Source organism: Tursiops truncatus, chromosome 9 (genome assembly GCF_011762595.2).
Source record: "Tursiops truncatus isolate mTurTru1 chromosome 9, mTurTru1.mat.Y, whole genome shotgun sequence".
In the NCBI taxonomy this organism is placed as follows: domain Eukaryota; kingdom Metazoa; phylum Chordata; class Mammalia; order Artiodactyla; family Delphinidae; genus Tursiops; species Tursiops truncatus.
Window position 1 is genome coordinate 36409348 of NC_047042.1, and position 121896 is coordinate 36531243.

The 121896-nt window shown below is 38.6% G+C and overlaps 3 protein-coding genes across 3 annotated transcripts; 2 read left to right on the plus strand and 1 right to left on the minus strand.

Annotated features, from left to right (window-relative positions):
* Positions 1–18528: 18528 nt before the first annotated feature.
* AGR3 (anterior gradient 3, protein disulphide isomerase family member) lies at positions 18529–30951 on the plus strand. Its single transcript, XM_004320811.4, has 7 exons — positions 18529–18637; positions 22642–22705; positions 28644–28696; positions 29237–29313; positions 29557–29620; positions 30066–30149; positions 30902–30951. Exons 1-7 carry the CDS (start codon positions 18529–18531, stop codon positions 30949–30951), a joined length of 501 nt encoding a protein of 166 aa, XP_004320859.1.
* A 38297-nt stretch (positions 30952–69248) lies between these two features.
* AGR2 (anterior gradient 2, protein disulphide isomerase family member) lies at positions 69249–77593 on the plus strand. Its single transcript, XM_004320809.4, has 6 exons — positions 69249–70145; positions 70408–70471; positions 70590–70642; positions 71971–72044; positions 74987–75050; positions 77365–77593. Exons 1-6 carry the CDS (start codon positions 70007–70009, stop codon positions 77466–77468), a joined length of 498 nt encoding a protein of 165 aa, XP_004320857.2. The 5' UTR covers positions 69249–70006; the 3' UTR covers positions 77469–77593.
* Positions 77594–84752: 7159 nt separating this feature from the next.
* TSPAN13 (tetraspanin 13) lies at positions 84753–118712 on the minus strand. The gene is made up of 6 exons (XM_019928221.3): positions 118433–118712; positions 96469–96636; positions 95393–95473; positions 94418–94531; positions 92988–93101; positions 84753–85874 (listed from the first exon to the last, which is right to left on the minus strand). The coding sequence occupies exons 1-6, from the start codon at positions 118493–118495 to the stop codon at positions 85800–85802; spliced, it is 615 nt and encodes a 204-aa protein (XP_019783780.1). The 5' UTR covers positions 118496–118712; the 3' UTR covers positions 84753–85799.
* Positions 118713–121896: the final 3184 nt, after the last annotated feature.

Genomic DNA, 121896 nt, shown 5'->3' on the forward strand with positions numbered 1-121896 from the left:
AAAACATTAGGTGGGTACCATTGTCTTCAACTGTTTGTAGATATTTTGCTTAAATAAACAAATGTGAACATACCTGGTAACACAGAAATGTCAGTAATGTGGGAGAAACAAAAATAACTTCCTTCCAAGTATGAAACAAGTTTTTAATTTAAGCCCATTGAATCTCTTGATTTTTCACATCTTTACAAAGCAAAGGGAATTTTGAAACACCTGATAAGTTCTAAATATTTTTTTAAATATTTAAAGTTTAAGCTCATTAGAAGAAATAAACTCTCAGTGAGCAAGTCTGTGAAAATCTCATTTGTAACCTATTGGGATTATTCGGCTTTAAAACTCCTTGGAGGCCACTATCAGTTTCAGCATTTTTAGGGGACGAAATAGCAAAAATTGCAAAGTAGTTACTAGTTGTTTCTAATCAACGTTTAGGAAAATGGGTGCTGTTGCCATCCATGTATTAAGATGTTCCTTCTTCACCATGGCAATGTGGATACATCGTTTCTTCTCCAGGTACTTCATACCACAATTTAAATGTGTATCTTTCTCCCTCCAGGTTCAAGGTCCACTTCACCACTCATTTGTTTGCTCTGTTTTTCTTTGATTGTAGTGACACCTAACGTCAGAATCAGAGATCAGCTCAACCTCCGTCAAGCTTCCCAACTGACGGGGCTCTTCAGATTATAACCTCACCTTCTAGTGAAGACAGACTGCACTAGAATAATTTGTTGGGCCATGAAAAACATGACTAAAACTGAGTTAAACTTGTTTAAAATGAAAATAGAATTAGTATTTGAAACTATATAAGAATGATACATTTTCAAAGTGGGCCTTTTCTTGAGGGAAGTCTCCCCTTTACAAAAGTGTACATTTTTGGAAAATAACTAAAATATTACATTAGTCCATCCTATTGATAAAGCATTTTCTTATTTAGTTTCTGGGTTTAGTGGGCTCATTTGAATAATAGTTATAATAATAAGTAAGGGAACTAATATTTATTGGGAATTCATCAAACAGCATTTTAAAATATTTATTTTTTCTTCCAAAAAAGAAAGCAATTCTCTATATTGTCTTATTGCCAGTAACTATAAGAAAGTCTGGTAGCCACATGTTTGGGAAGATACTATTCATTTTCTGTCCCTTTTCAAGTTTTCTCTCATGTAATTCTCACAACTCTGTAAGATGAACATTAACATTATTTCTATTTACATTAATAATTTATCCAGCTACTAATCAAGTATATGAGCTCAGACATCCTGTCCCTAGAGCAGAAGGACAACTAGAGGCTGGCAGGAGAGGACAAATGGTCCCGTGATCATTGTTCCTTAAGTGACATCGTTTTGTCATGACAATTGTTAAGGCAATGATGAAGATGTTCGAGGAAGCATTATAAAACATGGGATTAAAATCAGTGGTCCCATTGTGAAGCATATAACAAAACAGAAAATTCCCCTTTCAAGTTCTTGATTTCCCTCCAATCAGCACTGGAGAATCAGTTCTCCATGGTGACCCATCATGGGGACCACCCTTCCAGCTGTTAGAACCTGTCTGCTCCCCTTCGCTAGGGCCCCCACTCTTCACCACCATGTATGATGCCTCCCTGAGTGGGAAAAACACAAAAGTTGTGTTCAAAAGATCTAAGTATGAAACCAGGCTCTGTCATCGTGAGCTTGGGCAAGTCACTGAACCCATTTTAGGCTCAATTTAAAGTGCAGTAAATGGTAGCTTTCAGTTCAAGATGGCAACTTAAGCCCACATGCTTCTAAACTCTCCTTTGAATACAGTAGGAAAAAAATTATACCTCCTTATAAACTACAGAAAGCTATACTTAGCCAAAGTGAAAATTCAAAGAATCTCTCTAAGATAGCACAGGCAGGATCACTGTGAGAGAGGACTGATATGGCCATGGTCTAAAATTTATAAAGGAAAGCTTTCAGGGGCATAAATGAAGGGACCCCTCCAGCAGGTTTGCAGGGGGGCCTGAAAATAAGGCTAAGTTGTGGGAGTGAATTTCAATTTTGCTGGAATTTCCAGCAAGTGCAATAAAACTTGGAGCCTTCAAACAGTGGGAGCCACAAAGGCACTCACAGTGTAAATTTGGCGAAGACACTGGCCTAAGAAAGTGAGGTCACTCCCAAGGTTTAATATCTGGATGGACACACTTCTACAAAGGCATCTTGCCTCACATATACAGCAAGACCTGTAGTCATACACAGAGAACAATTTGAAAACAGAAAGGAGGTTTATAATTTAAAAGTGTGACTGCTAACTTTTTAACTGTAAAGGAAGCAATAAGTAATAAATTCAATACTACAAGAATCAAATCAGTTAGTTAGAAAACAATCTTGAGAAATTTAGGCCTCTGAGGAAAAGCCTAAAGAGATGAAAATTATCAAGGACACACAGATAATAGTGTCTGAAATCCAATATATACAAAACAAGTTTTCCAGAAAGAAAAAGGTGAACAGAATGAATATCAATAACCAGCTACACAGTAAGAGAAAACACTTCTAGGAACTGAATGCAGACTTGGGTGTTTACTTTAAACAAATTCATCGAGTTCTAGGCAAAATTAAGGAGCAGAAATTTATACTTTACAATATCTTGATTAATATTTTTTTAATTTTAGGAATAAGCAAAAGACTCCCATAAGTATCTGGATAGAAAAATAAAGTCACATAGTAAAGAGTCAGATTGGCCTCGAATCTTTCTTCTTCACTAAACAGAAAATACTGTATACTAAACAAGCAGAACACTAAACAGCTACATCTAGAATTTACCACAAATAATTCAACATCCAAACTCTCATTCCCATGAGAGTGAAAGACATTCTAGATTTACACAGATCAGTAAATATCACCCACGTACCCTTGCTCTAAAATTCCACAAAGTAAAAAAATTCTGATGAGAAAGATATGACAAAAGAGAAATGTCAATAAGAAATGAAACCAATGTAACTAAATGCCAAAATGGTTGAAAGTTTAATTACAAAACAAGCAAATGCTAAAAAATTTTATCAATTAGGATGCTGTTGACTAAAAGTGACAGAAAACTCTGACTCAGCTGGCTTAAACAATAGGAAAATAATTTTTTTTTTGTATAACAAGCCCTAAATCATGATGGTTCCAAGACGGGTTAAAACGGTGACTCTGATATTTAAACACACACACAGGTACACGCACTCTTTCCATCTCTCTATCAGGCTCTTTAAAGTATATCCACTTTGTCCTCCTTAACCACCCTCATGGTACCAAGGTGGCTGCCACAGTTGCATGTATTACATCCAGCGATGACACTATACAATGGGAAAAGGAGCCATTTTCTTTACATTTATTGATGGCATTAATGAGAAAAAAAACTTTCCTTAGATTTCCCCTCACAGCTCATTGGCCAGAATCATATCACACGTTCATGCGTAAACCAACACTAATTTAGAATGGAGCCACCACGACTGGGTTAAAATAAATCAAGAGTTCTCTACCTCAGAACTACTGGCATTTAGGGCTGTATAATTTTTTGCTGTGGGAGCTGTCCTGTACATTGAAGCATGTTTAAAATCATCTCTGGCCTCTACTCACTAAATGCCAGCAATACCCTCTCCAGTTGTGACAATCAAAAACGTCTCTAGACATTGCTAAATGTCCCCTGATTGAAAACCACTGGAATAGACCAATCAAGATTTCCCTTTAGGACTAGCTATGAGGCCCACCTCCCCTAAATATATAGCAGCACAGAGACAAGGGAATATCTGAACTAAATCCGTGTCTTTCAGAAAAGAGACGTATATGAAAGAAAAATAGTCTTCAGTAAGCAACCAGTAGTATTTAGTTCAGTAATTCTGTAAAAGGGATATAAGCAAATGTAAAATATGAAATTAAAATGCTGTATTGTCTGAAACAAAACAGAGGGAAGATGAATGAAGAGCTTTAACAGGACTGAGGTCTGCTACTACATTGTTTACTCATTAAGCACACAAAGTATCAGTCCGTATTGAGAAGAATTATAATATGCAATTTACTTGATTTATAGGAATTTGTCTTTAAACATTAATTTTCATTGTGGGTCTGTATGTACAATAATTAGCCCCTAAGAACCCTGACCAAGAACTGCATTTGGCTGTGTGAAGGGGAAGATCAGCTGCAAGAGCAGTATCCTTTTCAGGGAACACTCCTCTGTTAATATCTTTTGAAGATATATACAAAGATGTATCATTCCCCTAGAAACATAATTTATTCTGTGTCTTGGTGCTTTCACAACTGCAGCTTATGAATATAATTTACTTTTTTTACAAATTAAACCATAAGCTTTGAAACTCAAATTTATCTCATTATGAACATTATAGATACCATCTTAAGATTCTTCATCCTCCAATCTCATGATAATAAGGCCATATCCACACTCTCTCCACCTATTTAAACAGAGCCAGCTGTCCTAACATCATCCGAGAGCCCTGTCCCCATTTATCCTGAGACCCACTGCTTTCTCCTCTCCTTTCCCCGGTTCTGTGACTCACTGGCTCCGCTTTCTTCTTCCTACTTTCTGTATATGTTCTTCATCCATTTGAAAACTATTTTTAAATCCCTCTGAGGACTTGCCATGGCTGTCTCCCAGCTCTCTACATTCCATCTGAACGTCACCCACAATTTCCAAAATAGACTCTCCCCAAACTGAATCTGGGGAAACTGAGTGGCCAGTCTAGGTCCCAGATCTCCCTCCATCAGAGGAAAAATGTGTTGCCTATTTGTAGGCATAGGAACATTTTTACGGATAAAAGGAAAAGGCTACAGGTAAGAGTCTAAATGAAGGACCGAATCTGTAGTCCAAAAATGACATTTGTAATTCTATTTAATCTTATGTAGCCACAGGGCAAGTACCAAGGAATAAATCCCATTTTTATCCATGTTGTGAAAATACTGCACATTTATCAAGTGTTTACTTGTAGTATCCTGAAAGTTAAGAGACTTAAGATACTTACTGCAAATGAAAGGGCTATTGTTTTGCATTGGGAAATGTAACCATTCGTGACAGAGCAAGAATCTGTAGGTTGCAGACCCTGAACATGAGAAGCTTATAAAAAAAGACTACGCTTTTAAATGTTTGACATAAATTAACACGGCTCAATAACCAATTCTGGAGATACCTATTCCTTTAAAGCAAAGACTCTCTTTTTTCCCAAAAATCAATATTTTTAAAATAAATATTTGCCTCTACAGGATTTAGAAAATAAAGATGGATAAACATTTTCTACAGTATATTCTTTCTCTTTCATTTACTAATAGTTTCAAAAATTCTTCTTCTTATGTGGTACAATATTTAATATTATTAAATGAAAAAGAGAGGATTAGAAATATTGATAGAATGGTGCCGTTTGTTTTAAAATAAAAAATATAATATGTAGGTATATACAGAGATGATAGATAGATAGATAGATAATAAATGGATAGTGTCCTGTTTGAATATACAGAAAGTATTTCCTGAAGAAAGCTCAAGAAGTTGATAATCATTATTGCCCTAAGAAGGAGACTCACACACTGGAAGATAGAGGGATGCCTACTTTCCACTGTCAACTTTTTTGTACTGTTTATTTTTTGTATATTCTCAGTGAGAGACAAATTGAAACACAGACAGACAGATGGACAAATACACGTGTGCATGCGTGCACACGCGCGCACACACACACACACACACACACACACACACACACACACAGAGTGGATAGGTAATCCTAAATTCAATTTATGATTTATGTGACCTATTAATCTTGTAAAAATATGGGTCACTGACCTTGAAAGAATTAACAAGTGTGGACTACCTTGACTTATTAAAGGAGTCTTTAATTAGATAATTTTGTATTCTATTCCCAAATGGAATGAAATGTTGAAGAAATGACTTTAAACAGAAACTAAAAGAAAGTATTTGAGGGCTTCCCTGGTGGCCCAGTGGTTGAGAGTCCGCCTGCAGATGCAGGGGACACGGGTTTGTGCCCCGGTCCAGGAAGATCCCACATGCCGCGGAGCGGCTGGGTCCGTGAGCCGTGGCCGCTGAGCCTGCGCGTCTGGAGCCTGTGCTCCGCAACGGGAGAGGCCACAGCAGTGAGAGGCCCACATACCGCAAAAAAAAAAAAAAAAAAAAGAAAGAAAGAAAGTATCTGAGAGCACTTTTCAATAAGATTAAAATTGATTATAAGATTAAAAATATTATTCTCCATTGAAATAAATTTTCTTGAATTTAGCAGGTAACTAAGCAACTATGGAAAGAGTATTTTCTTAATTAAAAATAGTATGGTCTACAGAGGAATACCAATTGAAGCTGATGACAATTCTAAATATATTAACCATAAGGACAACTTTGAAGATGATTGCATGCAATTTTATAAAAAAATAAATATAAGATCACACTGAAAAATAAAAACCAATAATACCAGAAAAATACCAACCACCTGGTATAAGAGACAAGTATAGTTAAGAAATTGATTAACATTAATATAGATACAAAGAATATTTTTTTAATTTTTGCCAAAATGTACATGAATATATTTTAAAGATTTTTATTCTTGAGAATAATCTTTTTTTTTTAACAACTTTACTGGAGTATAACAGCTTTACAATGGTGTGTTAGTTTCTGCCGTATAACAAAGTGAATCAGCTATACATAAACATATATCCCCTTATCTCCTCCCTCTTTCAATTCCCTCCCACCCTCCCTATCCCACCCCTCTATGTGGACACAGAGAATAATCACTAATAGAGCTATTTGTGATCTATTATAGAATAAAACCAATTTTGGCTGACAAATATATATTTCAAAATACTATCTAAAATTACATAATTCCAATAGCTTTTACTACCTTCTTTTACTCTCAAAGTTGTCCTGGTTTACAGGATATATTACATAGTCACACTAGTGGGAAAAAAACCAATGATATTGATCAGTGCAGACACATTGAGACCTAATTTAACTACACCTTAAGTACTTGACTTTCTTATTCTCACTCACTATCTATTAAAATAGATAATCTGGAAGATGGCGGTGTGGGAAGATGCTGAGCTAGCGTCTCCCCACAACTAGGGCGCCTGCCAGCCACTGGTGGGGGGACCCTGGTGCCCAAGGAGACAGGAGGAACCCCCAAGTGAACCAGTAGGACATACGGGACTGAGGGAGGAGGAGAAGTGGAGGCCAGACAGGATCGGCATCCCTGAGGCTGAGGAGATCAGGAGAGGCAAGCAGGAGGGGGCCTCTGGGAGGAGAGGAACAAAGGGCATCTGCCCTGCCCACTTGGACATGGGGAGCCTGCTGAGCTCCCAGGCTGATCTCCTGTCCTCCAAAGACCCCTCCAGTCTGCATGGGTCCTTGGCCGGGGAGAGCAGGAGAGGCAGATGGGGCCATCTGGGAGAAGCAGGAGAGGAGAGGAGTGCATTTGCCCCACTGGCTCGAGCCCAGGAAGGCTCTGGGGCTCCCACGTGAGGTCCCCCACCCTCTGATAACAGGGGATGGGGGCACACCTGGGCCCCTTCTGTTCAGGTGAGCATAAGTCCCACCCCTCCAAAGACCCCATGACCTTTTCCAGGCCTGTGGGTCCTAAGCATATGCCCCATCCACCACCAAAACCTCGCTCTTGCTTAGGCCCCATCCTCCACAGCCAAGCCCTTTCACCCCCTTTTTTCTTCTTTTCCCTCCTCCTCTTTTTTACTATTGTGGTACTGTTGTACCTTCCAGTTGTTGTTTCATCTATATTTTTATTTTCATATTCTTTCTAACATATCTATTAGTTTCCTAGTCTAATTTTATGCTTTACCTTGTTATTGTTCTTTTTTTTTTTTTTTTTTTTGCCACCCCACGTGGCTTGCGGGATCTTGGTTCATGAGCTGGGGGTCGGGCCAAAGCTCCTGTGGTGGGAGCTCAGAGTCCAAGCCACTGGACCAACAGAGAACCTCAGACCCCAGGGAATATTCATCAGAGTGAGATCTCACAGATATACTCATCTCAGAACCAAGATCCAGGTCCACACAAGAGCCTATAAATTCCAGTGTTGGAAGCCTCAGGCCAAGCAACCAGTAAGACAGGAACACAATCCCACTCACAAAAAAACAGGGCTTCCCTGGTGGCGCAGTGGTTGAGAGTTCGCCTGCTGATGTAGGGAAAGTGGGTTCGTGCCCCGGTCCGGGAAGATCCCACATGCCGCGGAGCGGCTGGGCCCGTGAGCCATGGCTGCTGAGCCTGCGTGTCCGGAGCCTGTTCTCCACAATGGGAGAGGCCACAATAGTAAGAGGCCCGCATACCACAAAAAAAAAAAAGAAAGAAAAATGAGACGGCAAAAAAATATGTCACAGATGAAGGAGCAAGGTAAAAACCTACAAGACCAAATAAATGAAGAGGAAATAGGCAATCTACCAGAAAAACAATTGAAAGTAATGAGAGTAAAGATGACCCAGAATCTCAGAAACAGAATGGAGGCACAAATTGAAAAAATACAAGAAATGTTTAACAAAGATCTAGAAGAACTAAATAGCAAACAGAGATAAAAAACACAGTAGCTGAAATGAAAAATACACTAGAAGGAATCAATAACAGATAACTGAGGCAGAAGAACGAATAAGTGAGCTGGAAGACAAAATGATGGAAATAACTGCTAAGGAGCAGAAAAAAGAGAAAAGAATGAAAAGAATTAAAGACAACCTCAGAGACTTCTGGGACAACACTAAACACACCAACACTCAAATTATAGGGGTTCCAGAAGAGGAAGAGAAAAAGAAAGGGACTGAGAAAATATTTGAAGAGATTATGGTGGAAAACTTCCCTAACATGGGAAAGGAAATAGTCACCCAAGTACAGGAAGCACAGAGAGTCTCATACAGCATAAACTCTAGGAAAAACACACCAAGACACATATTAATCACACTAACAAAAAGTAAATTCAAAGAAAAAATATTAAAAGCAGAAAGGGAAAAACAACAAATAACATACAAAGGAATCCCCATAAGGTTATCAGATGATTTTTCAGCAGAAACTCTGCAGGCCAGAAGGGAGTAACAGAATATACTTAAAGTGAAAAAAGAGAAAAACCTAAAACCAAGATTACTCTACCCAGAAAGGATCTCATTCACATTCAATGGAGAAATCAAAAGCTTTTCAGACAAGAAAAAGCTAAGAGGATTCAGCACCACCAAAACAGCTTTACAACAAATGCTAAAGGAACTCCTCTGGTGGGAAACACAAGGAAGAAAAAGACACACAAAAACAAACCCAGAACAATTAAGAAAATGGTAATAGGAACATACATATCAATAAGAACCTTGAATGTAAATGGATTAAATGGCCCAACCAAAAGACACAAACTGGCTGAATGGATACAAAAACAAGACCCATATATATGCAGTCTACAAGAGACCCACTTCAGACCTAGGGACACATACAGACTGAAAGTGAAGGGATGGAAAGAGATATTCATGCAAATGGAATGAAAAGAAACCTGGAGTAGCAATACTCGTACCAGATAAAATAGACATTAAAATAAAAACTGTTACGAGAGATAAGGAGGGACACTACATAATGATCAAGGGATCAATCCAAGAAGAAGATATAACAATTGTAAATATTTATGCACCCAACACAGCAGCACCTCAATACATAAGGGGAATGCTAACAACCATGAAAGGAGAAATCGACAGTGACACAATAATAGTAGGGGACTTTAACACCCCACTTACAACCAATGGACATATCATCCAAACAGAAAGTATATAAGGAAACACAAGCTTTCAATGATACATTAAACAAGATGGACTTCACTGATATTTATAGGACATTCCAACCAAAAACAACAGAATACACTTTCTTCTGTAGTGCTCATGGAACATTCTCCAGGATAGATCATATCTTGGATCACTAATCAAGCCTTGGTAAATTTAAAAAAACTGAAATCATATCAAGTGTCTTTTCCGACCACAACGCTATGAGGCTGGATATCAATTACAGGAAAAAGACTCTAAAAAACACACACACATGGAAGCTAAACAATACACTACTAAATAACCAAGAGATCACTGAAGAAATCAAAGCAGAAATTAAAAATACCTAGAAACAAATGACAATGAAAACAGGATGACCCAAAAACTATGGGATGAAGCAAAAGCAGTGCTAAGAGGGAAGTTTATGGCAATTCAATCTTACCTGAAGAAACAAGAAAAATCTGAAATAAACACCTACACCTAAAGCAACTAGATAAAGAAGAACAAAGAAAGCCCAAAGTCAGTAGAAGGAAAGAAATAATAAAGATCAGAGCAGAAATAAATGAAATAGAAACGGAGAAAACAACATCAAAGATCAATAAAACTAAAAGCTGGTTCTTTGAGAAGATAAACAAAATTGATAAACCCTGAACGAGACTCATCAAGAAAAAAAGGGAGATAATGCAAATCAATAAAATTACAAATTATAAAGGAGAAATCACAACTGACACCACAGAAATACAGAGGATTATAAGAGACTACTATGAACAACTATATGCCAATAAAACGGACAACAACGAAGAAATGGACAAATTCTTGGAAAGGTACAATTTCCAAGACCGAACCAGGAAGAATTAGAAAATATAAACAGACCTATCACAAGTAATGAAATTGAAACCATAATTTAAAATCTTGCAACAAACAAAAGCCCAGGACCAGATGGCTTCACAGGCGAATTCTATCAATCATTTAGAGAGAGCTAACACCACTCCTTCTCAAATTGTTCCCAAAAACTGCAGAGGGAGAAACACTCCCAAATTCATTCTATGAAGTCACCATCACCCTGATACCAAAACCAGAAAAACACATCACAAAAAAAGAAAATTATAGACCAATATCACTGATGAAAATAGATGCAAAAATCCTGAACAAAATACTAGGAAACAGAATCCAACAACATATTAAAAGGATCATACACCATGATGAAGTGGGATTTACCCCAGGAATGCAAGGATTCTTCAATATACGCAAATTTATCAATGTGATACAGCACATTAACAAGTTAAGGAATAAAAACCATATAATGATCTAAATAGATGCAGAAAAAGCTTTTGACAAAATGCAACACCTATTTATGATAAAAAACACTCTCTAGAAAATGGGCATAGAGGGAACCTACCTCAACATAACAAAGGCCATATGTGACAAGCCCACAGTAAACATCATACTCAATGGTGAAAAACTGAAAGCATTTCCACTAAGATCAGGAACAAGACAAGGACGTCCACTCTTATTCAACATAGTTTTGGAAGTCCGTGCCATGGCAAACAGAGAAAAGAAAGAAATAAAAGGAACACAAATTGGAAAAGAAGTAAAACTGTCACTGTTTGCAGATGACATGATACTGCACATAAAAAATCCAGCAATGCCACGAGAAAACTACTAGAACTAATCAATGAATTCGGCAAGGTTGAAGGATACTAAATTAATGCACAGAAATGTCTGGCATTCCTATACACCAACAATGAAAAATGTGAAAGAGAAATTAAGGAAACAATCCTGTTTACCATCGCAACAAAAATAATAAAATACCTAGGAATGAACCTGCATAAGGAGGCAAAAAACTTGTACTCAGAAAACAATAAAACACTGATGAAAGAAATCAATGATGACATAAACAGATGGAGACATATACTGTGTTCTTAGATTGGAAGAATCAATATTGTGAAAATAACTATATGATCCAAAGTAATCTTCAGATTCAATCCAATCCCCATCAAAATACCAATGGCATTCTTCACAGAATTAGAACAAAACATTTTACAATTTGTATGGAAACACAAAAGACACCGAATAGCCAAAGCAATCTTGAGAGAGAAAAACAGAGCTGGGGGAATCAGGCTCCCAGACTTCAGACTATACCACAAAGCTACAGTAATCAAGACAGTATGGTACTGCCACAAAAACAGAAATATAAATCAATGGAACAGGATAGAAAGCCCAGAGATAAACCCACGCACATATGGTCACCTTATCTTTGATAGAGGAGGCAAGAATATACAGTGGAGAAAAGACAGCCTCTTCAATAAGTGGTGCTGGGAAAACTGGACAGCTACATGTAAAAGAATAAAATTAGAACACTTCCTAACACCATACATGAAAATAAACTCCAAATGGATTAAAAAATGTAAGACAAGACACTATAAAACCCTTAGAGGAAAACATAAGAAAAACACTCTTTGACATAAACCACAGCAAGATCTTTTTTGACCCACCTCCTAAAGTAATGGAAATAAAAACAAAAATAATCAAATTGGACTTAATTAAACTTAAAAGCTTTTGCACAGCAAAGAAGACCATAAACCAGAAGAAAAGACAACCCTCAGAATGGGAGAAAATATATGCAAATGAAACAATGGACAAAGGATTAATCTCAAAAATAGACAAACAGCTCATGGAGCTCAATATCAAAAAAACAAACAATCCAATAAAAAATGGGCAGAAGACCTAATTAAACATTTCACCAACGAAGACATACAGATGGCCAAGAGTCAAATGAAAAGATGCTCAACAACACTAATTATTACAGAAATCCAAATCAAAACTACAATGAGGTATCACCTCACACCAGTCAGAATGGCCATCATCAAAAAATCTACAAACAATAAATGCTGGAGAGGGTGGGGTAAAAAGGGAACCCTCCTGCACTGTTGGTGGGAATGTAAATTGATACAGCCACTATGGAGAACAGTATGGAGGTTCCTTAAAAAACTAAAAATGGAACTACCGTATGACCAAGCAAACCCACTACTGGGCATATACCTTGAGAAAAGCATAATTCAAAAAGAGACATGTACCACAATGTTCACTGCAGCACTATTTACAATAGCCAGGACATGGAATCAACCTAAATGTCCACAGACAGATGAATGGATAAGGAAGATGTGGCACATATATACAATGGAATATTACTCAGCCATAAAAAGAAATGAAACTGAGTTATTTGTAGTGAGGTGGATGGACACAGAGTCTGTCACACAGCATGAAGTAAGTCAGAAAAACAAATACCGTATGCTAACGCATATACAGGGACTCTAAAAAAAAAATGGTACTGATGAACCTAGTTGCAGGGCAGGAATAAAGACATAGACATAGAGAATGGACTTGAGGACACATAGGGGGAGGGGGAAACTGGGGAGAAGTGACAGTAGCATCAACATATAAACACTACCGAATATAAAATAGCTAGTGGGAAACAGCCGCATAGCACAGGGAGATCACCTCGGTGCTTTGTGATGACCTAGAGGGGTGGGATAGGGAGGATTGGAAGGGAGACTCAAGAGGGAGGGGATATGGGGACATATGTATGCATATGGCTCATTCACTTTGGTATATAATAGAAACTAACACAGCATTGTGAAGCAATTATACTCCAATAAAGACGTTGAAAATAAAAAAAACTACAATGAGGTATCACCTCACACCGGCCAGAATGCCCATCATCAAAAAATCTACAAACAATAAATGCTTGAGAGGGTGTGGAGAAAAGGGAACCCTCTTACACTCTTGGTGGGAATGTAAATTGGTACAGCCACTATGGAGAACAGTATGGAGGTTCCTTAAAAAACTAAAAATAGAACTACCATATGACCCAGCAATCCCACTACTGGGCATATACCCTGAGAAAACCATAATTCCAAAAGAATTATGTACCACGATGTTCACTGCAACTCTATTTACAATAGCCATGACATGGAAGCAACCTAAGTGTCCATCGACAGATGAATGGATAAAGATGTGGCACATATATACAATGGACTATTACTCAGCCATAAAAAGAAACGAAACTGTGGATTATGGACCTAGAGACTGTCATACAGAGTGAAGTAAGTCAGAAAGAGAAAAATACCATATGCTAACACGTATATATGGAATGTAAAAATAAAAAAAAGGTCATGAATAACCTAGGGGCAGGACAGGAATAAAGATGCAGATGTGGAGAATGGACTTGAGGACACGGGGAGGGGGAAGGGGAAGCTGGGATGAAGTGAGAGAGTGGCACGGACTTATATATATGACCAAATGTAAAATAGCTAGTGGGAAGCAGTTGCATAGTACAGGGAGATCAGTTCGGTGTTTTGTGACCACCTAGAGGGGTGGGATGACGGGGTGGGAGGGAGATGCAAGAGGGAGGACATATGGGGATATATGTATATGTATAGCTGATTCACTTTGTTATAAAGCAGAAACTAACACACTATTGTAAAGCAATTATATTCCAATATAGATGGTAAAAAAAGAAAAAAGAAAAAGATTTTTCTATAAACCACTACCAGTCAAGAAGAAAGTGAAAGCTGTGCCCCTCTCTTTAAGAGGAAAGCTTAGGGATGACTGCATAGCTGTTTCTTTGCTTTGTAAGTGCTGGACATAAAATTATAATTGTTGGTCAAGTTCCTTAACCTTCAGCAGGAGGATTCTATTTCAATAGCATGTTCCAAGGAAGGTTCCCTTTAAGAATTCTACAGAAGGAAGAAAGCACAATTAAATGAATACATGAATCAGTAGTACAGTAAAAGAATAATACAACCTGGCTACGTGGGGTTTCTCTTGGGATCACAAGAAAGGTTCAGTAGGAAAACTATGCATTTACTATATGAAATGAATACATTTACTATATCAATTTGCTACCCTATGTACATTTATCCATCTTTATAGAACAAAATCCAACATTCCTGCTTTCAAGAGACGTAGTATAGGAACAATGGCTGCCTTCTTCTGGTAAATCAAACCAGCTCTATATCCAAAGTTAAAATACTAGAAGCAAAGCATACTCTCTTTAATGTCAGAAGATAGCCACCACCTCCATTCTTTAGCAGTACATTTATTAATATAGTGAGTAATTAAGCAAAAAAAAAGAGAAAGAGAGGGAAGAAGGGAGGAAGGAAGGGAAAAATTTGTTGAACAAGCACCTAAATTAAAGATGAGCCAACTTTTTCTATAAAAGACCTGATAGTAAATATTTTAGACTTCACAGACCATATAGTCCTTGTCTCAGTACTCCACTTAGAATGCAAGAAGAACCATAGACAATAATAAGGAAATGGACATGGCTGCACTGCATCCAGTAATTTCTATTTACAGACACTGACATTTTAATTTCATACGGTTTTCAGATGTCACAGAGTATGATTCTTTTTATTTTTCACCCAGCCATTTTTAAATGTAAAAACCATTAGTAGCTCTTGGTCTGTACGAAAACAGGTGGGCCAGATTTGATGACCCTGCCCTAGATCACTTTAACAGTAATTAAGTCCAGGAAGTAGAACTTGTGTGTGTGTGTGTGTGTGTGTGTGTATGTGTGTGTCTTTGGGGGTGGAGTGATCAGAGAAAGGTGATGCTGGTGAAGGGGAAGAGAATTTTACTTTTTATTTTGACACAATTCCACACTTTAAAAATGTTTTGCCATAATCATGGATTAATTATACAATTAAAAAAATCTAACTATTAGATAAATATAATCTCTAATGGCCTGTTTTCCTATTTTTTGACATGGTAAGGTAAGGGGTTTTACAGAGAGACTATAAAGAATCATCAAATTATAAAAATGTTAACTTTTAAAACAGCATTTTTATTTATTTCTCTCTTTTCCTTTTTCTCTCTCTCAGGGAAAAAAAAAAGGGTGGGGGACCTGCTCTCTTTAGCTGTTAATTATACTCCTGTAAAGAGAGTAAACCTGAGGAATTTCTATTTGTTTTATATCTAATCTGCAAGCCTCACTGACCTTTCATCAAGAACAATGGTGCACACACAGTTCCTACATTTATACCCGTTCCTTCCCCACTCTTGCCACCATTTCTTTTTTTTTTTTCTGGGTGTTGAACTCCAGCCAAACATTAAATTACCTTGGGAAGCAAAAGGTAGACGAGAAAAAAGCACAAAGGTGGTATTTGGCCTCATTCTATGAGGACACTCAATCTTAATTTAGGGAAAGAAAAAGGACACTTTTTTTTTTAGTGTGAGAGCATGAGAACTGGAAAGAAGCACGGATTTTTCAGACAAGGCTGTTTTTTAAGTTCGCAGGTGGACTGTGCTCTTGTTTCAATGCAGGTGGGGCTGTAGATCAGGTGTGTGTGTGCCTGTGTGTGTCTATAAATCCACACCCATTTTTAACCAGAAATATCCAGAATACAGTTCCAGCAAGAGCACTGACAAGTTCAGGTAAGCAAGCAAAATTTCCAGATTACTTAATCAGTGGTCAAGCTCAGTTATATTTAAAGGATCAAATTATCGCTGTACAAAAGTGAGGTCTTCAGTAAAGCAGAGGGCAAGTTCAATGAAATGATATTTTTCTTCTTTTAATGAACTAGATTTCCTTTGTTGGCTTCATACTTTTATTCTTTATGTGTATTAATGATATTATAATAAACTAACATTCACCAAAAGTGATCCTTTAAAAATTATGCTGCAAGTAACAGTTGTTCCTCCCTGTTATTTTTTTATTGAAGTATAGTTGATTTACAATGCTGTGTTAATTTCAGCTGTACAGCAAAGTGATGCAGTTATACATATATATACATTTTTTTTTAGTATTCTTTAGGGGCCCGCTTCCACAGGAAAGAGCACAAAGGAATGGAGTGAGAGTTTGGGGTTAGCAGATGCAAACTAGTATATATAGAATGGATAAGCAACAAGATCTTACTATATAGCACAGGGCACTATATTCAATATGCTGTGATAAACCATAATGGAAAAGAATATTAAAAAAGAATGTAAAATCTCACTCCCAGTTTTCTTTTATAGAGAATTTTTACATAATATTTAAGTAAATGACTTACATTAAATTACTTTTGAAAAGTGAAATACTGTGTCAGAAAATGCTAACTATCTGTGTTTTTAACACCTAATTGTAGACGTGTGGTTATTTGCCTGCGGAGGGCAATGTGAGCTGCTCCAGGGCCATGACCGTGTCATATTCATCCGTGTCCCCCAAGGAGCTTTACCCACGCATCTGATACTATAGGATCATAACTAACTCATGTTCTGTTTACCAGGGAAATTACTGTTCATCCAAAGATAATAATATATAAATTGATTGGCTTTGTCATAGAATATATTTACTATCTATTTTACAATTTATCAATGTCAAACAAAAAAACATTTTGATTTTTAAGTAGAACAATCTGACAATAATACATAGCAACTTGAAATTTGAAAAAATTCAGTTCCTATTCGTTCTAAATTTGGCAGCTTTAAAATAAGAAGATGGTGAAGTTATCACTTCTCTCTTTTGCTGTAGATTCTACCTACTAATCTCTGTCTCTCTCATAAAGAACTTTTCCTAATGCTTCCTCCAGATTAGCTTTTTCTTAACTCTTTACTTCCAGAGATCCCTCGGAGAATCTTAAGGCAATTAGGGGCTCTCTTCCCCAGAAAAGAGAACAAAGGCACATAAAATGTTACAGACAATTCAGGGATTTTTGAGACTCCAGGAGCTCAATCATAGACCTTCTAGAAGCTCACCGGACCCAAGTTAAGACCCTACCCTAGATGGTTGCTTCAATTTTTCCACTGCAACTTTCACTCTGACAGAGTCTACCCTCCCCACGTTGGACTTTGTGTTCCAGAGTCAGCTGTCTTTATCCCCTACTGAAATCTACCCTTTCTTTGTTTCAGTCTTTATGGTACAAGATGACGCCCATAAGGTAAAAGATGGCATGCTGAAATGTTTCACAGTATTAATAAGTTATAGGAACTTAAACTGCGATCCTTATCAGCACCATGGTTATTGTTTAACAGGGTTTCTCAATACAAAATAATTTAAAAGTGGGTCCCTTGCAGATTAGGAACGAAAATAATTTAAATAGGACCAAACTAACCATTTTCAATCCAGGAGAGGGATGTACTGCTGGCTAGATAAAGATACTAAAAATGAGAGGAATGAATTTTAAATAGGGCAGGGTTGTAAATTTAAGGGCAAAAGGCTGAGTAAATGATGGAAGGATAAAAAAGATAAGCAACTGTAGAGGAACTGAAGAACAAGAACCTCCATATTCTGATTTTCCTCAGTTCTAATTTAAGCAGTATTTGTTCATGCCTAATCTTACTGTCTTGGCAGAGTTAAAATGTCATCTTAACCTATCAGATCAAGAAGAATCAAAGGGCAAAGAATATTTATGCATGACAAACGTCACCTTTCCATTGCACTTAGGAGTTGCAAGGCCTTTAATCAATATCATCTTATTAGAGTTTTAATGCAGTTCCGTGAGCACTAGAATACCATCAGAAGTAGGCTTTGGGTGCCCTGGTCCAGTGCTCTTTCAACTTCATTGTACTGCTCCCAGGATGCCAGGAATGTGGCTTTTCATCAAGTGGACATCTATTGAGTTGACTGTATTTTTACAATAATTTACAAATAAAATGTGAAAGTTCTAGGTGGTTGTACCATGTCAATTCACACAAGCAGAGCAATCTGGCAGCACAGGTTTGGTCTCTTAACAAATGTCTTAATGACAGCCTGAGGTAACCTACCAGATTCTGACAATTATTTTTTACCATCCAGCTGCTTCTGAGGGATTCTTAAGAAGATATGATGTTACACTCAGCTTTGGTCGTCTGTCTCTTACTCATCACGGTTTCTTCTAACCTTGCCATGGCAATCAAAAAGGGAAAAAGACCTCCTCAGACACTCTCAAGAGGTACTGGAATCTCATTTTATTTTCTGGACTCAGTCATTTGGATTGTTTTAAAATTCATCATCTCTTGCCTGTAGTCTAGTTATAAAGCCAACTCAATTAACTGAAATTTTTTGTTGTGTATCACTTTAAAATAGGAGAAAAAAAAAACAACAGAAAGGATCAGTTAATTTTAAAGAGTGAGCCACATGAAATGAAAAACAACAATTTGCTGCATCTTCTATAGAAATAGTGGAGAACTGGTTTCATTGCCTATAACTTTGGTAACCAGAGTCCTGCAAAATGCTATTGATTGATACGTTATATTGATATCCTAAATGCAATCAGGATTCCCTCAAAATCTGTTCCAGTGCCCTGTCCTCTCTTTATTCAGGCAAGAAAATAATTTGGAATGATTTTACACTGGGGTCCCCAGAAAATTATACTTTATCTCCACCCTCCAAGAATTTTGGTTAACCAAGTGTTGGCTATGCTGACTCCAGAAAACAGCTGCAGTATTTTTAGAGGACATAATCTAGATTTGTCATTGGCTACACTGAAAACATTTCTATTTTGTACCAACTGTTTTACTTTGGCCTGAGAAACAATTATATCTTCATCTGCGAAGAAATAATTCATAAAGAAAATTCTCAGAATTGATTCCTACATTTCCAGCTACCAGAAATGGAAAGAAAATCATTTGTCTCCAAATAGCTAATTCTAAATTAGTAACACAAACCAAAAAACACTTGACTGGTACTTGGAATGGTAATGTGACTGGAGCAAACAAATGGAGATCAACTATAGCATAATTTCAAATTTTAAAATATTGACTTTCTTTCCAAGTTAATTCATTCCTTAACAGATGAGATGTATTGGGTACCAGCCAATTGCCTGTCAGTGTTCAGCCAGTGTTCAGTTTAAAATCACAGAAACTATAAGTCTAAAAAAATTGGTAAGTTTTGCAAAATAAATAAAAGAGGGAAATATTTTCCTAAGTGTAATTTATCATGTACCTCCATATATACATGCAACAGTTATAAAACAATGAACTCAGTAGCCTTAAAGTGCCAAAGATCAAAGTCACTGCCCTTAAAGACCCTCGAGGGCTGAGTTAAGCAGCATGCTGTAACTATAATTAAGGTATCAATATTCTGTGTATTCACTTCCAAATGTCCATTAAAACTGGTGAATTTTATGAAAAATATACTCAATACGTACAAGAAATTTTAAACAACGTGACGAGTCTGTTATTTCAGTTAAACTATGTCAATAGGGGAGATGACTGATAGCAGCTGGGAACTCCATTATTCAGAAATGGTTTGCATTTGGTTAAGCCTTTATCTTCTACTGGCACATAGAAAACAACTGAGAATGAGGATTTAAGGTACGGGTGAAAGGGAAATTTGTCTACAGTGTACCAAGTAGCATATGGAGCCTCTTAGAGGGCAGAGCAGCCCCAGTTAAACAGACACAGTGTTAGGGAGAAAAGGGAGTATTAATTGGAAAAAGGTAAGAAATGGTTCAATAAAAAAGTGAACCCCAAATCTTAACTTCCTTTTAAACCAAAACTGCTGTGTGTCCAGCACCTGGTCCAGTGCCTGGCATACAGTAAGTACTCAATAAATACATACTGGAGAATGAATAAAATCTCAGAAGATAAGTAAGCATAGCCAGTAATGGATTAGGAATTAGGAATCATGATAATGAACAGAGAACAATAAGACTGTATTGTCTTACCTGCATACACCCAGTGCTAAGTGGAGCAAGGCATATAGCAGATGTTCCTTCAATATTTGTGGAACTAAGTTAAACAGGAGCAGAGAACAGTAATTCTTCCCACTGCTGACATTCTGGCATTGAATGATATTTGCAACAGAATAGGGAAATTAAGTAGGAACACAGTCTCACTGGCTGTTTCCAAAATAACTTTTATCTAATGCAAAACGTGGCATAAACTTACTACATGTGTTTGAGCAAAGTTGTAAAGAAAGTATTTCAGGGTTATTACAGATAGGAAGTATTCCTGCTAGGGTTGGGGTACTAAGCTAATGTAAGATGTCTTCCAATGTTAGGATTCTAAGGTCAGGCAAAAACAAACCAACAACACTTCTGGTAAGAGTGTAAAATAATGCACTCACTTGGAAAAACTGTCAGAAAGTTAAAGTTATAGTTACCATTTGATCCAGCAATTCCACTTCTAAGGATTATACCCAAGAAAAATGAAAACATATGTTCACACTGAAGTTTGCACTCAAATGTTCATAGCAGTATTATTCATAAAATCCAAAAACTAGAAACAACCTAAATGTCCATCAACTGATAAATGGATAAACAAAATGTGGTATATCCATAAAATGGAATAATATTTAGCCCAAGAATGAAGTCCTAATACATGCCACAACATGGATGAACCTTAAAAACATTGTATTAAGTGAAAGCATCCAGTCATAAGATACATCGCATCTTATATGATTCCACTTACATGAAATGTCTGGAATAAGATAATCTATAGAGACAAAGTAGATTAGCCATTTCTTAGGGTTGTAGGAGATGAAAGAATTGCGTGGTGATAACTAAAGGGTACAGGGTTTCTTTCTGAAGTGATGAAGATCTTCCAAAATTGATTGTGGTGATGATTGCACACTATGTAAATATATTAAAAGAATGTATATACTTTCAATGGATGAACTGTATTGGCATATGAGTTATATTTGAATAAAGTTGTTATTAAAAAACAAACAAACCAAAACCCAGCAGGCAGAAATCATGGGATCATATTTATCCTGCTTCATAATTCTGCTTCATAAGTCCTGGACACCTTTAAGCCATGGTATCAAAACCAGGAACTCCAGTCTGACAACATATGAAACTTATGAAAAAATCTGGGTCCAAAATAGCCTGAAACTATTTCTATTTTCAAATTAATTCAACCTTTTTCATCCATAGACTGAGACATTTCCTGAAAATACTTGGAAATATTTCTGGATGTTTTGTGCATTCTTCTCTTCAATGGTCTTATTCTTCAATCTCTAATACACATTCCCAACTACTCACATCATTTCTTTAAAGGCTAGTGGGGGGACTTCCCTAGTGGTGCAGTGGTTAAGAATCCGCCTGCCAATGCAGGAGACACGGGCTCGATCCCTGGTCTGGGAGGATCCCACATGCTGCAGAGCAACTAAGCCCGTGAGCCACAACTACTGAGCCTGTGCACCACAACTACTGAAGCCCGTGCGTCTGGAGCCTGTGCTCCGCAACAGGACAGGCCACCATAAGGAGAACCCTGGACACCGCAACGAAGAGTAGCCCCCACTCGCCACAACTACAGAAAACCCATGTGCAGCAACGAAGACCCGATGCAACCAAAATAAATAAATAAATAAATAAAATTGATTCTTTAAAAAAAAAGCTAGTGGGTTCTCTCTCTACTCGTTGTATTCTGTTTCCCTCTCCTCCACTCTTTTGGATGCTTCCAAAACAAGGGTTTTATTGAGTCTCTCAACCATGAAATTCCCATGCCAGAATTGTTTTCCCTGTTAAAACTCAAAGCAAAATTTGAAATTCCTTTTTTTCAATGATGTGTTATGACTTCGAAGGAGTCAACATCTCTTGGCACTTAAGATTCAAGGATGCTGTTCAGTATAGCCCAAAGTATTCCCGATAGATTTACAAAGTATGCAAAGATTAACTGTTATTTCCTCCTGTACGTTCTGAAAGTGAGAGCTCTTGCATGGTCCAGAGATGTCCTTTCAATCACCACTAATCATAATAGCATCTACTGAACACTTACTGGGTTCAAGGCCATGGGCCTTAAGATTTAAAACATAGTCACAAAACCTCAGTAATATCACCTGAAAGGACACAATCTCTTTGTATCTAGTTATAATTATGTATCCTCCATACCTTATGTCAGACAACTGCTTGGTAGCTTAAATATCTGTAGATAGATACCTGCTTATCACACCCCCAATTCAGAACTCTTTGGTAGTCCTGAGTTAACACATTGATTTCTCTCTTCTGTTTAGGATGGGGAGATGACATCACTTGGATGCAGACTTATGAGGAAGGTCTCTTTCATATTCAAAAAAGGTAAAACACCTCTCAGTTAACTTTGACAGATGATACAGATACCTCCTCACAGGAGAGCCAAACACTAGCATGTTAGCTTTTCAGAGGATACAATAAGAATTTGCTCTGATATTGTATGCTGTTTGGACTAAGAGTTGCCATTAGAAATTTTTTATAAACAACAGCTCTAGACACTTCTGTATTAATTTCTTAATTATCCAAGCAAGCTTTTTTATCTGAGGAATAATTGACTTAACATTATATTAGTTTCAGATATACAACTTAATGATTGGATATTTGTATATATGCAAAATGATTACCACAATAAGTCCAGTTAACATCCACCAAGCAAACTCTGAATATAAATTGTATAAACAAAACAGCATCACTCACTGTGCACTATACAAGCTTAAACAGGAACCTGACTTATAGCAGCACTTCTCAAGGCTGTCTGATCATCAGAACAACTCAGAGAGCTTTTTTAAAAATCCATATTCAGGGTCAACTGCTTACTGAGTATCCACTTCTATGTGCCAGGCACTCAGTGACCAAGAGTGACGTGATTTACTGAAGATCTACTAAATCTTTGGGGATGGAGCTGAGAAACTTGTACTTTTAAAAGCACCCCAAGAATTTATCAAATATCTAAAGAATGTTCAATTCAACTCTTTGAAGAAAAAGAAAAGATTCCAAATAAGAATTGGCTAAAACACTCTCAACACCAGACAAATATTACAAAAAAAAAAAAAAAGTCTACAGAATAATCTTATTTCCAAATAGAAATGTAAAAAACAAACAACATATTAGCAAACAGTAGACAGCAGAACACTAAAGAATATACCCTGATAAAGTGAGATTCAGCCTGGGAAAGCCAAAAGATTCAAGATTAAGAAATCTATTAATTAAAATAATTTAATATTTATAAGGACACAAATCATACAAGTATCTCCTATCTCCACAAATGCTAAAAAAAAAGCATTTAATACAATGCCAAATCCATATTTGAAGTTAAAAAACTTATCCATCCCAGCAAAAAAGTCAACATCATGCTTACTGAGGAAAAACAATTAAAGTATCCCACTGATGGATTCGTTAATCACCACAATTACTAACATTGTTCTGGAGATACTAACCAATGCAATTAGATGAGAAAAACTTACAAAGGAGAGAGTGAAAGAATCCTCATTTGCAGCTGATGACTATGTTTGTGAAAAACTTGAGAATCAGCCCAAAGTATCAGAACTACGAAGATTCAGTTAAATTAGATGAGACTAAATTAATACCTAGAAATCGACAGCATTTATATATATATAATCAAAATAGTTAAAGGCAGTTATAAAATACCTTATATAAAATAGCAATAAAAAAAGATGAACTATCCCAGGATAAACTTGACAGAAAATGTACAAAATCTGTATGAACTAAATGTACTAGTGAGGAAAGAAATTACAAACCTATGTGAAGGGATATCATGTTCTTGGAGAGGAAGATTCAATATCGTAAAAATGTCAATCCTCTCTATAGCTAAAAAATTTGTTAAGACAATCACAATATATTAGTACAAGTTTTTAAGTGATTTTAAAATTGAAATGGAAACATAGACAGACTTAAATAGTTAGGAACATTCTGAGAAGAAATCAGTGGGGACTAGCCCTTAATCAATATGAAACATTTTAATAACACAGTATGTTACCAGAATGGAGAGAACAGAAAACTGGATACTACAGAAATTGTTTACATGATTAAGTGGCATTTTGAATCAGGAGTAGGAGAGATAGAGTATGTAAAATAATTGTTAGAATTTGATAGCCATTTGTGAAAAATAAAAAAATTTGTATCTATACCTCACATTTTACATCAAAATAAATTATAAAGATTAATTATAAGGATGAAACCATTAAGGTACTAGAAGACACTATTACAAAACTGTTATTCCTTTAAATTCTTGGAGTAGGGTACAATTAGGGTGAGGCATGAGGGATGTCTAGGACGCAAAAACAAACACTTCATTTTTGTGGCCTAGATGCTACCCTTGCCTCACCCTATCCTCCTTTAGAGTTGAGTATGGCCAAAGGAAAAAAAAAAGAAGAAAGAAAAATCCTAAAATAAATGACTAATATTTTTGATTATGCAAATTTCTGCAAACCAGAAATTTATCATAAGCAAACGAAAAAGGCAAAAAATACAAAACTAACAGAAAACTATAGCTCATATTACAAGAGTGAATTTCTCTAATATACAAAGTACTCATATAAATTAATAAGAAAAAGGTCAAGGCAATGACCTTGAAAAAATGAACATAAGATAGGAAAAATAGTACACAGAATAAAAAAATTAGTAACCTAAACATATGAGTAAGATTATTTTTTACAGCTTTATTGAGATATAATTTACATAAACATTGTGCAGATTTAAGGTGTAGAATGTGATGATTTGATGTATGTATATATTGCACAATGATGACCACAATAAGGTTAATTATCACCTCACATAGTTAACGTGTGTGTGTGTGTGTGTGTGTGTGTGTGTGTGTGTGTGTGTGTGTGTTGAGAACTTTTAAGATGTATTTTCTTATCAGTTTTCAAGTATACCATACAGTATTGTTAACTCTGGTCATCACTACATTCCCAGGACTCACTCATCTTATAACTGGAAGTGTGTACCCTTTGAGCACCTTTACCCATTTTCCCCACCTCCCAATCCCCCACCCTGGGAAACCACCAATCTACTCTCTGTTTCTATGAGTTTGGTTTTTACTTTTTTTTTAGATTCCAGATTCTACATATAAGTGAGATCATATAGTATTTGTCTCTGACTTATTTTACTTAACATAATATGCTCAAGGTTCATTCACGTTGTCACAAATGTACTGAGAGTCACTTAGGTTGCTTCCATGTCCTGGCTATTGTAAATAATGCTGCAATGAACATGGGGATGCAGATATCCCTTTGAGACAGTGAAATAGTGATTTCATTTTCTTTGGGTATATACCCAGAAGTAGAATTGCTGGATCATATGGTGACTATTTTTTATAAGAAAGTAAAACTACATTAACTTCCCTCTTTCACCTACTGGATAAAAGAATTAAAAGCTCAATAACCAGTTTTAGTGAGAGTAAATACTTAGTTCTCACATTATCAGAGAGAATATAAATTGGTACAGCTTCTAAGGAAAGTATATACAGTGCATCAAAATTATAAATGCACATACTCTGACGCAGAAACTCCGCTTCTGGAAATTTATTTACAAATATACCCACCCATGCGCAAAATTATATGTAAGTAACATCATGTTCACCAAAGCATCTTTTTAAATGTCTGAAAACAATCTAAACATAAAAGATTGAAAAGAATTTAAATATCTATTTTGAGGAGACTAATAAAGTAAAGATGATCCATATAATGGAATATTATACAAAATCACAAGGGAATAACATCCAAGATATATGATTATGCTAAAAAAGCCAAATGCAAATACATGTGTATAGCGTGCTAGTATTTGTATTTTTAAAAAAGAAAGGATAAATATATATACATATGGACATGCATATGAACATACACAATTCATAATCATATACATTTACATAAGTATATACACAAGCATATGCATATGCACATGTGTATTTTGTTATATGACCTGAAAAACTCTGGAAGCAAACTTAGAAAATGGTAACACTGCTTACTTCTTGAAGGCAGGATGGGAGAAAGAATTTTTACTTTTTTAACTTTTGAATTTTAAACCATCTGAATTTGTAACTTATTTTCAATGAAAAACATGTAGAATTTTAAAAGATAATTCACCAAATGATGCTGATAAGCAGCTAGGCTTGGAAGGCTCTGGTTTTAGAGCATCTCAGAAGTACAGCTCCCCAAAATTTTTACTCTTTCTCTCACTCGAGTTTCTCATAATCTGATGTGCTACTTCATAAGATTTTTTTTTCACAATTTAAAATGCTTTATTTTTTTTATTCTTTTTAAAATTCTTTTCCTATTTAGGTTATTACAGAATATTGAGCTGAGTTCCCTGTGCTATACAGCAGGTCCTTGTTGGTTATCTATAGTGGTGTGTACATGTCAATCCCAAACTCCCAGTCTATCTCTCCCCCTCCCCTTCGCCCCTGGTAACCATAAGACTAGGGACCACCTGTTTTATTGATAATTTGGTCTGTGAGCTAAGGATGATTTTTACATTAAAAGAATGTTTTTAATCAAAAGAAGAATAATATCTTGTGAAACATGGAAGTTACTTGAAATTCAAATTCCAGTGCTATAAATTAAGTTTTACTATAACACGGCCACTCTCACCTTGTTGCATACTGTCCATGGCTGCTTTCGTGCAATAACAGCAGAGGTGAGCGGTTGTGAACAAGACCACATGGGCTGCAAAACCTCAAATAACTTACCATCTGCCTCTTTGCTTTAAAAGTTTCTGAGCCCTTTTTCAGGTGTTCCTAATTCAGTGTCTGCCAGAAACAGAAGCTTTTCCTAAAACGGATTACTGTCTTGGTTTGACTGTCTGAACAACCCATTCAAAGCTGAACTATTAAGACTGAGTATTCTGTGGTCTTGATACATTTTTCCTTGGACTCCAGTTGGCCAGAAATCTGATGGAGAAATTAGTTTTCCAAGAGTTACATCAATGTCTTTCCTTACACAGAGCTATCCTTATTTCCAGCTGCTGTGCTGGGAAGAAAGGGTAGCAGTTCAGGAAATCAGAATGACTCATGCCCCTGAATTGCTCTCCATCGCAGGACACCTCTATCTACCTAAGTGCAATCAGAGAAAAAGTTATCTAGTAAAAGAATTACTACTTGGTGCTTAGGAGGTCTAAGTTCTCTATGTGTCTCTAAAGAAATGTCAATGAATATTCTTAGGCTCAGTTTTCTACTAATTAAAAAGAGGTAATAATATTTCATTCATTGGATATCTAATCTGCTCTTTCACCAGTAAATGTGAAGTTGTTGGCAAATGTTAGCTTTCTATGTTATAAATTTTAAGAGATAAGTTGTAGGATTTATTCTTACCTAAAATTAACTTATATTCTAAGTTTGAGGATTAAATGAAATTATTTACACTTCAAAGTGTGTTATTTAACACTTTTGAGACTAAAGTTTGAAAAAACAGGATTATTCAGTAACAAGTATTTCATATGATTACATCTGTTGTTTTTAAAAAGATTTATGCTTGATACATATACACTCGTCTATCTCTTTTTGTACCTAGCATCCTTGCAAAATTAAAGAAACATTTTTAAAAACATCTTATATACCCGAATCATAATTATTTTGTCCTTCACTGTAGTTAACATTCTAATTTTTCTCGTATTCTAAACAGCAGGGTAGTCAATGAGCTACCACCAAAACTTTTCTTCAGAGAGTTAAAATCAAAATGACACTGAAAAATATATAGGAAAGGAACTCTCCCTGAGACTGTTGGTAATTGTAAGTTGTGACAAGAATAAAAGGTTGTGAAAATGGTCAAATATTAATAGACTTTTTGAAAAACAAACAAAAAACCTAAGTAAAAACTTCGACAATTCCAAAATTTTATACCAGATGTTCATTGGAAATGAATACTACCTTGCTCATAATATCCTTTCATCTATGGAGACAGAATTGACTTTTATTTTTCTAACTGTACTACAGTATACATAAGAACGACCTGGTAAGCTTGTTAAGCTAAGGATTCCTGGACCTCACCCCCCCAGATGCTGACTGAGTGGGCCCAAGAGGGAGCCTGAGAATTTACATTTCTAATGAGCTACATTTCTGGTGACGCTGATGCTTCAGTGCTGAGGCCATGTTATGACTAAGAGGACTACACACTACAGCGCTGTGATTTGTCAGGCTGAGATGTTTACTTTACGTCTCATAGAAAGTATGAGAATCTTAAATCTAATTTCACTGTACATTTTAACTCAGATTAATCACTTGGCTCAATTCCACACTCTCTCTGTTTAGTAACAAGCCACTGATGGTTATTCATCACTTGGAGGACTGTCAATACTGCCAAGGTAATTTTTGCTCCTGAGATCTTATTGTATCTCCAATATGAAGTAGGAAAGTGACCTGGTTACAAATTGTTAAGAAGGCACTCAGGAAACTCTATTCCAAAAAAAAAAAAAAAAGGACAACTGCTAGAGTACCACCATTTTACTAAGGTGCTTAAAGACTACAATGATTGTTAGTAATCTATTGAATATATTCATATTACATGTCCTTTAGAATTTTATATCCTTCTTCCTCCCCTGTTCCCCCCCCAAAAAGGTAGGAAAAATGGCTGAAAGAAGATGCTATTTTAACCAATGAGTCAATGAATTACATGACATTGTAAAACTGGTGATTTCATCAATGTGATTCTCTCTTGATGTCTTCTTGGATAGACTCTGTCCCTCATTGATTTCCAGTTAGAGACGAAGTGGCAATGGGCCAATGAACTATTTACATCCAAGTTACAGATGCAAACAAATGCAAAATACTAGCTTAATTTTGCTACATTATATTGAAGGCGTCTTGATCCTTGAAACTAATTGACATTATGTTTTCTCCCACAGCACTAAAAAAAGTGTTTGCCCAAAATAAAGAAATACAAGAAATGGCTCAGAATAATTTCATCATGCTGAATCTCATGGTACCTGACCTCTACAATGTTTTCTTAATATCTCAATTCAGTGGAAAAGCTGAATCTCTTTTTTTGTCTTTTTTTGAAGACAAAAAGAGCTATAAAGTATTAGTGGATATAGAATGTTATATAGAATTGTAAGAGGCCAAAATATATAACTTACTGAAAGGCTTGTTTACATAAAATATTTTTAAATCAACTGTTAAAAACAATCCAATCCAATAACATTCTTTTTTTTCATCTTTTTGCTAGCATGAAACCACTGATAAGAATTTATCACCTGATGGACAATATGTGCCTAGAATCATGTTTGTGGGTAATTGTATAATCTCTTTCCATCAGATTTAGAAAATCAGTAGCCTTCTTGCTTTTATTTACTTTTAAATGCTAGTTCAAGTACTATTCCTTTTAAAGGGAAGTCATTAGTAACCCAGTCATTAACAGTTCTTGTTAGGTCAACAATCAAACTCATTATATCTATAACTTGTAACTTATAAATATTAAATTTTAATGTTTTAAATTAACTGATGCTATGAAATCGATATCCCAATGTAGTTTCAGTATTGTTCTCTAAACTATTACATGTTGACAGAGACCTGTGACACACTAAAATGAGAATTCAGATTAACTCACAATAAATTCACATGTATGAAAACTGATTTTGCTTATAAATTTGCTTAACGTTTGTTTTAGAGTAAGAGGCAAGAATGATTTTCAGAATATTTTAAATAATATGTAAGGTACTTATTTTTTCTTGGCAGATCCTTCTTTAACAGTCAGAGCTGATATAACTGGAAGATACTCAAACAGATTATATACATATGAACCTCAGGATTTACCGCTATGTAAGTATTCACAAATTATCTTGAACAGTGATACTAGCAACACTTGACTGTTAGAAGGGTCAGTGATACCCTACATGGGTGCTTCCCCACCAACAGTGCTACCCACACATCACAGTCCCTGGGGCTGGTAGTGGAGATAGTGGTTAATATGCAAACTCTTAGCTCCCATCAAGATCAGAATTTCTGGGGCACCTCAGAATCTTTCTTCAACAGGGATCTCTAATAGTTCTTATGATCACTAAATGTTAACACCACCAAAAAGAATAGAGTACACATGAAAATTAAACCTTAAGAAAGCCAGTCCATTCTTCTGGTATGAAAGATTATATGTGATTTCCTCAAAGTGATCATAATTAAATCTTTTCTCTTCCTTTAATGCCTATAAGCAAGGAAATACAGTCTGACTTGGGACTTTCATTTTTGCAATATTCACTATCAACTATGTTTAACAAGAGAGCTATGCCTGTTATATCCAGCAATACCGCTACAAAATAATCAGTTAACAAAATAGATACTCCCTCAAAATCCCTTTGATAAAATTTTTTAACATTAAGTTAATTAACCAGCTCTGAATGGTCTAATCCTTAAATTTACATGTACACTTTTAGCATAATATTCTTTAAGGTTGCAGATAAATCCCCAAATCTTTATAGCTGTTAATTTTAATGGGCCAATTTTAGATTTAGGGGTTAATTAAAAAACTTGGTACTCTCATTTACTAATAGAATAATATATATTTACTTCTATTACAGTGATAGAAAACATGAAGAAAGCATTAAAACTTATTCAATCCGAGTTATAATGTATTACCTCTAAGAGGTCAAATGTCACGAAGAAAAACTTCTGGCTAATTGACTAATACTAATGGGCAGGTAAATGAATTTTGTAACATTACCATTTAGACTTTTAATGTGTTTGCATATTCTTAGGAAGGTAAAATGATATTTCAATAAATATCAAAACCAGAGCATGACAATATTGTGGTTTGATTTCTGCCTGCATCAGTAGCAAAGAAAGCTTGCTGATAGTTATAGTGGAGACAGGAAGACCTAAATAAGAGGTGTCTACACTGCTTGTTTCTATTTCCTCATCTATCATCCATTCCACCAAGTAAGCTAATCTTAATTCTGATCCCTCTATTATATCGAACCTGCAAGTTTAGGTCATAAATGATCTGCATGTTGCCAAAGCAAATGGATGCATCTCTAGCCACTTATTATTTAACTTTTAGCAGCATAACTTTTAGAGTTAACCATTTATTTCTTTTTTTTTACTTTAAAACAGACACTTAAAAAGTAATTACAATAAATTTAAAATATATTTTAAAACTTTAAATATGTTTTGCTTGATTACTGGGTGGATATTTAACACTTTTAATCATTTTAAGAAGAATGTAACTGCTTCCAGAATATTAAAGAATACCTCCAGTTAACTAGCAGAAGAGGAATCTATCCATTCTGAAATTATTAAACATTCAACCACCAACTCAATTCTTCAGGGGAAGCTTTTGTAGGATCACATTCATGTCTTCTATTCCTTTAAATAACACACACACAAAAATCCTAATTTTTTATGAAAAAATTTCCCTAATCATTTGGAGTAATTCTAATTACTAATGGAAACCCCATAATCAGCTGGGAATAATTCTCAGAAATGAGAGAATATTTCAGATGGGAAAATGTTTCCTAATCCATAGGATTTGATTACATTTAAATAACTTGATGTTTTGAAATATAAAGGTACACATTTATATGAGACAGATATACAACATCTATGATACTGATGTCTGATTAAGTCCAATGTTTCATGAGTCAGAGAAAGAAAAGTTTCTTCCAAGTTTTATCTGATCATTATTCAGTTCATTTTAAGCAGACTTTCTGCAACTGATCTATTTGGATATAAACAGTTTACAAGACCATCAACACTAGATATCCATGTATTCCCACTGCAAAAGAATATTAAATATCCTATTTTTTAATTTTAGATCGAAGTTTGGAGTTAATTTTTTTTTTTTTTTCCGGTACGCGGGCCTCTCACTGTTGTGGCCTCTCCTGTTGCGGAGCACAGGCTCCGGACGCACAGGCTCAGGAGCCATGGCTCACGGGCCCAGCCGCCCCACGGCATGTGGGATCCTCCCAGACTGGGGCACGAACCCGTGTCCCCTGCATCAGCAGGCGGACTCTCAACCACTGTGCCACCAGGGAAGCCCTGGAGTTAATTTTTTAATGCATTCTAAGAGACCAAAGTGTACTGGCATACTCTAATAATATAATGTATGAAGACTAATATAACTGATTTCATTGTTGCATAAACAGTGCAGAAGCAGAAAATGTCCATGGTCATTGCAGTGAACTAAGAAGGAACCAGTTGACAATTAGGTTGCTGATTTAAGAACTAATAAAATAGAATATTCACTTGTTTTTCTTCAATTAGTGTAAAAATGTTACTAAATTGATTATTCTTTACCATGAAAATATATGTGCCTTTATATTTTTATATGTATTTAAATTACATATAATTCAATTATGCATATAATTATACATACACTAACATTTACTATACATCTAGTTTATATGTATATAATTTGAAAATAAGTTATGTTAATCAGGGTAGTCTTGTAACCAATTTAGTTTCCTTCTCTACTCTACTTTAACAATTAAATTCTATATCTTAGTTGATATTTCTATCTAATTTCTTCACTTTATAAAATTAGTGGCTTAGATTCCATCACTTCTGTAGTTACCCTTAGCTTTGAAATGCAGGACTAGGCATAGAACCCATATGTGTATATATAACTTTACTTCTATTACTTTTAGCCTTGTAACCTCCAAAAAAGTATTTATTCTTTCTCTAACACATCCAATATTAAGAATTAAATTACTTACACCAGCTACCTGAAACAGTATGCACAATTCTGTGTGTATAGGCCTTTTCACAGAGGAGTTTGGGGAACTTTCAATTGCATTTCAAAGAGATAAAACAGTTTAAAAAGTTACATATTCAATGCAGAAAGCTATAAGATACTGATAACAGAAATTAAAGATGATACAAACAGATGGAGAGATATACCATGTTCTTGGATTGGAAGAATCAACATCAATGAAAACGACTATACTACCCAAAGCAATCTACAGATTCAATGAAACCCCTATCAAACTACCAGTAGCATTTTTCACAGAACTAGAACAAAAATTTCACAATTTGTATGGAAACACAAAAGACCCCGAATAGCCAAAGAAATGTTGAGAAAGAAAAATGGAGCTGGAGGAATCAGGCTACCTGACTTCAGACTATACTACAAAGCTACAGTAATCAAGACAATATGGTACTGGCAGAAATACAGATCAATGGAACAGGATAGAAAGCCCAGAGATAAACCCACACACCTATGGTATAAGGGAGGCAAGAATATACAATGGAGAAAAGACAGCCTTTTCAATAAATGGTCCTGAGAAAACTGGACAGCTACATGTAAAAGAATGAAATTAGAACACTGCCTAACACCATACACAAAAATAAACCCAAAATGGATTAAAGACCTGAATGTAAGGCCGGACACCATAAAGCTCTTAGAGGAAAACATAGGCAGAACACTCTATGACATCAATCACAGCAAGATCCTTTTTGACCCACCTCCTAGAGGAATGGAAATAAAAACAAAAATAAACAAATGGGACCAAATGAAACTTAAAAGCCTTTGCACAGCAAAGTAAACCACAAACAAGACCAAAAGACAACCCTGAGAATGGAAGAAAATATTCTCAAACAAAGCAACTGACAAAGGATTAATCTCCAAAATATACAGGCAGCTCAGGAAGCTCAATATCAAAAAAATAAACAGGGCTTCCCTGGTGGCGCAGTGGTTGAGAGTCCGCCTGCTGATGCAGGGGACACGGGTTCGTGCCCTCGTCCGGGAGGATCCCACATGTTGCGGAGCGGCTGGGCCCGTGAGCCATGGCCGCTGAGCCTGTGCATCCAGAGCCTGTGCTTCGCAACGGGAGAGGCCACAACAGTGAGAGGCCCGCGTACAGCAAAGGGAAAAAAAATAAAAAATAAAATAAAATAAAATAAACAACCCAATCCAAAAATGGTCAGAAGATCTAAACAGACATTTCTCCAGAGAAGATATACAGACTGCCAACAAACACATAAAAGGATGTTCCACATCATTAATCATTAGAGAAATACAAATCAAAACTACAATGAGGTATCACCTCACACCGGTCAGAATGGCCATCATCAAAAAATCTACAAACAATAAATGCTGGAGAGGGTGTGGAGAAAAGGGAACCCTCTTGCACTGCTGGTGGGAATGTAAATTGATACAGCCACTATGGAGAACAATATGGAGGTTCCTAAAAAATCTAAAAATAGAACTACCGTATGACCCAGCAACCCCACTACTGGGCATATACCCTGAGAAAAACACAATTCAAAAAGAGTCATGTACCACAATGTTCATTGCAGCACTATTTACAATAGCCAGGACATGGAAGCAACCTAAGTGTCCATTGACAGATGAAAGGATAAAGAAGATGTGGCACATATATATAATGTAATATTATTCAGCCATAAAAAGAAATGAAATTGAGTTATTTGTAGTGAGGTGGATAGACCTAGAGTCTGTCATACAGAGTGAAGTAAGTCAGAAAGAGAAAAACAAATACCATATGTTAACACATATATATGCAATCTAAAAAAAAAAAAAGGTCATGAAGAACCTAGGGGCAGGACAGGAATAAAGATGCAGACGTAGAGAATGGACTTGAGGACACGGGGAGGGGGAAGGGGAAGGTGGGATGAAGTGAGAGAATGGCATGGACATATCTACACTACCAAATGTAAAATAGATAGCTAGTGGGAAGCAGCCGCATAGCACAGGGAGATCAGCTCGGTGCTTTGTGATCCCCTAGAGGGGTGGGATAGGGAGGGTGGGAGGGAGGGAGACACAAGAGGGAAGAGATATGGGGATATATGTTTATGTATACCTGATTCACTTTGTTATACAGCAGAAACTAACACACCATTGTAAAGCAATTATACTCCAATAAAGATGTTAAAAAAAAAATATGAGACAGAAAATGCAATTAGAGGAAATTTGCTCTGGGCATAGAAATATTTGCAACTTAAATTTAGGCATAATGGAATCACATGCTAGAAAAAGATCAGGAGATCACAAGCCAGGAAATTCTGTGATGCAGCCAAACGAAAGGACGCTTTGCTCGAGTTCTGTGGGTTGTAAATGGTGTGTCGAGAGCATCCCCTGGCATTCTAGATATTCACCAGAAAAGAGTGTTCTGTGATTCTGTGCAGTCACATAGAGCTGGGCGGGGCGGGGTTGGAGAGTGTGGTTATGCGGTTCTGGGAAGATAGTGTAGGAGTTGGCTGGAAGAGGTTTTAAATAGACATTTTATGAGAAGGGAGAGTGAAAAGTCTATTCATATTATATTTTTAAATCAGCAATAAAAGAAATTAATCATAAAAAAGAGTTACATATTGAAAAAGACATTAGAATAGGATTGTCAGTAAAGAACATCCAGTTGAATTTAAATTAGACATTAGCGACCATTTTTTTTTTAGTATAAGTACATCCTATGCAATATCTGGAACACAGTTATGCAAAAAATGTATTTGCTGTTTATGTGAAATTCACTTTTAACTGGGTGACCTGTGCTTTCATTTGCTAACAATGGCCACCCCAGTTTAGAATCACTGCACTAGATGCCCCTCCTTCTCCTCTTTCCCCTTATTTTTGCCTAAAATAGCAACATTTGTTTTGTTGGGGGTTTTTTTGCAACATTTCTTTATATTTCAAATCAATCTCTCAGTTTCTGAGTTCCAGAAAATAACCTCAATTATTTTATAGCATTTAATGTCTCCTAATTTAACTTCTACTCTATGCCAGACACTGTGTTTGATATTATACATCCAAAGATAAATTAGATAAAAATAAGGCTGTTTTGTTCCCGAGAGGAGTTCATAATTTAGTGGTAAGAGAGATCACTGAGGAGAAACAATTCCTTAAGAAATAATGTAATAGGACGATGTGGAAGCAGAGGAGAGATGGCCCGACTCCTAGTGGGGCTTCACACAGGATGCAGCACCCATGCGCCTTGAATAAGAATGTATTCCACCATTACGGAAATCCACATGATGAGACAGAGAATAAAGCACATTATAGGGGCTACAGAAATTCTCATTCACTGGTTTAACTCTGAAATACAAAAGTATACAAGGTTTTCTTAGTAACGCCTTTGAGAATTTTAGATTAGGCTTAAGATACTGTGTCAAGCTTCAGACAAACTTCTTTAACATATAGGATTACATACTATAGAGACTGATAGAGATGTGCATGACAGTCCTCAGTAGCACTCCTTAGAACACAACCGTACTTAACGTGACGCATAATACATAATCCGTGTATCCACGGACATCCTTACTGTGTAGAGAAAGATAAGCTTTTTTTCTGTTTTTAAAAATCGTTTCTTATGCAATGTCTGTTTTTTAGCAAAGTGAAAAGCCCTTGGGATTTAAAAATCAGTCTCTCTCTCTCTCTCTCTCGCTCTCTCTCTCTCTCTCACACACACACACACACATACACCGCCCCCTCACAAAATAAGCTGTGACTGCTGTGCGGGGATGCAGGATTGCGGCAAGCACCCACAGGAGGATGCCATTAAGTGTGTACCTCCCCCGATGTTGGCAGTGATAAACTTTATGAATACCAGTTTACGGACATCTTTTCTTCAAAGAAGAAATGAGTCCACTGCCCACAGCTTTGAAATCAGGCTACTGGATTTTTGCTGAGTATTGACTACTGCAACTTCCTGAAGTATATTATAGTGCAAGGATAGGATGCTGTTACAAGTTAAATTATGTTCCCCCAGAATTCATAGGTTGAAGTCCTAAATCCCCCAGCAATTCAGAATGTGACCTCATTTGGAAATAGAGTCACTGGAGATATCATTCATTAAGTTAAGATGAGGTCAGACTGGAATAGGGTGGGCCCCTAATCCAACATGACTGGCATCTTTATAAAAAGGGGAAATTTGAACACAGAGATATGCACAAAGACAGAATATACTGTGAAGATGAAGACAGAGATCTGGAGATGCTACAGAAGCCAACGAATGCCACAAGTTACCAGCAAACCACAAGAAGCCAGATGAGAGGCGTGAACAGACTGTCCTTCACAGCAATCAGAAGGAACCAGTCTTGCCAACACTTGGATCTCAGACTTCCAGCCTCCACAACTGTGAAACAATAAATTTCTGTTGTTTAAGCTAGCCTGTGTGTGGTACTTTGTTAGACAGCCCTAGAAAACCAATCCAGCTGCTTTCCCCTCTCCCATCCCCAGTTTGCATGATTCCCATGGTAGGTAAGGAAACACCAAAACTTCTCATCACACACTTAAAAAGAAGGCCTGCTAGAACTGAAGAATCATTTTTCACAATAAGTTTGTCTGGTTCTAGTCTACCCTCCAAACAAATTTCTGCCAAATTAGATGTTATTTTAGTACTCAGAGCTGTATATAATCAGTTAAGTTAGGTTTATGAAATATCAACATCTAACACTGTGGTTTTAATGCAGAAACAAAAGTCATACCTAGAGAAAGAGTTATTATATTTGGTATTTTTCGTTATTATTAAAGCAAACATACTGAACTCTTTCTACGTTCCAGGCACAGAGCTGAGGTCCTTGCAGAGATTATCTTATTAATAGCTCACCACAAATGTGAAATACCGTGACCCTCATTTTACTTATGATTAGCTGGGGCCTGAAAATGTGCAATAACCTGATAAAAAGAGAAAAAAGAAGAAAAAAAATCACACAGCTAATTAGCAGAGCCAGTGCTCAAACCCAGCAAGTTTGGCTCCAGGGTCAACACGTTTCACCACCATATAATTCTGCTTTGGATTTGTATGTTGTAAAAAAAATATATGATTTAATTAAAACTGACAGTGTGCAATAACTGAAAACATGTAGAGTATGTCCTTTATAAAGGAAGGGCAGTTCGCATTGATTCCAATTAACATTTTATAGAAAGATTGTACACGGTCCTGCCATTCTTGGCTTTGAGCCTCCACCCCCAACAGACCGAAGGACAAGCCTCTACCAGCTTTTGATGACTCTGCAACTGATTCTCAACATGAGCATCCAGGGAACCAAGAGAAGAGGGACAGGACGGTGTGATTTCAAATCCCAAACACACCTCCTCATTGACAATCACGAATCTAAGTGACCCACTATTCCTACTTTATCACGCTACGCGCTGTACCCGTAGGAAAACTTCCAAGAAGACAGCTTACCTTTGGCAGAATTCTTCACATTCTCAAAGACCTCTTTTCGGGTTACACATTGCCTTCTTGAAATCATGCGCTACGCAGAGCCCCTCTTGTGGGACGAGCACTGCGTAAATTCTTACATCAGTGACTTTTGCTCTCCTCTGTAAGATATTTGTGATTAGTACTTCCACCTGTGTTCCCACCCTTAACGATGGAAAGCTGAAGCTATCTATTGAAGCTTCAGTGCCTCCAGGTACTAACAATTAATGGGCTTTCAACGACCCATTAAGACCACCTGTTCTGTCTACCTAAAACCTGGAAACCATATTGAAGCTACTCTCTTCTGACTTTATTCATCCTAAGGTGTTTAGGAATTTTATTTACACTAACCATAAACTTTTTGGTATCCTAAGAAAAAAATGCAGAGTAAAGCAACACACCCCAAAAGAGCAAGTTATGTAGCTTGATTTGCTGTCATGCCTATATTTGGCAAATAACTTGTATAAATCACACAGGAGTCTTAGACAATCATGTTTCTTGGGTCAGCCATGTTAATACCACTCTAAAACCTTTGTAAAAATTACGTGGTAGTTTGTTTCAAAATTTTCAAGCCCTAAAATATAAGAATTAGTCATCTTTCTGTATCCATTGTGTATTAGTCTTTCCAAAGAAGGGCAATCTCAGAGGCAAGCCCTTCAGGGGAACACTGTACGTGATGTGATCATCCTGAAATTCTTGTTCTCTGGGGGGCTTCTTTAAAAAGCAATGGCACTGTGCTGTACACCTGAAACTAACATGATACTGTAAATCAATTACACTTCAATAAAAAGGGGTATGCAAAAACAAAACAAAACTAAAAAACAAAGCAATGGCAGCTGCTTCAAGGAACACCGCTCCACTACAAATTCATTCTCCAGATTTTATAAGCTTATTGTTAAGTATCGAGAGCAACCTTTTCAGGGAGAACTCGAAGGTCAAGGGTCAGCCAAATAGGACTTCTGGTCATTTAAAAAGACAAACCACTGTGAGCAGAGTATCCTTTTCTTGCTATCATCCTCTCCACCAATGACGATCTCTTTCTCTCTCAGCTAATGTGGACCATCACACCTGTTGCTACCATGGCAGAACAGGAGGTGATTGATTGGTTTATTTCATCCCTTGCACTAGATCATTCCCCTGAAGAATTCACAAATACACCCACATGCCCAAAGCTGACGGTAGTTTTTAGCCTCCGTTTGACCCCATTACTGCAAAAAGTTTTCTCTAACAGAACCTGAAAGCAATCCTTATGGGCTGTGACAAAGGTCCACACCCTTTGGAATCTGATCAGGCCATCTTGGCATGGGGCAGCTCAAACAAACCCGGGCTGCATAGCGTCAGCAGCCTTCACTTAGGAGCTGGAGGAACAGGATACCAGCCTGTATCCGCCTCCTTACAGGTGGGTGTTGGCTCATTTTAGGCAGATGGTGGGTTTACAAGTCTAATGTATTATATATTTCTCAATAGACAAATATTTGCACTGGGCCAGAATGAATAAGAAAACATACCTCAGCTTAGTTTCCAAAGTATATCCGAAGTTTTAGGGCACCTCAGCATTTAAACTGCTGTAGGAGGTAGGGGAATGAACCATGGGTCCTATCGTTCCTTTCTCTTCTGCTTAAAACCTGCCCCAGTCAATAAAGGAAGAGGATGGAAGGCAGACGTGTAGTGAGGTCTGTTGGGGATTTACTAGATTTCCCCCATTTGGAGAGCCCCTTGATGTGTAAGTACATGCATACTTTAGCTCTAATAAAAGGGTACAAGTCAGGTTCCCAACTTGAGCCAGAAAGTGTGGCCTATCTAGTCTTCTTTCTCTAGTAATTTATGTTGTTTCTTTCCACGGTATGATATGGTCATTTTTCATCGTAAATGTGAACCACACTGGTGAAGAAATTTAAGTAAATGTTCAACAGGTTTAACAGAATATGAGTTTCACATTACACCTTTAGAGCACAAGTATACATACTTGTCTCTCCCTTGTAGGCCTGTTTTTTCACTTTTGTTTTTGCTATACTTACTGAAAAGGGGGGAGACTGGTAATTAATTTGGCTTCCCTGCTGAACTTGAAAGAGCTGCCCCACTGCAGGGGGAAGGAGACAGATGGATTTCAATGGGATGGTGACATTATGGAAAACACATAACCTTCTCCAAAGCAGCAACCAAAGAAAAGCAAGTTGGCCATTGGAATGAAAATTAATTTCATAAATACAGTAAATATTTTAGGTCCTCTAAAATGTGGTATTTTGACTTTTGAAAATGAGTCACAGTAGGAAAACTTCTTTAAATGACTATTCCCCCAAAAAGCAAAATAGTTTGACCCATAAACTTTCTCGTCCAGGGTAACTGGAAAATTAGATTTAAGAAGGAAGATAATTTGATTCATCTGATTTTCACCACAGGGAGAAAGCAATCTGAGTGAGATAGAATTTCCAAAGGACTTCTTATATTTCCTTCCAGAAGGAAAGTCCAGAGAAATGCAGTAATTGAATTTTCTAGTCATGCAAGAGTGGCCTGACATGGCTTGGACTAGAACCACAGACGAGTATCTGGGGGAGATTTAGTGAAAATATTAGGGAAAGACAGTTTCTCTCTCTCTCTCTCTCTCTCTCTCTCTCACACACACACACACACACACACAAATTTAAGACAATTAGAGGGGGGAAAAAAGGGACTTAAGAGAAGTGAGTTATGACATGAATATCCATTTATGTTCTTTGAGAAGTGCAAGTAAAAATGGGAATAATTTTTAATTATTTTTGTTGGATGGAACCTATAAGACCTGAGAGTTACTTGAGCTAGAATCATTACTTTGATCAAATATTCTGCTTAATTATGATTCATGATCCATGAAATATCTTCAAAGCATAGATTTTAGAACATATCTGTCTTAAATAATAAAATTAATCTTTGATTATTTAGACCTTTCAAGTATCTCAGATTTTCATCACATGCAAAGAGGCAGACATTTCCCTTTCTCCCTATTATTCAAAGTCTCAGGAGGATTCCATACGGCTGATGCCTCTCTTGAAATATTTCCCTACTTTTGTTATTTTAACTCTCCATACTGTAGGTTTTCTACCTGCCTTCCAGGCCAATCTTCTCTAACGTCCTCCCCAAATCTCTGATCAACCTCCAAACTTGGAAAGCACTAGGGCTCCATCCTAGGCCTTCCTTTACTTTTTACCTATAATCTCTCCACAAGTTACCTCATCTAATTCTATGTATTTAAAACCTACTGATAAACTGATGACTCACAAATATTACTTACAGTCCTGATTTCTGCACTGGGTGCCAGACTCCATGTTAGTAAGTGGCGCCATCTTAATGGTTCAAACCAAAACCTTCCCGTGACTTTGGAAAACTCACCCATGATTATTCCTATTTCTCATTCCCCACAGCCAACCCTTCACCAAGTCCTTCTGATGGTACCACCGAAATATATTTCTTTGCATATGACCTTTCCTCTACCTCCAATGTCACCCTCTAGACTTATTCACTGTAACATTTTGCATAGACTACTGCAGTTGCTTCTTTATTCTTCTTGCTCCAGTTTTTCCTTCATAAGCCAATAAATCTTCTTTATTATTTAACCTAGAATAACGTTTTAAAAAAATGGAACAAGGGCAAACCACTCCCTGGCATAAACCCACTTAATGGTTTCCCAGTGGACTATGTCTCTGCATGTTCAGGTAAGAAAACCCAGTTCAAATGGACTTAAATGATAAAGGGAATTCACTGACTCACATAAGGAAGATCCAGAAATACATGGAGCCGGAGACGGGGTCAGCTTCTCACTGAAGAATATGGGCAATGCATGAAGATAGAAAAGATTCAGAAAATCAGAAAAATGGAAGAAGGATGTCTTAGTTCAGGCTGCTGTAACAGAATATCATAGGCTGAGTGACTTAAACAACAATCATTTATTTCTCACAGTTCTGGAGGCTAGAAGTGTGAGATCAGGGTGCCAGCACGTTTGGGGTTTTGGTGAAGGCTCTCTTCTTGGTCTACAGAGAGCTGTCCTTTCCTTGTATTCTCACATGTTAGAGAGAGAGAGAGACAGACAGACAGACAAAGCACTCTCTTGGTCTCTTCTTTTAAGGGCACTAACCCACTCATGAGGGCTCCACCCTCATGACCTAATTATCTTCCAGAGGCTTCACCTCCTAATATTATCTCATTTGGGAGTTAAGATTTCAACATATGGATTTTGGGGGAATACAAATATGTAGTCCACAATAAGGGGAAAATGAAAGTTAGGTAGGCAACCAATAATGTCCATGGTTCATGGCCTGTAAGGTGCCACTGATCCATTTCCTTTCTCCCGGCCTTCTATCCAACAGTCTTGTACCAGTCTTCTTCTTGATCACTGTGTCCACGTACACTGGCACTTATATTGCTCTCTCATGCCAAGAAGCTCTTTCCCATCTCAGATTATTTGCACTCACTGCTCCTACCTAAAAGAGTCTTTGCCAGGCAGCTTTTCAATTTATTCCTTTTTGTTCCTCTGATCTTAACTCAGAGCACTGCCTCTTCTGCTGTGGGCTGTTTAATAAACCATGGCAGTTACACACACCCCCTTTCTAACCATGTGACCTTAGATGTCACTACATCTCTGATGGATTTCATCATATTGAGTGTAATGACCTAAAAGTTCATTTTACCTTTAATTACTGTAATTTATACATTATTAATTGAAATAGAGGTTTCATTTAATTTAAAAATAATTAGCTATTTGCTATTTTCCCCTTTGAAAACAAGAAATTCTCAGAGGAGCATAAAGGAAACCAATCTTGAAAACCTTGCTTCCTCAGCGGTCAAGAAATTCTATTTTTCAAGCAAAAACCCCAATAAAAGAAGGAATATAAACTAACAAATCTGGAGTTATTGAGGCAGGGATCATATCTGCAATGGCCATAGTAGATGCAACAGTCCTGATTACAGGCAGCTGCTTTGCCAACCTGGTCAGTGAAATGCCTTCTTTTGAAAACACTGTCTATAAGAATCCCAACTCGTACTGTATTGTGATCATTCCTTCCGTGAATATGAAGATCTTAGACTGGTTTATTGTAGTGTACAAAATCACTAAGTTAAGTCTTTAGGAACATGACTGATCTCTGAAAATTAGATACGGTGGAGGAACAAAAACCAATAATATTTAGCCCGTTTACTACCACAATGACTTAAAAACTACAAATTGATATAAAATCTTGCAAACCTGCTGTGATAGATTAGAAAAGCTAAATTTATGATAATTGACTTATAAAAAATAAATTTTACAAGAGAAATGTCAGGATAAAACTAGGTACTGGAGCTCTTTGATGCAAGAGATGCCTTTATTTGCAGAAAAGGGCAGTAATTCGCAACACCATCAGGTGCCCCAATACATTTCACTGGGTTTTGGCTGTGTTCCTATGAAACTTGGTTCCAGCAGAGATCCTATTAAATACTGACGACCTAGTGTCTATCTGTGATGACAGTTCTCTGGGTAAAAATACGTGTATTTGCAAGACAATACTGGGAGGCTAATGCTGGTCTCATTTCAGAGCCTCCTAGACTTTTGACAGTCTTTGACTATTCAGTTTAACACTGCTGCATCCATCATTCAGAAGGATTCTTGAGTTATTTGTCATTTCCTCGTATGTGTATGCCATTGTTGCAACAACAGTGCCAGATTCCACCATCTAATAGGTTGAAAATGTAAAATATGTGCATTTTACCAAAACAAGACAGTCTATTGTAAGATCCTTATTTTATGTGTAACACTAAAAATGATTTAAAGTGTTGCCAATTCAACTATGACACATGATCAACTGTAAAAGGCATTCCCATTCTTGAGCTATAAAAATGTTGAAAAATGTGCATCTGAGAATAGAAGAAATATGTTTGTAAAGGACAGAATGTAATGTTAATCTTGATTTCTAAGGTTAGATTTACTAATTCACAGTTCCCTAGATCCCAGCAACTTGTTATTAAGTTACTAAAAGAAAAAGTAACCTCTTATGTTTTCTTTAAAGTTCAAAAGGAAATAGTTTTAAATGAATATTTTTAGTGTATTTGGAATCTAATATTTTCAATCTATGTACCTAAAACATAAACTGAGCTCTCTGACCTAGAATTATACATTACTGCTTTCACTTGCCTCTGCACTTTTGGATGTAAAGTGAGAGGTTTGGAGCCAACAATTAATAGATGTTTGACCTTTGGGTTTTTCATCTGTAAATTCAGATAACAATAATGGCGGTTCTCTCATAGTATAGTTGGTATTGTTTTAGTATTCTCTTATAGTATTTAAATAAGATGCATAAAGTGCTTAGAATCATTGGTGCATAGCACAGAGCAAATTATCATTTCACATCTACTCAAAATATACAGGTAAGTAACAGAATTAACTTCTATTGACATGCCATGGGAAGGGGGAGTAGGAAAGGGAAGGAAAGTGTTCTAGATACTGTTGCTAATTTTATAAAGCATCTCAAAACTTACTATCTTAAAAGAACTATTTTTTATTACTTGCACTGATTCTGTGGGTCAGAACTTCATGCAGAGCACAGATCTATGATGTTGGGGCCTCGGCTGGGAAGACTTGAAGGTAGGGGAGAGTAACTCAACAGCCAAGGGCTGTAATAATCATCTTAAGGTGTCTTCACTCCTGTGTCTAGAAGTTGATGCTGGGACCTCAGCTGGACTGTCAGTCAGAAAATGTGTATGTGTATTCTGCTTGTGGTCTACCAATGTGGGGTAGTTTGGGCACCCTCAAAGCATGGTGGCTGGGTTCCAAGGGCACGCATATCCAGAGACCAGGCAGAATTTGTATTGCTTTTATGACCTGGCTTTGGAAGTCACATAACATTACACAGTACCACCAGTGGGACAAAGAGGAAGCATAAAGCCCACGTTTTAATGGGAGGAGTGTCAAAGTCACATTGAAAGAAGAGCATGTGGAATGGGAGATGTTGTATACTGTTTGGAAAATACAAGCTTCTAGAGAGGGCGAGAGAGAGTAAAAGAGAGAGAGAGAAACTTTTAAGTTAACCTGAAGGATGAATACCTCTTATGGCATAGCTGTGCAGCAAAACATTTTGGAGAGGCACTTAATTTTAAAGTGTCAAATAGCCATTGCCTAAATACAGAAACTCATTGAGAACTGTCAAAAGTTTATTAGGCTCGGGGCTTCCCTGGTGGCGCAGTGGTTGAGAGTCCACCTGCCGATGCAGGGGACACGGGTTCGAGCCCTGGTCCGGGAAGATCCCACATGCCGTGGAGCAACTAGGCCCGTGAGCCACAACTACTGAGCCTGCGCGTCTGGAGCCTGTGCTCTGCAACGGGAGAGGCCACAGCAGTGAGAGGCCCGCGCACCGCGATGAAGAGTGGCCCCCGCTTGCCACAACTAGAGAAAGCCCTTGCACAGAAACGAAGACCCAACACAGCCAAAAATAAATAAATAAACAAATATGGGGTTTAAAAAAAAAAAAGTTTATTAGGCTCATGTACTTTGAAAGAAAGCAGACTATAACAAAAATCGTCCAAGGTGCTTCTCAAACTGAGCAGAGCAAAGACAATGAGAAAATGAAGTTGTGCTTAGCTATATAGATACTCAGGACCCATCATAAACTAGGTAAAGGGAGAAATTCAGTAGAGTTAGCATGTACCTAGAAAAGGGAGTGAGCAAAAACAGCTCTATTCATAAAAATTCTGTTGGGTTTTACGATTAAACTGTAGAATTCTTATGATTTAAAAAATAGTGGCCTTTTATAGTGCATGTATGTACAAAGTACTCTGCTAGAATATTTAATATCTGAACTTTGCAACTTTATGAGATTAGTATATTGCCCCCCTTTTACAGGTAAGAAAGCTGAGTCTCAGAGAGACTGAATAATTTGACCTATTCTACCTGATCCCTAACTCTGGGCATTTTCAACTACTATACAATGCTTCTGATTTGTTTATAAAATTAACTTCTTGAGGACATTAAATTAAAAGCACCAATCAGACACTGCTGGCCAGAATTGAAAACAGGGGAATAGAGTTCAAGGTACCACAGAAAGCTTTTTATTTGGAATAGACTGCAAAATTCTAAAGAAGAAGGCATTTAAGTTCCCCAGTCTGCAAAAGATCCAGTGGGCTTTTAGAGCAACATGCTTTGACAGGGGCCCCATCACACAAGGCCTAAGTTGACTTTAAGTATAATTGCAAAGAGTATGAAACAAGAGGAAAAAAATAAATTAACTTCAAACAGGCAGAAAGCAGAAACCTTCAGGGAGATCTCTTAATGAGCCAAAACACAAATTTTTAAACAAAAAAGTGTAAACGTTCAGAGGTAGTTCCAGAAATCAATAAGGACAAACGGGTAATAGAAATACAAATCTGGAGTTGATCTGTGTTAATTAGCTAGAAAAATAAATATAGATGTTAAATCAGTATTTCTGGAGCTTACTATTGCAATTAAAAAATAAACATCAACAGGAAACTGTTCCAGAAGTTTCAACATGACAGGCTCATTCTCATAAACCCACTTTTTCCCTTATTCTTCTTATTCTGTAACCTGGACTTTCCATAGGGATGTTGTTAAATTTGCTTTTTTCTCACTGTCTGGATTAACATGCTTTTCCAGATTTCTCTCAGATAATAGTTTATTGAGCTATTGAAACTTTTTTATTTAGAAATATTTCTTTCGAGATAGTGCGATAGAAGCATTTTATTGTGGTTTATTATTTTAGGTGAAAAGAATCCTGGGTATTTTTCAAATATGTGTCACAGCACAAAACAAATTACAGAACTGAACTTTATAAAAGATAATCTAATACTGATACTTTCATCTAAGTAGTGCATCAAGTTCTCTTATGAAGTTAGCTATTTATCTAAAATCTTGCTGAAGAAGTTAGGGGAAAATGTTCATTCTTAAATTAAAAAGTGGGACTTCCCTGGTGGTGCAGTGGTTAGGAATCTGCCTGCCAATGCAGGGGACACAGGTTCAAGTCCTGGTCCAGGAAGATCCCACATGCCACGGACCAACTAAGCCCGCGAGACACAACTACTGAGCCCACATGCCACAGCTACTGAAGCCCGTGTGCCTAGAGCCCGTGCTCCGCAACGAGAAGCCACTTTAATGAGAAGCCCACGCACCGCAACAAAGAGTAGCCCTCGCTCGCTGCAACAAGAGAAAGCCCGTGCGCAGCAATGCAGACCCAACGCAGCCAAAAATAACTAAATAAATAAAATTATCTTTTTAAAAATTAAGAAGTGAGGACAACTCTCAATGTACCGGCCCTAGCAGGCCCTAGCAGAAAATGCAAAAGCAAATTAAGAGTATTAAACTACATTCTTTCCACAGATACTAAGCTAGCTCTGACTATTTAGAAAAACAAAGCCCTTTGTTAGGGCCTCTCCCAGTAACAGTTTACATATCACCATTTATAATAAAATGCCAAATTCACTCAAGTTATTAATTGCACATGAGTAATTTTAAATTCACACATGCACACACACACATACACAGTGGAATGGGTCAGGAAACAGAAAAGGGAGTGGTATCTTTCCTGTTTGTTTTTTAAGTGTTTTTCTATATTACCTAAATCTAGTTACTGGTGGTTTAATTCCTTCCCTATTCAAAAGCTTCTGTATCTGAAACCTGATTTTTTAAGCTTTAGGCTAAAAATCCAGAATAACTCATTAAGAGTGTGTTTCTTACCATTTCACCACAGAGTGAGAATTATCATTTAGAGAAAAACCGCGTTTAAAATATTTCTGCAGCTAGTAAGGTATTACGAGGAGATCATCTCTCATTCATCTCTAGGTTATCTGACTCAGGCTGGATGGGCTTGAACAAAACCAGAGACCAATCCAGTGCTTCCTGGCTACATATATGTACTGGCTGCTGTAACCTCATCCCTAAAAGGAGTGATGATAATTTCAGACCCTGATATTGGATAAACATTCACCCTCCTATAAATGATGACTCCTCAAAGGGTTACATTTTACCATCTTCAACTTACCTTCAAATATAGGACAAACACTCTCTTTTGAAAGTAAACATCATTATTCTTTTGCACCTAAGGATCTAGATTTAAATCCATTATTGAGTAGGATGTAATTTGACCCTTTTTCTCAAGCTTTGATTGGGAACTACAAGTGGGACCCGAGGGGAAGGTAACTAGTTAGCAGAAACCCACCCTCATCTGCTGGGGACAGCTTTATAGAAGGCTAAGGATTTTTCAGAAGGAACTGTATACATTAAAGGATATGGAAAGTCCTCTTGGGTTAGAAATACTCCCAAGCCAGAAAAGGGAACCCTCCTACACTGTTGGTGGGAATGTAAATTGGTACAGCCACTATGGAGAACAGAATGGAGGTTCCTTAAAAAACTAAAAGTAGAGCTACCATATGACCCCACAATCCCACTACTGGGCATATACCCTGAGAAAACCATAATTCAAAAAGACATATGCACCCCAGTGTTCACTGCAGCACTGTTTACAATAGCCAAGACATGGAAGCAATTTAAATGTCCATCGACAGATGAATGGATAAAGAAGGTGTGGCATATATATATGATGGAATATTACTCAGCCTTTAAAAAGAATGAAATAATGCCATTTGTAGCAACATGGATGGACCTGGAGATTATTATACTAAGTGAAGTAAGTCAGACAGAGAAAGATAAATATCATATGATATCACTTATATGCAGAATCTTAAAAAAATGATGAAGATGAACTTATTTACAAAACAGAAACAGACTCACAGACTTAGAGAATGAACTTATGGTTACCAGGGGGAAGGGTGGGAGGGAGGGATAGATTGGGAATTTGGGATTGACATATACACACTGCTATATTTAAAACAGATAACCAACAAGGACCTACTGTAAAAAAAAACAAGCACAAACAAATAAATAAATAGAAATACTCCCAAGGCTTCCAAGCTATTCACTACAGGCAGCTTTTGGTGTTGTTTTGTGTTACCTTCAGGGCTCTCCAAGCCTCACAGAAACCCATCAACACCATTAGTCTCTAGATTGGGATAGATTGTTAAATTGGTTAACAGAACTGGGGAACTCCCCCCATATCCTCAATGAATACCTCATTCACGCTGTAGTGAACAATATAAAATAGACTAGTTAGAAAGAAGTAGTTTATTTTCAAGTTTAGGCAGTAACTGGATCTGGCCTTTAATAAAGCGTCAGTGAATGGATAAAAGTGGTCTGAAATGTATGAGACAAACTGCGTAAGAAGCATTTATTTCAATTTACTTTTAGTAGGTTTTATGTTAAACTGCTCAGTTTTTAATTAGTTTATTGTCTTAAATAGGTAAATATTCCCACTTGAAATCTTATTTACACTATTTTTTGGCACAGACTCACATTTCCGAAAGCATATCAAAGTTTAACGTCAAACCAGCCGGATATCCATTATCATAAAGTCTCAATTAATGATAATTGACTGTACAACTTTATGGCAACACAAAAGGCACTGTTCCAAAGTGGTACTTACCATTGATACAGTTGCATTATAAAAAAAGTTGAACCCAAAGTTAACTTTCTTTTCCCTCTGCTGTACCTAGAAACTCAGACTCATCAATGGCAAAGATTTGGATTAAAAGAACAAAAAGGGGTTGGACAGAAATAATGGTATATAATAATAATTCCCTCTCCTCAGGAATCATGAGGCTACCCTATGGCTTTCCAGAGAGAACTAACTAACCAAGGTAAACTTGGGGCAAATGTCTTTGGGTCTCAGCATCAAGAAAAACCACCACCCTCCCTTAAAAGGGCAAACTTGAAGTACCTTCCTAAGTGACTCAACTGGCAGGTATTAATTAACAACATAATGTGATTCTTGGCTCGAATGAAGGACAATTAACAGGGTGCCTCTGCTCACTGTTTGACTCATCCTCACACCCAAGCAGGCAGGCCCCCTTCAGCACTCCTTGGCTTGTGGTGAAGCACCCAGGCTTTGAGTGGTGCTGGACTCAAATCCTAATTCAGCCATCTTTTTAACCTACATTATTTTAGACAAGTCACCTAATTTGTCTCAAAACCTCTGTTTCTTTAAGTACAGAATTGTAGTAATAATACCCACTTGACATACGGTTGTAAGGAAGAAGGATAATGTAGCAAAGTACCTAGCTTAGGGATTCACAAGGGTCTAATAAATGATAATTATTCATTCAATAAATATTTATTCAGTATTACCATTATGAGCTACAAAGAACCATGTGTCAAACAAATGGAACTGAATCCCATCCTAATGTTCATATATTTAGAATTCTTTATTGCAACAATCCAAGTGTAAAAACAGGGAATACTTTACTCACTTGTTATTAGTAGACATATTTTCTGCCAGCCTGTTCTGTTCAGTTATAGCTTCACCATCACCCATGTGAGCAAAGCCCAAGCAGATAGCAAAGACTTCCACCACCATTTGGTGATAATATGACACCTCTCTCAGTTGTGATGGTGTTAAGGAGAGCAATGACACCATCTCTCCACCCCGTGTTGTTTAGTAAATGCTGCGTAGGGAGGAGTAATGAGGCACCCCTTCCTCTCCCAGGCAAGACGGAGTCATTGGAGGCCTAGTGGGGAGTCAGAAGTCCTACTGCATCTAGCAGTAACAAGGCACTCACTCCCACCTGTTCTGTCAACAGAGGTTCAATGGGGAACCTGGAATAAGGAATAAGGATAAGGAATAAGGATAAGGAATAAATAAGGAATCTGGCATAACTGATCTCTCAAATCATTCTCAAATGTAAAATCCATGATCCTATTGAAAATATTCAAGAGACAAACTCTAGTCCTGATAGTTTGAAAAACATGATATTTATAAATTCATTGGCTTCTGGGTTATTACTCCATATCCAGTAATTTTTGTGAAAGTTAATACAACTTCACAATGACAAGTCTTTATAGTTTTTTAGTGCTTTAGTGTTGTTTAGTTATTTCAACTGTCTAGAACACATAGTACTACCTCTGTTTTCTCATAGAACTTTATTTTTCTATTTTCGGTTCCATAGCCATAAACTTCCCTTTCCACATCAGCCAGATGTTTCCCCTTGACCATTAATGGCAACCACCACAAAGGATGACCATAGATCAACAGAAAGCATTCACCCGGATGAAAAATAAAACTCAAAGCCCAAGTACCACCAAGTGATTCAACACATTTGTGAAAAAAGTGACGGCCGTCAGCATAGCTCCGGGTGCCTGAGGAGTTGGAGTGACACTACATTTTTGAGCCACATTCTTATGTCAAGTGGGATAAGTTTAGCTGCCCTACTTTCTCTAACAGTGGTTTTAAGAGTCACACGACGGGATGTACATAAAAGAACTTTGTGTACACAGAAGCATGTTGCCATGGAAATGAATAAGTAGCTCTATCTTCCTAGAAATAGGCTGCACATTGTCATATCAACTAAGCAGCAGTCCGATTCTATAACATATCTGTCTTGGTGAAAGATTTTTCTTTTTACCTTAAATCAAGATTTTCTAAAGTCTGTTCCCTGGAATATTAATAGATATTATGCAAATAACAACAACAATGAAATGCCTTCCAAACTTTTTTTGATCAAATAGTCTGAAAAAATGCTTGGCTAAGCAAAATTAAACACACTTCATTCCTGCAGAACTTCTTAAAGCCTTTAATATGCTAATATGCAATACTCCATGGGCACTCTTTAATGCGGTGATTTCTAAGCCTATTTGACTCTAAAACTATTTTCCTAGAGAACATCTCTTTGCAATAATGCCCGGCGAGTAGCATTAGGAAACAGAGCACTAACAAATTTTTTTTTTCGTGTACAACTTGCTGAATGAAGCAGAACTTATTCAGTATGTGCCTCAGACCTGGGACTCCACACAGGCACCTAGAAAGAAGCCAGGGGAGCTAACACTGATTCCAGCTGGGTTCATCACTTTTCTGATCACATTAAGATAAATAGGGTTCTGGGCATCAGATATTTTAGAGACAAGTCATGTTTTTGCTTCCCAGTTTTTAAAGTAAAACCATAGGTAAGTGGATGTCCTTTGGCCTAAAGTCCCCCACCTGTATCCCCAGAGCTGCTCTCTTTCCCACCCCCCATCACCCATATTCTAACATCCCATGTTTTCACTGTGTCCTTCTCTTTTCTATTCAAAACTTAGGGTCCTAAACTTTCTGGGGCACAATTGGGGGTCCTAGTGAAAGACAGTGTATTATAGTAAATAAGAAGTGAATTGGCAGCCAGACTGTCTGGAGTCAAGTCCTAGGTTCAGCTTCCAGAGTTTGCGAGCTGGGTGGCCTTGGGCAGGTTACTTAATTTTCCCTGGCCTCAGTTTCCTCTAGTATAGAACAGATATAATAGTATAAATATCCTTGTTATTTAAATTTAGGAACTGAATAAATTTGAATAAATCCCTTGCTATTGAAACTTCTACTACTTGCTGTCTGAAAATCAGGAATCAAATTGATTTGGACAGTATAATATCACTCATTTTCCAACTTTGCTATCCATACTCACTAACTAAATAGATCTGACAGTAAGGAATATTTGTGGTGTCTACCTCATAGAGTCACTGTGAGGACTAAATTAGTTAATACCTGTAAAGCACTTTGAGACTGTCTGGCACAGGGTGAGTATTTGCTATTCCTACTTTTCTGGCTATTATGATATAATATTCTGTGAGTATTAATGATAGACTTCTTCTAGACAATTTATTTTTATTTAACAAAAGCTCTCGGTGTTTTAATCCAAAGTTTCATGAAAGGATTGACCCTCAAATTTTATTTACGTATTCATTTGTTTTTACCACAGGATCTTTTTAGGAAAAAGAAAAGAAAAAAAAAAAATGGGGCTATGAACCAGGAGACCTCATTTCTGGTCAAACTAATTTCTAGCAAAGTACTAATCATAACACATTAGGCCAGGGCATAACCTCTGAGGTTTCAGTTTCCCCTTCAGAGAAGTGGAAGAAATGCCTACCCTCCTTACCTCATGGAATCAAGAGAAAATGAATATAAAAGTATTGGGCAAATGGTAACATGTAGCACTCAGGAAGGGGACTGTTTGCCACTCCACTTGGGTCACTGCTTATTGTGTTTGTGGGATGTAACCTCAGAATTACAGTCCTAAAACCCACACGAAACCCAGAGTCATGAATAAATCTGTTGCTGCAGAGGAAATCAGAGCATATTTCATACTGATTAGCAGACCGGTGGTTGTTCAGTAGGACATTCTGGAAACAACATTCAGTCAAGCAACAAACCTTTATTGAGCACCTACTAGGTATAGTAGCTGTTCTTGGTGCAACTCTGGTTGAATTGTGGGGTATGTGACTCATTACCTACAGAAGCAGGTGCTGATGTAAGTTTCCCCTCTCTCCTGCCGTATTGCTGATCCTTATCAAGTCACATATACTCCTTGCTCAAGCGTCCTTCTTTGTAAAAATGGCCCCCTGCTTCATAAGTCTAGGACTATTTGCAAGCCCATACTACTAAAGTGTTTGCATTTCCTCAAAAGGAAAGTATGACTGAAAACCAGTCTACTTATCAGTAAAGTATCAGGGGACTGATTTCCAACTGCAATGCCTGCTTTGTTATTCCTTCATTTTCTTCCCTTAGAAATTTAATAAACTTTATCTAAAAGGTCATGCATCCTTCCTCAATAGCAGTACCAAAGGTATTTGTATAGCATTTAATATTTAGCCAATCCTTTCCGATCTGTTTATTTTCCTCCTAGCAACCCAAAGGAGTTCATTACTACCCCATTCTGTACAGAAATGAAGAAGCTGAGGCCCCAAGGCACATGCACTTTATTAAGGGTAGCCACCAATACTCTACTTAACAGTCAAGTGAGGATCAAGTCTTCAAGCTGAATGACCGTTTTTGTGGGGTTTTTTTCTTTTATCTCCTAAGTATAACCGACCATGCAAAGAAAATTTAAGCTTAGCAAGAAAAAAAAATCGTTCAGATAAAATATGAATCTGGTGCTATACAATAAAAAATATTACTTAAAAAAAAATTACTAAGCTTTTTTCCTCTCTCTTCCATATCCTTTCCCTTTATCCCAATTATCTGCTAAAGTACCCATAAAATATGCTATCAACTTATTTCAGACTAATATGAAATTGCAAAAATGAGAAAAAAAAAAACCCACAGGTGACGAAAAACCTTAGCAAATGGGGAAAATCGCCGAGAGTGAATTGCAAGTCCACAGCCTCTGTCCTGTGAACTTCTCTAGTGCAGCAATTTGTTTTTCTAAAGAAATATCATAAACCCTGGCTGTCTGAGGATACTTCAAAGTCATGTTCTCCGACCTCAGCTCGGCCCTTCCTATCTGACAGTTCCTTTATACACCTTTGTTGAGTCTTAGCCCATCCACAACTTCTGCTTCCTCCCCAACACATAGATTCTGCAAGTTATCTTGATTTTTGGGAAATGGATTTTTTACCATTTAGGAATGAATGAATGAATATTTTCCTTTTTCAATTCCCAACTTCACTTAAGCAGACAAAACTATTTTCTCCTTCAATTCCTCTAGCCCCTTGGGACCCTTTTCCTGTTATCTCTAACAAACTCAGATGGCCTTCATTTTAAAGTAAACCTTCATCAGCCCTGTTACTACCTCAAATTACAACCCCCGCTCTTGATCCTAATTTCTTGAGTTATCAGTATTTGGTTTTCCACAAATTATCCTCTGCCCAATCATATACCAAAACCCTAAAATCTGGCTTTTTCTTTCAATGATCTACTTTTACGTCATACACAGGGCACATTTATTCATTCAGCAAATACTTTCGGAGCATGCACTGTACTTGGTGCTAGAAATACAATGGTGACTTGGATTTTACAATCTAGCAGGAAAGACAGCTAAGTAACAGGTAAACAAATAAAAATTACTTGGAAATAACAAGGCACGCCATAAAAGAGATGAACAGGTTGCATGCTGGTGACAGCAAGGGAAGCCTACCTAGTTGGGTACCATGGTCAGAAAGGCTTTTCTGAAACGGTGGCAAAAAATAGCCAGTTGTTCTATGAAGAATGTAGGATGACCCTTTAGATTAGAGCAATCAGATCTATAAAGACCTGAAGCAAGAAAGAGCTTGGTGCCTTTGAGGAATGATCCAGTTCAGTACAGCAGGTAGGACATGAAGTAAGGGACCATGGATCCTGGAAACAGACCCGCTGGAGTTAGGAACCATTGCAGGCTCAGATTCTAATGCTAGTTTTAGTAAAAATCCAGTCTGCCAGGCAGAAAACATTACCTGGAAGTGGCAGTTAAGTTCAGTCAAACACTTCCAGAACAGAGTTCTATCGTGGAAGACCAGGATGCCCTAACAAATAAACACAGCATGCAAATACTCAGCAACAGGCCATGTTCAGAGATTGCAACAGCCAGCACGAGGGGATTCGCTGAGCAGAGCACCAAGCCCCAGGTACCGAAGGCCAGTTCCAGGATGGGACTAGAAGAGCGAGGCTGATGCCCTGTTTTGGGGGCCAGGGCAATCGAGGCAGGAGGTGAACCTTAGGCAAAGGCACCTAGATGAAGATTTAAAGATAGAAAATAACACAAAAATCCATATGGCAGAATCAAGGTAACCTGCGGAAACGATGTGTTAGGGATGACGCACAAGTCCAGTGATCAGTGAGGACACAAGATTAGAGACCAACAAAAGCAACGTGACTTGATTCTGAGTGTCAGTGTGCTCAGCTAAGACTCCCTTTTCCCTCCCATTTGAGGCCAGGATTTGTCCTGGAAACCAGGATGTGGCTGAGCTCCCCGGTCTGAGTCTTTGAACTGCACAGAGCAAATATAAGCAAGTTCCTATAAAAGAAACTGTTCTTTCAAAGATTTAGTCAAGGGTTTCCTTGTTGCCAGGTATCATTGTCAGTTTTCAGTCTTTATTTTCCACCACTCCTTGAACACAATACACCCATCCCATATTTATTGCCTTTCTCTTAGCTTTTTTTTTTTTTTTTTTGCGGTACGCCACTGTTGTGGCCTCTCCCGTTGCGGAGCACAGGCTCCGGACGCGCAGGCTCAGAGGCCATGGCTCACGGGCCCAGCCGTTCCGCGTCATGTGGGATCTTCCCAGACCGGGGCACGAACCTGTGTCCCCTGCATCGGCAGGCGGACCCCCAACCACTGCGCCACCAGGGAAGCCCCTCTCTTAGCTTTTTAAGGCTCGAAACTCTGATAGTAAAATCCATCTCCTCCATTTTCACACCAAATTGGATGCCAGCCCAGTCTGTTCTACCTCCTCTGTCCCCTGCTCTTCATTTCCATTGGCACAACCCAGTGTCATTGAACCCAACTGAAGCCATCATTAAAGCCTCATCTACAGTCTCCGTCTTCTCCACTACCTTCTCTCCCCTTTCAAAACAGTATAACAGATTATTCATCTTGCTTAAAAGCCCAGCTTGAACCATATGAGTCTCCCAACAAATGGCTGGTGTGCATGTTCCCATCTCCCCTCAGTCACTCACTACATATTTACTGAATTTCTTTTGGGTTCCAGGTACCGTGCTAGGTGCTGACCATTCAGTGGTGGACGAAATAGAGTGGCAATGAAAAGCCTGGTCTACACCAGTGGCTTTCAAATATTTTGTCCCTAAAATCATTTTGCTCTAAAGAAATTTTTACTTGGAAGCCCACTGTGTAAGCACGCAAAATGAGAGTTGTTCTGATTGAGACTGGGGCTGCCTACTTTTTCTCTCCCACCACACGATCTTTCAGAGATTCCTGCAAAATATTTTAGACTCCCTTGATTTTCATATATTGATGCTATGCTTTGAAATACACACACACACACACACACACACACACACACTTCTTGTAGGAAACCATAAATTTCTGCCAATTTTTGCTATTTTTGTGTTTTGTCCTCCCTCAATCATAAGCTCCATTATGCAAACTCTGGACCAAATTTTATTTGATAGCAGCTGTACTACTACAAAGGGTGGCATTTTTTGCAAACTCAAGCATGCATTGAATCAGCTTATTCACAGACAGTTTAGTGATTCTCATATTACAGATGTAGTGGAAGTGGACAAGTCTACAATAGTACCATAGCTTCTGAGCCAATCACACATTCTTAGCTTCCTTTTATGTTGTATATTACAAATTCTAAGACAGACTCCAAAAATCCTCTACAGATGCAGGTGAGATAAAAATTAAGTTCTAATTTACAAATGATTTGAAGGCACAGAGAATATTATTTATATACACATACATATTCTTGCTTATAATCATTTTTTATTTACTAAAATATCTGCTATAAACAAAGACAGACCAAAAGACAGTTAAGTAACATCCATAAAAGTTAAATTCTAGAAGCTACAGAAATCCAGAAATTTCTATAGCACTTAACATTTGGGGGAATTAAGAACTTTTTTCCCAGGGTTTAGAGGTTTTGCCCATATATTTCTCTCTTACAGCCTCCAGATTGTTCTTAGGTGCAGGAAGTTGTGTTATTTGTTTAAGCAAGTAGAAGTTGTCAATAAAGATAGTGTGCTAGAGAGAAGGAATGGCTAGAAGAGGGGAATGAATTTGTTGCTTAGGGTAATACGTAACATTTGCAGAGGCCTTGTTGTGTCCCAGGCCTGTATTGCTGTTCTTAGTACGTTAAAATGTGAACTCATTTCTTCTAAAACACCCTGTGCAGTAGCTACTATTTTATCCATAGTTTACCCATAAGAAAGCAGAGCTACAGAGAGATTAAGAAATTTACTTAAGGTCCTTCAACTAGTAACCAAGATTCAAAGCCAGGTGCTGTCTTTGTGGCCCATGCTCTTATCACTGCATCATACTGTCCAGCAGTGCTGCAGACTGTCCAGTCTAAGCAGGGCATGGATGGCCACCGCTCGACACAAGACCAGTTTTCACAGTTGCTATATCCTTATGTTTTAAAAATTACCAGTAAGTTTTCCCTCCCAAACAATCTCTCTTCCCTCAGCATCCTATTTAAATTACAGGAGCCCTCCACCAACACTCCATGTCCCCTCACTGGCTTTATTTTCCTTCATCCTACTTATCTCCATCTAACAAGCTTTATGTTTTGCTAAATTATTTTATTTATTGTCTGCCTTTCTGCACTAGAATGTAAATTTCATGAGGCTAGGAATTTTTCTCTGTTTTAGTCACTGCTGAATTTCCTGTGCCTGGAAATGGTAGCAAGTCACAATTATTTTTTGATGGAATGAAGCTTCCTTCACCCTTACTAAAGCTTCATTACCACCAAAGATACTTAACCACCTCGTACGTGCATATATATAGATATACAAATAGATACAGATATGTAGATATATACACACACGTATAGATACGTATTATATATGTATACATTTATGTGTATACACGTATGCACACACACACACTTGGATAGTATATTAGATATACAATATTATGAACATGGTTAATATTAAACACTCAGTGTTCTTGGAATAAAGATGGCACATCCTGGGAAGTACACGGTACTCTAACTCAGCCCTGGTCCCATCGGCTTCTTTTCTTAGATGTTTACGCAGGGGCACACATATTCTGAATGCTATCACTTCTCACTCTGAGGATAAATACATAAAAGCAGGAAATAGAGCCCTTTTCCAACCTCTCCGGAAAGAATTAGATGGCATTGTTGTTCTACCCACCCCTAATCAGGCCTCTGTCTGGGTACCCATCTGCTGCCAGCACAGTTTTAATCACCACCCGAATCACCCCAGGCTTGCTGCCAGGTCCCCACCTCCTCTACTTCCCTTCCTTGGTCTCCCTCTCACCAACCAATATGAGTAAAATCCATATTGGCTCCACCAGTCCGGCTCCAACAGGACCTTAAATAAAGTCACTCCCGCATCACCATGGCAATAATCACCGCTTAGACAACACTCTTTCTGCTGATTCTCATTTCCAGGGAGCAAGTACCGAGTGAAAAGGAATTACAAGAGCTTGCATGAATACAAATCAACTCAGACCTGAAGATTGCAGGAGACGGGGTTGCCTTTATATCCTATCGTCTCCAACTGAGAGTTCCAGGAGCATTCAGAAGGGCCAAATGGGTTTAGGAAATGTGATTTTGGTGCAAGGAAGAGAGCTAAAACAGAGAACTCTGCTGAAACGAGGGCCCTGGGGAAAAGGGTTTAGAAAATTCCACCCTGTGGCCAAGAAACACAGGAAACCAATTTTTATGCAGAGACCTGGTACAGAAAATCCAAAGAAAAGAAACCTGGTCGTGTAAAAAAAAAATGAAAATTCTACACCTGCCCTATGTGTGGGTGTGGAAATGAAGTTTACACCATCCTCATTGTGCTGGAATCTTCTAGAGGAAAGCAAGTAACGTAAAAATGGTCCCGGATCAGAGATACCACTCAGGCACCTGCCGGACACAAATTCAAAAATCCTCTCTAAAAACTTGTATACCACCCAGCACACTGGACTCCTACAGAAAAATAACCCCTAGGAGAGATGATTTCAAAAATAAAATGTATAGACCATTGCAAACAAAATGCGCCCCCCCAAGAAGAGTCAACAAGCAAACCAAGTAGGTTTGTTTAGCACTGGCAATCAAATTAGTATTAAAGAAATGGTTAAAAGGAAAGAAATAATAAGGGTAGAATGCTATAAAAATAAACAGGTGGATCAAGAAAGAATGTAATAAAACTTCTAGAAATGAAAAACAAAACCATTAATAATGATCAGAGCATCCCAGTTCTATGAAATGGGGTTGGGAAAGGGGAGTAGCACCCTGGTGCTCTCTGGGAGGACTTGGAATGATTGCATTTACATTCTATAAAAGGGAAACTTCCCCAGGATATCAAAAGGACAGCACCCTGCCCCAGTTCTAGCAATAAGAAGACACAATATTTCTCTTGAAAGCCCCAGTGGCATTATGCTAACACAAGAACAACATAGGAGAATCCTGACTCAGTTCTGATTTACACAACTTCTTGTCATAATATAGCGCTCTGCCTAGTGAATACACAGGCATCCTTGGAAGAGGCACTTTAAGGGTAGCAAGTCTAGCTGCTGAGACAGATGCTGAAGGTATAAAAAGGGGCAAAGGGTCTTCCGGGTCATGTCATTAGGTGCAGGAAGCACTATTTCATTTCTTCTCCTCTTGCATTAAGCACTGAGTACAAGTATGACCCTGGAACTACTTCTTTCTTGGATTTCAGATAACAAGATAGACTCAACAAAGCATTTTTGTGGCCATATCTTTGGCGCTGACCTGTGGTTGGAAATAAAATATAAAACTCTCTGTACTTATCCAGCACTCCAGAACTCTAGCAATTAGCAAGCACCAACTGGCCTCCTGGGCTCCACTTCCCCATTGGTAACTTCCTTCTTCTGAGCTTAATAAATCTGTGTGGTGTTATTACCTAACCTGAAATGTGCCTCCAGTGGCCACAAAGTCAGAATCCGAGAAGGTGTGCAAAACTCCCTTGTGAAAGCTGTTATTTTAAAAAATTGTGAACTAGATCTATCTTTCGTTCCACCGAAACCTGCAGTGTTTCCGAGCGACAAGATCTCAGGGGGTGTACTCTTGTTTCTGAGATGCTTTGGGGATTCATTTTTGAAGTTTAATCTTTCTTGGATCACATGTGACAGAATAAATATTATGTTATTTCATACATGGTCTCTGGTTTATTCTAGCTCAGAACATGTAGTTAGTCAACAAAGGGAGGCAGCTTTGCCAAAATTCAGTAACGTATACTGTTTGAAATAGGTACAAAAGTAACACCCAAAACCACCAGGAATAAAAATTTCATTTGTGAAATTTTTGAGAGTAATTTTGTAGGAAAAAAGTCTCCATTAAAATTCATGTGTTAGTTTAGAAATCCCAAAGCAATCATTTTAGGCCCTTTTATCCACTTCTCCATCGTCCAGTAGCACTGAGCTATCTAAATGACTCTACTAGGCAAAATTATGCAGGAAAAACTTATGATAAAAGTTGACAAATGGTGCTACAAGGAAAGTAGTTTAACGACAGAAACCAATTTACAACAAGGAATAAAGAGGATATAGAACACGAGTGACCAATTATATCTTAAGGGTATCGTGCTTAATAATTGAGCACTATAATAAAACTACAGAAATCACAGCCAGAGTTAATAACAATTTAAGACATACACTAAAATGTACGATTTTAGACATTTTAAATATTTTCACAGCTTTGTTTTATGTTCTTTCCCCATCTTCAGAAATTCATTGATCCCAGTTTTCTAAACAAATCCGAGATGTAAATGCTATACATTTTGGACATGTTACCTAAAGCTCGTTTGAAAGAACTGTGAAGAAGTGATGATTTTCATTTAAGACCAGTATAAAATGAGCCTGAGTGGGGCTAGTGAAATGAAACAGGTAAGACTAAACTTTAAGTCATAAAAAGATGTCCATGTACTCATTTGAAAAAAAATCCTATTCCTATGTTGATGCTTAAAAAACAAAAATCATCCTGGTGTTAATTATAATTCACAAAGTGACCTGAATGATCCCATATGGAAATCTTCTTATAGAATATCTGCATTCTGTGCCCTGGAAATTCAAATATCCCTCAAACCACCCTTATAGCCTCAAGAGATTTACCAAATCCACCAAATGCTTTAACTTTTATAGTAATTTGTTGGCAGAATTTCTTGTGTTAAGAGACATTTATTTTGCAACCCAACATGAAATAGGAATAATAGAAAACTGATGTAACTGTAATTGATACACTTCTAAAATTATGTCTTAAATATTCACTGAACTGGACCACATTTTTCCACATCGTGTGGAGTCTAAGAGCCTATTCATAATGAACAAATGTATCTTTTCCTATAAGCACAGATTAGGGGAAAATGTAATATGGTGAACACAGCACAGCTTAGCCTTGAAATGATGACAAGGTCTTACAGAAATCAGGAAGAAAGTAAATGTGACAAGTTTCTTTTCTGTTTGCTTTCAGGACTGACCTATTGCTCTGGACTATGAGAATAGTTATTACAGAATGAGTCATATGGAAAACACAGGCAAACAGAAGAATACTGAGAATACAAGTACGTGTTATTCTCTCACTGGTAGCTAACTTTAAGGATAAGACATAACAATTGGATAGTAAAAAGTGTCCCCAGAAGATCAATTCCTGAAAGCGATTGTATTTCTTTAAATAACAATCATAGAAGTTTTTTGAAAACCCCAAAATTACTCAAACCCTGTTTTTTGAAAGCAATTATTTCATTTGGAGAAACAGTATAATGGAATCAATTGGTATAAAAGATACACACAAGCCGAATCAAAGCAAATCTGGAATCACAGATCACAGATTATTTTTCATCTTTCAAGAAACAGACTCAATTATATGCACAAAAAAACTGAGGTCTTGGAAAGTTACTTATTACTGTTTGTCAAATTAAAAAATCATAAGCACTTTTTTTGAGCCCATTTGCTAAACAGTAAAGTGTGTTTTCTACTGTGCATACGAAATATGAAAATGTATACTTTTTTCTTGTTCAAGAAAGCTTGACAAACTTTGAAGTGTTATATTACATGATGTAACAGTACACCATGTGTTATATTTACCATGACGATATTAATATGTAATGTATTTATTTCCATATTACATTGGTATTCACTTACCACTATCCCTCACAAAACAACAGCAATTTCAGTATACAGATGGCTAGATAATAAGATAGAAAACTCTTGTCATGACCACAAGACAATCTGCTCACACTGGGTAGGAAAATAGTAAAGGTGAAAAAAAGATTATCAGAAGAAATTCATAAAGCTTAAGCCAAAGTAAACCTACCTCAGAAGGTAGGATTAGGCTATTTTAAAAAGTCACTTGCATCCTTAAGGAGGAATGACAGCTTTCAACAGCATCTCTGCTTGTTCACGGCTCCGCCCTAAGGAGTGTGTAGGTCATGTAACAATATTGACTCTAGGGTCAGACTCCAACTGCTAAGGACACGTCTCCTTAATGCATGTGAAACCCTTCTTTCAAATACAGCTAGTTACCAGATCCAGATGTATTTGTTTAAATGACCCATTTCCCACCTATCCAAATTCATTAGCAGCAAATCACTTCAATGGGAAGTTCTAAGGAGTCATGAGATTATTCCCTTCAAACTCCAAAGAATGATGTTTGTGCTCCCTTTATAAATACCCATCTTCTGAAAGATAGAGTTTGTGGGGAAATCACTTCATCCACTTTGGATGTTCATACATTATAAATTACTTTTTATTCCTCCTTCCTTATAATCTCCACCTGCACTGCAATCTAAAAGGATTTCCGACTGTGGGCCTTTATTCAGGGACAACAAAAGACTTGAATGACTGTGAGACTAGGATTCTTTCCAACTTAGACCACAGTATAAAACTGCTGATAGATGGGAAGAAATACAAGGTTGTGCTATAAAACAAGGGCAGAGAGCTAAATGCTAAATTCTAAAGCTGTGGGCTCTTTGAAAATGGCTACACAGAGACGTTTGAACATTTGAGCAAGAGTTTTTTTAAAACCTGGGTCTACAGATCCCACAAAGGGCTCCTCGGATTAAGTTCAGTATATAAATGAGATATCCGAAATAATTGTAAAATTATGTGTGTGTGTGTACAGGCAAATTTTTTTTGCAGAGAACATTGGTAGATTTTATTATCTAGACCATATAATTTATTGTCCAAAGCACCATACTTTTTTCACCATATTTTGAAAGTGATAATCATAATATATTTGGCTGTGAGCAAAATTTACATGATTAATATAACTTGAATTGTTAATCAGTAATTTTAATTTATGATATTTACAAGAATTGCTAAAGTGCTTAGAAAAGTTTTGGTAATTACGTTTGCAAATCTGCCCTGTTGGACATTTTAAAAGTTTAAAAGATGTCTTCCCTGGTGGCGCAGTGGTTGAGAGTCCGCCTGCCGACGCAGGGGACACGGGTTCATGCCCCGGTCCAGGAGGATCCCACATGCCGCAGAGCGGCTGGGCCCATGAGCTGTGGCCGCTGAGCCTGCGCGTCCGGAGCCTGTGCTCCGCAACGGGAGAGACCACAACAGTGAGAGGCCCGCGTACAGCAAAAAAAAAAAAAAAAAAAAAAGTTTAAAAGAATTAGATGTACTGGTATTAAATTTGTAAATGTAGGTAAAGATACTTAGGGGCATTTCATTAAAGAATTTTGTACAAGCAGCTATTTAATATATTAAGTTTAATATATTGAAATGTAATCAATGGATTAAATTTACCTAATTTAGGTAAATTTAATCCATTGATATTCATTTTAATTTCATTTAATTAAACATCAAGAAACAAGTTCTAGAGATCTGATATACAGCATCATGTTTATAGTTCACAATACTGTATTGCACACTTAACAGTTTGTTAAGAGGGTAGATCTCACATGATCTGTTTTTATCACAATAAAAAAAATTCAGACATTGAAATCCTAACTCCTGTACCTCAAAATATGAGTATATTTGGAGATAGTCTTTAAAGATGTAATTAAGTAAAATATGTCATTAAGATGGGCACTAATCCAAGATGACCAGTGTCCTAACAAGAAGAGGAAATTAGAACACAGATAGGTACAGAGGGATGACCGTGGGAAGACATAGGAAGAAGGTGGCATCTAGAAGCCAAGGAGGGAGGCCTCAGATGAAATCAAACTCGCTGATACCTTGATCTCAGACTTTCAGTCTCTAGGACTGTGAGAAAATAAGTTGCTGTTGTTTAAGTCAGACAGTCTATAGTATTTTGCTATATACCAGCCTAGCAAATGAATGTACCAAGTACTTTCCCAGTTCTTATTTCATTAAAATCTCAACGTACTCAAAACAGACATGTATGGTAATCTTATCCCCGTTTTGTAGATAAGGAAACTGTAGTTTCAGAGATGTTAAATGATGTCTCTGAGATCATCCAGCAAGTGAACACAGGATGCAGGACTGAGACAAGAATCTTATGGAGCCCACATGCTACCCACTTTCCATTCTTAGCAGGTGACAGACTAGAGGACACCACAGGTTTGGTCTCAGCAATGCCCTTAACAAGTTGTGAGATCTTCACACAGTCATTTATTTTTTAACATCATTTTTTTCATCTGCAAAATGAGGGGGTTGAATTGGCTATTCTAAAGACTAAATAGACTGAGTCTATATAAAAGGCTTATCAGTTTTAAAAGTTGAGCTCAAATCATTGCTTTCACTCAAACTCCTAAAGAAATGATCTCTGTAAACTCATTTCTAATGAAAATTTACTGTTTTGGGAATCACTTCATATTTTGCCTGCAGAAATTAAGGCTCTATCCAAAAATTTAAATACTTTAAAATGTTTTGAAATATTATCTTAACTCATTTCAAAAGTTATTTTTATAGGGCTTGCATCCCATTAGTTAATTTTCTGTTGTTAAAGATTTCTCTATTCTGAACTTTTAAGGATTGTGCATAGTTTCAAGAACAAAACACAGGGGGCTTCCCTGGTGGCCCAGTGGTTAAGAATCCACCTGCCAATGCAGGGGACACGGGTTTGAGCCCTGGTCCGGGAAGATCCCACATGCTGCGGAGCAACTAAGCCCGTGCGCCACAGCTGCTGAGCCTGCGCTCTAGAGCCCGCGAGCCACAACTACTGAAGCCCGTGTGCTTGGAGCCCGTGCTCCACAACAAGAGAAGCCACCTCAATGAGAAGCCCACGCACCGCAAAGAAGAGCAGCCCCCGCTCGCCACAATTAGAGAAAGCCCGCGTGCAGCAATGAAGACCCAACACAGCCAAAAATAAATAAATAAAATTTATAAAAAAAAGAAAAAGAACAGGATTAAAATTTTTTTACAGAAAACCCAAGTCCAGTCTTAAAATGTTGAGCGAATAATTGTATAACCCTGAATGAGAAAGTAGTTGCAGACCTTACTTTCTAGGTCTGAAAAATTATGTAAATACTCTCCTGCAGGCCTAGCAGGAAAGTCTGCCATTAAATAAAAGAATAGCTGTGAAATACCTTTGAATTCTTTTGAGGGAAGTTGCTGCAAGGTAATTAATAAAAACTCATAGTGTTAGGATATCTTTTTTCAATAAGTTCCTTAGTTTTAAAATATGATGTGAATGCTTGGTTTGGATTGTTTTCATACCTATAGTGACTATACATTTCGTTTGCCAGAAAGAGGAAGTACATTGTGTAAAGTAATTTATACCATAATGGAGGATAGCAGCTTATATCACTGTAGGGGTTAGAATTGTGCATCACCTCTTGTGTTTCCAACTAAACAGAGGCAGTCTCGCCAGGAGGGAGAAAAAAAAATTCTACAAACCACAAACTCCATCCAATCACAAAAAGACAAATCAGCCTTCAGGCAAATCAAATGTCTTCAGTTAAAGCTTACCTGGATTTGGCACTCTGCCCATCTTTTCTCAATCTCTTAACAATCTACTTTCACAAACAGTTAAAAACATGCATACTGAAAGGCATTCCTTTGCAACCTTATTCTTAAAAACAAGGAACTCTTTAGCCCAGGGAAGACTTGGGAAAAGAACAGTTCCTCTCGGACTTTGCAACATGTGAATATGGGATTAGTGGGTGGGATTGAGGTGTGCTCAGGTACATAAATACAGGCTTGGGCTGAGCCAGCATACTAGGAAGCTTGGACTGCATTGAGGCCACCTGGCTCACACAGACAGGTGGGTGGGAAAATCCAGGTAAGGCTCCTGACAGCAGTGTCGGAAGGGCACTTATTGAATGAGCTTTGGCCTTTGGTTCCTGTGTAAAGTTGCAGGCAATCCACAGGCAGAGGAGTGCAGGGTAGTTCCATGGGCAGTGAAATGGGATTTGGAGAAGGAATCATGGGATTTCCACCAGAGGCTTACTTTGGCAGAGCTATGCTCCGGAGCTGGTTGAAGGTAATGCTTTCTCGGTCAGGAAATGAAGGTTTAAGAGTGAGCGAACTCCAGGAGTTTTCAAGCCCGGCACAGGGCCCAGGGTCCCCTGTCTTAGTTACTGAGCCCTGATCACCATCTAATGCTCTGTTTCTTTCCCACTGGCAAAGCAAAGACCCGCAGGACTGTGAAAGCTCAGCTCAGATTGGCTGCTTGGAATTACAGTTCAGAATATTATTGCAAATCAGAAAACAGTTTTCTTTCTGTGTCTAATATAAAGATATCCTTGTTGCTTCTTCAATCTTTAAATTCATGGGATAGGCTGTACAAGGAGAGATCTGGTTGCTTTCCTGAGGCATTCATGAACAGGGACACTGAAACCTCTTGCAAGGCATTCCTTGCTGAAGATAAGAAGACAGAGATATAATGAAAAGTGAGAAGTTCTGGTTTTGAAGGATGTGTGTGTGTGTGTGTGTGTGTGTGTGTGTGTGTCTCCAAATGATCAATGTCCTCGGTGGTTAGCTTTCTATTTTGAGGTGGTTTATGCAGGCAGTTTGCAGATCACAGTCTATTCAGTAATGAAAACTCAGTACAGTGAATCTCAGAAAGTCAGCTCAGAGCAGGATGTTTGTACAGCAGGAGTTTTATTCGGCTCCCTTGAGTCATTCTGCCATAAAACACGTATAAGATATCAATAGCTCCAGGGCTTTCCTGGTGGCGTAGTGGTTGAGAGTCCGCCTGCCAATGCAGGGGACACGGATTCGTGCCCCGGTCCAGGAAGATCCCACATGCCGCGGAGCGGCTGGGCCCGTGAGCCATGGCCACTGAGCCTGCACGTCCGGAGCCCGTGCTCCGCAATGGGAGAGGCCACAACAGTGAGAGGCCTGCGTACCACAAAAAAAAAAAAAAAAAAAAAAAAAAGAAGTCTTTGTACCAAAAAGGCTGGAAGACTTGGAGCACACTTGTTTCTTTAAAATGCTGGATAGGGCTTCCCTGGTGGCGCAGTGGTTGAGAGTCGCCTGCCGATGCAGGGGACACGGGTTCGTGCCCCGGTCTGGGAAGATCCCACATGCCGCGGAGCGGCTGGGCCCGTGAGCCATGGCCGCTGAGCCTGTGCGTCCGGAGCCTGTGCTCCGCAACGGGAGAGGCCACAACAGTGAGAGGCCCATATACCGCAAAAAAAAAAAAAAAAAAATGCTGGATAATAAAAATTGTTATTGGCATTTCCATATCTTTATGGGTACAGAAAACGAACAAAGTGTATCCCTGTTTTTTGGCTTTTGTCTTTTTTGAGTGAGATGTTGTGTGGCTACGTACTATAACACAGGTAATAATTGGTCAGTTTAATACAAGGCATCGTCTGGATTTGGTGACTTAGCAATGTCTTTTTTTAGAATTGGCTAATGCTTAACAAAGGTTCCCACTTGCTCTATCAGAACATGAGAAACTTTACTCCCTAAAAATACTAAGCATTGATGGTCCATCCTGCTTCCCTTGCAGAGTTCAGTTGATTTAATTTGAAACATACACGAATATTAGAGTTAGGTGTTTCTTTTTAGGAAATTTCAGTCTTTGGCTTTATTGGCATCCCAAGTATCCAGCTTTGCATGTTATGGTCCCTGGATAACCCTAGTGATTGGCTAGTGCGATTCACTTTGCTAGCTAGCTAGCTCACTTCCTCACTCATTCATGGATCTTACCTTGTCATTCACTTTGCCATTCATAAGCATCTGCTTCACAGTAGTGTAACATTCCCTGAGAATTAAATTTGGAATACTGGGAAGGAAAAAAAAATAACAAAGAGACATCCATGGGGTTGGTTTCTCTGTGTTATGAGTCCCATAGAATATTTTTTGTGCACTGAAGTACATGCCTACAACCACCTACCCTAACAGGCCTGCACTGAGAGTCAAAGAATTAGTTCACTGAAAGAAACCTGCACTGATGTATTTTAACCAATATATAGAATTTGAGTAAATATTACACTAGGGAGAGAGTTTTCTGGGTGCAAGTTTTTAGTTAAAAGATAAAGCTGGCAGTTTCTAAATGAAATAAATCATTTTACTCAGATCTTATTCTTCAATGGCAGTGTCCTCATTTTAACAAAATGTTAAAGAAGTATGTATGTTTAGGGTAATTTTTTCAGGATGGGAAGATGGGAGCCAGCATTGCAAAACGGCACAATCCAAAAGCCTTGGCTCTATGCCCATCTCATGAGTCTTCACTTCTCTGAACTTCAGATTCTTCATCTACAAAATGAGACAATGGGGAGGTGGGAAAAGAGGATATAACCCTTAAGGTGTTTTCCAGTACTACAATTTTTTAAATATAAATTTAAAAGCAAATTCCCTTAGCTATAAGAATATATACATCTATCTACTTATTTTCTTAAAATATATCTATTTCTATATAGATATATATCTATAGAAATATATCTATTTCTATATTGTCGATTTCTATGGAGATCTTCATATTTTATCTATAGCATATAGAGGTAGAAGATGATATAGATAGATAGATAGATGGTAGATAGATATTCATACTATGTATTCTTAGGAAAATTCTGTGGAAGGTAGTTTTTGACTCCAATTGCACGTGTTCAATCTCATCTAAGCCTCAATTCCTGTTGTATCCCATGGTTGTGCTACAATCTGAAGATTTCGAACACTGCTAATTCTCTTTTGTTTTATTGACTTTTTGCTCATCTGTTTGTCTTCCATATCAGATTTGCCATGGAGAAGATTTCAGTGTCAGCATTCTTGCTACTTGTGGCCCTCTCCTACACTCTGGCCAAAGAAACCACAGTCAAACCAGGAGCTAAGAAGGACACAAAGGACTCTCAACCCAAACTGCCCCAGACCCTCTCCAGAGGTAGGAGTCAGCTTCTTGTCGGCCTCCAGTTATACTCAATTGGTAAAGATTTAACACTCAGAGCCGAGAGTTGTGTGCTGAGCATATTTTTTGTGTGTTGGTCCTAGATTGATACAAGTTTATCATTGTTTCTGCTTTCTCTAGAGGTTTTTGCTCTTCTTTAGCATCAAGTACATACTGATCCCAGCTTTACCAGTGCTTTTCAACAGCTTTGGACCTGAGAATATAATCACTTTAAATATACTGGTTCATTTTGTTCTAGGTTGGGGCGATCAACTCATCTGGACTCAGACATATGAAGAAGCTTTACACAAATCCAGGACAAGGTAAAGACAAGTTTTACAGAATTCCCTCGAAGCTCTCAAGAGCACCATCTAGTGATCTTTAGCTACACATGATATCCTACTCATTAAAGATGATCCAATCTCTCTTTGTCTCTTAAAGCAATAAACCCTTGATGATTATTCATCACTTGGACGAATGCCCACACAGTCAAGGTAATTTATACTTCTAAATATAATTTCCTTTATAGGCTTTTAGCTCTAGGGCCAGGGTCCAGCTCATTCATCTTTACATCCTTAGCACCTAGCACAGCTGAATTTAAAAGAATATTTTATGTAGTAAAAACATATTTTAAAGGAACTTCAAATATTTCCACAGTTTGTATTAGCCATTGGTTCAAATTTTGAAAAAACAAGCTCTAGAATTCATCCTTGACTTCTTGTTTTCTCTTTCATCTCATATCCAATACATCAGCAAATACCATTGCTTTATCTTCAGCATCTATCTGAAAGCCAGCACCTGCCTCATGGGCACACCACCTGTGCAGTCACACAGGACCCAGTGCTTCCTATGCTTGTAAAGCTCTGTTGTTGCTGTCTTAAAATTCGTAATCATTTTTGAACAAGAGGCTCCGTATTTTCATTTTGCAATGGGCCCCATATATTATGTAGGTCCTGCCCAAATCCAGCCACCTCCGATTGCCTCACTGCTACTGCCCTCATCCAAACCAAGTTTAGATCTTGCCTTGAGCTGTAACAGGCACCTACCTGGTCACCCGACAGTCAGTTCTCCACACGGAAGCCATCATATCCTAACACCCATGTGCTCAAGTGGCTTCTCATCACAGGTTAAAATTAAATCCAGATTCCTGATCATGGCCCGAATGGCTGGACATGACCTGGCCCCTGGCTGCCTTTCCTTTCTTACCACTCTCGCCGTGTTTTCCCTCCACTGCATCTAGCCTGGCCATTGTGCTTTCCCTCAACGCATCCAAACCCATTCCCAGCTCAGGGCTATTGCTCTTGCAGTCCCCTCTGCCATGTGTGACATATCCCTAACATCTTAGAATGCAGCACCCTCTCATTTCTATGTCACCTCCTCAAAGAAGTCGACCCTAACCACTCTGTAGCTTTTAAACCTCTTGCTTTGCTTTATTTTTCTTCAAAGTACTGTTATCTCCACCTAAAATTATTTCCTTGTTTATGACCTGTCTCCTACACAAGCATTTGAGCTCTATGAAGCAAGCACATTATTTTTTTTTCCCCCACTGCTCTATTCCCAGTACATGAAACAGTCCTGCCACATAGTAACCACTCAGTAAATATAGGTTAAAAAAATTAAGGGATGAATGAATGAATGATTGGATGGGTCAGTAGCGAAGCAAAGCTAGTCAATGGCCTAGATATTACTTCACTAACCATTTGCAGAAAGGGCGGAGTTGAATATTATATTACAAATATAGTTCAACTTCAAATCCAACGGAGAATAATGGTTTTAACTGGTTATGAAATGAATGCTTAACAATCTTTTCTTTACATTATAGCTTTAAAGAAGGCATTTGCTGAAAATAAAGAAATCCAGAAATTGGCAGAGCAGTTTGTCCTCCTCAATCTAGTTGTAAGTTTACTCTTCATCCTGCCATTTCTCTGTGGCTTACAATTTGAAATGGATGGTTCATTTTCCCTATACATCTTAATCATACTGCATTAACGGGGATGTGCTCCAAATATCTCATCTCATAGATTACAATGAGGAAAGATTTTATTTCTTGCATGTCTACATTTTTATTTAGCAATTAATAATTTTAAGTTGTCTGAAAAATACTCTCCTGTGGTCCAGAATTTCTCTGCTGCTGTAATAAGTGGAACGTTTTTGTCATTAAAAATTCCTTGCTGTGCCCCTTTCGCCTGCAGTCCTGGCTGCTCTCCACCCATTCTTAGTCCGTGTGCCGTCTCTCCCCAGAAGAGATGGCTCTCCAGGCGTCCAAATCTAATCCTTCCACACGTGCTGTGGCCTCATGCTTTCCCGTCCTACTTCACCATCACCACCCCTCCTGATGGTCAAGCTTTCTGCCTTTACAAGTTCTTCTGCTTGGTATATAAACGGTATCCACTTTCCTTCCGAGAGCAAACAATCAGTAAACTACTCAGAAAACTACTCTCCCTAACTGTATGTCCCTGAAGCTTCTCTCTGTCATCCTCTTTCCAGGTTGACAAGTTGGCTTTTTCAAGGGGCATCCACGCCAGCGGTTCTTCCTCACCTCCCTTCCAAGGCACTGCTTCCTCTTTCTACCCCTTAATATGAGTGACTTCATGAGTCTCTACTTGACCTACTTCTCTTTTTATATTCTATATTCCCTATGGACAATTTCATCGGCCATTAATCAATGCCTGCTTACCGATAACTCCCACATCTTCCCCAAACACGCAACAGCTTCCAACTTATGCACACAGCCTAGTTCCAGAAATCTCGTAATCAGCTTCAACTCGACACGTTCAACACTGAATTGATCAGCGAGGCCCAGGTTTTTCAAAAAGCTCTTTTTTCTCTATTCCTTATTCCATTAGAGTGTTATTCTAGATGTGAGCCTCCCACTCACCTCCGGCAGTCAAGAAGCCCTGCGGTTCTAACTTCGAAATATTCCTGCTATTGGTCACTTCCCTATCAGTTGAGGACCGCTGTTTTAGCCTAAGAGTTTTTCACCTTGCCTAGCTTACTGCAGTATTACTAAGTGGCTCCCTGCCTACAAAATAAATCCCATCTAATCCCACATGATTGTCGGGGGTAACCACTCTAAAAACCAAACTGCAATCATGGCGCCTCTAACACCCCTCCAGTGGTTCTTTTTTTCTATATACTTTTTCTTTTTATTGTGATAAAAGTCACATAATATACAACATAGTATTTTAACCATATTTAATTGTACAGCTCAGTGGCACTAAGTACATTCACATTGTTGTGCAACTCTTATCATCGTCCATCTCCCGAATTTTTCACCTTCCTAAACTGAAGCTCTGTCCCCGTTGAACACTAACTCCCCATTCCCCCCTCCCCCCTCCCCACACTGTCCCCCTTTGTCCCCTGGCATCTACCAACGTACTTTCTGACTCTATGAATTTGACTACTGTAGGTACCTCACATAAGTGGAATCAAACAGTATTTGTCTGCCCCTAATGTATACTGGAATGCATTTCTAAGGTTAACTTAATATGTGTCCTACAAACAGATTGGACCTTCTTTTTTCTTCCCCCTGTGCTATATAGTAGGCCCTCACCAGCCATCTACTTCATACGTAGTAGTGTACATTTTTATGTCAACCCCAATCTCCCAATCCATCCCATCCCCCTCTCCCCACTTGGTGTCCATACATCTGTTCTCTATGTCTGTGTCTCTATTTCTGCTTTGCAAATAGGTTCATCTGTACCATTTTTCTAAATTCCACATATATGCGTTACTATATGATAGTTGTTTTTCTCTTTCTGACTTACTTCACTCTGTATGACAGTCTCAGTGGTTCTTATTTATTTATGAGCAGACGTAAACACTGTGGCATGGTGTGCAAGGCCAGTCACAAGCCAGCCCCTGAAGTAGCTTTCTAGCATCTTCTCTCACTACCGCCTCAGGTATCCCTATCCTTTAGTCCCATCCAAACAAGTGCTAGGCCTTTCCTCTACCTTTGTATAATCTTCCCCCCTCCACTGCCTGGAGTGACCTCCTTTTCTATATAACTGACTCCTATTTACTTTTTAAAGATTCCTCTTTACCCACTTCAGAAAGTCCTAGCGGAACCTGCAGATAAAGCTAAATGTCCTGCTCTGGGCATCCAATGCCCCTGTATATCCTTCATCATAACATTTCACCCCCTGGATCCTAAATATTCCTTTTCCTACCTGTATCTCCCTGTTAAACAAAGAAAATTAAAAAATGATAAATGGATAAACGAATTCTCAAGATAATCCTGTTTTTCCAGATTCTCTAAAAATGACTTTCTTTTTTTTTTCATTATGCTAGCTCCTCCTACCTCATCCAAGCTCCTTCCCCAAACACTGTATTCCTTCCAAATTCTCCCTTACTGAGTTTTCTGGCTCTTTGTTCACCACATGCATCAGCTTTTTACCTCATGTTCTACCTCACAGTCTGCTCTGTCTTATTATTTCATGCATGTAACTTGTCTCCCCATCTATATTATAAACTCTCTGTGTTAGAGATGTGCCTTATAGTGTCTTAAGATGCCTAGCCCAGGGCTTCCCTGGTGGCGCAGTGGTTGAGAGTCCACCTGCCGATGCAGGGGACACGGGTTCGTGCCCCAGTCCGGGAAGATCCCACATGCCGCAGAGCGGCTGGGCCCGTGAGCCATAGCCGCTGAGCCTGCGTGTCCAGAGCCTGTGCTCCACAACAGGAGAGGCCACGGCAGTGAGAGGTCCGCGTACCGCAAAAAAAAAAAAAAAAAAAAAAAAAAAAAAAAGATGCCTAGCCCAGGAATGGACACACTGTTTTAACAAGTTTGAAATAACTGAAGAATATAAACAAACTGAAAGCTGCTTTTTTTTAAATCTTAGTATGAAACAACTGACAAACACCTTTCTCCCGATGGCCAGTACGTCCCCAGGATTATGTTTGTTGGTAAGTAAAAGTGACAATGAGATGAAACACACCCTGAACATTACACAAGTGCCGCCACATCTCTGCCTCTGTCCTCCACACCGTCACGTGCTGCTCCACCATGGCCAAGGCCACGACGAAGCTCTACTGGGGAGGTTTAACTTTCAGCTTCACAACCTATTTTCATTAGGAAATGCAAGCTTCTACCTATTTCCATACATGACATTTTTTCTTCATCTGCTAATTCTAACTTCTCATCTTCTCCCACAAGTACACCTGAGAAACTGTTAACTGTTTAAACGTATTAATCATGTCCCCGAATTGTATCAGGTCTGTAAATATTTAATCAGGCAAACTTTTGATTCCTGTGCTGGATTTTTCTTTCTGACATTTTCTGATCATTATTTCTAGGCAAGTTATGAATATGGGCTGAAAGAAACAAAAATCAAAGGAGACATGCTCCTTCCGGCCACTGGTACTTTTCACGTGCCGTTCCCTCTGCTGGAAAGCTTTTCTGCTTCCCCCCTCGGTACCCTCAGGTCACCTGGTTAATCACTGTCATTCACTGACCTGCTCAAACTCCCACGATGTGCTCTTGTGGCACCATGTTCCTCTCAATGGTCACTCTTTCCTCAGTCTTAATTTTGTATTTATTGGGTGATTGTTGGATAAATATTGCCCCCCATGTGGCAGGGACTAGATCTTCTTCAGCTCGCCATCATATTTTCAGCATGACCCTGTGGTAGGCTCGCAATAAGTATTTGTTAAATGACTGAACAAATGAATTGAGTTTGGCTTTGATCGAAGTGATACTGATAAAAGGGCAATCCATAATTAAATCCGTCACATAGCAGAGCTCACTCTGATCGAGCAGATCACCTCTGTAAGGCATCCAAGTTCACACTAACCTATAAAACGGGGGCAAGAAAAAGTGAAGGGAGAAAAGGAGGAAGGCTGAACTAGAGCTAATCTTACAGATTTGGTTTTGTTACGATTTAGAAAATTTAGACCCTTAAATGAAAGGGCCCTTATAGGTCATCCAGTCACACCCTGTGCAGGAGTTCTTTTCAGAGTGCTCCTGTCTAAGGGCTTTTTAACCCCTGTTCAATTCCTTTCGTCATAAGAACTAGGTCCCAGGCAGCTTGCTCCTTCCGGCTCAGTAGTTCTCCACGAGGCCTGCACATGTGAATTGCCTGGAAGATCTTAAACATCAAGCTGCCCAGGTTACACCTCAAACCAATTAAATCAGAATCTCAGTGGCTAGGACGCAGGTGGCAGTCTTTGAAAGCTCTGCAGATGACTCCACTGTGCAGCTGAGGCTGTAAGCCAATGCGTGGGAGGTGAAAAAGCTTTTCTGATGTCACTGTATTATGAAGATGAGACCCTGTGTCTGTATCCTCTACACCGAGCAGAAGTAGAGTAGGTCTTAAGTCTTTCTTGAACAAATGAAAGTCCTGTAATTTAAGTCTGCTGGTCCTAGTCCAACATTCTGAAACGACAGGGATTGTCCAGCAAGTTCAGGTGACAGACTTGGCATCCATGTGGCTGGGCCTCATCTTTCCTCCTCATCTAATTCTCAGGACACGGCCCATAGCCTCCTTCAATCACTTATCTCAAGGCAAGGTTGCTAGGCCTTTGCATATCCTACTACCTCCCTTCTGGATGCATCTTATTTATACCTGTTTTTTCCTCATTAACTGATAACTTCAAGTAAATATAAAACACACACACAAAAAAAGGATTTAAACCTTTAGGAATATATGTATAAGGGAAGATGCCTAAATCTCTATTTTTAAAATGCAGCTACTTAACAATAAAGTAAAAAAACTACACACTTATTTCACCTTGGCTGGTCTTAAGGGCTTGCATTCTTTTATTCATTTAAAAAACAAACCAAAAAAAACTTTGGTTTGGAAAACTAGCATTTGATGTGAGTTCCTAATTATCCAGGTTGCTCTTGGTAACATATTTCAATTACAATATAATCATTTCAAAAATTTAAAATAATTCTTTAGTAGAGAATGCCAATGTTTTCACCAAAAAAACAAAACACCATCCCAAGAATGTATATTATCCTATTTTCAGGTTACTATAGATAGGACAGCAGGGTTCTTAACCTTTTCCACAAATAGCACTGCACGGCTGTTGAATGCTCCCAGTTTGGCTTTGGGTACCAGCTGCAGAGGCCAGGTTGCAGACTGGATGGAGTAGAATCTCATCCAGCAGGACACATTGTGTTCTTTTCATGGGATGTGGATAAACACGTAGGCTTCATCATGCAATAGGGGTTATTTTGAAACATAGTACTCCATTCCCTTTGGCTTTTTCTTTGTAGACCCATCCCTGACAGTTAGAGCCGACATCACTGGAAGATACTCAAATCGTCTCTATGCTTACGAACCTTCGGATATGGCTCTATGTAAGTGTTACCTCCTTTGAACATCTGTTTCACTGCTGTACTGGAAGGAGAGCTCACATGGGGAGGGGAGAAAAAGCTGTGCTCAGAGACCCCAGAGAACCAGTCTGACCCTAACTGGCCTTGTGTCCTCCAGCAAATTACATTCAAGCATTGATGTCACTTTTTTAAAAACTCAATTAAAGATGAGTTATTTAGATTAGGTATCTTTTCCTCTAGGAGAATCCTAGGACCCTATTACCTCCTTTTCAGGTTTCTCTTAGGCTCACTTAACTCCTTCTACCACAGACCTGAGCGCAACAGTAATCGTACCATTACAATAGCAATAGTAGCAATCTCAATGCTTTGTTCAATGCTTTTCTCCAAGTAACAAAAGTGAAATCATTTAGTCCAGCTTATTAAAGTTGAATTCAAGTTCAATTTTAAAGATCAGTAGGAAAGATGGTTCCAAATATTTGCCAAGATACTGACTTCCCCCGGGGTCGCCATAACATGAAAAAAAAAAAAAAAGTGTGAGACTCAAGGCAGATGAAGAGCCTCAATGGGAGACTGTACCTAGCTGTGACATCTAATTAGTCCTTCTGGGAAGAAAATTGAGTCTTGTCATAAGAACCAATTCACTCAATGACTAGTGACTATGTAGACCTGCACTGCCCAATACGTCAGCCATTAGTCACATGTAGCTGTTTTAATTAAGGTTTTAAAATTCAGATCCTCAGACACGGTAACCACATTTAAAGTACTCAGTGAATAGGCACTGACTATTTTTCATCATCACAGAAATTTCCGTTGGGTGGCACCAACCTAGAACGTTATGCTGGGAAGGATTATGAGGTTGTGTCTGGGCAGCAGGAAAGAATGTCCCGGTCCATTATCAATGTCTCCAGTAGGTTCTGGGTGCGCCAAGGGAAGCACATTCCAAATGTATTGACCATTCTTGAGATAACAGTATAGATCTTAATAAGACTTTGGGTTCCTTAAAGGCAGGTATTCCGCACAGGTAATATCACCGTGCCTTGTAAAAAAAGGCAGTTAATAAACATTGGAAGAGAACTAGATTATAATAATAAAAGCCGTTTCACATACTTTTAGAAAAAAATTTACAAGGTTCCCAACATTCATGCTATATCTATCAATGTGATTTCTGATGATGTGCTGATTCTCATAACTTTTTCCCACATTAGTGCTTGACAACATGAGGAAAGCTCTCAAGTTCCTGAAGACTGAATTGTAGAGAAAAAACAAAATCTGCAAGCTCCTCCCTTTGTGTTGGGCCTTGAGACTTGGAACCAGAGGAGATTTTAGAAGACTGTGGAGAAGGCAGAAGCACTGGTGAACCTACTGATTAGATGATGGGTTCATGTTACATCAGCTTTTTTTAAAATTTTGTCTTAAGTATACATGCATGAAAACAATATCTTATACTACGATAGTGAGCCATGATTTTTTTAAAAATAAATCCTTTTAGGGGTGTTCAAACTGTTCTTTTTTCCCCCAATTTGGTCTTTCACAGAAAAGCTATTCTGTTCGTTCACCAAATAGGATTTTCAGACACACAAAATGTTCCAAAAGAGGACAAGACAAACCTAGTTCAAGCAACAAAGCCCCAAAACAAAGTTATCATCTCATCTCGCTACAGTTTCTCACTGGGTGACTAAAAGTAGACATGAGCTTGAACAACAGAAGTATCAAACAATATGCTCTAGTGTGAAAGAATATCTACAAAGGCATCCCAGGAAAATCAATACCTAATTGAAGACCCCTCCTCACCCTGGCCAGAAACCCCAATGGACACTCTTGAATTTAGCAATCCAGTTTTAGTTTAGATTTTGCTCTCTGAGAAAGCCTCTGGCAGGTAGCTTTCTCCTTCAGAAGACTAATTTTGTAAAAAAAAGTTCATTCAGGGCTTCCCAGGTGACGCAGTGGTTGAGAGTCTGCCTGCTGATGCAGGGGACACGGGTTCGTGACCCGGTCTGGGAAGATCCCACATGCCACGGAGCTGCTGGGCCCGTGAGCCATGGCCGCTGAGCCTGCGCATCCGGAGCCTGTGCTCCACAACGGGAGAGGCCACAGTAGTGAGAGGCCCGAGTACCGCACAAAAAAAAAAAAAAAGGTCATTCAAAGAACATCTGTATCCTTAAACACACCCTAATGAAATTGTGAAAATTAAACTCATAATATATTTGTTTTCTTAAGGTTTTAGAGTACTGGCCGGGAATAAATTCAGTTGATATGTTCCCATCTTCTTCACCCAAATGTGACCTGCTGGGTCAAGAGCAAAGGGCACTGACATCATGTCCATGGGGTAGAGATCAGAGGTTACTACTTATCTTTGGAAGAGGTGAGAGAGCAGGTGCCATCAGATAGGGGAGCAGTTAACTACTTTTAACTCTTTATTCTGCTGACAAAAGTTAGAACCATGTATTCACTACTTCACTACATATTTACTCTCACGTTCATTGTTAGATAAAATTCCTTTATCACCCCAACCCCACTGCCTTCTTTGGTCCCCGAATGGCTGCGACAGTCTGTGCAATGCTTTGTCTATTGGTTATCTATTGCTTGTCTTAATTAACTTTGTTTGTTTGTTTGTTTGGATACAGGCTTTTCTGAATGGCATTATTAACTTTCCCCAGTTAATACTTTTTAAAATACTTTTCCCTCACACAGTACCGTCAAAGAGCTCTGCAACAGAAACCTATGTTGTTGATTTAATGACATATAAATTCTCAGCAAAAATATCACCAGAGGGACTGGGTGCCCTCCTTGTAAGTAGGTAAGCTACATGTACTTAAAAAGGTAAAATATCCCATTTAGAAAGCTCTCTGAGGGTTAACTGGAGGAAAACAACAGTTTCCACGTGTATAAACAAATATTTTGAATGACAACTTCTAAGCTCTTCAGGTTTCCTTTATTGTACAGCAAAATAGTTTTTTTTTTTAAATTGGGCTGATGTGAAATAAGATTAAATCCTTAAAATTTATTGAATGACATGCTATTTTAGCCACCCATATACTTTTTAAAATATAAGTACATCTCTGAGAAGTCAAATGTCAAGGCTGCAAGGAAAATGAGTCTCCCTTAGAAAAGTGACAGAGCAATAGTCATTAAAAAAAAAATTGATCAACTTTGACCCAGTCTCCTCTACTTCTGAGAATTTGTCCTAAGAAAATCATTCAAGAGAAACTGTTCTGTGAAGATGCCAATGGCAACATTATTTAAACATACCCAAAGAAAGGGGCCACCTCCAAATCTAATGAATACATAATTAACACAAAGTGCACTATGTTGTCATCTATAAGTTATAAACATCACAGAGAAACAAAAAGGGTAAGTGAAAAAGAACTTAAGAATTTCTATGCTATAATTGCAACTACAGGACATGTGTACTTAACAAAGGTTAGAAAGAGAAGTTGCAAACATAAAAATGGTTGTTTTAAGCTCATGGAAATGTTAACAATGCCTGCTCTTTCTACCAAACCCTTTCCTGTCATCTCACAATCTTTCCTTTGTGTTTAAATAAATTTAAGTGAGAGCATATCTTGAGAGAGAAATGGAAGAATGCCTTAAGACTAGAGTATTATTTTGAACAGCTGAATTAAAATGTTGGTAACCTAGGGGGGATGTAAAATGGTACAGCCACTATGAAAAAAATATAACCGTTCCTCTAAAAACAAATACAGAATTACCATACAATCTGATAATTCCACTTCTGAGTAGGTACCCAAAAAGATATCTGTATACTCACATTCACAGCACCATTGTTGACAATAGCTGGGAGGTAGAAGCAAACCAAATAGCCACTGATGGATGAATGTGTAAACAAAATGTGCTTTACATAGAATGGAATATTCCGTAGCCTTTAAAAGAAGGAAATTCTGACATATGGATGAACATGGAGGACATTATGCTAAGTGAAATAAACCAGTCACAAAAGGACAAATACTGTCTGATTTCACTAAGATGAGGTATCTAGAGCAGTCAAGTTCATACAGATAAAGTGGAATGGTAGTTGCCAGCAGCTGAGGGGAGGGAGGAATGAGGGGGTTACTGTTTAACAGATACAAAGTTTCAGTTTGGGAAGATGAAAACCTTCTAGAAATGGATGGTGGTGACAGTTGTGCAACAATGTGAATGTACTTAATAACACTGAACTACCTATGCACTTAAGATAGTTAAAATGATACATTTTATTCTATGTATATGTTACCACCTTAATTTTTTTTTTTATCAGTTTTATCTGAGGGTAGGAGGGAGAGGACTAACTTTGACAAATGAGTAACAAAAGTCATCTGTAAAAGTCATTTACGTAGATGATCAACATACCTGACTAAACCTTTATTACCTGTTTTAGAACCATGGTCTTCTTCAAACGATCACCTATAACCAGCTATCTCTGCTTTGGTTTTTTGCTGGTTCGATGCCTTCAGTAATCCTAAGTAGGTACTGAGGTCCTCGTATTAGTAATCACTGTTGAGAATGGGAGCTGGAGGGAGAAAAGAAAGAGCTCGAAGGCAAGCACGAAACTTTCCAGCACCCCACCAGTGAGGCAGACTTCAAAGTCCAGATGAAGTCAGCCTAACTCATTAAGAGGCCACCTGGCAAGTTGTGACGTCATCGACCTGTCAAAAGCAAGATCCCAAAAGTAAGCAGAAATGGTTTCACCCTCCAAGTGATGTCAAAGTCCGTTCTTTGACATATATTTTCACTCACAGGGAACTCCCTCAAGCCTTTCTTTGAAAATGAATTCCAAAAGCTGAGTTTCCTCAGCAGAGGAGAGGACCGGAGAAGCAGCCTGGCACATGGTATAGGGGGGGCTGCTCTTCCCCTTTCCCATTGTTTCAACGACTACAATTGTGATCATGACATTCCAGATAAACTTCAACATGAAAAGCTGTGGTCTCTTTTCTCTTTCTCTTTCTCCCTCCCTCTCCCTCTGGAGTCAGGTGGAGGTGTGGGGTGAAGGGCACTGCCCCTTTAAAATTGTTTAGAAAACATTCATTGAAAACCCCCCTTATAATTCCATCTGGCATAGAGAGCCTGGTGTAAAAGTGAACTGCTAGACCCAAACATACCAAGTGCAGAACAAATTTACACAAATCCCTTCACTTATCCAGAAACCTGGACAACTTGGTCTTTAACCTTATTGTAATAAAGCAACTGATTGCAATAAAACCTTATTGCAACAAAACAACTGATATGTGAATGATCCTATTGGTATAATCATGATGCCCAAAAGTGGTTTTCCCCTAGAAAATACTATGTAAAAATGTGATTCTAACTTTCTCAGTACCAGCTAAATGGTGAAACAGTTTCATATATTTAGTCAGTGCATTTTCAAAAGGATGAAAAACTCAAACAGGGTTAAACAAATATTTAGAAAAACTGTGGGAGGAGGTTTTTGGCTGAAGAAACTAAGAACTAAAAGCCACCCTTCTGGTTTCTTTTTCTCCTGAAAGGTTCCATTCAGCAGCATATTACTTAGGTTGAACATGCATAACTGGTTTTCACAAACTCACTGTCGCTTAGATAACACAGTACCTGAAATGAATTTAAGCTATATGAGCTTGGATTTCCAGAATTTATAACCTTTTTGTTTCCCTTTGTATTAGCCTTATATTTTCTAAAATTTGAACTTTAACATCAAGGCTGACTGGGTAAATGTTCTGAGAAACATTTCTCTAAATGAAATAAGTCCACAGAGAATGAAAGAATTTTTTAAAATAGGTTTTTTGTTTGTCTGCTTTTTAATAAATGCTAGGTTTAGAAGAAAGAAGCTCTGGAGTCTTGAGTTGGCCTTACAGACATTTGTTACCGCTCCAGGACAGACCCTGATTTGAAACGTACCCTCCTCTGAGGACACAAAACTTGTTTGTGGCAACATTTTGCACACAAGAGGCAGTGGCCCTCCTGTCATCCTGGGATCAGCCTGACCTCGGCAGGCTCACCAGCAGCCATTCGGAACTCGGGACAGTATTCAGAGTTTAGTAGTCCTAAAGATTCTTGCTTCTCAGTCCCTGGTCTGTAACTAGGGTGACCTAAATAAGGCCATTGCAATTAGAGCACAAACCAAGGCTATGGGTTGGTTCTCTCTGGAACAGCCCTTGCCACATAAAATCATTCGCACCAAGAAAAGTATTCTAGTAGGAGATTCCAGAACTTCATGGAAACTTCAAAATGCAACAAAGCAAACCGGGAAAATACAAAATGCCTTAAAGGCAGACGGAGTCCAAAAATCTCACTTCTTTCATGAGTCACTTACAATCTCATCTTATGGTACAAGTGGCAACACTTATACGGTCGCCCAGAGCTCAATATGAAATCGAAGGAGGGCAGAATACGCCACCCCACAATATGCCTCTTCGGCATTAAGATTATTTTGAGTTGATTATTTTTGAGAAAGAACAGACAGGAGAAGCTCTGAAAACAGAGTAGAAATTTACTCTTCTGTAAGGTAAATTTACACTTAAATCTCCATTTGTGAAGGTGTCTCCTTCTCTGTACCAGGAAGAAAAGGATGATTCCAAATCACAAGAAACTCTTTTATCAATGGCACTGGCTTGAAACTGTTAAAAAACCTTATCCTTATTTACTGTGTCTTTCCTAGTAACCTCCCATAACTGGCTTCCTGACAGCCCCCCTCCCATACACACACACCTTTCTTTTGCCTTTAGCTGAAGATGGTATTTAAGATGATGGCTTGAGCCATCTCGAGGAGTTAATCAGTTTTTCTGGATATTTCCTATGTATACATGAGGTATACATGTTAATAAATTTCTGTTGTTTCTCTTGTTATCTGTCATTTGCTACACGGGGTCTCAGTCAAGAACTCAGAAGAACAAAGAAAAAATTATTTTTCTTCCCCTACAACAGCATGGGAATTGCACCAAGGGAATTTAGTTTTCTTGAAAGATAAGCCAGTCTTCCAGAGCCATGTAAGTGACCCACCCTCAATGCTCTAAAATTCTATAGATTAACTATTTATCCTCTTTCTTGGTCTAAAAGCCATCAAAACGATTACTAATGAAATACCATATACTACATAAAATATAAGACAGGAAATTAGTAATTTTTAGTAACAGGAAAGAACTTTTACATATTTTTCCCCCCAAAATGAGCGACTTCTCTTTTAAAAAACAATTTTCCCTATGGAGAAAATATCAGACACTGAAACATTTCAAGAAAAGATTTTGGGATGACTACTGGTGCTGGAAGTTAATTCCATGGCTGGATTATACACTGAAATAGCAACACTCAGCTCTAGGTCAGTCAAAGGGAACCCGAAGCAAAAAAGAGAAGAATTCCACTTCACTTAATTCATTTATCAATCCTTCCATTACTTTCTTTTAATTCAAACATTCATAGACGAAGAAAGGTTTCCATACTTAATTTTTTAACATAATATACAGAACCACGATACTATTTAAATTCCAAATTATGGGAGATCACATTCAAATACGCTTGGATTTGATGACTTGCTGTGACAATACAGAGAAATTTCACGGAAAAGGTATTTAGAATTTGTAAGATAGTCAAATATCTTTTTGCTATGTGGGCCAATGCATTAATAGTAACTTGATTTAAAAGGCAGTCTTTTGGACTTCAAATTATTATAAAAGAATATCAAGATTATACAGATATACTTTCTGAATTTCTCAAACTGATTTCATTTTGAAGGCTGAAGGCAAATGTTACATATTAGAACATTCATGAAACCATTTCTCCTTTGCACTTACCTGTAAAAATCAAAAACTAAACCACAATTTCCTAAAGACCTAGCTATTTCTAGAGTACATTAGTGTAATCAGAAGGACTACTAGAACTAAATTATCACTTTTATGTTAACAATTTTCACCACAACATCTTTCCTAATAAAAGGACAAAAAAATTGGGGAATTTAGATTTCCCTTATTGAACTTAACAGAATAGAATCTCATACTTTCTGGCTTTAATAAACTTCAACTCTTTTTTCCAGTGGGAACTATCTACACAGCACAGTGCCACATACTATTAATTATTCCAGTGAGATGTACATTTAGGGTCACAATATGATCAACAGAATAGTGCCATACAAAGTTTTTCTGCAGGTAAAAACGCTAAGAAAGGCCACAGTGGACAGTGCCAGACACTGTGAAAAACAGTAGATTACAAGGTACCACTGGGGTTCAGAGGAGACCACAAGTTTCAGATTTTTTCAGCAATGGAAAAAGAAAAACATTTAGAGAAACATAAAAATATATCATTCACTGTCAATTATGTAATTTTTCATATACTGTTTCCTTAAACAGGCAAATTAGCTTAACTTAGAGGAAATGTACAAGATCAGAATATGAAAGATTTTTCTTGTTTTCTCATCAAAGGAATGCACTAGGATTAGCACGAGGATCTTTCTGGTTCCTGTATCTGTAGGTCAGCCAAACACCCAGGATCTGGAACGGGAAAAAGAAAAGAAGAAAGAGAAAGTAACAGTTGCGTGTATTTATTCAGTTTATCAGCAAAATAATCTGGAACCTCTGAAGCACTTTGTATTATTTGTTCAAAGAGGAAGAGATTTCTTTTTAAAATGTAGTATGGGGCTTCCCTGGTGGTGCAGTGGTTGAGAGTCTGCCTGCTGATGCAGGGGACACAGGTTCGTGCCCCAGTCTGGGAAGATCCCACATGCCGCGGAGCGGCTGGACCCGTGAGCCACGGCCGCTGAGCCTGCGCGTCCGGAGCCTGTGCTCCACAACGGAAGAGGCCACAACAGTGAGAGGCCCGCGTACCGCAAAAAAAAAAAAAAAGTAGTATGTAACCCAAATTAGAGATCCTAAGAAAAAGTAATAGGAACATTGTGGTAGGCTGAATAATGGCCCTCCAAGGTTGTCCACACCATTATCCCCAGAATCTGCAAATAGTCAACCTTACATGTAACAGGGACATTGCAGACATGACTGAGTTAAAGCTCGTGAGACAGGGAGATTATCTGGGTGGGCTCTGTGACGTAATCACAGGGGTCCTTAAAAGAGGGAAGCAGGAAGGACAAAAATCAGAGATACAGCCAAAAGGTGATGTCATGACAGAAGCACTGGGAAGCAGATTCAGAGAGAGAAGATGCAACACTGCTGGCTTTGAAGATGAAGAAAAGTCAAGCCAAAGTCGAGCCAAGGGGTGCAGGCAGCCTCTAGAAGCTAGAAAAGGCAAGAAAAGAGGTTTCCTCTAGAGCCTCCAGAATGAGTCTCCATTTTAAGCTTCTGACCTCCAGAAGTATAAGACGATAAATTTGTGTTGCTTTAAGCTACTACATTTGTGATTACTTGTTAGAGTGGCAATAGGAAAGTGATACAAGTTAGCTAATAAGACTGAAATGTCTTAGTAGCTAAAAAATCATAGATTTTGCTAAATCAGAAACAGAGTTTGGCAAAACTTAAGCAATAACAAAAATCCTACAATAAATACATTTTCCAACACAGATCATAAAAAATGTCATAATTCCTACCTCTCCAAGGGAGGGGGACGTATACTTTTAGAAAAGTAATAAGTAGTTATCGTGCCATTTCTCACACCACTTTCACTAACGAGTTAACCAATATAACCTGCCTTTTTTTAAATTGAGAAATGTGTTCATTCTGGTTCTGCTACCTCAAAGTTGATTTATTTAAAATAATCAAAAACTCTTAGACTGAATAAGATGCAAAATTTTAATGGAACAAAATGAATTTCAAATTATATTTCCCGTTTCAGACCTGTGCCAACTTTTAACCTAAATTTTGTTCACTTGACTTCATAACTACTCATTAGCTCTTGAAACTACGTATAGAGAATTGTGGTAAATCTAAAATTTTCTCCATTTACCACAATAATAATTTCTGAGTTACTATAAAACTCATGACTGGCAATGTTTATTATAACATGTAAGGGTTGATGGAACTATGCTTTGTGTTGAATCAAGGAAACATAAGTCTAATTTAAGGAAGTGGAAAGTCTGGTTTGGTGTCTGTATGACGGGGGTTAGGGGGAAGGAATTTACTTAAACCTATGAAGAGTACTTTGTGACTGGCTCTATTCTTCACATTTCACAAATTCATATAATTTGACCAAAAACCCTATATGATACGAACTGTGAGGGAACTGAGGCATCGAGAGGTTAAATAACTAGATAATAGCTACACAGGTCACAAGTGCCAGAACCAGGATTCAAATCTTGGATCCAAGCTCTTCATTACGTATGTTGTTTCATATGAGAATCAGATGTGTTACAGGCCATTCTCAAGCTAACAACATTCCACCTACCGTTTCAGCCATGCTTGTTATTACAGTACTGAAATACTTACACACCTGTTATCAAGCAGCTACTTCTCTGACACCTCTCAGCCTGCCCGAGCATCATTTCCCTGACCCTGCCTCAGAAATACCGGCACACAGGGAACTTCTGGTTAGAATTTTCGAGTTTGTTAAATATTTTTATAATCACCCCAGAATACGTGCCGATGGTGTAAGTTACAGTTCTTAGGGGAAACAAAGCTATCGGGTAAATAAAATACTCATAATCTGGAGTCACGTTTTACCAGAATTCCTCCAATTAAGCTGTGATAAAATGAAACAACCTCTTCTTGTGTCCCATTGCTGGACCACTATCTCCTCACACCCAGAGAGAGCATGAAAAGGTCATGCCCAAAATGCAAAAAGATCAAAGTTAGATAATTACTGGATTTTTAGCTTACAAAGGTGCTCATGATTTAAAGATTTTCAAGGGTAACTTTGACCCGATCATAAACTCTGCTGACTCTAGAACCTACACCCAGGATGCAAGAGGTCACCAGAGTACAGTTCTATGAAATGTCTACACGGTGTGCAAAAGGCATGTCCTTTGTTATTTATTTTATATTTATTAAATATAGAAAGGCAGAAGGTAATATGACAAAATATTAATGATGGTTTCTGAGGAGGTAATTTTAGTTAGTAGATACATTTACTCTTTCAGCTTCATAATTGTCTGTATTTTCTAAATTTTCTACAAAGCACATGTACTAATTGTTACAACTTTTTGGGGGGATTCTAAATCAATGTTTCTTTGATGGTTTAAATTTATTTTCATGTATTACAATTAGTTCAAAGGAAATCTTTCTATTTCATCTATGTCAGGAAATCACCAGCTAGTTAGTCTCATCCCTTCAAACTCTGAGAATCGCTGATTCTGTGAAATATTGAATAAAATAAAAATTTAAGAAGTGAGAGAGCCTATAAAATAGTCACTATCCAAAAAATATCAGGTTGGATAAATTACTGTTAAAATCGCTAGCTAGGGGGCTTCCCTGGTGGCGCAGGGGTTGAGAGTCTGCCTGCCGATGCAGGGGATGCGGGTTCGTGCCGCGGTCTGGGAAGATCCCACATGCCGCAGAGCGGCTGGGCCCGTGAGCCATGGCCGCTGAGCCTGCGCATCCGGAGCCTGTGCTCCGCAACGGGAGAGGCCACGACAGTGAGAGGCCTGCGTATCGAAAAAAAAAAAAAAAAAAAAAAATCTCTAGCTAGGTTTCAAAAGGACATGGTGTATAAATTCAGAGCAGGACTCCATGGAAGAACACCTTACAAATCTAAGATCCATGAGTTTATATTCTTCAATGATTAATATTTTAGAAGACAGCGGGGGCTGGGAGGGATGAATAGGCAGAGCACAGAGAGCATTTTTAGGGTAGTGAACATACTCTGTATGATACCATAATGATGGAGATATTTGTCCAAACTCATAGACTGTACAACACCAAAAGTGAACCCTAATGTAGGTTATGGACTTTGTGTGTCATTATGTGCCAATGTAGTTTCATCAGCTGTGACGAATGCACCATCCGGTGAGTCATGGTGACAGTGGGGAGGCTATGCTTGTGTGGGTGCAGGGAGATACTGGAAATCTCTGGACCTTCCTCTCAATTTGGCTGTGAACTTAAAACTGCTCTAAAAATAAATAAATAACCTCCTTTTAAAGTAATTTATGCATAGCTGAAGGCAGTGAGATCTGATGAGAAGAAAATGGAGCTGCTCAAAAGAACTAAATTCTCAAAATAAATCCCAGATATAAAAAAGAAACCATGTGGTGAAATTCTGATCATTACTGACTCTGGCTAATGGAGATTGCTCATTCTGGTTTTTTCCCACCTATATTTTTAAATTTTTATGACAAATTCTTTTAACTTTTAAATCCATGTTTTATTTTAAAAGAAAGAAAGGGAAAATGCACAGGATTGTTTTCAAACGGTATATGCATTTTCTTGAATCAATGTCATGACCAACCCAGAAGTAAGATGACTCCTTCCTGAGAAAAAGTGAAGTGAAAATATGCTTAGAGTAGGAAGGGATGTCAGTGAAAACTTCTTTTGAAAAGTGAATACTAATGAGAATTCCTGGGAGGAATTGCAGGGGGCCCAGGTTCAATCCCTGGTCCGGGAACTAAGATCCCGCAAATGTGGTGAGGCCAAAAAAAAAAAAAAAAAAAAAAAAAGTGAATACTAAGCTTGGTCTTTATCTCCAGTTTGATAATAACAGCCATGTACGGATTTTTCATTCTCAAAGGGAGAAAAAGAAACTGAATTAGAATATACAATATACACAAACAACTATGTATATATAATATGCTATCTTAATCATACATTTTATACATATATATGTAATGTATACATTATATACACAAATTCAATACATGTCACACACACACAATCAAAATGAGAAGATCTAATGTGTAACGTGGTGACTACAGTTGATAACACTGTATTGTACAAGTGTATTGTACAATCCAATATTGTACAAAATACTGTATTGTACTGTACAATCTACTCTCTTGCTAAGAGAGTAGAACTTAAATGTTTTCACCAAAAAAAAAAGGTAAATATGTGAGGTGATGGATGTGTTAATTAACTTGATAGGGGGAACCCTTTCACAATGTATATGTATATCAAATCATCATGATATACACTTTAAATATCTTACAATTTTATTTGTCAATTATACCTTGATAAAACAAAAAATACATTTTTTTGTATTTTTATATTTAATTATACAGAGAGAAATAAATTTCTAGGCCCAAGATGAAGCTGCTCTTATCCAGGGTGCCACATCAGCAAACCGAAACTTGGGTAACCTTTGTGTCCCTGTAAATGCTCCTCTTGACCGGAAGTGCAATATATTCAGTCAGCCAATCCCCAAAGGCCAAGCCAGCTCTGGGCCTTGTCACCCCAAACAAGACTGACTATGTGGCCCCAGCCAATCAGATATTTTCTATTATTCCCTTCCTTATTCTTTAACCTATAAAAGCTCCTCGCCTTCGGCCTTATTTTGCAGTTCTCTGAAAGGAGACTGTCCATGAAGTGTTAAATTTTGTTTGTATCACCTAAACTGCTTTCTTTAATCATTTTTAACCTATATAATCAAAATGAGAAAAGGCCTTCTAAACATAAAAATCAACTGGATAAACCATATAGGCAAAAAGCAATAAACTGAACCACATAAAAAGTAAAACCTATACATTTTATTTAAAAACCATGAAAAAGTTAAGTAAATGCAAAAGAAATTGAAAGCAGGACAAAGAAGCCAAGTAGAGTGAGTGATGAGAGGAGGAGGGAGCCAGGAAGGGAACGGAGGAAATAAAAGGTGAGTGGGCAACTTTCTGGGGCGCCTGGGTTTCTAAAAGCACCCGGTGAGCCCCAGCCTTGAGGTCTCTTTTCTAAACAACCTTCTACCCCTGAGGCCCACTCTCCTATTCTTTTACAAAATTCCCCTTTTTTGCATAGACTGAGTTACAGGCGATCCAAAGGTCCTTGATCAGGACAGACAGTAGGTGGGCAATTCACAAAAGAAGTAATACCAGTGGTCCAAAACCACATGAATACATGAATATTTTCAAATTCACTGGTCACATTTCCAAAAGAGCAAAGAGAACTGTAATACTATTTTTACCTATCAAATTGGCAAATATTTTGTAAGATAAAAATATCGAGAATTAGTGCTTGAACCAAAAGTTGGTAGAATCTCCCCCAAAAGGCAATTTGGCAATATTTATCAAACTCTTTTAAAATGCCCATATACTGAATGTCATCTTTTACTTCTGGAGGTATACTCTAAAGAAAAACTAGGGAATATAGATTAAAAAAATATATATACAAGGAAGTTGACCATGAAATTACTTATTATAGGGACATACTGATGGGGAAATCAAATGTGCAAGAAATTAAATGACACAGTAAACTTCAAATATACAAAATACTTCAGATTTTTCTGATTTCCTTTTAAAGATAAATGCTCATTCTTACAATAGCCTACCATATACTTCCACAGTTATATGCACAATCTTACTTAATAGCATTATTCTACACATGCTATTCTTTGTTTAAAACAGGTGTGACGTGGGCAGTTAACACAGCCGTCACAGGGGTCTCATCATCTTTTTATAAGGGGGTATAATATGGGGACTTGTACATCGATAATTTACTCATGTCTACAAAATGACAGCTAACACACACAGAGCTTGCCATTATGTCAGGCATTTTTCTAACTATTACAAGTTTTTACATATACTAACTCCTTTAAGCATCAAAACAACTCTATGAAATAGGGGCTTTCTATTATTATGCCCGTTTGCAAAGCCGAAACAGCAGCACAGAACGATTAAGGAACTTGCCCAAGGTCACACAGTTAATAAAGCAGGAGAACTAGGTTTCCAACCCAGACAGTGCATTTTTTAACTATTTGCTCTTGTCTAATAAACTCTAGTTTCACCCGCTCATTATTGACAAACATGAGCTGGCCCAAACGTTTGCTGTTATAAACAATAAACATTCTTGTGTATTCATTTTACATAGTTATATAATTATCTCCATGAAATAAAGCACTGCAAGTAGAATTGATGAGTTAAAGAAAAAAGTTTTAATTTAAATACATATTGCCAATTCAGATGCATCAAAAATGTCCAGTTATTGAGTGTTTAATAAAGACGAGGACTTAGCATTCCTCAAGAATTATCAAAATAATATGTGTGTGGTTTTGCTTAGACATTTATATAAATGTATTAATATAGTAAATATATTAATATAACAAATATATGTTATATAGGTAAGAAATTAATAACAACGATTACCTACAGGTTTTAGAAGGCTAGGAACAAAGGGGAGTGCGGATAGGGTTGGAAGGCAACTTTTCAAAGCATACCTACACATAAATGTGTGTATATTACACATTAATAGATATATTAAACAATGTGAATGTCCTACCTATTCCAAAATTATATCTAAAATTGTAATTTATCATACAACTCTAGAAATAGAAGAGACCCAAGAGATAACCCAGTCTAATATCTTCATTTAATTTTACATAATTTAATGATCAAGCACTTCACCCTGTATAAACTTAGTGCTAAATCTGTGATGTCTGATTTCAAGCCACAGCTCCTCCTATTAGAGTACTAGCTCCCAGTGAAAACATCCATTGATACATTCCGAAAGTTAAGTGCCATGCCCTCTTGCCCTATAAAACAGAATCTCATGACAAAGCATGGAAGATATCGAGTTATCTGTACATACCTCTGTAAAACTGAAGAAGAGGCCAATGCCGCCAACAAATCTCAAAACTTCTCCTGCGTATTTTCCTATTATTGGAGCACAGGGTGAGCACTGGTGGCTGCTCTTCACACAGCTCTGTATCGATTTTCAAAAAAGAACTCTTATTTCAAAGTACATTTATAATGAGCAGATTAAAAAAAAAAACACCCACATAAAAATTGCTGTCTGGAATATCACATCCAACTTGGAGCCATGGCTCTTTAGTAGCGTCCAAAATCGTAAGGTGGCTCCTAAGACTCCCACCCCCAGGGTACATGCCCTGAAGAACCACCCCTTGAGAGTGGATGGGATTCGTGAATAATGATGCACTGTCACTCTCCTGTTTATGTGGCATTACATAAGACACTGTCTTAATAAAGTGAAGAGATTTTCACACTGCCTTTGATGCCATGTTGTGAGATGGCTGTATAGTTAAGACCTGAGCAGCATCTAGGAACTTAGAGACACCAGAAAGAAAATGGGACTTCAGTCCTACAACTACCAGAAGCTGAATTCAACCAACAATAGCTTGGTAGAAGACCCCAAACCTGAGACGAGATTGTAGCCCTGGCCAATACCTTGACTTCATTCTGGTGAGATCCTGATGAACAGAGGACCTAGCTAAGCTATATGCAGGCTCCTGACTTAGGGAAACTAAGACAATAAACGGGTGTTGTTTTAACCACTAAAATTGTGATAATGTATTATATAGCAATAGAAAACTAATAACCCACAAAAGAGGACACAACGAGGGGATGTCCAGCTCAGGGCTCAGCGAGGGGGTAATAGGAGTTTCCCCAAAATATGAACCCATGTAAACTTCCCAGGAGAGCCAAGCTCCAAGCTCCAAGTCCATCCCCATACGGGATTGGGCTGGACTTGGGAGGTCAGTGGTCTGGCCTGGGGCAACAGGAAGGTTCTAATTGATCTATCGCTAGCTCAGCTCCCAGAGAGAAAGGGCATGAAGTTGTGATGGGGAAGAAGGGAGAGAGGAAAGAGGGTGGTTCCTTGTGTCCTCCACCCTGGGGATGTTTAGCTGGTTGAGAAGCCCAATTTAGTACAGACCACTCCCCTCCTACCACCCTGATAGGCTTCCAAACCAAGATATTTACTTGCTGATCTGCTGTTATTTCTCTTTCACAACTTGTTCTAGGAGGATTTGACTGGGAAGGAATTAGGGGCAAAGAACCAAAAGCATCCGTGTCTGGCTGGGCCCTGGAATATTCAGTATCCTCAGGATGGATATTTGAGAACAGATAATTGATACAATAGTGTACACGGAATGTAATGCTGGTATATAAAAACCACTTTAAAAGTACAATTCAGCATCAGAAAGTCCACTTCTTCCATGTTAACCATTATTCATCTGTATGCAATACATCTCCAAAAAACATTTCATACTTTGTACTTACAGCCAGACAGGTGTCATTTGGGTTAAAACTTCGGAACCCACAGCAGTTAAAATTTCTCTGGATGTCATTTCGAGCACTTGCTGTATTGTTCCAACCAACTTCCAAAAGCTGACCCTAGAAAACGCATTTAAACATACATTAAAATGTGTCATCCCTGGGACTTCCCTGAAGGTCCAGTGGTTAAGACTTCACCTTCCAAGGCAGGGGGTGCAGGTTCAATCCTTGGTCGGGGAGCTAAGATCCCACATGCCTCGTGGCCAAAAAAACAAAACATAAAACAGAAGCAATATTTTAACAAATTCAATAAAGACTTTAAAAATGGTCCACATAAAAAAAAATCTTAAAAAAAGTGTCATCCCTGCATAAAATGTATAAAGCTGGAGCCTGCAACTCTTAAAACAGAGTGCACCTAATATAATACTCTTTATAAGAGCATCAAAACTTTTCAAAGGGTTACACTTCAATCTGCAACAAAAAGAAGGCGTGATTTCTATCCCAAGAATAAAACGTCTTCACGTTCACATGTGATTTAAAAGAAGCACTTAGGTCAAAGTACTAGTTTTCAGAGTGTAGCAAGACAAATTTTCCATTGCCCCAAAAGAGAGACCCATATTCTTCAAACAAATTAGAGTTTGAAGAGAATAATTGCCAGAATGAAACCACAAACATTCTGGAGCAAAATGTTTCATTGCATAAAAGTAGGGAAAGACTGGGTGAATATCCATTAGCAGGAGCACTTTTTACCCAGTGAGGGCAAAATCCTACTTCAAGGATGCAGAAAATAGCAACACGTGGTGTTTTAGGGCTCTAAGCAGCCCCACTAAAGCAATGAGGAACAAAAGACTTCAGCTATGTGGAGTGAAATGGCATCCTGAACAAGAAGAAATTATTTTATATTCCAATCATTCCTCCCCCTTTCTTCCTACATGTACTATGTGGTATAATAAAGTAGAAAGAAAAAAAATCTTTGCTTACCTGTTGCTCCTCGTTCAGGGCTAAACAAGCACATGATACGGAAAACTGGACAATAAATACAAGTAAGAGAATAATCATGTACTGAGAATCAAAGTTAAGGATAGCTCTGGAAATGCTTAAAATAACATAAAACAGAGTTACTGGCAACTTCACAACTCCCTAGAAGGAAGTCACCCAGAAAACAGAACAAATGGCACTTAGAGAAAGTGCAAGAAGAATACACGTAATTTTTATTTTGATAATACACTGTAGGTATAATTATATAGAAAAATACTAACAACAATAATTATTTAAATGCTGATCTATTATAGAGAAAAGACTTGTGGTTGCCAAGGGGGAGGGGAGTGGAGAGGGATGGATTGGGAGTTTGGGATTAGCAGATGCAAACCGTTATACATAGGATGGATAAACAACATGGTCCTACTGTATAGCACAGGGAACTATATTCAATATCCTGTGATAAACCATAATGGAAAAGAATATGAAAACAATATATATGTATAACTGAGTCCCTTTGCTATACAGCAGAAATTAAACACAACATCGTAAATCAACTATACTTCAATAAATTATTACTTCAATAAATTATTAAAAATAAATAAATAAAAATAAAAAGCTGATCTATTATAATTTCATTTAGATTAAAATAAAAATTCTTACATAGATAAAATAGGAAATAAGTAGAGATAAATGTAAGCTTTCTTAATATCAACTCTTAAAAAAATCATTGTGAAATTCTCAACCCAATATTAATGACTTGGAAAGGACATAGAAGTCTCTGAATCAGTTCAATGTAACTCTGAACTTGCAACACATAAATAGGATGATACTGAACTTGCAGAATACATTCGTCATGATGTGAAATGGAGAGAGAATACGTAAACATACAATAACTTAACCCTAAGAAATGTTCCTAATGTTGGCTGGACAAATACGCATAATGCTTGCCAGGAGTTGCTCTCTGGCAATTAATTTCCTAATGGTTATTTTAAATTAGTTGTAGTTATCACAGGAGTAATCAGTAAGATAAGAGCAAACCCAAGTGGGGTATAAATCCCACCTGTAAAACAGGATACAAAAAAAAGCAACACCTGATGGTGTTTCACGGCTCCGATCAGCCCCACTAATGCAATCAGGAACAAGAAGATGCCCACTGCGATGACCACACCGACCACCCGGAGACTGGAAATCAGCCCGAAGCCGATGCCCCACGCTGCAATTCCAATGAGCAGCAGACTAACCAACTGCAAAAACAACCACACAGGGCAGTGATGGGGGTGGGGGGGGGGAGAGAAGAAAGAGGGGAAAAGCGTCAATTTATGTATTAATATCAAGAACATTTTTCAGGCACCTACTTAGTATCTTACAAATGATTGCTAACACTCAATACTAGAATACACACATGATCTCACAGATAGTATTGTCTTAACAAGTTATATTAATCCTTGGCCGTGTTTTTGTTTTTTGTTTTTTTGGTACGCAGGCCTCTCACTGTTGTGGCCTCTCCCATTGCGGAGCACAGGCTACAGACGCGCAGGCTCAGCGGCCATGGTTCACGGGCCCAGCCGCTCTGCGGCATGTGGTATCTTCCCGGACCGGGGCACGAACCCGCGTCCCCTGCATCAGCAGGCGGACTCTCAACCACTGTGCCACCAGGGAAGCCCATTGGCCGTGTTTTTAAAACACAAACAATAATCTATAAAATTATTATGGAGCCTCAGAGGCCATCTGGCTTACTAAACCTAAACGATTTCTACTTAAGCTTTTGAAATAATAGCGTATGTAAAACTTTTAGACACCAAGACATCTCAGTCCGACATACTGGTTTCTTCACGTGGAAATCACATATCTTTCCTTCAAAGCCCCAGACTGGGGCTTCCCTGGTGGCGCAGTGGTTGAGAGTCCGCCTGCTGATGCAGGGGACACGGGTTCGTGCCCCGGTCCGGGAAGGTCCCACGTGCCGCGGAGCGGCTAGGCCCGTGAGCCATGGCCGCTGAGCCTGCGCGTCCGGACCCTGTGCTCCGCAACGGGAGAGGCCACAACAGTGAGAGGCCCGTGTACTGCAAAAAAACAACAACAAAAAAAAGCCCCGGACTGTAACCTTCTCCGTGCTGCCTTCCCAGTTCCCAGCAAACTAAATTCATCTCTCCATTCTCTGAGCAATCTCTGTTCTTCAAATATGGTTCCACTGTTCCCTTCCATACATTAACATTCGTTTCCAAGCCTGTCTCTCCTAGGAGTCTCTGAGCAACTTAGAGACCCCATCTTTTCACTTCTCTTTATCCCCAGAACCTATCACAGAACCTCGCCTTTGGAACGGTCAAAATATCTCACAATATTGTTGATGAAATGAATTGCTTTAGATATCACTAGCTATTCTGTGAGAATTCAAACATAGAGAGAGACTATTAAAACTTTTAGGATGAAAAGAGTATAAGAGATTTTAGCTACTCAGAGTAAAAATGGCTTTCTGAGCAAGAAGAAATTACTTTACATCCCAATCATTTAATTTATATTCTTATAAAACAAAATCAAGTGTAAGAGGTAAAACACATGCCTCAATCAGTTATTACCTGTAAAACTCAGTTAGTTACTTCTTTAAAATAACACTTAAATAGCATGCCATATAAAGATTATGATCAACTGATAGAAGATACAACTTAAATAGGTATGGGGGGGCGGGGTGGAGGGTGGAACAGGGAAGAGACAGTATCTTCAAGTCAATCGAGAGTCAGCCATTTCCTGGAGCAAGCTGACAGCTTAATACCTTGTTGGGAGGAATCAAAGTATGTAAAATAAACTTTCTAGCACCACTTCAAGGCTTAATAAACTTTGTTTTGAGATACAAAATAAATCATCACTCACTCAGATGGTTCTATACTCAAATGTGTAATTTTTTATAAGTGTAGTCATTGTTTACCAGACACAATTTTTAAATGCCTTGGTATGTAAAACTTCTTATATGTATAGACATACAAGTAAAATGGCTAAATATGGACAAATACAGCAGCTATTTGTTTTTTTGGGGTTTTTTTTTTGCGGTACGCGGGCCTCTCACTGTTGTGGCCTCTCCCGTTGCGGAGCATAGGCTCCGGACGCGCAGGCTCAGCGGCCATGGCTCACGGGCCCAGCCGCTCCGCGGCATGTGGGGTCTTCCCGGACCGGGGCACGACCCCGTGTCCCCTGCATCGGCAGGCGGACTCTCAACCACTGCACCACCAGGGAAGCCCAGCTATTTGTATTTTTATCCATTTATTATAAAGCAGCAAAATTGGAGAATGAAAGCAACTATCTATAGCATGATAGGAACAAGTTATGGAGTTATATGGACTTGATGTTCTCCACTGAATTAGTACACAGAGGAAGTTTTTCTTTTTAGAGGGAGAAGAGGAAAAACTTCTCACAAATACTGCTACCCAGAAATTAGTCCTCCTCATTTTCTCAAATGCTTCTTCTCAGCAGATCCATTTGCTTCTGTCTCATTTTTATCAACTCACAGTCTTCTCACAACTTCAAACAATCTTGGATTGAGAAAAAGTCCTTGGGCGCATCACAAATGAGCTTATTTCTGACTTTGTTATACCCGAATATAACACATTTCCTTTCACGAGGTGTAAAAGGCAGAAGCCTGAAGGAGGTGTCAAGGAAGGAGAGGAAGATAATGCCAGAGGGGCCTCACCTCAGTGAGGGGAGAGAGCGATGCTTAGCATAGTCAACAAACACTGAAGATGGTCCACAGTCTCAACACATCAGAGCAGCTTGCTGTATCGGTCAGGGTTCTCCAGAGAAACAGAACCAATAGGATATATATTGAGAGAGAGTGAGAGAGAGAGATTTATTTGAAGGAACTGGCTGATGGAACTGTGGGGTCCACTAAGTCCAGAATGTGTAGGACGGGATGACAGGTTGGAAATTCTGACACGATTTCAGTGATACAGTCTTGAGACACAATTCCTTCTCCTTTAGGAAACGTAGTCTTTGTGCTTAATGCTTTCATGTTTCATATCGTACATGAGGCCCATGACTACTTAAACTCAACTGAGGGTACATGTTAATCACAACTAAAAAATACCTTCAGAGCAACATCTAGACTGATGCTTGAAAAAGCATCTTGGCATCACAGCCCAGCCAAGGTGACATATAAAATTAACCAACACTTGGCAGCTTCAAGTCCTGGGTGTGATGACTATTTACTAACTTAATTGAATTCAGGGGCAGGACATTTACCCTATATTTCTTTGAGTCTTAGGGCCAAAAAGATCAGAAGCGTGCATAATATGACACATAAAATTCTTCTAACCCACCGTTTTAAAGAATCCTTTGGGAATTGTACCAAATCCTTAACAACATTAACGAAATTCTTATCACGAGTTAAATATTCATCAACAAATGGTTGGTGCCCACTACACATGGAAGCCAGAGACAAGCTACCCCTAAATACTGAAATTTAAATTCTTATAATTTTCATATGAAACAAAATATGTTCCTTTGATTTTTTTTTCAACCATTTAAAAATGTAAAACCACTCTTAGTCGGCAGGCTGTACAATAATAGGCAATGGAATGGATGTGGTCCATGGGCTGCAGCTCGCTGCCTCTCATTCTAGAATTCAATGTAGGAGATAATGAAAAACTACAATGGGACAAATCATTGCTATGTCAGAGATTTTTACAAAGTGGGTCAGAGTAGAGAACAATAATCAAAAATATCCAGATAAACAGAACACATCAAAGACTGCAAAGGAACCATAACAGAACACATAGTAGGCTGAAAAGTGACCCCAACTGAATATTACCGTATACAGCAAAAGAATGAATGCTATATCACATGGCAAAAGATGTGACTCAATTAAGGGTCTAAAAGGGACAAGCTTATCCTGGATTATCAGGCAGCCTCTAAGTGTCATCAAAAGTACCCTTACGAGAGAGGCAGAGGGAGAGTAGAGACAGAGAGAGGAGACAGCAATATCAAGACAGAGGCAGAGGGTGATGTGACCGCAAGGCAAGGGATGCTGGCAGCCACCAGAAGACAGAAGAGACAAAGTGGCAAGGAGGCAAGGAACAGATTCTCCCCTAGGGCCTTCAGAGGGAGTGCAACCACTTACTTGATGGTGAACTTCTGGCCTCGTGAACTGTTAGAATAGCTTTCTGCTGTTTTGAAGCCACCATGTTTGTGGTAATCTGTCACAGCAGCCCACACAAAACAATTCTCGCATTTGGAGATGAACAAGTCAGGAATGCATGTTACAGAAAGCTGCGTGATATTTTACCATCAACGTAATCCCTACCATGTAGCTGGAGTGAATTATTCAGGTATCCCTTGTCAGTACCCTCCCAGCAAACCAAATCCTTTATTGACAACAGCAGCATTTCAACAAAAGGAGAAAACTGCTCTCTGCTCTCTCAGCTACCCAAGTTACAGGCGTATTAATAATGAGAATCTTTTCCCCTTTGAAAAATAATGTCTATAACTAAAAGGGGGGTAGGGCACTTTATCACTTCTATAAGAAGTTCTAGCTTCCAGACTAGGCTTTATGCTGTTATTGAAAACATTATCTAGAACATTCACAAGTATCTTTCCTCTGATTTTTTTTTTCTAGGTAAGAGAAGAAAAAGGTTACACCCTTCTATGTACCTCTCACTCGAGAGTATTCCTCACCAAGTTCGCTCTGCTGTGTCTCTAATATAGTTTTAGTCATCCCCATCAATGATACTAGGCACCTCTCCTTCAAAAACATTTGAGAGGATGTATCACTTTCTTATTGCCATTTTAACAAATTAGCACAAGCTTAGTGGCTTAAAACACCACAAACGTATTCTCTTGTAATTCTGGAGGTCAGAAGTCCAACATGGGTCTTACTAAGCTAAAGTAACGGTGTCAGTAAGACTTCATTCCTTCTGGAAGCTCTAGGGGAGAATCCATTTCTTTGCCTTTTCTAGCTTGTAGGAGTCACTTGCACTCCTTGGCCGGTATATCCCCTTTCTCCATCTTTAAAGCCAGCTGTGTTGTATCTTCAAATTTCTCAGACTGCAACCTGCTTCTCTAAGCACATCACTTTCTCTGAGTATAAGCCACTTACATCCCTCTTATACAGACCTTTGTAATTATATAGGGCCCCCAGTAACCCAGAATAATCGCCTATCTCAAGATGCTTAATTTAATCACATCTTCAAAGCCCCTTTTGCTATATAAGGTCACATATTCACAGGTTCTAAGGATGAGGATGTGAAACTTTGGTGGGAGAAGAGTATTACTCATCCTACCATAGAACTTGGGCAACTGAGTTATCCACGTAACTGAGTCCTTCCTGCTACTCATACTTTAAAATATTGAAAAAGACAACATTTTATTTAAATATTTAGCTGAGGGACTTCCCTCGTGGTGCAGTGGTTAAAAATCCACCTGCCAATGCAGGGGACATGGGTTCCAACCCTGGTCCAGGAAAATCCCACATGCCGTGCAACAACTAAGCCCATGCACCACAACTACTGAGGCTGTGCTCTAGAGCCCTCGAGCCACGACTACTGAAGCCCGTGTGCCTACAGCCCACGCTCCGCTACAAGAGAAGCCACCGCAATGAGAAGCCCGTGCACCACAACGAAGAGTAGCCCCTGCTTGCCGCAACTAGAGAAAGCCCGCGCGCAGCAACAAAGACCCAATGCAACCAAAAATAAATTAATTAACAAAAAAGATAAACAAATAACTTTTAAAATAATATATATTTATTTATATGTATATTTATATATATATATAGCTGAGTGCAGAGAAACTATGGTAAATTCCCACAGGCCAGAAAGGAAAGGAGAACTGAAAGTCAGACGGCAAGCATACAACTGGCACTGTGTGGCCATGAGAGGATGCAAAGGAATTCCCAGATCAGAACTGTCCCTAAAGGGGAAGGACTTGGGTTTTAAACCAGGCAGAAGCGGGAAGCTGAACTAAGACCTTTGCATGTCTAGACCTCCAGAAAGCTGTATTTCCAGTGTAAAAGGTCACAGAAAGGTCACTATACAAAATCAACAGCATGCTGATGCACCTCCAAATCTCTTCATGCACTTCCTTAAAAGCAATTTGTAATAGGTGCCCAAAATATGACGTACATATAAATAAATCTAAAAGAAGTATTACGACACATCCATGGAGAAAATTATAAAATGAATTGAAGAACATGGAAAAGACCTAAATTAAATGAAGAGATTTATCATGTTCATGGTGGGAACACTCGTTATAATAGAGCATCAATTCACCTCCAATTTAGCCTACAAACTTCACGTATTTCTAGTCAAAGTCTCATGGTTTTGGGTAAAAATTTATACAATGATCCGTTAAGTTACATGGAAGAATAAATGTCATCAAAGAGCTAGGAACATTTTAAGAAGATTAAAGAGAAAGGCCTGTGTCTGCTGCACTTTTTCTCAGCCCAGCTACACTGTCACTAGCACCCTGCATAAGAAATGCTCCTAGTGGCAAATCAACCTTTGTCAGTGGTCACATTTAACTGTCCCAAATTCTGTCTTTGTTATTGCTTTCACCATGCTCTTCAAAACCTGAGCCTGACTCTATAGCTTTTGAATGTGTTTTATTTTTTTTTAGTAAAATTAAATATATAAATAAAACTAAAAGAACTAAAGAAGTTAAAAATAATCCAAACAAATATCAGAATTTATTATAATAGTTTGGTAATTAAAATCAAGTAACTAAACAAACCAACAGTGTGGGCTTGATGAGATATGGAATTCTACATCAGTAGAGAAAGAGCAGTCTTTAATTAATAGCTCTTCCACAACTACCTTCCCATTTTGAAAAATAATAGTAGTAATCTCTACCTCATGCCATAGATTTAAAGCCTAAATATAAAAAGCAAAATTTTAACTTTTGGGGAAAAAAATACAGAAAGATATTTTGCCTTTGTGGTTAAAGAAACACTCTTAAACAAGACCCCCCAAAAGCACATATAATACAAATATGTCATTTACTACATACAAGAAGTATTCAAAATGTTTTACATTTATTAACTAATTCAGTCTTCTCAACAACCCTAAGACGTAGGTAGTACTATTGCCTCCATTTTCCAGATGGGGGAAGTTGTGCACAGAGATGTTAAGAAATTAGCTCAAGGTTACACAGCAAGGAAGGGATAGAACTGCGATATGAATCCATGTTCTAACCCACCAAACTATACCTCACATTAAAATTTTAAATTCTATATGATAAAAAAAAACAGAAAAATGTCAGATATGCCTAGGACTAGAAGATATTTCCAGCACAGAAGTATATATTAAAGAACACTTACAAATCAATTTAAAAGGACAAAAAGCACACTGAAAAGTGGTCAAAGGTAATGAGAGGCAGTTCACTGAAGAAGAATCCAAAAGGCCAATAAACAAATGAAAGATGTTAGATCTCATTATATATCAGGAAAGCAAAAATTAGAACAATGAGGTACTCACTAGTGAACCTCAGAGTGGATCTCACATTCACTAGATTGGCAAACATTAAGCCTGATGACACGAGGATGCAGAGAACCTAGAACTCACATTCCAGTAGAAGTGTCAACTGTTGCAGGCACTTTACAGAACAATTTGGCAGCACCTCAAAAAGTTACAGATACGTGTCTCTTACTAACCCAGCAATTCTGCTTCTAGGTTAATATCCAAGAAAAATGCCCATGTCCCCAGCCAGACATACATGTATTAGGATTTTACTGCAGCCTTGGTTGTAATAGTAAAAAATGTAAAACAACCTCAAACACCATGACTAGGGAATTCACAAACTCTGGTGTGATCACACAGTAGTATACAAGTGTTAATCTATTTCTATTAAATCTATAAATTCCAAACATAAAAATGAAACAAATTGTATAAATATTGATAAAACAGACCATTTACATAAGTTTTCAAACACAAAAACAACACTTTAGGACTTCCCTGGTGGCGCAATGGTTGAGAGTCCGCCTGCCGATGCAGGAGACACGGGTTCGTGCCCCAGTCCGGGAAGATCCCACATGCCGTGGAGCGGCTGGGCCCGTGAGCCATGGCTGCTGAGCCTGCGCGTCCGGAGCCTGTGCTCCGCAACGGGAGAGGCCACAACAGTGAGAGGCCCGTGTACCGAAGCAAAAAAAAAAAAAAAGAATCCACCTGCCAATGAAGGGGACATGGGCTCGAGCCCTGGTCCAGGAAGATCCCACATGCCACGGAGCAACTAAGCCCGCGAACCACAACCACTGAGCCCACACGCTGCAACTACTGAAGCCCACGTGCCTAGAGCCCGTGCTCCACAACAAGAGAAGCCACCGCAATGAGAAGCCCGAGCACAGCAAGGAAGAGTAGCCCCCGCTCTCGGCAACCAGAGAAAGCCCATGCGCAGCAACGAACACCCAACGCAGCCAAAAATAAATTATTTTTAAAAAAACCACTATATTTTCTCTGTGGTTGATTACCAGATCAAATTGTCATATATAAACATGCATAGAAATGACGTATGTTGATTTTAGGATAGTGAGTATGATACTTTTGGTGGGGATTGGGAAAGGGAACAGAGGGGGCCCTTTATAACTTTGAACCTCTTAAGAAGAGACATAGCAAAACACTGGCATTTGTGAAATCAGGCTGTTGGGATCACATGAGTCCACCATATTACTTTCCGTGCACATAAAGCATTTCCAAGTTACAAGTAGCCTGAAAATGTAACAACCCTTTTCTTACTGGAACACCAATACTAAATTCTTCCGCTTTGCTTTCCTCTGTAAATCTGTCCAACTTGCCTCATCCAGCCTTTTTTCCCACAATTCCCCAAACATGGCTACTTGCATCAAGATATTCTCATTTGTCTCTCAAATATTTCACATTAATTCCCAACTGTGCATCTCCAGGTACTGCCCACATTCTCCCCTACAATTTGCACCCACTTAAGAAAAAGGAGAGCTTTCAAATGAAGGTGGTAGAGACCTGAAGACAGTAGGCAGTAATTCACTGACTGTCCACTTGTTTATAACAGAAAGTGAAGCTCTAGGTCTGTCATACTTGGGTAGACTCACGTGTGCATCTTGACACCACCCTATCACCTCCTTCTGGTACTCGACTCCTAAATACACATTCTCATTTGTAACGTAGAAGAGAACATGATTTAACTGTCCAATCAAAAACAAATTTTGCATTTATTACCACACAGAGAAACTGTCCAAACATAAACTTACTTAAGTGACTCAATTTTATGATAAACCCCCAAAATATGTTTGGGTTTTTTGGGGTTTTTTTAAACATTTATTTATTTACGGCTGCACTGGGTCTTCGTTGCTTCTTGCGGGCTTTCTCTAGTTGCGGTGAGTGGGGGCTACTCTTCCTTGCGGTGCACAGGCTGCTCATTGCAGTGGCTTCTCTTGTTGCGGAGCACGGGCTCTAGGCACACGGGCTTCAGTAGTTGTGGCACAGGGGCTCAGTAGTTGTGGTTCGCGGGCTCTAGAATGCAGGCTCAGTAGTCATGGCACACTGGCTTAGTTGCTCCGCGGCATGTGGGATCTTCCCGGACCAGGGCTCGATCCCGTGTCCCCTGCATTGGCAGGCGGATTCTTAACCACTGCACCACCAGGGAAGCCCTGTTTGGTTTTTTTAATAAAGCAAAATTGAAAACAACATAAATGTTTTTGGGTGTGACTGCTGTCTCTAACACACTGTAACAAAAATCCCCAAGTACTCATAATTAACTTTTTAAATTAGAAACAACACCTAAAGTTTTATGATATGCCTCTAATTAGATCTGATTATCAGTGTTTCTTTAACTTTTACTAAGAAGGAGCCTTTTAAAGGTAATAATGAAGCAATTTATTTCTGAATAGTGGTAATTGTATGTTATGGCTGGTTTGTAATTTTGAAGAGAATGGGATTATGTGAAGTCTTCCAAATGAGTGATATAAAAATTATGGATTCCAATAAGATTCTAACTGTTTAATTAAAAAGCCTGCTTGTAACTAGAACCTGGTAGACAAAGAAACTGCATGAATTTTTTGTTTAATAATAACAACAGTTTCCTTATGAGACCAATGGTAATAGAAAGTAAATTTAGACCTATGACAAGTAGTTTCCTTCCTTTGGGAGACAGAAGGCTGATAAAAACAAATTATGGATCTGTTAACTTGTTGATAGCAATGTTATTTATGAACAGGAAGCGCCAACCTTTCCTGTTCTCTCTTTAAAACAAAGAAAAGTGAATCATACAAAAAATGAGCTTTTAAAAGAGACAGTACAAAAGCTAAAATTTCTGAAAAGCCACGCCAAGGCAAGATTATAAAAGTGTCTATAACTGGTATTGCTTCCCCAAGCAAATCCTTAAAAAAGGAGGTGGTGGCAAAACTATTAGTACGCACATGGATAGATTCTTTTCTTAAAAAAATGTATTTATTTTTATTTTTGGCTGCATCGGGTCTTAGTTGTGTGGGATCTTTCATTGTGGTGCCCTGGCTTCTCTCTAGTTGAGGCTCGTGGGCTCAGTAGTTGCGATGCGTGGGCTTAGTTGCCCCGTGACATGAGGGATCTTAGTTCCCTGACCAGGGATCGAACCCGCATCCCCTGCATAGGAAGGCGAATTCTTAACCACTGGACTGCCAGGGAAATCCCATAGATTCTGATGAAGGAGGGCACTAGCGGCACAAAGCTATCTGGCCAGTGACCCTAACCGAGTCCCCTCATTTTATAGGTGATAAATCAGAGTAGCAAAATGACATACCCAATGACAGAGGCAGAACTGTGGCAACCTTTCTGTTTGGTGCATTTTTTTCTTCCTGTAGGACCATATCATAGTGCCTAGCAACATAGTTAAGTAATTTTTAACATCGAGATATAATAGTAAAGACAATATTATAATGCATAAGAAACTGTAGTTCTTGCTTTGTAGCCAGATTGATATAGGTTTGATTAGCGTCTCCTTGACTTACTCCCTATGAGATCTGGTTGCACAGTCATGTATAAACGAACAATAAGGTCCTCACTCATACAACTTTGCTATTAGTTAACTACCAAATCCTTGCTTATTCATTTTGTGCTTATTTTTCTTTTACGCGACCTAGAAAATTTGTCACATATGCCAACATTCATACACAAGCACACAGTGCACTTCCTGGAGGAGGGGAGCAAGAAATCCTAGTCGGGATGCACAGTCTTTATCTTTGAGATCACTCTAGCAAATAAAATTATTTAAAACTAATAAACATGTATTTACGCACTTTTTGGATCAATTACACACAATGCCACTCCAGAAGAAAGAAAAAAAGTGTTGTGCATAATGTTCTTTACAATCTGGCTTAAGTAGGTGTTGAAGCATTAAACCACTACAGTAGGCCTTTCACATGATGGAGTTGCTAGAACGTTCTAGAATTAGGAAGAGAAGATTCAAATTCCTACTCAGAGGACAAGTGATCTCTGTAGGGGACATACGGTGTTTTTACAACCCAGCACATACATTTCTTATAAAACCCATAATCACAGCGTCTCACTGGCCCCCTCTAACCACTGCCAGCAGCAATCATGGTTGCTCATCCTCCTACACACAGTGATTGGTTCATGGGTTGGGTCCATAAACCAACAGGGTTAATTAGTATGTCCCATATGATCATACAGGAATATTGAAAGAGAAAAAAAGGGTTCCTCTGGTATAGCAAGCCATAAGGACAATTAAAATTGATTCTGCCAGTGGCCATCTTGCACATGGAAAGTTCTGGCCTCAAAAAGAATCTACGCAGAGGCAAGCTGGGCTGAGAAGTGGATAGAAGGAACAAGAGAGTTCTGACCTTTTCTGAGCCCCTTGATCCAGCCATACTTGATGATCCAACTACTGAATCTCCCAATTATATCCTTCTAAGAGTTTGTGCTATCTCGCCAACACATTCTTTTAAGTTCATTTATAACTTATAAAGATTTCTGGTCAAGGCAAGCTTCATCTTGCAAGTGTTTATCGTAACATTTTTAATACTTGCAAACTTGCAGTGACCCTGTCTACCTTCCCCACTGTGACCACCTTCCCCGCCTAGACTAACTCTAAATCCTTCACTTTGTCAATGGGCTTTTACAAAACAGGAGCACTCCCTTTTAGCCTAAAAGACCTCCCTGAAACTTTTTACTCTAAGGACCACACGAGAAGTGACTCAGTGGGCCAGAGAAATGTCCTAGGCCACCTCCCTCCTGCAAACACCCTCCCCAGGCTTACCAAATTGAACTCCAGCCTCAATTTTACTGCTGAGCAGGTCAGTGGTTGCCTGCAAATTGGGAGCAAAGGTTATGTGCCAGGAGAGAGGGATTACAAAGGAGGATAAGGAAACTTTGGGGGTTGATATGTTCAAGGTCGTGAAAGCAATGATGGCTTCACAGGTGTATATATGTGTCACAACTTTATCAAATTTATACTTTAAATATGTGCAGCTTATTGTATGTCATTAATACCTCAATAGAACTATTCTAACACACACACACACACACACACACACACACACACACACACACACACACACACACACACACAGAGCTTTATGAGGAAAAGCATTTTACAGCGTTATCCTTCTTCCAGCAGGGAACAAACCCTAATGCCTAGAGTTGCAGATGTAATTGGGTGACAAAGAAGAAAGTCACATACCAAGGATGGTAGGGCAGGATAATTGGGACCTTGATAACATGCTTGCATTGTGCACCTTCTCTAGATTACCTACTTCTAGACATCTTGCTACATGAAAATAATACAGCTTACTATTCGAAGCAGCAGTAGCTGCGTTTCTCTTACCAGCAGCTGGACTCTATTCCTAATATGGTAGTCTTTGATGGTCTTTAACTTAAAGCCAATAGATCAGGTGATTCCCATGCCGGCTATCTTTTGTTTCTAATCTCAGAATAAAGTCCAAATACCAGGCTGACAAATCCAAGAATGCGAAGGGCCTGGCTTACCTCTCAAGGTAACTCATTAGCCACTATTCCCCACCTCCAGTCATACTTCGAATTCTTCTAATGAGCCCTCTACACTTTGAGAGCCATACAGTCAAAGCACGTGTTGACCTGATATTCCTAGAATGTGGCTAAGTGCCTGGTACAGAAGAGGTACTCAAAATACACTGCAGATGGAAAGAGCTCATGATCTTGTTCATTATGCTTTAGGGATAGGGAAATGCTTATTCCCTAACGTAATCAATATTTGGGGTGAAGAAATCCAGCCTCATGTGTTCCAGATTATTCTTTCTCTATATAACCTATAAAAGAGAGTTTCATTCTTTCACCAAATATCCACCACACTGCAGAAACAACATGCAAAGAGAGAGCATTTCTAGAGCAGCTACACTTTTTGAGCATCCAAATTCTACCAGGGTAAGTGAATTGCTTTGAGGACGAAAGAGGAACGTAGAACTTTGAAAAAACTGGATGCGATTCTGCAGTTAAATCATTCAAAAATGTTTTGTCAGCACTAAAGCAAGAGAGAAGACGTGATGATAGTGGAGGGTAAGAAACTTAAAACAGTAATAAGATTTAAAAGGACTATACCACCAAAATGTAACGCAGCATCCACCGATACATTAAAAACTAAGTCCCCAGACCTCTCCATGCTTCAACAGTCATAAGAGTAATTACACGTGACACTGAACTCTCCCTCTGAACTTCTGCCTAATGTGAACAATTGAAGAACAATTCAGTGATTATGAAGCATGTGTTTCTCTGATACCAAACATCTGGATGGAAATTTGAAAATTCTGTAAATAATCTGGATACTGCTAAATATCCAGACATTTAGTGTTGAAGCCAAGACCGCAGTTCTTCGTCTCATTTTCATTCCTCAAATGATACAAGGAAGGCTCATGTGCTGTTGTCACATATTTTTCTTCCCTGTGTTCTCCTTGGTGCCAAGCAGATTGCTTTATACTTACAAGGCACGGAATACATAATATATAATATCTGCTGGGAAGAAATTATATAAAGAGAATCAAAAGTAAGGCATCCTGACTTGCCATTTTCCAAGGATAACTGGTTTGAGGTAGCACTCACAACTGCCAACAAAGTTTCAACCCCACCCTACGTCTTCCTTCTTCGGAGCAGTTTTGGGAGAGAAGAAGTGGAATTATGGGTGAAACAGCCCTGCACTGCCTCCTTCTTTCAATCAACTAAATGTCAACCATATGGCAGGGCTGTGCTGGGCATTCAGGAAAGCCGGAGTGATTGGGACACGGTCCTTACTGTTGAGGGACATATAGTCTATCATATGACAAAATAAAAGGGAAATTGCTTTTTTCAGTGACTTCTTCATTGATCAACTTAAGAATCATAACTTAGTCCTCATCTTACTTGGCAGCATTTGACACAGATGTTCAACTCTGCCTCCTTAAAATGACGTGCATTTGGCTTCTAAGACACCCGCCTCTACCAGGTTTTCCTCCTACCTGACAGGCCATTGCTTCTCAGGCTCCTTGGCTGGTTCCTCCTTGTCTCTGAAAACTGTTATTATAAGAGTGTCCTGGGCTTCCCTGGTGGCGCAGTGGTTGAGAGTCCGCCTGCCGATGCAGGGAACACAGGTTCGTGCCCCGGTCCGGGAAGATGCCACATGCCGCAGAGTGGCTGGGCCCGTGAGCCATGGCCACTGAGCCTGCGCGTCCGGAGCCTGTGCTCCGCAACGGGAGAGGCCACAACAGTGAGAGGCCCACGTACCGCAAAAAAAAAAAAAAAAAAAAAAAAAAGGAGTGTCCTTTATTAGACTACCTGCCATCTGACATCTCCACTTGGGTATCTTATTGGCATCACATCTAATACTGAACCTCTTATGTTCCTTCCAAAGCCTGTTCCACCCAGTCTCCCCATTCCCGTTAACAGCAGATTCAGGAAGCCAGTTGTTTAGGCCATAAACCACAAGTAATCTGTGACTGGTCGCACTCCATATTCTCATCCATCAGGAAACTATGTTGGCACCACCTTCAAAATACACCCAAAAGCTGACCATTTCTCTTACTTCCATTGCTATAATATTGGTCCAAACCTCCATCATCTTTGCTTAAATTACTGCAGTAGCCTTACAGGTGATCTCACTGTTTCTACTTTTGCCATCTGTAATCTACTTTCAATTCAGGAGCCAGACAAACGTTTAAATGAAAATCATGCCCAAAGCCACCAATGGCTCCCCATTTCCCTTGGTGTAAAAGTTCAATTCCTTCAATCTGGGTCCCAGAAACTCTCTGACTCATTTCCAACCACTCCAGCCACCGCTTGCTCACTCTGTCCCAGCCACAGGCGTCCTCTCTGTCCCTTGCATAAATCAGAAATACTCCTTCAGGATCTCTCAAAGGCCGTTCCCTCCACTGACTTTTTCCAGATGTCTGTCCTTCACCTCTTTCAAGTTGTTGTTCCACTGCTATCTTACCGAGAAGGCTAATCCTGACCACCACACATAAAAGTATGCCCTTATCCTCCCCTACCCCCCCCCACTGCCCCACTGTGCTTCAGCCTTCTTACTCCATTTTTCTCCATAGCATTTTACCTTCTAACATGATGTATAACTTATTTGCTTATTTGCTTATCATCTACCTTCCTCCCCAAACGTAAGATCCATGAACGCAGGACCTTTTGGTTTGTTTCGCTCACTGCTGCTCTTGCTTAATTAATATTATTGGAATGAATAAAAGAAAAATTATTTGGGTTCGTCTTAACATTTATGTTAGACTAATAATAATAAATTAGACTAATAATATAAAGAACCCTATCCAACAATGATTCTAGTACAATTTTACGGAAAGCTGATTTGTTCATGGGAAAGGTTACAGGAAAACCTCAGATGCACAGGAGAGCTTGGCCAACAATGGGAGAGAAAAGAGAAAAGAGTATTTCAAGAAACATATTAGATTCTACAGTAGACAGATAAAAGCAATTCCTATTTATTATTTTTAACCCAACGCTAATTTTCATGTCTTAAAATATTTGGCTGCCTTCTAGATTTAATTTTGATCAAATTATCCTGTTTATGCAAGCTTTCATTAGGTATGTTTTACCTCTGTTGAAAAGGGAACAGCCAATTCTGCAAATTCCATTCAAGAAGTATTTAGAAAGTATAAGCTCTGTGCTAAAAAAAAAAAAAAAAAAATGCTACAAACCAAAGGATGCAACAAAGAGAAAGTTATGATCTCCGCCAATAAACGGTGGATAGTCTAGCTGGGGAAAAAGCAAACACAAAGCAATCTATAGTATGGAGCATTGGTATGGTTAATGGCAAAGACAGAGTAAAATAAAATCTTACAACACTGACTCTCAGCCCTCACTGTAATTTAGAATTAGCTAGGAAGATTTTAAAAAGGGTTTTTTTTTAACCAAAAAATCACATGCCTCTCCCTGTCTCTGAATACTGATTGAATTAGTCTGGGGTGGCACTCAAGTAGTAAGATTGATTCCCAAGTGAAAATTTAAGGAAACAATTCTTTCTGACTTAAGAAACGGGAGGCTTTATTTGAGTAGTTTTACAAAGACAGAACAAGGTATTATAGGTCAAGAGCAGAGGATCAGCAAAGACAGGCAACAAAGGGCAAAATGTCTGGAGAACCCTCTGTGGCTGAAATATATGAAGACATGCACACGGGAAGAGCGGATGGTGAAAGATCTTGAATGGCATGCTAAGGAATTCGGGTTTATTCTCTGAGAGTTTTCATCCACTATTACAAGTGCGTTATTCATTTTACAGTGATAAGATAATATGGAGGAACAATTCAGGTGAAATGTGATAAGAAGGAAGACGAACTAAACCTAGCCTGTCTTCACCAGTAATTCATATGTGTTTGAGGTGATGATGGCCCACTTTTAAACTACCTAAAACTGTATGCAAATTAAACCACTGAGATGTTCAAATCTCACTTTTCAAACATAGGCTGAAATACAATTATTCCCCTAATAAATTTTCTTTCTTTCTAAAAGCCTCTTAATTATGTTGTTAAACTTTGTGAAAGAAAATAACCTCATTTCAAGTAAGAAATGACATAAATAGCACATTTCGGTAACTGTTTTAAAATCAAAAGTTGGGAAATTTCACAAACACATTTGGCACAAAGGCCGACTATGAACACCAGCTCAACAGCATCACGTGAAAATTCCAGGTTCTGTAAACAGTGAATCATTTTTAAATTCAAAATCCAAGTAAATATTCAGCAACCACTTAAATATTTTAAATTCATTCAGTAGTTTGAACAAGGGCTGAGAAATAACATAAGCCTAACCACATATTAAATAAGAATAATTTGAAAAATAATGATCAGAATTTTGAAAAATGTCAAATACAATAATTTGAAGGCAATTACAAAAGTAGATTTTTTTCTTTGGCTGAAGTATTAGCGTTTTTCATTTATTTTGGAGTAGAAACTGAACAAAATTATACTTTTCCAGCCCTCTAATTACCAGAATAGGACTTTTAAAAATGTACAGGAAAATCGTTCCAAATTTATACCCACCATACCTCAGTCATTTTTTTCTTACAACTGAAAGATTAATATTACTGCTTTGAGGGTATGAACTCTTGCCCCCGTAGGGGCTGCTTGAGTTAACACCAGCCTGTAAGTGTTAGAAATCCCAGTAGCTTGAAAACCTTTCCATTGTAACTTACAGGTTTGTAATTCAGAAATTTAAAATAATTCAACTTTTTCCACGAAGCTGTAACAACTTGCTCTTTTTTCTATAGCACATCCAAAGCATTTATCCACATTCTCTCCTTTTATCCTAACAACTCCACACGGGAAGAATGAAAAATATCATCACCAGTTTATAAATGAAAAAAGTGAAACTCAGATGGAGACGTTTGCCCAAGGTTAAATTCCAAGCAAGCTGTACAGTTGGTATTCAAATTTAGGTTTTCTTCCGAAACCCAGCTGTTTTTCTCTCCATAGACTGTACAGATATATATATATATATATATATATATATATATATATATATATATATATTTATCTGCTATGTTTTACCTATTTTAAGACAACCTCAATTTCAGAGATACCTAAAACGCAAATAAACATATGCCTTAAAATGAATGTAAATTGGTATAATTTTTGACTGCATGGAGATTTTTTTCCCCAAAGCAACCAAAGATATAGAAAAAATATTGCAAAAAACCAACAGAAGCAAACTTAGATTTTAGAAGAATAAATACAGAATAAGAAACAAAACTGAAACTTCTGAAATGACCCTTATTTAAAGACCATGAGTTATATTCTGTTCCTTACGTTCTTAATTAAAACTATTCATACACACACACACACACACACACACATACATATAAACAGCAGTCGATTCCTAGAAGTCTTTTCTTCTCTGCTTAAGAAGCACAAGGAGACATATTCAAAACGTTACATATTTTAATACAACACTTATTTCATACCTTCTAAAATTCCCCACAAATCACTAGGAATAATTAAAGTTATTTTTCACTTTTTTTCAAAATACTTTCAATCAAAATTATTTTAAAATAAACGATTAAAAATAAAATAGACCGTTTTCCCAAAGCAGTTTTCATTTGTGTTTATATCCTGAACAGTATCAAAAAGACCAAGCTATTTCCACACTTCCGCAATTCAATCATACCTTCTTCTCCAACCCACAAAGACCTACCCTAGTCCTAAATTTTGTGGCACCTAAAGTCAGTCCTTCCCTTATATAACATTAATTTTTCCACTCCATAAATCCCCACTAGATCCTGTCTTCACAGAGGAGGTACTTGCCTTTGTATGTGTTTATTATTTCCCACAGTTCTCAGCAGAATGCACACAGTAAGCAAATGTTTATTGACTGAAGAAAGCTCTTGAGATCATATGTAGAGAAGATAGTGAATGAAAAAGAGGCTTCATAAGGCATGTTGATTTCAAAGCCCAGTTTGGTTCACTGCTGTATTCCCAGACAGAACAGTGCCTTGCACACAGTAGACACTCAATAAATATTTGTTGAGTGAAGAAACATTCAGTTTCTATAAATGTAGGAAGTTCTAGAGCAAGTCACTCTCTTTTGTATAACATCATGAAAGTGCATAAAGAAACCATAGCTTCTCCCTTTCCTCCCGTATCTATAAACTGTTGATATTCACTACACTAACGTAAAGTTGTTCATTACTAGGGATTCTATTAATTAAAACAACCAAACCATAACCAACAACAAAAATCAGCCCCGCCTCTGGCTAGTGATCAAAAATCCATGACAAGTTTGGGGGATGTTCCATCCAACCTATTTTAATGACATGCTTTCTGGACTGGTCACGAATTCTGCCCTAATCTCAAGGTCATAAGCAGGCCACCTGAGCACGTGGACAGTCAGGCTGCCCTAAGTTCCTCAAGAAAATGCTTCAAGGCAAGAGTGATGACTCAAAGCAGACCATGGCCTTTACACCTACCACACCCATATGCAATCCTGGATTTACTAACACTTTTAGAAATAATCTCAGATCCAATCCCACAACTTTGAGCTTATTTGGGAGGCAGCGACCCAGGTGGGATTGGAACCTATAAAGGGTCCTCCTATTCATGCCTTAAAAAGAAATGTCTCCCAAGTCTTCAGCCTTAACCCTTCCCCCAACCACCTGACATATCCCATCTTAAAATGCTGAGGTGAAACCAGGGAAGATACAGAATCTAAATAATAGCAATGGCACATTTTCATCATCTATTTGAGACCTGGTTCAATGTTTACCTTTCATTCATTTCCAGTTTAAACTGCTGAACTCATCTAAACTTGTTCACAATGTATAAGCAGTAGACAGTAATTCATTTTAAGAAATATCCTCTTTCTAAAAAGCCTTAGGGCTTCCCTGGTGGTGCAGTGGTTAAGAATCCGTCTGCCAATGCAGGGGACACGTGTTCGAGCCCTGGTCCCGAGCAACTAAGCCCGTGTGCCACAACGACTGAGCCTGCACTCTGGAGCCCGCGAGCCACAACTACTGAAACCTGCACGCATAGAGCCCGTGCTCCGCAACAAGAGAAGCCACCGCAATGAGAAGCCCGCGCACCGCACAAAGAGTAGCCCCTGTTCGCCGCAACTAGAGAAAACCCGCGTGCAGCCAAAAATAAATAAATAAATAAATTTTAAAAAAAATAAAAAGGTTTAGATTTAAAAGGGCCAACCATCTTTACAGTCCTGTGAATTTCCAATTAATTTTTACTACAGTGCTATTAAAATCAATAGAATACACTCTGAAGGTCAATAATTTAGAACAGATATAAAAGTCTTATATAATATGTTCCTTCAGAGTTACCTTTCTCTTTGCTTTCCTAATACACAAGAGATTCAAGCAGAAATGACACGTCTCAAAAGCAACAGAACCAGACTTAAAAATAACTTGCCTTTAGAAAAAAAATATATACGGCATATTAATCTATATAGACCTCCTCAGTGACGTAAGTATGCAACACAGACATTCTACTGTGTGTAAGCAGATACTATAACGTTAAATGTCTGGCAAACAGGTAGCTAAATCATGAGGGGGAGGGGCAGAAGTCAGCATAAAATGGGGAATGTGAAGTTCTAAACAGGCCATTCATGCTAACAAAAGAAAATACCTGGAGAATTGGTCAGCTTTTACTTAATAAATAATCAATGTGATAGGCATGTTCAGGTGAGACAAAGGTGGATTCTCATCTGAAACTTGACATGGATCTCCGATTACAAGTACCTGAATCACCAGGTGGTCTAGAATTTTTCCCAAATCTAGGATTAGTGACATGTTGATTAGATTCCTACTAACTAGTCAGAAAGACATACTTTTTACAGGTTTATGTCTTGCTTTCAAAGCTTTGCAACCCTGTTCACATACAAGGGAACAGTAATGCTAAAAGGACCCAGCCTCTCCCTCCTGCTGGGGACCACAGGCAGACTCCGCACTCCAAGGATGTAACCTAAGCTTGCACAGATGGCCTAGCTCTCTGCTAATGCACAGGAGCTGGGTTTGTTTTCAGGGTGGATGCTGCAAAACAAACCCAGGTGTATTTATAGACAGGAGCAAGACTATGATGGAGGGATGATGACAGAAGATGAAGTTTCTTCTGCATGGTAAAGAAGCCTGTGGAAAGATCTGGATCCCACAGCCTGGGTTCCACTTCTTGACTCGTCAACTATCAACTATGTAAAGTTATTAAAGCCCTTTTCGGTCTATTATCTTACGTATAAAATTTAGACAATGCCCCTTGCCTCGGATGATTGTCAGAAAAAGGAAAGTGTATGTAAAATCTGGGACGTGGTAGGCCATTGGTAAACGGCAATCTACTCTCCCATCCTCCTGTTCACCCTGAATTGCCCCTCAAAAATTACAAACATACACTGCAGGGTTAAAACTAAAAAGCCCAAGCTGGTTGGCAGGAAAAGAAACAACCTGGGTGGAGGCTCGCTTATTTACTGGGGAATTTAGCTTAAAATGGATTTAGGATAATGATAAGAGGGGAGATACATGGAAAAAGCATCAGGTATAAGCAAAACTCCCCCCCCCAACTCCCGCTCCCCGCAAAAAGACATTCCTTTATGTAAGCACGAAACAAACTTCGGAAGCTGCGGATATCCTGTGAACCTACACGGTGGCCTCAATTAAAATCACAGGCGCACGTAGAGCTAAACACGACGCACACCATCCATATGCCGCCTTGTCAGTTTCAGATCACGCTATTTTTGCAAAACTGTCCTCAAACCCGAGGCGGCTCCCGCCTCCAAATCCGCCCCAGATGGATTTGGGAGCCAAGAGCGAGTTGCAGAAGGTATAAGGATGGGAAAGTGAAGAGGTCTGGTCAAATAACTGAAAAACAAGGCGGTGGGTGAGGGGGCGGGGTAGAGCAATGGGGAAGAGACGCGGCCAGTGAGCCAGAAATACGGCGGCTTCACAATGAAAGGAAGAGACTGCGACAGTCGCCGGCTCCTGGTCCCCGGCGGGGACGGATGGCGAGGCCGGGCGGGGGAGGCCAGAGCGTGGGAAGACAGAAAGGGGGTGCGGGATGAAGTGAGAGTCATTGGCCAGACAGGGAAGTCACGGAGCACCCGAGCAGGTGCAAAGCCCCCAGGCGGGGAGGAACGGGCTCGGGATACTCACGGTGTAGAGTAGGTTGAGCGCGCACAGGCAGTTCTTGGAACACGCGAAGCCCCCGCAAACCATCTTGGAGCCTGAGGTTCCCGGCAACTGCAGGTAAAGTCTGGCTCCGGCGGAGCCTCCAGGCAGCCTCTTTGTCCTTGCCTTCGGGGCCTGGCCGAGGCGACGCAGCAGCGGGGACGCGGTGGGGGAGCCCGGGGCTTGGGAAGGGGCTGCAGCGCGCGGCGCGCCCGCGGCGGTTCCTACCCGCTCTGGAACCTGCGGCCGCAGCAGCTGAAGACAGAGTCGGAGCCCGAGCCCCGCCCAGACCCCCGCCTCGCCCCGCGCGCTGATTGGCCGCCGGCGGGGAACAAAGGTAGAAATATGCAAATAAATGCGCTCAGCTAGCTGGGATCCGGGAGGAGAGGGGAGGGGAGGGCAGGGGAGGGGAGGGGAGGGCAGGGGAGGGGAGGGGCGGGGCGGGGCGGCCCCTGGGAGAGGGGGAAGGGGCGAAGGCCTTGAGGGAGAGTGCCTGAGGCCAGAGTGCGTGGCAGCGACCTCGCCGCGGGTTCCTGGGGAGCAGGTGAGGAGAAGAGGGCGGGACTCCACGGAGATCCACGCTGGCAGGGAGAAAGATGACAGCACCTCTCGGTTCTTGGCCCCAGCGGGTGACGTGGCACCATTTTGAATGAGATTTTAAAATTAAGCACCTGGCCTTGTTTGAATGAAGGAAAAAAGGAAGGAATGAAGCAATAAATGAATGAACGTGAACGATTTAAAAGAGAGAATGAAGTGGGGGAAAATGAAAGGAAGGAAACAAGTGAAAGAATAAACGGAGAGATGAAATCTCTGCTTTTCTCAGAAAATAGGTAAGGTATATGGCCCATAATTGTGACTCTTGTCAGGTCAGATGTATCCTTCAGGGATTTGCAAAAATGCTGATAAACTTTATCATACATGCAAAAGAAAATCAAGAGGTTTTTTGTCTTCCAATCTTGCATTTCAATAAGCTGAGGGGTTTTTTCCCACAAACAACTGTGAAAATTTTTTAATGACACAGTCTCCACCTCTGTCAATTCATTATCATTTTGAGTGTCTATTATAGAAATGCTTCATGTATCCTCAGATTCCTCACCTATAAATTGGGATATTAACAGTATGTCAAGCACTCTTTGCAGAGCGCCTGGCACAGTGTAAGGACTCAGCTAGTCCTTAATATATGTCAGCTAGTATTAATATATCTAACAGTTTTTGAAAACCTGCTGTGTTCCAAGCACTAAGCTAAGCCAATAAAGGTTTGGTTATTTCATGGTGCCTTCTACCAAAAAAGGTTCTTAGAGAGAAATATTCAGGTACTTATATGAAACCTAAGGGTTCATGCTGAGTAAGTTATGTGATAGCAAATGATGCTGTATATGTTAAATAAAATATTGCCGCTGATAAAAATAATTTGTCTTCTTGGAATTGTCTGCTTCCTCTTCTAATCTCTCTTTACCTTCCCATACCAAGAAAGCCACATTAATTCTTTAGCCTTGGTATTCCACATTAACCTTTTGTATACACCCAAATGAGTTCCTTTTTTTTTTTTAATTTTAATCTGGAAAATGACCCTCAAACCCAAATAAAACTTTGTGGCTCAGCTTTCCATTTGAGAAGCCAGAGGCTTATTAAAGAAGAATTAGGGGGGAAATCTATTCTTTCTCTTCTCATTCGTGGATGTCACCAACGTTACTACCACTTCAACATAACTCAACCAACTGTGACAATTCTCTATTTGCTTTCTTCATAATACACTCTACTATCTGCCTGTGGGTTGAATCTCTTACTTTTTCTCATAGGAATGTGCCCTATCAGTCAGGGGCCCAGCAGGAAGGAGGTGGCTCATTTCAATGACTGAGAAGAGTTTAATAAAGGGACTGTTTTGAAAAATATGGACAAGGTTAAAGGAAGCCAACAAAGGATAGTGAAGCAGCTCAGAGCTAGCAAGAGCAGGTAGTTATTATAATTCCCCTTAAGTCTGGGGGGCAATTTAAGGGAGCAGTTACGGAAACCAGGCAAGAGCTAAAGTTGTAGGAGGGTTGCATTAGGAGTTGTGGCCTTTAAGAGAGAAAACCAAGAAAGTACTGCAAATTGGAAAACAAAACAAGTGAACATAGTGGGATTCCACCTTAGAATTTGGATGTAGAAATTTGCAAAAGACCATTTGCTCCCACCCTAACAAGAATGAGCTAGAAAAGCTACAAAACTATCGTTTTTTTAAAAAAAAAAAAACCTATCAGAAAACAAAACAAATGAACAAACAAAAAACAAATTCACAGATACAGAGAACAGACTGGTGGTTACGAGGGAGGAAAGGGGTGGGGAGGTAGGCAAAGTGAGTGAAGAGGATCAATTGTATGATGATGGATGATAATGAGACTTCTGGTGATGATCACTTTGTGGTGTATGTGGATATAGAATTATAATGTTGTACACCAGAAATGTATGAAATGTTATATATCAATTTCACCTCAACTAAAAAAAAAAGCCTCTCATGGAACTGAGGAACCAAAGACATCTAAAGGAACTAAAATCCAAGAAGTAATAAGACATTCTTAGGAAGAAAAAGCCCACAGTGTTTTTATCTCTTATGGATTAGCTATAGAAAGAAGACTGCCATAGAGAGGGATAAAGAGAAACTAGCTGATCATTTAACCATCTTTTAATGTGGGTGTAGTGTGACAGTTTATAATCCAAGGATCAAAAGCCACAGAGTGAGTGTACAACTACTTGCCAACTCTAACCCATGGGCCTTCACATAGTACAAGGATTTGAAGCTCTATAGGCTGTGGTCAGGCAAGAGAGCTCCCTCCCCAGCTATCTCAATGGGCACAAACATCCTCAAGTATGACAGTGGCTAAAAACAGATTAGGACAGGAAAGACAAAGCAATCTGGGTCTTTACCTAATCCAAAGCAGTGGCTGCCAAAGGCTAAGGAATTAGCAGAAGAGAAAAATCTCTTTACAGTATACTGCAAAAGCCCTCCAAAGCTGCTAAAACAGCAGGAAAGGGAGAGGACTCATAAGGACATGAGTGAAAGCCAAGGACATGACAGAAGAGCAAAGAACACTCCCCAGCAAAAAAAAAAAAAAGTAACAGCCAAGTTGTAAAGCACATCTGAGGCTGAGAATGCTGGTGACTGAACTGTAAAGTACAAAGAGATCTGTATGAGGTCTCCTTCCTATAAAAGGAAAATCTTGATTGTGTCCTTAAAAACATTTGAAGCCAATGCTGAATTGAACCTAACTAAACCTGTAACAAATCCTGACCCAGCTCAACTATAGTGCAGACTGACTTAGGTACCCATAGTAGCAGCCTGGCAGAATAAAGGATGTACCCATTTCTGCTGGTAAATATTATTTACTTTGCTCTCAGTGTTCTTTTATACGCACTACCTGACACACAATCAAAAATTATGAAAGACTTGGATGATCCAAAAAATTGGACCT

Coding starts and splice junctions, on each gene's coding strand:
- AGR2 (XM_004320809.4), top strand. CDS start 70,007: ATGGAGAAGATTTCAGTGTCAGCATTCTTGCTACTTGTGGCCCTCTCC. Junction 70,643..71,970: donor CGAATGCCCACACAGTCAAG/GTAATTTATACT, acceptor TTTACATTATAG/CTTTAAAGAAGGCATTTGCT. Junction 72,045..74,986: donor TTGTCCTCCTCAATCTAGTT/GTAAGTTTACTC, acceptor TTTAAATCTTAG/TATGAAACAACTGACAAACA.
- TSPAN13 (XM_019928221.3), bottom strand. CDS start 118,495: ATGGTTTGCGGGGGCTTCGCGTGTTCCAAGAACTGCCTGTGCGCGCTC. Junction 95,474..96,468: donor ATCAGGTGTTGCTTTTTTTT/GTATCCTGTTTT, acceptor TTTGATTCTCAG/TACATGATTATTCTCTTACT. Junction 93,102..94,417: donor CAAATGACACCTGTCTGGCT/GTAAGTACAAAG, acceptor AAATCGATACAG/AGCTGTGTGAAGAGCAGCCA.
- AGR3 (XM_004320811.4), top strand. CDS start 18,529: ATGATGTTACACTCAGCTTTGGTCGTCTGTCTCTTACTCATCACGGTT. Junction 29,621..30,065: donor GCCTAGAATCATGTTTGTGG/GTAATTGTATAA, acceptor TTTTCTTGGCAG/ATCCTTCTTTAACAGTCAGA. Junction 30,150..30,901: donor ACCTCAGGATTTACCGCTAT/GTAAGTATTCAC, acceptor CTTCTATTACAG/TGATAGAAAACATGAAGAAA.